Consider the following 144179-nt stretch of genomic DNA (forward strand, 5'->3'; position numbering starts at 1 on the left):
TTCCCCCTCCGGGCAGGCTTGGTGGCGCGGATCAACACAAGTCCATTTGCTTTTCTGCTCCAAGCGGCTGGTTCTCTGTGCTAAGTCCTTGTGCCTCCGGGGCCGTGGCCGTGCCGGAGAGCCGCTCGTGGGGGGCAGCTGGCGACCTCGGTGGGGCGTGGGGGACGGCCCACAAAGCCCCCCTTCCCATGAGGTCCCCGCCGCTCCCCCGAGCCCGGCTCAAACCCGCTTTCCACAAGGCTCCCGTGCGGCCGCCATCTATCTTTCCAGAGAGGAGCAGGCGGGCTGGTCAACGCCCTTCCCCCTCCGGGCAGGCTTGGTGGCGCGGATCAACACAAGTCCATTTGCTTTTCTGCTCCAAGCGGCTGGTTCTCTGTGCTAAGTCCTTGTGCCTCCGGGGCCGTGGCCGTGCCGGAGAGCCGCTCGTGGGGGGCAGCTGGCGACCTCGGTGGGGCGTGGGGGACGGCCCACAAAGCCCCCCTTCCCATGAGGTCCCCGCCGCTCCCCCGAGCCCGGCTCAAACCCGCTTTCCACAAGGCTCCCGTGCGGCCGCCATCTATCTTTCCAGAGAGGAGCAGGCGGGCTGGTCAACGCCCTTCCCCCTCCGGGCAGGCTTGGTGGCGCGGATCAACACAAGTCCATTTGCTTTTCTGCTCCAAGCGGCTGGTTCTCTGTGCTAAGTCCTTGTGCCTCCGGGGCCGTGGCCGTGCCGGAGAGCCGCTCGTGGGGGGCAGCTGGCGACCTCGGTGGGGCGTGGGGGACGGCCCACAAAGCCCCCCTTCCCATGAGGTCCCCGCCGCTCCCCCGAGCCCGGCTCAAACCCGCTTTCCACAAGGCTCCCGTGCGGCCGCCATCTATCTTTCCAGAGAGGAGCAGGCGGGCTGGTCAATGCCCTTCCCCCTCCGGGCAGGCTTGGTGGCGCGGATCAACACAAGTCCATTTGCTTTTCTGCTCCAAGCGGCTGGTTCTCTGTGCTAAGTCCTTGTGCCTCCGGGGCCGTGGCCGTGCCGGAGAGCCGCTCGTGGGGGGCAGCTGGCGACCTCGGTGGGGCGTGGGGGACGGCCCACAAAGCCCCCCTTCCCATGAGGTCCCCGCCGCTCCCCCGAGCCCGGCTCAAACCCGCTTTCCACAAGGCTCCCGTGCGGCCGCCATCTATCTTTCCAGAGAGGAGCAGGCGGGCTGGTCAACGCCCTTCCCCCTCCGGGCAGGCTTGGTGGCGCGGATCAACACAAGTCCATTTGCTTTTCTGCTCCAAGCGGCTGGTTCTCTGTGCTAAGTCCTTGTGCCTCCGGGGCCGTGGCCGTGCCGGAGAGCCGCTCGTGGGGGGCAGCTGGCGACCTCGGTGGGGCGTGGGGGACGGCCCACAAAGCCCCCCTTCCCATGAGGTCCCCGCCGCTCCCCCGAGCCCGGCTCAAACCCGCTTTCCACAAGGCTCCCGTGCGGCCGCCATCTTTCTTTCCAGAGAGGAGCAGGCGGGCTGGTCAACGCCCTTCCCCCTCCGGGCAGGCTTGGTGGCGCGGATCAACACAAGTCCATTTGCTTTTCTGCTCCAAGCGGCTGGTTCTCTGTGCTAAGTCCTTGTGCCTCCGGGGCCGTGGCCGTGCCGGAGAGCCGCTCATGGGGGGCAGCTGGCGACCTCGGTGGGGCGTGGTAAAGACATTTTCAAGGCTAAAACACCACTGAACAAGCCAATGGAAGGAAAGATAAATAAGTCGGATTCATTAAAGAAACTTCTGCTCCTCAAAAGAAACAATGATAAGGATACAAAGGCAATCCACAGAATTAAATTAAAAAAATTAAATTGAAAAATTATTTACCCAACACTCATCTGATATGGGGTCAATATAAAAGATATATGAGGCACTGATAAAATTTTGCAAGGAAAAAACATCAAACCCCATAAAAAATTGGGCAAGAGATGAAAATAAACTTCTGCAAAGAAGAAATACAAATGGCCAAAGGCACATGAAAAAGTGCTCTGCATCACTAATCATCAGGGAGATGCAAATCAAAACAATAATGAAATACTATTTTATGCCACAAATACTGGCACAATCAAAAAGAACAAGAACAGCTAGTGCTGATGTGAGTGTGAAGAGAAAGGCACTCTCACTGCTGGTGGGTAGGAATGTCGACTGGTCCAGCCCTTCTGGAAAACAACATGAACATTCCTAAGAAATATAGGAATTGAGTTTTCCTTTGACTTAGCCACTCCACTTCTTGGAGTATACACCAAGGACCCGGAAACAACATGGACTAAAGACATTTGCATTCCCCATGTTCCTTGCAGCACTATCCACAATAACCAAATCTGGAAACAACTCTAGTGTCCAAGAATAGATGACTGGATAAATAAACTATGGTCCAGAGACACAATGGAATATTACTCAGCCATAAGAAAAGATAAAGTCATGAAATTCGTTGCTACATGGAGGGACCTGGAGAGTCTCATGCTGAGTGAATTTAGTCAGATGAAAGACTGACACAGAATCTTTCTTATATGCAAGATATAAAGAAATATATTCCCAAAGGCAATGAAAACAAAACATAAGAAATGGTATTGAGAAGGAAACGTGCCAGTTGAAGAGGCATGGTGATAGGACAGGGAGGGAGCAATGTCTGTGGTGGAGGCAACGTCTGTGGTGGAGGGAAGCGTTCAACCTGGAGAAGGAGGTGATGTTGAAAGGTGGTAAAGTGTTAGGAATGAAACCCTATCAGCAACAGTACTGTAAACCAAAGTGCTTTATTTTTTAAATTTTTTTAATTTATTGAATCGCTGTGGGAAAAGTTACAAAGCTTTCAGGTTTAGGTCTCGGTCATGCAAATATCAATCACATTTCCCTTTACCAATACTTATTTTTCACCACGAAGGACCCCAATAAACCCCCACCCCCCACCCTCCCCCAATGCCTGTGGGGCAGATGAATTCTAGTTAACACTCTATCTACTTTGAGTAGCTTCATTGTTTCGATAAAAGTTGCACCATTATTATTTAGACTTTACCCCCCCCCCCAATCAGCCATGCTGAAAAAGCATTGTGAAATGATTTGCTTTCTACAGCTGGGTTCAAGAATTAAATGATGTCGTGTGGCCGCAATTGCGGCCGCGTGGTTTTGGATTTCTGCTATTTTATTTATTAACCCTGGAAGTATTTCTACTGAGAGTCAGATAATTAAGAGATTGGTTTCTGTGCTTCTGGGGCTGTGGCCATGCCGGAGAGCCGCTCGTGGGGGCCAACTGGTGACCTTGGTAGGGCGTGAAGGAGGGGCCAGAATGCCCCCCCCCCCCAGTCCCACGAACTTTCAGTCGCACCCCCACCCCCAGCTCAGACCTGCTCTCCACCCAAAGTACTTTAAAAACGTGTGTGTGTGTGTGTGTGTGTGTGTGTGTGTGTGTGTGTACGTGTATGTCCCTCATATAGGCAGACTGGTGGGTGGGAGGCAAAGGGATTGGGGAGGGTTAGTGGAGGGAAGAGGGCATCGGTGAAGATAGCTGTGTTGAAACATTGTATTCCTGAAACCCAGTCATGAATAACTTCCTAATTTCACCTTGACTAGAAACAAACAAACATACAAACAAAAAACTCCTGCCTTTGCTTTTTCTCTGCACCATTTCACTGCCTCTCTGAAATCAGTCAGTACTGAGTGTGAATGTGAGTTTCCTTTAAGAAACCTTTGAAACTTGCTCTGAGATGGGGAGGGCACTGACTCTGCATCACCAGAGGAGAAGAGAATCAGTAATAGTCTTCATTGCCATATCACATAATAGGCCAAAAATAGTCATGAGTCTTTGACTTTCTAAGGACGATCAATCACTAAATCCCTTTGTAGAATGGAAGAGCAAAAGAATTCATGCAAAAGACAATTATATAAGAATACAAGAAAAATCAGTAATTCAGACCCAGCGTATCAAGTTTTGCCACAGAGATTTAAAAGTAAGCAGCAGGAGGTTGGAAGGGAAAAAGAAATGGAGCTGACAGTGTGACTCAAGTGGTAGAGCACATGCCTAGCCCAAGTACTGTGGGGCTGCTGAGTGCGGTTCCATCCTCCCTGAAGAGTAAGAACTGGAACATTTTTTATTATTTTTATTTACTTTGAGGAGGGAGGTGGGCCACACCTGGTGATGCTTAGGTGCTACTCCTGGTTTGGTGCTCAGGGGTCCCTCCTGGAGGTGTTTGGGGGACCATGCAATGCTGAGAACTGAACATTGACCACTTGCATGCAAAATATACACTTAATCTTGAATCGTTACTCTGGCCCAGAAACAGTACATTTTCGAAGACACCAATGTTTTTAAATTAGGTAATTCCTCATTAACAAGCAGATAGTGACTTAAAAAACAATGTGCTTGTTATGATTTCTTGGGGAATCAGCCAAAGCAATTTCCATTAAAGTGGCAATCTGAGCACAGAGGTTCTTTGATGTCTTCCTCAGTTTTTTGCTTTCTTTGTTTTTAAGGAGGAAGGAGCAAAAGGAGCAAGAAAAATAATTTAATATTTTTCATTTACATAAACTAAAATGATGAAAAATTTCTCTTCCTTTTTTGTTTTCAGCTCCTTTTAACAAAAAAATTAAAACATGTCTATTTGATACCCTCATTCCCACCGGGAAGCACGAACATTCTAGAGCCGTTATATCACAAAGAATGTATCTTTAAATAGATGAATAGATGATTATATACATCACGGTCACGGTCCTCCCGTTGTTCATTGATTTGCTCGAGCGGCCCAGTAACGTCTCCATCATGAGACTTGTTACTGTGTTTGGCATATCGAATACGTCACAGGGAGCTTGCCAGGCTCTGCCGTGCAATTATATACATATTATAATTAAAAATTGTTTTTATTTTGGGGCCACACCTGGCGATGCTCAGGGGTTACTCCTGGCTCTGCGCTAGGACTTCTCCTGGAAGTGCTTGGGGGACCATGTGGGAATTGAACCCGGGTCAACCGTGTGCAAGGCAAGTGTCCTACCTGCTGTGCTATTGCTCCAGCCCCTTAAAGTTTTATTGAGTCACACCCAACATTATTCAGGCGCAACACCTAGTTCAGAGCTCTAGATTGCTTCCCAGTGGTGCTTAGGGGACCATGTTGTTCTGTGTATTGAACCCAGTGCTCCTGTACAAGCCACAATGAGTTAACCAAATTGAGTTAACATTCTGGTCCCATGATAGTATTTTTTAAACTTACAGTTCTGCAGTAATTCTAGATATAGAAAATCTTTAAAAAATAGTGTTGGGGCCGGAGCGATAGCACAGCAGGTAGGGCATTTGCCTTGCATGCGGCTGACCTGGGTTCGATCCCTGGAGTCCCATATGGTTCCCCAAGCACCGCCAGGAGTAATTCCTGAGTGTAGAGCCAGGAATAACCCCCGAGCATCGCTGGGTATGACCCAAAAAGCAAAAAAAAAAGTGTAATATATAATCTTGCCTCTTTCCCCTTAATATGAAATATTCACATAACCATTATACAATGAAAAACCCAAGACATTAACATTATCTTAATTACAAAATTAACTGAAATTTCACTAGTTTTTTCCTCAGCATTCTTATTTTTTTGTATTAGGATCCCATTTTACATTTTGGTGTTTATCTGTTTCATATCTGTCAACCTGAGATAATCTTTAATCTTTCCTTGATTTTTGTAACTTTGAAAATTTTGAAGAGCATTGTTGGGTTGCAGAATATTCCTTAATTTGTGCTTGGTTAGTGTACTCTTATGATCAGGTGATACATTTTTGGCATGAATGACACAAAAGTAATCTTGTATCCTTTTAAGGACACTATAATAGAGGCTGGAGTGATAGCACAGAGGGTAGGGCGTTTGCCTTGCATGCGGCCGACCTGCAGCCGACCTGGGTGACCCGGGTTTGATTCCTTCGCTCTCTCACGGCAAAGCATGGCAAGCTACCTGTGACACATTCTATATGCCAAACACAGTAACAACAAGTCTCACAATGGAGACGTTACTGGGCCTGCTCGAGCAAATCGATGAACAATGGGAGGACAATGACAGTGACAGTGATTATATGATGTGTAATGTACAAATATCTGCTACAGTGCTAAAACAGAGTCATGTGATGTTGATACAGTGACTTTTACCTGATTAATTAAATTGGTGATGTTGGGTTTCTTTACTATTTTCCCTTTTGTAATTGATAAATATCTTGGAATTTGAGTGTAAACTACTATCTTGTTACTCCTCAAGCTTTTGCCCACTAGTTTTTTGCATCCACCTGTGGCTGCAATAGTGATGCACTATTTGCAGGAGTGACTTTGTATTGTTGTCACCTCTACCTTTATTAATAAATATATATATTTGTTTTTGGACTACACCCTGCTTTGTTCAGGGATTACTCCTGATTCTGTGCTCAGGGATTGCTTCTGCGGGGTTAGGCAACCATATATGGTGCCAAAGATCAAATCCGATTTAGAAGCTTAGAAGGCAAGCACCCTACCCACTGTACTACCTCTCTAGTCCCCTATTAATTGAAACTTTTATATGAAAAGCCTCTCTTCCCTCTTTATTTATTCATTTGGTTAGTCATATTAGTACAAAGTAGTAATATTTTATTTTATGGATTATAATCTATGAGTATTTATTTAGTTTATTAAATTGTTTTAAATTTGGCCATAGTGTGTTTTCTTCAGATTGAAGCTTTCTCCTGCATGTTTTTTCATTTGCCTGCCCCCTTTTTTAAGATTTCATTGGTTTCTGGTACTGAAAGATTTATCCAGATTTGTCTTCCACTGCTCTGATATCAACCGTTTCTTTAAAGAGTTCTTATCCTTTTTATTGGCTCTGCTCTGAATTTCTACACTACTCTGTACCCTAGTGAGCAGCCATTTTAAAAAAAATTTATTGACTCACTGTGAGATAGTTATAAGCTTTCATGGTTGGGTTACAATCACACAATGATCAAACACCCTCCCTCCACCAGTGCACAATCCCTACCACCAATGTCCCTGGTTTACCCCCCCTTTCCCACCCTCCCCCTGCCTCCGTGGCAGACAATATTCCCCATATTCTCTACTTTGGGGCATTATGGTTTGTGAGCAGCCTTTGGATGTGACATCCCACCATGCTCAATTTGTTTCTCTGGAAACAAATTTGGAAGTTCAATCCCCAGACATAACTGATCTGAAGAAAATTACTAATGAATCTCTCTTTGTGCTTTTATTGTCCCTCCACATTTCCTTCTGTATTATGAAATTTTTCCCTCTTTGACTCATATTGTCTCCTAGCGATTTTTTGCCACTGTCTTATCTGGCCTACAATCTGTAGACTTCAATGTTAGCACTTTACTATTTCTTTCTTTTTTTTAATTGAAATAATCTTTATTTATTTATTTTTTATGTAGGAGTACTGCTATTTATTTAGACACTGATTAGGCTGATAGAATTTTGCATGAACTCCACCTTACTTTCTTCCCCCCATTTTTCATAATTTTATTTATTGAATCACCGTGAGAGCAGTTACAAAGCTTTCGGATTTAAGTCTTGGTCATACAATGAAACAACTGTACCTTCACCAGTGCCCATTCTCCACCACCAAAACCCGCAGTATGCCCCCATCCCACACCCTCCCCCTACCCGTGGGGCAGATGATTTCCAAATCACTCTCTCTATACTTTGATTACATTCAACATTTCGACACCACACCCATCATTATTATTTGGGATTTTATCCCAACACTCAGATCTTCCGAAAAGGTAAAAGGTAACAGCAGACATTTTTTTTTTCTATTGCTGGTCATGAATAATGTATGATGTCACGCGGTTGCAGTAGTGGCTGCACAATTTTGAAATTCCGAAATTTTAACAATTAAATATGGAGAGATTTCCTGCCCAAACCTGCTAGGTTCTGAGGTCTGTTCCTGAGTCTCTGGGATCATGGCCATTAAGCAGCTTTATGAGGAGCCAGAAAGGCTGTTCGTGGGCGGTGACTCACAGTCTCATTGGAGTGGGGAGGAAAGGGCCGGCTCCACCCCATCCCATGAGGCCCCACATGTCTCATCACTGTGGGCCCAAACCTCACTGTCCAATGGCCTCTGGAAGATGGCGATCATCAGGCCACCAAGGGGGAGCAGGCGGAGGGACAGCACCCTTTACCCCCGGGGTGGCCCGGATACAGTAACCTACTGCATGGCCCACAGACATTTCTGCCAAAAGCTGCTGGGTTTCAAGATTTGTTTCTGAGTCTCTGGGATCATGGCCATTAAGCAGCTTGATCAGGAGCCAGAGAGGCCATTCATTGGCGGCGACTCAGGGTCTCATTGGGGTGGAGAGGAAAGGGCTGGCTCCACCTGATCCCATGAAGCCCTGTGTGTCTCGTCACTGCAGGCCCAAACCTCACTGTCCAATGGCCTCTGGAAGATGGCCGTCAAGGGGGAGCAGGCAGAGGGACAACACCCTTTCCACCCTGGGATGTCCTGGCAACAGTAACCTAAAGTGCGGTCCAAACGCATTTCTGCCAAAAGCCACTGGGTTTCGAGATTTGTTTCTGGGTCCCTGGGATCATGGCCGTTAAGCAGCTTGATCAGGAACCAGAGAGGCAGTTCATGGGCGGCGACTTGGGGTCTCGTTGGCATGGGGAAGAAAGGGACGGCTCCACCCCCATCCCGTGAGGCCCCACGTGTCTGATCACTGTGGGCTCAAACCTGACTGTCCAGTGGCCCCTGTAGGATGACGGCCACCGGGCCACCAGGGGGAACAGGCCAAGGCACAAAACCTATTCCCACCTGGAGTGGCCCAGCACCGGTAGCCTACTGCAGGGACCAGACGCATTTCTGCCAAAAGACGTTGGGTTTCGAGATTTGTTTCTGAGTCTCTGGGATCATGGCTGTTAAGCAGTTCATTCAGGAACAAGAGAGGCCATGCCTCCAGTTATATAGCTGAGCCAGAGGTGGTTTGTAGGTGTGTCTCCCACATACCTAACTTTTGGCTATTTACTTTCTTGGTAAACTTTGCCCCAAGGTTTTGGGTTCTGGCCAAAGGCACAACAGCAATTTTGGGGTATCTAGAAGTCTGAAGGCGCCATGAGGCTGCTGATACACTCGCCTCACAGGTACAGATTGACCGGATGGCGGCACCATACACCCTGATTACTATTTATTTCTTGTATGGACCCTGACATTTCTTCCAGTAGTAGTTGCATTTCCTATTCCTTTCAGTAAGTACTATGGTTTGCATAAATTGTAGCTTCACATTAAATTCTTCCTCAGGAATTTTAGTGGGAAGTTTGTCTCTCTCCTGGATGGAAATGCACATTCTGCACCGTGAGGACAGAAAGGAAGATCTTCTTTGAGGTCAAAAATCAAGTTCACGGGAAGGGTCTTAAGAAGAGATGGTTGTCCCTGGTAGAGCAGCAGTCTCAAGGTGGTTGTAGCAATAAAAAGTGTATCTGTAACAGTTTACATTTGTTTACATTTGAATAGATGTGGCTCACTGCCGGCAAATTCTATCTTCGTTGTCTACGCACCAACATCTCATTATGATGAAAGAGAAATCGAGAAGTTCTACATGGAGCTGGAGAAGTTTTATAAAGAAGACCACAGCTTCTACAAGATCATTGAGGGTGATTTTAATGCCAAGATAGGACCGAGAAGATCAGCTGAAGAACTTCACATCGGAACCCATGGCCTAGAATGGAACGAACATGGTGAGAGACTGTCTGAGTTCATCATGTCAACCAAGACCATTCATGGTAACTCACATTTCCAGAAGGCAGAATCTAAACGTTGGACATGGGAGTCTCCCGGTGGACAATTCCACAACGAAATTGATCACATCATATTCAATCGACGGTTTTGCCTGACCGATGTCACTGTTGTCCCAAAATTCCGAACGGGATCAGACCACCGTCTCCTTCGTGCAAAATTCTACTTCACAGAACGGGGAGAAAGGGCTGCAAAGTTTAAAAAGAGAACTCCCAGAACGACCACCAACTGGGAGCTCTTTGGCACTATTGCGGCAACATGGGAAGATGCCGTCGTTGACAACATTGACGAGGAATATGATTGACTGGTTCAGCACCTCCATGATTGTGCGAGGAACGCCAAGAGAGAGATAGCCACAAAAAAACGCCTGTCTTCGAAAACTCTTGAGCTTATTCGCCAACGTGGTTTGGCACATGCCTCAGGCAACTGCAAGCTAACATCCGAGCTCGCAAAGCAGTGCAGAGATGCGATCAAGGAAGACCTCAAAGAGAGAAGAGCAGAAGTGCTGGTAGATGCGACAGAAGTCGGGAAAAGTATTCGTGACACCCGCCTGTCCTTCGCCAACTACAAGACCAAGATGACTGCCCTCTGACGTCCTGATGGATCCATCACATCCTCCCGAACGGCAATGGAGAAGATTATCCATGACTTCTACTCAAATCTCTTCGATAGCCATGTCCACTTGCCAACATACCAAATTCCACAGGATGGATATGTCGTTCCCAATGTTCTCCCTTCCAAAATCTGACACGCCATTTTGTCAGTAAAGAAATGAACAGCACCCGGCCCAGATAAGGTCAGACCTGAACACCTGAAGAACCTGCCGTCAGTACTCATCAATACACTGGCTCGGCTCTTCACAAGCTACCTGTCTGAATGCAAGGTTCCGTCCCAGTGGAAAACCAGCAGGACCGTACTACTGTTCGAGAAGGGAGACATCCATGACATTGGCAACTATTGCCCGATCTGCCTATTGTCTGTCATCTACAAGTTGTTCACTCGAGTCATCCTAAATAGGATTGGCAGAACACTAGATGAAGGACAACCATGCGAGCAAGCAGGGTTCCGCAAAGGATTCAGCACCATCGACCATATCCACACTATAACCAAGCTCATTGAGGTTTCTCGGGAGTTCAAGATGCCGCTCTGTTTAACGTTCATTGATTTAAAGAAGGCCTTTGATTCTGTTGAGACAGAAGCAGTCATTGAAGCCCTAGCCAATCAGGGCATTCAAGCCCAATACATCAAGATCCTCCATGAACTGTATTGCGGATTCACTACCAGGATCTCACCATTCTACAAAGAAGTGATCGTTGATGTCAAGAGAGAGGTTCGGCAGGGTGATTCCATTTCACCGAAACTCTTCAGTGCCACCCTCGAGAACATCATGCGACGACTGGAATGGGAAGGAATGGGAGTGAAGATAGATGGTCGGCAACTACACCACCTCCGCTTTGCTGATGACATTGTTTTAATAACAGCAAACATCAGCCAAGCAGCACAAATGCTGGCCGACTTTGACCATGAGTGTGGAAAGGTCGGACTACAGCGGACTACGAAGACAATGTTTATGAGAAACAGCCTTGTTCCTGATGCCCCACTCGCTCTCAACAGAATGACCATCTCCGAATGCAACAGCTATGTGTACCTAGGTCGAGAGGTCAACATGACAAATGACCTGGCACCCGAGCTGCACAGGAGGAAGAGAGCGGCTTGGAACGCCTTCAAGAATGTTGAAGAAATAGCTAAGAGGACGAAGAACCTCCAGCTCCGGGCACATCTCTTTGATTCCACTGTTCTTCCTGCATTAACATATGCCTCAGAGACCTGGGCCCTACGCAAACAGGATGAAAATGCTATTCAGGTCTCCCAAAGAGGAATTGAAAGAGCTATGCTTGGAATATCACGTTTCACTCAAATGAGAGAAAGAATCCGGAGTTCCGACATCCGTCGACGATCAAGAATCAGGGACGCTGTCTCATTTGCCAAGGTGTCAAAAATCAGATGGGCTGGTCACGTAATGAGATTTAAAGATGACCGCTGGACTAGAGCTGTTACCGACTGGATCCCACAGGATGTCAAAAGACCGCGTGGCCGCCCACCTAACAGATGGTCAGACTTCTTCATCAAGATCATGAATGATCGGTTTGAGGCTCTTCATGTTCCCAGAGCAAACAGATGCCATTAGGCTACACTAGCACGCGACAGGGACAAATGGAGACGTTATTGGCGCCTGCTTGAGCAAATGGACGACTAACGGGAAGTTAAGTGATTATTAAGTGATCTGCAACAGTATGGGAAACAATTTCAGGTGGTTTTCTTCAACCAAGCTAGAGAGTCAGTCTACTGTAGTTTCTATAATGAGTGGAAGTGTGGCCTGTGACTTTATTTTTTGCAATTTCAGGTTGTAAAATCTTGGAAATTTGTTATATTCATATTAAGTTGTGTCTTGCTTCTTGTGGTCCAAAATTGCAATCTGGACAGTTCATATTGAATTGTTTCTATCCGGTGTCATTCTTTGTGCTTGTAAAATCACTTTTGAAAAATGTGATCTTTTATTAAAGCTGATCAAGTCCAGAATTAAAATGTTGACTTAGGATGGTGACTTGTGGAGCACATTAGGTCTTCCCTGCAGTTGAAGACTCATGGTTCAATGTATGATTTTAAAATTTACCATTTTCCCTTTTTCTGAGCTAAGGGGATTATCATCCCGTTCCAGGACTTTGGCACCTCTCCCATTGTCCATTGATTTTCTAAGACAGACTCTCAGGGTCTCATAGACCACCTTGGGAAATTCTTTTTTTGGAGTTCCAAGATTATAATTAAGTAGGGCTTAGAACTTTGAACTCACAGGACTAAGTGCTCCTGACCAATATCTACCCTTTGAGTAGTCATTTACCGATTAAATGTTAAAAAAAGTTAAAAATGTTAAAAAATGTAAAAAAAGTTAAAATGTTAAGAGGTGAAGAGATTTTTCAGTGTGAGTAGAAAGCTGAAAATGTCTTGGATATACTATGTGCTAAATACATGTTAAAGGGATGAAGGAAGATTTTAGGATGACTGGATGTATTTTTGGCCAGTATGAGTATCTATAATTGTATTAGTAATATACACGGGTGCGGACAACAGTGGAAGTACTTTTTCAATGAAAAAATGAAGTCTATGATTGCACAAGTTAAGATAACATAAATTTACTAAGATGTTACAAATGAAATACTAAGATGTTTATTTTAGCTAGTTGGAATGTTATTTTATTTTATTTATGTTGTGCACTGAACATAAACAATAACATTACACTGTGAAAGTAGATTTTTCCTTTTTTGTCTTGTAGGCGAATGATTTTTTTACACCAACCACTTTATTTAGTTATTATTTTATTAGTTTAGTTTTAATTTTTAACTATCCAATGATTTACCTGGTTTATATATACAGATATTTGTTTGCATACATAAGCAAAGTATATAATGAAAAGTCTTCTCATCACTGTCTCTTACCTACTCAGCTGTTTCTTCAAACTTAAAGCTACTGTTTGTAACTTTTTAGTTTGTTTGTTTGTTTGGGGTTCACACTGGTGGTACTCAGGGCTTACTCCTGGCTCTGCATGGGAAGCACCCTACCCTCTGTACTATCACTTTGACCCTATTTATAACTTCTTGCATATCATCCAAATTTTACTATAGACCTACTTTCTCAATATTTTTAATTTGCTTATTTATTTATTTATTTATTTACCACACCTGGCAGTGTTCAAGACTTACTCCTGGCTCTATGCTCAGAAGTCATTCTTGGCAATGCTCAGGGGACCATTTACTGTTACATGATGCCCCCTGGATCTAACCACAGTGCCACGTGAAAGGAAAGTAACTTACTATCTCTCTGTCAAATTTTCACTGTCTTTTAAAAATCTTTGGCACCCTTTAACATTCACCATCTTTCCCTAATACTCAGTGGGCCACTTCTTTTAGCATTATTATTTTTTTGAGAAATACATTTTTTAGACCATTAGTTTATTCTGATTAAAATTTTTTTTTTTTTTTGCTTTTTGGGTCACACCCGGCGATGCACAGGGGTCACTCCTGGTTCATGCACCCAGGTACTGCTCCTGGCAGTGCTCAGGGGACCATATGGGATGCTGGGAATTGAACCTGGCTCGGCCATGTGCAAGGCAAACCCTTTACCCGCTGTGCTATCACTCCAGCCCCTGATTAAAATTTCTTAAAATACAGGTCTGAGATATCCTTTAACTATATTTGTTTGTCCTTTTACATAGGTTTATTTTCTTCTGTGTCAAAAATACTTCAGAGGTTGGAGGGATAGTATAGTGGGTAGGGCAGTTGCCTTGCACGTGGCCAACTCGGGTTTGATCTCCTGCATTCTATATGGTCCTCAGAGCACTGCCAGGAGTAATTCCTGCATGCAGAGCCAAGAGTAACACCTGAGCATCACCAGATACGACTCCCCAAAAGACCAAAAACCCCTATAAAAATATTGCACTAATTTTTCTTTTAAAAAATTATTAATTTTGTCCATAAAGAACATGGTGTATAGTAGAAAATTTAAGGTATGAAGTTCAAAGAGAGAGATGTCAAAAAACTCCAGCAGTCTGGATAAGGAGGAGATGAATGAAATCTTGTAAATCAAGAAAGACTTTAAGAGAAAAATTAATCTTTGAGGCGAGCCTTGGAAGTTGGTGTTTGTACTTACAGAGGAGTGGGGGAAAAGCACAGTCAGTTATCATTTAGCACTTCAATTGATGATCAAAAAAGTAGCAAGGCAACAAGAGATTTTGTCCTCAATTAGAAGATACAAAGTTGGAGATAGATTTAGTGTATATGTAGAAAGACTTCAACACTAACCTTTTCTGTTTTTTCCTCCTGCTTCTTCTCAGACGCTTCCTATTTGAGGTGATATAGCTACCAAAAACACTGATATGTATTCTTCTGTAGCACTGTCCTCCCGTTGTTCATGGATTTGCTCAAGCGGGCACCAGTAACGTCTCCATTGTGAAACTTGTTGTTACTGTTTTTGGCATATGAAGTACACCACGGGGAGCTTGCCAGGCTGTGCCGAGCGGGCGGGATACTTAGTGGGTAGCTTGCTGGGCTCTGGGGCCTCGTGCAAGGCAAAAACGCCCTACCTGCTGTGCTATTGCTATGGTATGTATTCTTACTGCTCTTAATCCAGGAATAAAGAACTGAACCTCTGCTTCCAATTCAGAAATACCTGGGATAAACTGGACCAGCATGGCACAATACTTGAATGTGAATGTCACAGAGAAATACTGTGTTTGACAGCCTCATTAGAAACACTGGATTGGAGCCGAGCATTTCTCCAAAGAGTACTACTACCAGATGAAGGGAATGAGGGATACAAGGCAAGCACACAAAGCATGGAGACCCATTTAAACCTGCAGCAGGGATCAGGCCATGTTCTGAATGTGGTGACAAGCAGGACTGAGATTTCAGTGAGGAAAGCCTGGCTTTTCTGATATAAGATTTCAGGAAGTCCTCATTCCTTGATGCCGGCCTTGAACATGCAGAACTCATCAGTGTGTTTCCTTAAAGTTTGTCTCTTAGGTACTTACTTGTCTCAGCTAGTCTTTGGCCATTTAAAAGAAAGGGATACCAGACAGAATAACTGAAAGAAGAAATGTATTGTGGTAAAGGAGAGGGGGTGTGCTTAGATCACCCTTGACCCCAGAATTTAGAGAGGAGGACAGGAAGAAATCAAGGGGGAAAAGAAGAAGAAGAGAAAGTGAAGTAATGGGTAAACAGGAGTTGGGGCTTCAGTTATACTGTTGATATGGGAGAACGGTACAGCTATATATCCAAAACACAGATTCAGCATCACTGAAAACAGTAGAACAGCTGCAACTACCAGAACTTTGTAATGTGCCTGTTAAGGTGAGAGGTGGGGATTAGGGGGTGGGGTGGGAATAGAATATAGAAACACTGGTGGAGGGAAGCTGACACTGGTAGTGGGTTTGGTGATGAGATATTATATGCCTAAAACTCAACTATTAATAACTTCGTAAATTGTGGTTCTTTAATTAAATAAAAATTATTTGAAAATTTTAAAGAAAAGGACACTTAACAGTGTTGAGGAAAAACAGATTGATAGGCCTGAAGATCTTTGAAGAGACATTTTGATGAAATTTATGCCAGTAAAAGCCAGATGGTAGGAAATTAAGTAGTGAATATATAGTAAAGGCACAAGGCAAAAGTTATAGACCGCTATCTAAGAAAGATGGTAGTATAATAGGAAGGAAATTGAAAATTTTGAGGAAAACTAGGGAACTGACCATTTTATTTTATTAGTAATGTTGGTGACATTTGATCCCCAAAACAGTCGTGTACTGCCATGGAATGACTTGAAGGGTTTCTGGCTTTCTTCCAATCAAAAATTATTTTCTATTAGCCCACTAGTGATGTCTGAATTGCTACCATTAGTGATTTGGGGTTATTGAATTAACGGATTATCTCTTAGCAGTTAGAAAGTACCCTCCCAGGCCCCCATCTGTAGGTAATTCATTAAGCTTTTAGCAGCTATTTGTGTGTTGATGTGAATTGGTTTATCTGATTTTGGGGTGTGTGTGTGTGTGTGAGTGTGTGTGTGTGTGTGTGTGTGTGTGTGTACTCATGTACTCTGCATATATTCCAGCTGAGATTAGAATCTGACAAAGGGAGAGTAAAGAACACTAAAGGGTTTTTGATAATTTGGGATGAAGCACCTGTAAGGAGGCATAGAGGAAAACCCCTAAAGGAAAGGTAACTAGGGGGGTAGTCTGTTTTAGGGATAGTGTCTTTATTTTAAAATTGTACCCAAAACCAGCTCTCTTTTTATTTCATCAAACGTATGGGTTACACACTGCTGTGTTCAGGGGTTACTCTCATACCAGAGAGCAGGTAAGAGCACTGGACTTGAGAGTCAGAAAGCCTGTTCTCATCAAGTATCACTGAGCCTCTAGAGGCAGAATTACTTTGTAGCAAGTGACACTTAGGTTTCCCTCCCAATATGGCTATAGCTAACCATTTTTTTTTGACAATTTGCAGAATAAGGTAAACTATAATCAAGCAACTGTCTCCTTCCTGCCCTATTTTTCTCTGTCACATTTCCCAAGTGCTAGTTAGCACTGGAGAAACCATAATCATTTTTGTAATCAAGAGACTAAAGGAAAGTTGAGTTGAATATAGAGTTAATTTGGGTTTAATTATATCTTTGTTATAGTTTGCTGTCACTCCTGCATGTTGCTTTGTCAGTGCATGGGAATCTTGAAGAATACTGTTTTTTGGGAGTCACACCTGGAGATGCTCGGGGATTACTACTGATTCTGCACTCATGAATTACTACTGATGGTGTTTTGGGGATTGCATGGAATGCCGGGGATAGAACTCTGGTCGACCATGTATAAGGCAAGCACTCTACCCATTGTACTATCACTCCAACTCCTTGCAAGGAATTTCCTTACTGTCCACTGTGCTCATTTACATATTATAACCTGGTGGTAAAAGGCCCTTGATTATAAACTGATTAATGAGAATTGTCACCACTGATGTTATTTAGATGAATCACTCTTCGAGAAGGGAAACTTAAAGTGCCCTTAAATGTCATTGCTCATAAATTAAAAAAAGCCCTCATAGATAATATCCCAAGGTTGAAACCAATCCTAAAAATTTCATGTGGTATTAAATTATATTTTTAAATATATTAAAATTATGCTAGAGGATGAATGTAATCATTTTTATATTCAAGATTATGGTATAAAGTTCTCAAAAAAGAAGCAAAAACACACTTTGCAAAAAATGTAAGGAAAATATGGAGTACATAAGAGAGTTAAAATTATTTTTGTTGCTATCTTTGTAATGCTTTTTATTTTTGCCTGTTTAAAACTTTGGGGGGTGGCTGGAGAGATAGCACAGTGGCAGCTGACCCGGGTTCGATTCCCGGCATCCGCTATAGTCCCCTGAGCACTGCCAGGAGTAATTCCTGAGTGCAGAGCCAGGAGTAACACCTGTGCATCACAGGATGTAACCCATAGAAAGCCAAAAAAAAAAAAACAAAACTTTTTTTTCTCTTTCAGTTTTTGGGACCACACCTGGAGGTGCTCAAGGCAAAGTTTGGGTCTGTGCTCATGCCATTCCTGGTGGTGCTCCAGGGATCATATTGGAGCCTGGGATTCTCACCAAACAAGCACCTTAGTCTTTGTACTATCTCTCCATTCTTGTTCTTATTTATTTTATTATGCCCAATTTTGTACTCATGATTTTGCATCATTTATCCTAAAAAGTGGATATATTTAAGGAACTGGAGCAATAGTGCAATGGGTAGGGTGTTGACCTTGCACGCTGCTGACCGGCGTATGGTCCCTGACATGGCACATGGTCCCCTAATGCCCTCCAGGAGTGAACCTGAGCAAAAAGCCTGGAGTGATCCCTGAGCACTACCAAGAGTGGTCCAAAAGCAAAAATGAAAAGGCAAATAACAAAGAACAGAAGGAAAGAAGGAAGGAAGGAAGGAAAGAAGGAAGGAAGGAAGGAAGGAAGGAAGGAAGGAAGGGAGAGAGAAGGAGGGAGGAAGGAGAAAGAAAGAAAGACAGAAAGAGAGAGAGAGAGAGAAAGAAAGAAAGAAAGAAAGAAAGAAAGAAAGAAAGAGAAGGAGAGAGAGAAGGAGGGAGAGAAGGAGGGATTAAGTAGAAGAAAGAAAGAAAGAAAGAAAGAAAGAAAGAAAGAAAGAAAGAAAGAAAGAAAGAAGGGAGATAGAAGGAGAGAGGAAGGAGAAAGAAAGAAAGAAAGAAAGAAAGAAAGAAAGAAAGAGAAAGAGAGAAAGAAAGAAAGAAAGAGGAGAAAGGAGGGAGAGAAGGAGGGAGAGGAGGAGGGATTAAGGAGAAGAAAGAAAGAAAGAAAGAAAGAGGAAGGAAGAAAGGAAGGAAGGAAAGAACAAAAGAAGGAAAGAAAGAGAGAAAGATTTGCATCTCCCTGATGATTAGCAATGTTCAACATTTGTTTTGCGTACCCTTTTGCCATATCATATACAATGATTGAGTACCCATCCCTCTATCAGTGCCCAGAGGAATCACACGAAGACAAGTTGTGATGCAATAAGCAAAGAATCTTTATTGACTAGCTCGGCTAGCCTGAGCTAGGGCCCTCGTCTGGCTCACCCACACAGTGGCAGCCTTCTGGAAATGAGCGACCCCAAGTCTCAAAAGTGAGTGACTTTGATAGCATATCATAATATAACAAACTTTCTATGGACCACCATTTTGGATGCAGTCTAACAGGCTTTCCACTACTTGTATTTAGCTGATTGGTTATAAGTTGCTGTTACATAAGTGTTGCATTACAGTTACGGAAGGGTTATATAGGGGGCATCCCTACCTGCATCTGATTGGTGAACCTTAGTTGACCTCCCTTGTGACTTGTAAAGTCAAATTCCTCAGAAATCTCTGATTTTGTATTTCTGATAGCACAGCGGTAGGGTGTTTGCCTTACACGCGGCCAACATGGCAGACCCGAGTTCGATTCCTCCGCCCCTCTCGGAGAGCCCGGCAAGCTCCTAAGAGTATCTCACCCGCATGGCAGAGCCTGCCAAGCTCCCCGTGACGTATTCGATATGCCAAACACAGTAACAACAAAGTCTCCAATGGAGACGTTACTGGGCCCGCTCGAGCAAATCGAAGATCAACGGGAGGGCCTTTACCCTACCTTTACCTAAGTGAAATATTGCTTCTCTCTTTCCCTTATGTCCTCTTGCATAGTTTACTTCAGACCAATGCCCCTTTTTGTATAGACACAGGAAAACAGTTAATGCTATTCTTTTGTAACTTGGTAATAAATTGACTCTGAATCCTATTTACTCCTGAGCATCTGTTTTCTCGACTTGATCCTCAGATGCCTTTCGTTATTAGCAGGTTCCAAAAAAAATCTCTTTGGACAAATAATGAGCAGTTATAAAAAGAATGATTACTCAACTATCAGGATAAGCAATAAAATTAATATGAAGAAATAACAGTTGAATCAAAACCAAACTAAAATATAGGATCGTTTTAAACAGTTGAAGTTAAAGACAGTAGGGGTGATACTGCTTCAAAAATGAAAATACAATCCTCTTCAGACTAAGACTTAGTTAAAACAATCTATTGGTTGAAAATCTTGAGGAAAACTCTGGATAAAACACAGGATACTTTGCTATCGTTGCTTATTATGATGTAAAAATAAGCAGCATAGGGGCTGGAGCGATAGCATAGCAGGGAGGGTATTTGCCTTGCACGCGGTCAACCCAGGTTCAAATCCCAGGATCCCATATGGTCCCCTGAGCACCGCCAGGAGTAATTCCTGAGTGTAGAGCCAGGAGTAACCCCTGAGCATCGCTGGGTGTGACCAAAAAAAGCAAAATAAATAAATAAGTTAATTAAATAAAATAAAAATAAGCCGCATAGACAAAAGCAGACATGTACTGAGGAAGGCTATCAAAGGAATGCACGATGGCTAGGGATGTGACTTCAGTGCTCTATGCCTGACATGCAAGATCCAAGACCTAAATTTAATCCCCAGCACTGAATCACCACACCATGACCACAACTCTAAAGTGCCAAGTACAAGTCCAGTAGGTCCCCAAATATTGCACTCTCTCTGGAGTGGACAGGCACTCACCATAGGCCCCTCCACCCCATGCCAGATCTGACCATGCATTTGAGCCAGATGCTGGGTCTGGGCAGACACTTTTTATATCTGTCTCAAGGTATGTGCTTTCCAGACTCTGCTCCAAGGCTAGAGCTTTGATGTAGGTATTGTATTACTGGCACTGCATGTATTTCCGGGAAAAGTCTGTATGAAACTTTGCATTTGAAGGAAAACATCTTGAGATTGCCCAAAACAAAAACCAAAGTAACTACCATTGTGTACTTGTTATCCACTAATTTGATTACCTGCCTCTTTCTTCTGCTCTCTTAGTCTGCTTCACATGCAGGTTGTTTTCCAAGTAATCCAAGAAGAACTTAGGTTGGACTCCAGCTACATACCAATGGCCAATTGGACAAGGGAAAGAAAAAATGAAAACTATGGAAGCACCCACATGTGGAGGAAAAACCCTGACGTTAGATGTCAAGTTGATCAAATAAGAAATAACAGTCAATGTTCCTTGTTTTATGTGTTGAACACCAGAGGCTACACATGCTTAATTAATTGGATCATCATGAATGTGATCATAATGCGTTGCACGTGGAAAGCCAGGTTTTAGCCCCTGACATCACATGGTCCACAGAGCAACCCCAGGTGTTCCACCCCCACTCCAGACGCTGGGTTTGGAGGGGCCTTGAGTACCTTGAATGTGGTCTAGAAAGAAAACAAGGAGGGAAGGAGGCAGGGAGGGAGAGAGGAGGATGGAAGAGGAGAGAGGGAAGAGGAGAGGGGGAAAGGAGGGAAGGAGTGAAGAGAGGGGAAGAGAGAAAAGTGGGAAGGAAGGTGGAGGGGGGGGTAAAGAGAAGAAAAGGGAAGGGAGAGGAAAGGGGAGGAGATGGGCACAAGGGGAGGGAAAGGGAGGAGAAGGAAAGGAATAGAGGAAAGGTGGAAATAGAAAGGTTTCCTCCTGGCTGTACATAGGGATCATGCTTGACAGGCTCCGAAAAACATAAGTGGTGCCAATGATCAATCCTGGTCAGCCAATCTGAAAGGCAAGTACCCTACCTGTTGTACTATCTCTCTGGCACAATTGTGGCAACATAACTTTTAAGCATAGTTAAATTTTGAAAACTTACAGAGAAGATATAAAAATGTTCTTGTTACTCCAGATGTAAAACCCAGTGTCAAATCCATTTTCTCTGAATGAAGCAAGAAAGTGACAATGCAGACGTATGAATAAGTTAAAAGCCACAAGAACCAGGGATATGGCTCAGTGGTATATCACATGCTTCATATTTGTGACATCCTGGGTTTGATTCCTGGTACCACAACACAAGAGCATGCATAAAAACCCAAAACAACATTAAAAATGTTTTTCAAAACTTGATTTCCTGTGCATATCAGGGGCCAAACTAGTTTCAAGTGAGGTTAGAGTGGTAGGAGAGACGAGAGAAACATAGAGGGGAGAGTCACCCAAACTCTTCCTCCTTATCATCTTCCTCCTCAGCTGACAAACTCCTTAGATCCTCTACAGGAATCAGGAGTCAGCCATGCAGTCAGAATGCATGATTACTTTCATGGCCTAAGCACTGGAACAACAATTTTGCAGTTTACTTTGGTCCAACATATTACCATGTGAATGTCAGTATCTCCAAGACAGCTAAGTTGACGAGTAAAGACACATGAGCAGAGAGATGTTAATAAGAATGAGTTTTTATTCAAGTGCATCTAAGACATAAATGCACAGAAATCAATTAGGGACAAAAATTGAGAAAATGGGTAGGGAAGAATAAAAGCCAAGCAATATAAGTAGTAGAATCTATAAGTCAGTTTACTGATACTTTAAGTCCAGTGCTCCATGACATCCAATGCACTCACTTGTTGGCGAGAATGTCGAACTCTTGAGGTCTTGAGATATTGGGAATGACCTTCAAAAATACCACCCATGGTCTGAGAGGAGCCCACTGCAGAGCTTGAGCCCGTCAAATTGCAGACATCAGTCCATGAAAATACATCACTCTGGTGAATCTATAAGTCAGTTTACTGATACTTGAAGTCCAGTGCTCCATGACATCCAATGCACTCACTTGCTGGCTAGAATGTCAGACTCTTGAGGTCTTGAGATGTTGGGAATGACCTTCAAAAATACCACCCATGGTCTGAGAGGAGCCCACTGCAGAGCTTGAGCCCGTCAAATTGCAGACATCAGTCAATGAAAATACATCACTATGGTGAATCTATAAGTCAGGGAACTAATATTTGAAGTCCAGTGTGTCATGACATCCAATGCACTCACCTGCTGCCTAGAATGTTGGTATGTTGAGGTCCTCAAATGTTGGGAACGGAGCCAGGTTCTGTAGCACTGTCCACATCTGTTTGTGTCCATCTTTGATCAGGGGATAGGCAACTCAAAAGTCAAAAACATTACAAAACTATTTGCAAGATTGAAGATCCCAGAATGCCCAGTTTCATTGGTGCCACTGAGGACCAACAGGATCAAGAAAACCACCTAACCACCTACACTTGTAAGAGTCACCACAACAAATAAGAAACGTGTCCTTGACTGCATCAGAGAACCTGGGGCTCACCTAATCATGGAATATCCATTGTATGTCCCACTGTCAGCTCTGTCTAATTTTCATACTTGTCTGCCCCCCTCTGCATGGTTAGGTGAGTCCCAAGTTCTCTGATCCAGTCAATGGCACGTTTCTCATTTGTTGCAGTGAGTCTTACAAACGTAGATGGTTAGGTGGTTTTCTTGATCCTGGTGGTCCTCAGTGGCACCAGTGAAACTGGGCATTCCTGGATCTTCAATCTTTCAAATAGTTTGGACTGCTTTTGACTTTTGAGTTGCCTATCCCATAATCAAAGATGAACACAAACAGATATGTTGAAAGATGGTTCTTAAAGTAGTGCTTGTCATTCATCTTCGTCTAATCACTTCCCTTTTGCCTGTTGGTTCCTGGGACCTTTGATTGATCACACAATTTTAGGTCGTGCACAGCAGCTGGAAAAGGTGAGGCAATGGGACAGAGGATGGGAAAAGGGTGACATGTGGGAACAGTGGGACAGGAAGAATAGGGTTCCACGGTACAGGGGACAGATGGAAAGGTAAAGGCAGTTGGGGGAAGAAGGGAGACAGGGGAAACACGGTGGAAAGTGTGCACAGAACAGACAAGTGATGTTCCAACTGGTGCTGTTCCAAATGAAGGTGTTTCTTGAAGTTCTTCCATTGTCAGAAGGACTTCTGTTTCTTTAAACAGCATCTGTTAAACTAAAGGATAGACTGGCTCCCTGATCAGTAAGAGTTGCCTTGTTCTTTCTTTACCGTAGTGAACTGTGTGACCATGGATGAGTATGGTCTGAAGAGGGTAGGTTGTTCCCGATGTTTCTACCACTCATTGGGATTGAGGGCTCTATGAATACAGATGTTTTCTTACTAGCAGCAGCAGACGATGCACTTCGGTCTCCAGTGCTAGGTATTCTCTGGGTCTTCCCCCGAATTAGTGATGACAGTACTCTGCATAGATGATCTTGGACTGATGCAAGTTTTGTACACTCTGTTGGAGCTGAATTTCGGTTGCTATCAAAAAGTTGCTGTGTGTCTACTAACGCTCATCCCAGATGAGTACCGGACAGTTTGATGGGACTGATTGGGAATTGTAGTTTGTATGTACACTGATGCTTCCGGCAGATAGTTCAAAATACCGGCGAAGACCATGGATAAGTTTTTCTCAGAACGGGTTGCATCAGATGGTAATTCTGCATGTTGTTTCTGGGCTACACTTCTTGCTTGGCAAAGAGGCATGTGGCTTCTAAACTCTCCACCCAGGTGAATACAGGACATTTCCAGGGGACTGAGTGGGAATTGTTGTATCTATGTCCATCGCCATATCAGACAGAGAGGTTGAGCTCCGGTCCCCGCATGTCGCTGACCTGAAGGCACTCAGGGCTAGCTTCTTCCGACCGGCCCTGAAAGATGGGATGGCCCTTTTGTGCCGCAGTCTCTTGGAACACTCACTGTGGTTGGCTGCCTGGAACTTTTTGTTGAGTACACAGGGGAGTTTGGGAGGAGGGGGAAACTCACCGCGGCCCCACTGCCGGGGCAGTTGGGGAGGAGGCAGCTGTGGTACCTCTGGCATAGGGTGTTTCCTTTTGCAGGCCCTCTTGCCTTCACATTGCGGAGCAGCACTCCCCGGTGCAGGCTCTGGAGGCTTCTTCTCGGCCACGTTGGTTATTGTTGGTGGACCGGCAGGGCTGCGCCGGGCGTCTGCAGGCTGCTCTCCTGCTGCTGACATCCGTGGCAGTGAGCAGCAGGGCACGGACCCCACCGAAGCACAGGCCGGAGGCTCTCCAGGAGGCTGGACATGTGCACCCCGGGGCGGGGCAGAGGGCTCGGGAGATGCCGCCGAGGCTGGCTCTGCTTCTGCTGGCAAGGCCTGGAGGTGGAGAGGCCGGGGCGGGAGCACGTGGGGCCGGTGCCACTGGACTGCAGGCCGCTGGTACAAAGGGCCTTGGCGCTGCGGGTGCCCTCGTCGTCCTCCTGTCGCGTCTCTGCACCCACATCCCCGTGTCCTGCCCTTTTGGGGGGGGGTGGTCTTGGATGATCTCAGCTTTTGCCCATGGTGCGGGTTTTATCGGTTCCATGATCTGAACGGATGGGACGCTCAGGGTGTCGAAGTTGCGCCCCGCAGCCGCGATCTTGACATTGCTCCGGTCCCCGCATGTCGCTGACCTGAAGGCACTCAGGGCTAGCTTCTTCCGACCGGCCCTGAAAGATGGGATGGCCCTTTTGTGCCGCAGTCTCTTGGAACACTCACTGTGGTTGGCTGCCTGGAACTTTTTGTTGAGTACACAGGGGAGTTTGGGAGGAGGGGGAAACTCACCGCGGCCCCACTGCCGGGGCAGTTGGGGAGGAGGCAGCTGTGGTGCCTCTGGCATAGGGTGTTTCCTTTTGCAGGCCCTCTTGCCTTCACATTGCGGAGCAGCACTCCCCGGTGCAGGCTCTGGAGGCTTCTTCTCGGCCACGTTGGTTCTTGTTGGTGGACCGGCAGGGCTGCGCCGGGCGTCTGCAGGCTGCTCTCCTGCTGCTGACGTCCCTGGCTGTGAGCAGCGGGGCACGGACCCCACCGACGCGCAGGCCGGAGGCTCTCCAGGAGGCTGGACATGTGCACCCCGCGGCGGGGCAGAGGGCTCGGGAGATGCAGCCGAGGCTGGCTCTGCTTCTGCTGGTAAGGCCTGGAGGTGGAGAGGCCGGGGGCGGGAGCACGTGGGGCCGGTGCCACTGGACTGCAGGCCGCTGGTCCAAAGGGCCTTGGCGCTGTGGGTGCCCTCGTAGTCGTCCTGGCGCGTCTCTGCACCCTCTTCCCGGTTTCCTGCCCTCTTGGGGGGGTGGTCTTGGATCGTCTCTGCTTTGGCAGATTGTGGGAGTTTTGTCGGTTTCATGATCTGAACGGATGGGACGCACAGGATGTCGAAGTTGGGCCCCGCAGCCGCGATCTTGACATTGCTCCCATACCCGCATGTCGCTGGCCTGAAGGCACTGAGGACCATCTTCTTCCGACTGGCCCCGTATGATGAGAGAATCCCCACCCGGGAGTTGTTGGTCTGCGGCAGGGGACAGGGCCTCCTGGGCGTGATGGTGAAGGATGCGGGCGGGGGCCTCCGCGGCTGGTGCGGTTGGTCGGCAGGTGCAGGAGCCCCGGGGTGGCCCCGGCCAGGGCGAGCAGCGGGGTTTCTGGAGACAGGAATTGGCCCCGGACGACCCACTGGGGGACGTCGGCGATGGCTCAGCAGGAGCCGAATTCGACTCAGAACGTTGCCCATGTTTCCAGGCCACGGTCCCAGAAAGTGCAGAGGACCGTGCTGGAATCTGGGCTGAAACCAGGCTTCTGACTCCTGGCCTCTGCGCGGTCAGGATATACTGGGAGGTGATTGTGACGTTGCCTGGCCCACGTCACAGCGGAAACAATGTAGCAGCTTTTCCACCACCCACACAGGGCTCAGGGACCACGTGCAAGGGCAGAGCGCTGAGGCCCCATTGCCCAGCCCCTTCAGGGCTCTCCTGAGCCTGGGACTTGTGCTGTGGAGGGTGGGTTGCCACCTGATCGAATCCGTGAGGGGTCTGCTGGGGACTGCGCGGGGCACACGTTGCTGAGAGTGTGGTTTCAGCGCCCGGAGTCTGTGCATGCAAGGCCCTGGGCGCCTGGTGCTGCCCCCTCCCTCGGTCCGGAGAGGAGACCCCAGATCCTGTCCTCCCTCAGTTTCTCTGCCTGGCTTGGAGTCACATGGACATTCTCCCAGGCTCACTCAGGCCTCTGAGTTTCCAATTTCCAAGGATGGATGAGTTGCCCAGACCTAACCTCTCACTCCATCTCCACTTCATTCTACACATTGTTGCTTTTTTTTTCGGGGGGGGGGCAGGTGAGTAACTTTTTTTAGAGCATTTCAAAGCCATTCATGATTGAATATCAGTCGGACAGTATTCCAACACTGATCCCTCGACCAGTGTACATTTCCCAACACCAATATCCCCAGGTTCTCTCCCATCACCCCACCCCTGAACCCCCGTCCCTTGCCTGCCTCTTTGGCAGGCGCTTTTACAGATTTTAAATCAACTGAAAACATGTAATTACATCTTCAGCTGTGCCCCTAGGTCAACCCAGGTGGTCGTTGGTCTACCCAGGATATGAACTTAGTCCGAGTTATCTGACTGGTCAGGGCTGTGGGGTGGCTATCACAAGCACATCCTATGTGTCTATTTAGTTACTGTAGTGGAACAAGACTGGAGAGAGAGTACATGGGTACAGCACTTGCCATGTGTGAGGACAGTGCAGGTTTAGCCCCTGCCATCCCTACAGTCCACTGAGTCCAGCCAGGAGTGATCCCTGAGCACAGAGCCAGGAGTAGCCCTGAGTACAGAGGCATCTGGCCCCAAATCAACCAAACAAAATTCTCCCACTGGAGATTGTCATTATGATCACAAAGCAGCTTGGGGCAATCTTCACAGGACCTTATTGGCAACTAAATCTGTCTCTAGATACTCTTCTGCAGCTTGTTTCTCTGGCTTATTTCACTGGGATCTTTCATCTGGCTGCTGCTGAGTATTATGGCATATGGCAAGCAGAAGTTACGGACCCAAAAATCATACTGAGCAGTAAAAATACGTTTCAGTGGATGGAGACAAAATCCAGCAGGTAAGGGCATTTGCAATTATGGGAAATCCGGGTTCAATAGCTCTGTTCACCAGATGTGAGCCAAAAACAGGAAAAAAAACTTTTTAGTTGACAATCTATGTAATGTTGGATATTGGTCATATATGAAACGAACTTGTGACCTTTGTTCATGAGATTTCTTGAAAAGAGCATTGGTGAGTAAATGTGGACTTCCACACAAACTTTGAGGCATGGTAAATCATATTAGGTTTTGCTCACATTCAGAATGATTTTGAAATGTAGAGTATAGCATAGGACACAGAAACCTCACCATGATAACAAAATATTTACAACTATAAATTTAAATTACAATTTTTGTTATCATTAGAGATTGTTCAATAAGAACCAATTTCTTAATTTTTTAATTTAATTATATTTTATTTTATAATTTATAAAATTATAAATATAAATTATAATTTTAATTTAATTAATTTCTTAATTAAACTTGCATGAACACACATGGCATGCTCTCATACTAATTTTGAATGAAGATTTTTTATTGTAAGTTGCGTTTTGCTTTATTTTATTGAGGTATCATGGTTGACATTCATCTTCATGTTATACTTCGGTGGACTCTGATTGCACTCCACCATCACAAAAGTACCAGAGACCCTCTACCACTGTCCTGATGTTATTATTATGAGCAAGGTTTATCACAGGAATTCTGCAAAGTGTTGAATACAAGAGTGTTGCATATGCTAAACTGCCATGAAAACAATCAATTATGCTGCTTTTAAAATCTTTGAGAGGGATGAGGGGGATGAGGGGTGGGAGGGATACGGGGATCCATGGTGGTGGGAAATGGGCACTGGTGGAGGGATGGGTATTTGATCACTGTATAATTGAAACACAAGCACAAAAATTTGTAAGTCTACAACTGTATCTCATGGTGTCTCACTAATAAAAAAATAGTTATGTAATGATAACATTGTACCCCTTAACTTAAAATCATGTGCACTTTTTTGAGATGATGTTACCTAACGAAAAAGAGAAAAAATTAGAACGTCTTTATAATGATGTCAACTATTATAATATCCACATGCAGAAAAGTGTACCTGAGATAGAAAAACTAGAGTAACCGTAACAATGAAAAATTATACAGTACTAAAGAATGCAAAGTGTTTGTTTTATTATTCTATGAAACTTGTAAAATACCATGATGTGCAGAAAATTAATAAGTTTATTGCTACAATTAAAAAAATCTTTTTTCCTGAGATTGGGAAAAACTATGTATGATGAGTGTCGAGGATTTGGTATGGTAAAAGAGAATTGAAAAAATGGTATCCCAGAAAAATCCATCACCTGATTTTTCCTGTCAAACGGTTTGCTTGGGCAGGCAGGCAGGAGTTAGAGAGGGAGAATCCAGATTTTATTCACTAAAACAAAAAACAAAAGAACAGCAAAATTTTAGTAATAACAGATATCATGGCATTGGCCAATGTGGGGGTACGAACCCACGACCCTGAGATTAAGAGTCTCATGCTCTACCGACTGAGCTACTGACATCTTATCATCTCATACCTACTTTGGACAAACTGGCAGGCTACCGAATGTAACCTGCCCACACGGCAGAGTCTGGCAAACTCCCCGTGGTATACCCAATATGCCAAGTACCAGTAACAATGATGGGTCTCATTCTCCTAACCCTGAAAGAGCCTTGAATATGGCACTTTAAAAAAAAAAATCTCAGGACTAGGACGAAGGAGACATTACTGGAGCCTGCTCGAGGCAATCGACGAACAACAGGATGGTCGTGATCGTGATCGTGATTAAAATTATGCTAGAGGATGAATGTAATCATTTTTATATTCAAGATTATGGTATAAAGTTCTCAAAAAAGAAGCAAAAACACACTTTGCAAAAAATGTAAGGAAAATATGGAGTACATAAGAGAGTTAAAATTATTTTTGTTGCTATCTTTGTAATGCTTTTTATTTTTGCCTGTTTAAAACTTTGGGGGGTGGCTGGAGAGATAGCACAGTGGCAGCTGACCCGGGTTCGATTCCCGGCATCCGCTATGGTCCCCTGAGCACTGCCAGGAGTAATTCCTGAGTGCAGAGCCAGGAGTAACACCTGTGCATCACAGGATGTAACCCATAGAAAGCCAAAAAAAAAAACCAAAACTTTTTTTTCTCTTTCAGTTTTTGGGACCACACCTGGAGGTGCTCAAGGCAAAGTTTGGGTCTGTGCTCATGCCATTCCTGGTGGTGCTCCAGGGATCATATTGGAGCCTGGGATTCTCACCAAACAAGCACCTTAGTCTTTGTACTATCTCTCCATTCTTGTTCTTATTTATTTTATTATGCCCAATTTTGTACTCATGATTTTGCATCATTTATCCTAAAAAGTGGATATATTTATTCTGAGAAGTGGATACCCTGCCTAGAAAATCTGGATACTTCTCTAGTTGTGATTTTGAACAAGTTATTTTTCTTTTTTAAAAAATTTAGTGGCTGTGAAATTATGTTATTCATGATTGGGTTTTAGGCATAGTGTTTCAATACCACTGCCTTCTCCAGTGTCCACTTCCCTCCACGAACGTCCCCCCGCACCCTGTCCCACACATTGTCTCCACCTATCAGTCTACCACTACAAGAGGTGCCTGTGAGTGTGTGTGTGTGTGTGTGTGTGTGTGTGTGTGTATTTGCACTGTGGTTCACAGTATTGCTGATAGAGTTTCATACATAACAATTTACAAGTTTTCAACACCATCTCCAGGTGTTAGTCATGTTTTCTTATCTAGAAGGTGGGAATCACCATATCTGCACAATTTATCTCACAGGGTTCTTATAGGAAGTGAGATGGTGCAGGTGAAAGGACTTGATTAGTAGCTATAGAGTTACACAATGTAAGGAAGAAAGTGGGATCTCTGCTTCCCTTTCAAAATATGGGCCTTACCTTTTGTCTGTCTGTCTGTCTGTCTATCTGTCTGTGTGACTGTGCATCTCCCTCTCTCTTGGCTTTTTTGGGTTACATCTTGAGATGTTCAGGGGTTATTCCTGGGTTTGCACTCAGGAACCACTCCTGGTGGACTTTGGGAGACCATATGAGATGCCAGGGATCAAATTCAGGTCAGCGGTGTGCAAGGCAAATGCCCTACCTGCTGTACTATTACTCTGGCTCCTCTTTTTTTCTTTTTGGTTTTGGGGCCACCGCCTATGGTGCTCAGGGGTTATTCCTAACTCTGTGCTCAGGGATGACCCCTGGCAGTGCTTGGAGTGCTAGGGATTTGAACTGGGTTAATTTGCATTTTCAGGAAAGGCAAGAACCTTGCCTTATGTTCTAATTCTTGGGCCCTTGAATCTTGCATTTTCTCCAAGAAGTTATATTCCCTTGTAAATCTACAACTGTAAAAAAAGAAAAAAAAAAGAAAAAAAAAAGAAAAAAAAAAGAAGTTATATTCTTTTTAGTGAACATACTTTACACTTGGAGTTATCCTGACTTGCTGGGAGAGCCAGGATCTCTGGAGAACTTCTCAGAGAAAACAAAGAGCTCCAGACAAGGTAAAAGCCTAGGATAGAATGATGTGCTAGCACAAGACCATCCTTAACTTCAGAAAACTAAGATTGGGTTCTCTATGTGTGTCTGAGGTGTGTTTGAGGGGGCAGAGCTAAGATGTTTCTTTTTCTTTTTTTGTGGGGGGGAGCACACTCAGAGATAATCAGGGGTTTATTTGGCTCTGCACTGAGGAATCACTCTTAGCAGTGCTCAGGCAATCCTATGGGTTGCCTGGGATCAAACCCAGGTCTGCCTGGTGCTCTACCTCTACCTGCTGCCCTAAGCTAAGATGCTTCTAATACTAAGGACAGCTTTGAATCATTGAATTCAATTCTTTTCTAAATATGTGATATCTATTTTAAAACAATTTTCAGGGAGAAGTATATAGCTTATTTCTTTGCTCCAATATTTAATCAGGAAAAAAATAGGGAAAGGGAAGGTAAAGGTAAAGATCTGTGCTGGATGCTACCTATGTATCTAAAATAATATGTATTGTATATGTTATTCCAGACACTTACAGTATCACTGGATGGTATCAGCTCCACTTTACAGATGTAAAAACTAAGGTTCAGAAAGTTGAGAGTGACTGGCCCAAATTCTGTGGTTAGTTATTTCAAGCAATGTCTCATCCCACATCACATAACGGTCCACTGCTACATGCTGTTTAAGATGTAGTCTTTCTATAGACCAAACATGATTGCCACTCAATGCCTCTTTTGCAAACCACAGCACCCAAAAGGAGAGAGAGAACAAAAGGGAATGCCCTGCCACAGAGGCAGGGTGGGATGGGGGGAATAGGGAGTGGGAGGGATATTGGGACCCGTGGTGGTGGAAAATGGTCACTGGTAGAGGGATGGGTATTTGATCATTGTATAATTGAAACCCAAGCACAAAAATTTGTAAGTTTACAACTATACCTCATGCTGTTTCACTAATAAAAATGTAAATAAAAAAGACCTGGGAGGGGGGGAAGATGTAGTCTTCATTTTCTATTTGCTTGTGTTTTAAATTGGTAATTCCAGCTGAAAGTCACAATTGCACATCTTTTTGGTTTTTGTTTGTTTTTGTCCATAGCTTTTCTCTGCACGTAGGGATCATGCCTAGAGGTGCTCAGAGAATTATCATGTGACGCAGGGATTGTACCGTGTTTGGCTGCCAGCGAGGCAAGTAACTTACACTCTGTACTATTGCTTTAGCACTCGTAGATCTTTAGTGAAATGCATGTTTTGAATTTCTGGAAAGTCAAGTAACAAAAAAAAGTTTTACATAGTGCTAAATTCAAATGTACAAATTTTTCAAAGGAAATTTAAATAGTTGGAAATGTTTAAAATGTATTCAAAAGTAGTTTACCAACTAATGTTCTTGCACCATATTAATACGTCTTACCTAAACTTAGATATTTCATTCCAAGCTAGAAGATTCAAAACCAATCTCTTCAGCAGAAAATTAACATTTTATGTTGCAGGCTGACCATGCCAGTTTAAAATGACTTTCCATGAAGCAGCTTTATGTGTATTTTTAATCAGAATTAAAAATTACAGTTCACTTGTTTCTGTCCATTAAATTTTAAAATTGAGATGAGTTTATTAGATTTTCTTTCTTTCTCTCCTTTTTTGATTTTTTAAAAAATTTGTGCCATACCCAGCGATGCTCAAGGGTTATTCCTGGATCTGCATGCAGAAATCACTCCTGGTTGTGCCTGAGCCTTACCTGCTGTACCATTGCTCCAGCCCCAGTCAGTAGATTTTCACCCGGGTTCGTGATTTAAGATTTTAATGAAAGCTGTGACTTTGCCTGAGTTAGCATAAGGGTAGGGTGGCAGTTTATCTGAATTTATGGTTATTTTTCATTTGTAGTTAGGGAGAGGGAAGGAGGGAAGGGGGGAGGGGAGAGAGAGAGAGAGAGAGAGAGAGAGAGAGGTGTCATGAGCACAAACCTCAGGATTCTGAATAAACAATACTAGAGAATCATCCTAGAGAATCTGTAGATAAAAACCGCTCCTCTGAGTTGGTAGTATTTCAGTGAATTTTGAGTCCAGCCAATCATCATAGCCATTTTCGCAGTTCAACCGAGCTCAGAGCCAGCAGCCGCCCCGCCAAACAAGACAGGCTTCATTTTTCAAAATATTTATTGAGCACCTACTAATTTAGGCTAGGCTCTGGGAATATAAAGAATAAGATTAGGTCCTTGCCCTTAAAGAGCTTACATTCTAGCAGGGCGTTGTCAAACATATTAGACAAATAAATGCACAAATGTAGTATAAAAATTTAAACAAACTGTCAGCTAAGGTAAGGTGGAAACATTTCAAGGGGTGGGGGGATAAGACTCCCGAGGTGGGGTCGGCTTGGTGGGTCGGCAGGTTAGCAGTGGAAGTCAGGGCGGTACGCAGGGGCAGAGAAAGCGACCGAGTCGGGTAGGAAAAGCGGGTCCAGCCGCCGAGGCTCAGTGAAACAGCCCGTTTCTCCCTGGGATCGCCCTCCTGCCCCGCTGTCTCCAAACCCGGAGGCGGGGGGGGGGGGGGGGGGGGGCGGGGGGAAATGCCAAGAAGCCCCATTTGTTCCCCCTAGAGAAGTCTGGAAACAGAAATCCTCACCGCGATCTGCGAATCTCGCCTGCGGGGGGTGGGGGTGGGGTTGAAACCCGGACCCCGCAAAGTTTCCGAAAGCTGGGGCCGACGTAGGACTGCGGCGGGATTGAATTTTGTGGGTTCACAACCGGCCTTTCTTTGGTCCCCAGGACGCCGCTCTCAGGGCGAGTCCCGGGACCGTCCAGCCCAACGGATCCGCGCGGCGCGCAGGGGCCCCCGCCGCCACCACGGACTCATCGCAGATCGCGCCCCTCCCGAGTCTGGTGTCCTGGTCCCTGCGGGGGAGACTCCCTCGACTACTGCGGATCTCCGGCCCGGCGGGACCCAGGTGCCAAGCCGGGCACGACGGGGCGGGCAGGTCCAGACCCGCGCGGCGCCGCGCCATCCGCACCCCGAGGGCCGGCGCGCTTAGGTTTCCCAAACTCTCGCGCCCCACTCTCCCTCCCTTTAAAAGAAAAAGATTTTTTTTCCCCCGTGAAGCTCTTCTCCTCGAGTTATCTGGGGCAGTAGGCCGTCAACAACAGGAGTGGCTCAAGGTCTACAGGTTTTTGAATTTCCTGGGCGCCAAAAGTGGGGTGTGCGCGTTGTGTAGGACTGGGGGGGAGGGATCCCCATCCTCTCCTCGTTGTGATTTGGACTCCGGAGGGACGCCCCAGCGTCCCGGGGGCCCACTCTGGAGGTCTCCTCCGGGAGAAACAATTTCCGGGCCCACGTCCTGGCTCGGGGCTGGCCTCCCCGAGGGGGCCCCACGCGCCCGCCGCCGCCTTTTCCCAGCAGGCCTGCAGGGGGCCTCCCCGCCGCGGCCGCGCCGGGTGGGAGGCGGCCGCGCGGCGCAGCGACGCGCCCGGGCGCCCGGGCCGGGGCGCGGACAATGACTCCTTCTCCCCCGGCCGCCGCCGCCGCCGCCCCGACACCGCCCCCCCCCCCAACCCCCGCAGCCCCCAGGCAAACCTATTAGCCTTTCAGGCCGACAAAACCCTGCGGCCCGGCGCTTTGTCCCGCCGAGCGCCCGGCCGCCGTCATTAGCCCTGATTACGCTGAGCCGCCTGACAGCGCCGCGGGCCGCTCGGCCGAGCCCGCATTCACCGCCGCCCCCCGGCCCCGCCTCACAATAGGAGCGGAAATCGGCCGCGCTCCCGAGTCCCGGCTCTATACAAGCCAAAGCCGCTTCTCGGCTCCCTCCCGCCCCGACGCGTTCTCTTTGGCTACAATATATTCTCTCATTCATTCTCTCTCTCTCTCTCTCTCTCTCTCTCTCTCTCTCTCTCTCTCTCTCTCTCTCTCTCTCTCTCTCTCTCTCTCGTTGAAATTAGGGAGGAGCGAGAACGAGGTCAAGGAAGATTTTGCTTGAGCTCTTTGCCTGTCATTTGTTTAATGTAAACAAAGAGCAAGTCCTCCCCTACCCCAGCCTCTCGTCCCCTCCCGTCCAGATTTTTGATAAACAAACTGGGGAAGGCAAAGGCAGCGGGTGGAAGCGGGCTGGGTCTTTTAGAGTACAGGAGAGAGGGACGGGGTGGGGTGGGGGGGCATCTGGGGGAGCAGGAGCCGTCGCGCTTTTGGTGGAGCTGGCAGGTGGTAGAAATATTTATAAGCGGAAAAGGGACCCAGGGCTGGGGTTGGGGGTAAAATTCCTCACTTTGGTCGGGTCGGTTGAAAAGTAAAGACGCCGGCGCTTTGCACTCTGCTGGAGTAATTGCTTTGGGGGAAATTGTTACAGGAAAAGAATTCAAGAAAGGAAAAAATATAAAAAAGAATCCTAGGAGAGTTCTTCAGATTCAAGAAGCCTTCCACATTGCTGCTATCTGAGATGATAATAATAGCCTAATAGAGAATAAAATTGATACAGAAAAAAATCTTTAAAAGGAAATGAAAACCTTTACCTGTCATTGGAAAGATTAGGATCAATTAAAACAGGCCGCTAGGAAGTTTTGGACCAATTTCCAAATAACCGATTATTCACAGAAGCAGTGCAACTACGTTTCAGAAAACATTTGAAAATATTTTATATGTCATGCTTTCAAATTCTAAAGGAAAACTTAGGTTAATAGATCTTCAAATAGGTGAAACAGAATAGCTATTTTATAATGTAATCTTAGATAGTATGTTAAATCCAGCAAATAATAGGTATACTCTAAAGACTTTCATCAAAGCAATAAGAAAATCTTATCTCACTTTCTCCATTTTCCCCCAAGTAATGAAGCATCATTTAAAAAAAGTATTTTGCAAAGGAGAAAGCTTAGTTCTCTAGCAGTGTAACCTGTTTTCTTGAGAATACCAAATGGGTATTTCGTTTTTTGCTTTTAGGTATCATTTGAACTAGTGAGTAAGATAGGATTTTTAGAATCTCAAATTCCTTTACATCATTCCACCAATTAGTTCTTTTCTTTCCCTGCTGGACCTGGAAGCATTAGTTTAAGAGATAAAATCTTCAAACTAATTTTGCATTTGCTGGTTCTCAAAGTCTTCATAGTTTGGATGGGTTGAGTTTTGGGAAACAATACTAGAAATCCCTGGATTTTTCACTGAAATGCACTACTCCTTGTCAGATTCAGGACTTTGGAGAAGCAAGGCATTTCAGAGTGAGAAATCTAAGGAGGCACTCCGCTCAGAATCTTTGCTAAATCCACAAGCTGCTTAGAATGATATTCTAAGAAATACCAGGGGCACTAGGAAGCAACATTTTAGTCTTAAGAAAGCGTTAGCATCCCAGTGTTTCAGAACCTGCAGAAGGTTCTGAAGCAGCTTGCTTGCTATAATTGCTTGCTTTTGGGAAGAACACCACTTGATCACAAAGACTTACCACTCTATTTAGAGACTGTATGCAAAAGAGATTTGATGTCAACAGTTCTCTGGATATGGGCCATTTGTATGTAGTGACAACCACTTATCAAATCCAACAGAGGCCAAATCTGCTTCAGAGAACTAGAAATCAACAAATTCTACTCTTACTCATCTCTGGGCTCCCCCATATATTTGACCTTTTTGACTGCTTTTTTCCCCCCTTCCATGACTATTTATTTTAGTGGGATTACAGATTTATACCCAAGGAAGTCCCCCAATTTCTAAGTCACTGATTTATATGTGCATCTGCTAAGGACCAGAAGCAAATTAAAAGGAGTCTGTGGGGGTTGGGAGACAATTTAAGGGCGAAAGTTCAGCTCAAGTGATTTAAAGATCAAATTTTACAATCTGCAATCTCACTAGGGAAAAAGGCTCATGATCTCTCTGGATAGCATTTTACAAATTCTTCTGGTGCAAGGACAGTGGGTAGTTTAGTGTGTATGTGCACTTGTGTATGCATACTACCTCTACAAATTTGGGAGGACAAATTAAATCCTGAGAATATTTGCTATTTTAATTGAGATCATTATCAAGCCAATGAGACTCTGAATGACTTTTCATATTTAATACAGGGGTCAGAGTTTTAAAATGCTTACGTTTCTCAACAATTTTGTCTCAATATGTGACAAGATTACACCTCCCCACTTCAGTATTCCTTTTATTGAAAGTAATTCATTTGATTAAAAATGTTAGTTTGGTTATTACAACCTCGTATCGTCTTTACTTTAACCCATATGTTCATGGATTCATACTGCTTTAGTAAAGGAGGTTGGGGATATTAAAGGAAATAGGAAATAGGAAACCATTCTCATTGTTAGAGCCCGTGTCAGAACAATCTTGTACTTTTATAAAATTGGACTCACTAGTAAGCCCCAGAGTTTGACTTCTTAAATTGTTCTTGACAGCCAGTCACTTCATACGTTTCAGATCAGGTGAACAAGCCATAGTTACTTATGCTAGGAATGTGGAAGTTCTCTTATATAGGATGCTCATGGCACCGTTTCTGGGATTAAATATACATACATACACACATGCAATCTGATGCTGAAGGTTGTTCTGGAACTACCAAAGGCTGTTTAAAAAATATGCCAGGAGACATCAGAGAAGGCAAAAGATAGACTGTTAGCACAAGGGCCCCTGCCTGCCTAATGAGAGAAAAATTTTGTCTTCCTTCCTTCCTTCCTTCCTTCCTTCCTTCCTTCCTTTCTTCCTTCCGTCCTTTCCTCCCTTAGTTTTTTTTCCTTTTCTTTCTTTTATTTAGGATTCTGAGAGAACCTCAGTTAAGAAAGGCTGTTCACCAGTTTTTATTGTTTGGCTTCTCCACACAGAACCCACCTCTCCACCCTATACCTTTAGAAACATTAAGTAACCAAGATACAGAGAAACCTACCACGTTAGTCTCTTAAATAAGTAAACAGTATATATATGTTTTGATTTTTAAAAATTTAAAGCAAAAGTTATACATATATAACAGCGTCCTTTTGACGTGAAATACCCACGAGAAATTCAGGGCTGTCGCTCAGCTTGCAGTTCAGGTTTCCAGAGGCATCTTTGCAGCTAAATCCTTGGGGAAAAAGCAAAGCAAGGAGACTGTGGCACTGGATCGACATCGCCAGGGGACCTGGGTGGCAGTGGGAAGGTGCTTCTGGAGCCAGGCATGCAGGGCAGCAGACAGGGAACCTGGCCCCAGTCTCCAGCCACTATGTCCCGGTCGCTTGGCATCTTAAGTCCTGGGTTCGCTTAGTCCTGCATCCTCCCTACTGCCTTCATTTTGTTTGTCTAGGTTTTTTTTTTTCTTTTTTCTTTTCTTGTTTTGTTTTTACATTGAATTCTCTTTCTGAGCCAGCTGGGTGAGAAACTCAGATATCACACTCGCTGTCGCTGGATGTGATGGAGATGGCCGAAGTGGCTGCCTTGCTGGATAGGCTGGCGGCTGGGCTGGCGGCACCCAGCACCTCGGGTGTGCCTTCTTCCTCGGCCCGCAGTACCCTCCCGGAGCCTTGCGACAGAACCTGCTGCTGGAGTCTATAGGAAAGGAAAAGGACACTAGTCACAGTGTGTAACATGACATATTGTCCCCTTCTACCCCACACATCCACATGCTTCCCTTCAGCTGTGGATCAGATGTGGGCAGTTAATGTGGGTAAGAAGGCAACTAAGGCCAGCAAGGAATTGAAAGGACCCAGCAGTTGCTCCATCCTCCTGAGTCTTTTCTCTCTCCTGCACAACTTCCCCAACTCCTTTCTCCTGATGGGATATCTATTAAGAGTTTTGCAGAACTGTTAAGGGTAAATGAGGTAGGGTGACAAGGAAAATCAACTTCTAAGAAAGACTCTTCCCAGCTGTGTCAGTGCCCCTAACGCCAGTTGGGCCCAAACTCATGGCAAAAAAAAAAAAAAAAAAAAAAAAAAAGCTGTCCTGGGTTGATTGCTTTAGGCCTGGGGAAGTAAATCAACTCTTGGATAAAATGTTTAGCTAAAGGAGAACCACAAGCTGAGGAATGAAAGGCCTCAGCCAACTGGCTTGTTGTTTTGAGAGAGGGCTGGCTAGGGGTGGAAAAGATCTCCCATTTCCTAGGTGAAAGGAAACGCCATCAAAAACTGTTTGTAGAGCGCTAATGATGTAGAGATATGGGCTTTTAAAACAACAGTGCTCAACACAGGTGGCTAATATGCTCAACTTCACTCTACAAGAGTCTGGGCCCAGGTTGACAAAAATTCGCTTTATGTGTTGGGGTCCTTAAATGTTTCAGAACTATAATTTTCCTCTTCCAATGCAGACCGTGGTTTGGTGACTGGGAGCAGCTGCTGGTGAGATTACCCCCAACCCCACCGTGTATATGAGAGAGAGAGAGAGAGAGAGAGAGAGAGAGAGAGAGAGAGAGAGAGAGAGAAAGTCTAGGCTGGGGGAACCCCGAAAGACTCTCCTACTCAAGACTCCAGAGCACAGCGGTCCCAACCCGAACACCGAGTGAAAAGAAGCCTCGGGGGCCCCAGGTAGAGGTGCAGGAGTGAGCGCTCGGCTGGCGCAGAGATCTCGGTACCAACCTGTTCTTGGCTGCCGCCGCCCGGTCCCTTTGTCGGCGGTTTTTGAACCAGTTGCCCACCTGCGTCGGGGTCAGTCCGGTTGCCTGGGCCAGCTCACGTTTTTTGCTGGGGTTGGGGTAGGGGTCCTGCAGGTACCACTCGCGCAGCAGGTGCCGCGTGCGCTCCTTGAAGCAGTGGGTCTTCTGCTCGCCGTCCCAAATGGTGCGCGGCAGTGGGAACTTCTTCCTCACGCGGTACTTGTCCACGGGCCCCAGGGGCCTCCCCCGCAGCTTCTCCGCCTCCTGGTAGTGCGCCTCGAGCCACAGCGCCTGCAGCTTGGCGTGCGACTCCTTGGTGAACTTGTGGTTCTCCAGGATGTGGTAGAGCTCGCGGTAGTTGCCGCCGTGGAAGGCCACGATGGCTCGCGCGCGCAGCACCGATTCATTCTTGTTGAGCGCCTCGCAGGCCGCAGGGGCCACGGGCAGAGACCAGAGGAAGCGACCCAGCCGCTCCACGTCGCCGCTCTCCTCCAGGGTCTCGCAGACCCCGGCCACTTGCTGGGGGCTGAAATTCAGGATGGGCAGCTGGAACATCGAGGCGGTGGGGGCAGCCGCGGGGGCTCGGAGCGTCGAGCGGGACACGCAGCAGCTGCCCGCGGGCCGGGCGGGGTGTGCGGGGCTCTGCGGGGCCGGCGAGGCGCGAGGCCCGGGCGGCGCCGGCAGAGCTGGAACGCGGGGAGCAAGCGCGGGCTGCCAGCGCTCGGGTTCGACTCGGCTCCGTGCGGGCGCGCAGGCAGGCCAGCGAGCGGGCGCGGCTACTGGGGTGGGCGGATTGGCGGCGCGGGCGCCATGGAGACCCTCTGTCAGTCACCCGCCCGCTCTGCCAATCAAGACTGCGACCTGCGCGCCCGGGCCATTTCAGCACCTCCCCGCTCTCGACAGCGCCCGCCGTCCACCCGTGGACGTCCCCCGCGGTATTTTGCAGAAGCTGGAGGAGGAAAAGGACGCGCGAATGGCAAGGATGGGAAAGAGGAGAGAGAGAGAGAGAGAGAGAGAGAGAGAGAGAGAGAGAGAGAGAGAGAGAGAGAGAGAGCATTTCAAATCCCGCCTCCCCCGCCCCATCCTCCTTCTCCCCACCCCCACTCCTATCCCCGAAAAGAGGCAGTGATGCCACTGGAATCCACTTTGAGGCGAGGCGATTGCTTGGGTCAAGAGGTCTCCAGAACACTAAGAGGACAGGACCAAATAGAGAATTCGCCTAAGTTTACTTGTTCCGAAATTGCAAACCTTGCCGGGAGTGTACGGATGGGGAGGGAGCAGAAGTGGATCAGCCCATTTCTTCCCAACACCTAACCCTCCTCCTCCACCTCCCCCGCGTGCATTCCCTCTTTTCCCGTGGAGCCGCGTGGGAACTGACTCTGAAGCCGAAGTACAAGGTCTGGGAATCTATAAGATTCTATCCCCAATCTTCTGAAATTTCCTCAAATCATTCATAATATAAGCTTGGGCCCTCGGCCCCAAGAACAGAAGTGCTAACCGTGAAGTCACATCCTTGCAAGAAAAGAGGGGTTTTACCCCAAACAATTTTATACTTTTCCGTTGCCCCCACCTTCCTCAAGATTAATGGACTTGAACAGATATGAAGCATAGCCATATTTAGAGTGAAAAGTCATAGGTAGATCAGGACAGCGACCTAAAAACTTATTTTAAAAAAAGTCGTGTGTGTGTGTGTTTTTTTTTAAAGGAATAGATTTTCTTTTTCTTTTCTTTTTTTGCAAACTAATTTCGCCTTACCCAGATTTTTAACATTTAACTCTTGAGCTGGGAATAGAAACTCTAACCTTGGCCTTACTTATAGCCACAAAGTAATTTAGTTGAACTCAAATTAGAGAAGAAAAAAATCTCAGCAATTTGGGAGGGGGGGGTAGAAAGCCTCTCCTAGCCACGGAGCACTGACCCCTCTGCAGAGAGGAGGAACTGTCTTGACTGCTCTACCCTCAGGCCAGCGGACTGAATTGGTAGATCTCATTGATTCCCAATTGATGACCACAACATCCCACTTTCCGAGACCTCGGTCAAAAGACGCCACGGTCTCACCAGGGCCTTTATCTGGTTTTATTTTAGTTTGAAGAAAATGACTAGAGAGGAGGGTCCAACAAAACGCTAGAAAAAGAGCCTGTGGGAGGCCCATGCCCAGGAAGAAAACAGATCACCGAATAAGCCTCGCAGGACTGGGCCGAACGGGCGGGCTTTTCTTTAGTATCAAGTACAATTCGAAAGCGGCTGGTACGGATCTGGTCAATCAGAAGGCAGATAGATAGCACAGATGGTTGGAGGTGTCGGGTCAGATCACGCCACGCCTGAGTGCAGGGCAAAGCTCATTCTGACGGAAAGCCCTGATACTATTTTCACAGATTTCCACAGTTCTATGGGGGGGGGTATATCGGGGGTGAGGGAGGCTCCCCCCGCCATCCTCCCCCCCCCCCATTCGCATCCTTTTTGAGAGGCTTCCTTTCCTTAAAATGTGACAGGGCAGAGGCAAAATAAAGAGGGTGATGAGGATAAAACCTTCTGCAAACCTTCTGCAACTCGGGCCGACGCCCAATCCGGGGAAGGGCAATTTCTAGTTGGGGAAACATCGCTTCCAAGGGTCCACAACACGCAGCGGGGGCGACCTGGCTGGCGACGGGGGCTGGACAAGAAGGGGAAGCGGCGCCCCAGGGGGGCCGCGTTCCTGCACGGGTCGAAAAGGGATCAGGCTCCAGTTTGCAGTGTCTTTAATGTCCCCCCTCGGAGCTTGTCCCTTGTTTCGGGATGACTCTCCGAGACAGAATCGCTTGGCGCTCGCCTTCGGCTCCGAAGCAGCCCCGGCGCGCCCCGAGCGGATGCTGAGCCCTGCGCGCCGCCGCGGGAGGTGAGAAGTTGCGGGCGTCCCAGGGGACCGCGGTGCGTTCCTTTTGCTCTGGCTGGAGAGCGGTGAATTTGGGGACTGGGGACCCACTTGGCGGTTAACCTTTAGATTCCGGGAGCAAGTCCTGCTCATTTCCCCAGTTTAGGGGTCCTAAACCTCAGGTGCCTAGAGTCGTTTCTTGAACAGCAGATCTGCAAATATTTTGGTGCGAGGACGCCTCGGCTTCCTGAGAGCCTGGAGCCGGTGGGCGATCGAGGCCAAAAGCCTGCTTGGCCGCTGGCAAGCCGCGGTCAAGGGCGCAGCTGCAGGCGGCGGGGCGCGACCCGCTGGACCCCGGGCTGGGCGCTGGGTGGCCGGGGCCGAGATGTGTGTAAGGCCTGGGTTACCCTCGGGTGACCCTATCTTAGTCATCGTAGGGAACTTGGTCTAATTCTTATTAACTGAAAGGAAAGACACTACCCGGGATACCTTGGAATCATGTTTTCGTTCACTAGCTTCACGCTGGGAAGGGACAAACGAGGAGAAATGAGCGAACCCCTTTATCCCTGGAAATAAAAGAAGCGTTTCCAGCTTCCTTAGAAATACACCTGTTGTGGCGGTGACACGTCCATCCCCACCCCCAATCTTTAAGCGCACTTTCCCCAGGCTAAAGCTTCCGGTTGGCTTTCTTAATTCGACAAAAGGGTAGTTTTGTTGTTGTTTAAATACCAATTTTGGAACTTTGTGTCAGCCCTCCAGGAAGCCCCCTCCTCCCCCTTTTCTTTGGTTTTCTTTTACTCTAGGCCAGAAAACCTACAAGTGCTGCCAGACCCTTGGCCCAGGGCCTATCTGGGCAGCAAGATAGATTTGAGCATGCAGTCTGGGGCACATGCTCTTTTCTCCCAGGGAATTCATAAACTTCAGTTCTGCTTTCTGCAGACTCTTACAGAAAAAAAAAAAAAAGCCCTCCCGCATGCAGAAGACAATGGCCCGGGTCAGATTCTGCGCACAAGTCAGTACTGGCTTTCCCGCAGAGTGCATGCCCCGAGAAGCTGTAGGGTTCTTTCGAGAAATATTCAGAATTCAGTCCGGAGTTCTCTCCGCATTTTGGTCTTTTTCCTTTTTCTGCCCCTTCCAATTTCCCTTTCTAAAACAGAGGGAAGTGTGGAGCAGGTTACTACAGCCAATTTTCCATTTCCCACACTTTCCAGTGGTGCTTCCTGGTCAATACATTTTTACTTCTAGGTTCTAATCTCTTGTCTTTTTTGGCCATGCTGTATTTATTTATATATTTTTGACTTTTCCTAAAAGAGGTATCTGTTAAAAGAAGACTTATCTTTGTTTTCCTTTTCTACACAATTTCACAGTCAGGGATTTTAAGAAAGTGGCAATTGAATGCATTTGAAATCCTTGATAAAGACATTCCTGTTGAATGTGAGTCACAGACTAGAAGACAATGAGGCCCCAGCCTTTTGTTTATGTCCATTTTCACTTTTGTGCAGGAAAGATCTTGTTTTCTCTTTGCTGTGTCTCAAAGCCTTGTGCTTTAGAGAATGAGGATAATCTTAATAAAAAATAGAAAATTTAAGAATGCATCTTAACTATATTTGGAATTTCAGTTTAGAATTTTACACTACAACATTTATTAATAAATTTAGTATTATGATCTACTGATGATACCAGAACATAAAAGTAGATGTGTTGATGCATTTGGTGATCCAGATCTTCAGATGTGAAACGAATTAAATGTGTTAGTTTTAAAATACCAGCTATCCTAATAAGCTTTCAAGATAGAATGTTCTATTTCATTCACCCCTTCCCTGCCAACACACAACTTATAACAAAGAACAGGCATGCTTCTTTATATATTCATGAAAATAAACACAATATGAGAATTATTTTGTAGCTTTTCTGTCACAGCAAAATTGGCAAGCATTACAGCGAAACTATTGATCTAATTTGAATAAAGTAGGATATTTTTTGTTACTTGCAAAATTATTTACCAGCTATATTTTAAATAAAAATTACTTATATATTAAGTGCAGAAAATTGTTACAAGTTTGAATTTGAGAAAATGTGCTTTCAACCCATGTGAGACTGACTATGCAACTCTCTTTGACCTCAATTTGTGGTATTCATAGGCATTTTGATAAGAATTATATTTAAGCCAAATTACAAGTCTGTTTTTTAATCTATGCCCTTAGATTTATTTCTCTCTTTCTTCTCTGTCTTCTATCTTTTTCTCTCTTATACTATAGGATAAGCCTAAATCTGAAGAGAGCTATCTGACACAACAGCATTGCTTTCTGAATGCTATGTATCAATAGTTTTTTATCTGAGTTCTCATGTGTAAAAATGTAGCCAGCATATATCACTTCCACATACTTTATTATCAATAATAAAACATTAGTTGAATGATAAAAGAATCTTTAAATCATAGTTGTTACTGGAATATTCTTTTTTCTATCAACAAATCCAAGATTAAAATTTCTAAATTATGCTTAGAGATCTTGGTATTCAGAGAAGTGAAAAAGTGTAAGTTTGTGTCCTCTAGGGTGGGTCAAGTATTATTCACACTATGTTGCATGTATGTCAAATATTTGTATTCATTACATGTATTGTAAGTATAATAAATAGTAATTCTTTTCAGGGTACTGTAAAATCAAGTAAGGCACCATTGGTCCCCAATAACTTGAATTAATCCCATTGATTAGCAGAAAATTCTTTTTAAAAATTGCATTGTAAGAAATACGTTTTCATGGCCAACTTACCCTTCAAAACTGCAAGTTTCAATGAGGGCAAATTTACTTTCCTGCACCCTCAGGGGATATATGACAGTGTCTGAAGATAGTCTTGGTTATCACCACTGGTGTCTCTGAACAGAGGCCAGAGAAACTGCTACAAATCTTAAAATGAACAAGACAGTACCACAACAAAAGGAATGTCTGTGGTGCCACTGTTAAATATTTCTTGGAAAAATCTCAGTCAACAAGGTAGACAAATAAAACCTGCTCAAATTCTGTTGTGGAGTTGAAACACTTTCAAAGGAATCAGTTTTTTTTTCATTTCTTTTTAGGTCTAGGTTAGAGCCTCTTAAAATTTTTTTCTACTCATGACCTTTTCATCAGAGAAATGTAACAGGCCATCACTGCCTGAAAAACCTTGGATTCATTACATGGTAGGATTCATTAATTTTTGGTCATTGTATGTTCAGAAACTGTTGCAAAATTTTCCCCAACCCCCACATTCAGCTATGTGACCTCATCTTGGATTGCAACCCACAATTTAAGAAGCAAGGGTCTAGTCTATGCCAGTGAAACTTGTTCATAATTTTTATTTCTTTAAAATTTACTGTAAATGGTGAGCTTGGTGATTGAATACGTACACATTTGTAAATATCTTTGAGAAAGGTGGGTTTTAAAAAATCATTTTGCAATCTATATTCTTTGAGTGATTGGAGGACAGATAACACTAGATAGTTCATTTTACAAATAGAAATATGAAAAGGTTTCTTATATTACAAGTACTATAAACTTATATGATTACTCATATTACACAACTAGCTAGTGGCAGTGATAGATGTAGAATACAGATTTAAACCCATCTTCACCTTTTTTTCCCTATAAAAGGAAGATGGTCTAATTTTCATCAAGCGGAGGATTTGGATCATATGTGAAGATTTCTGGTGGCTGCATTGTATGTCTGCATGAGTGCTTATGCTGATTCCTGTTGCTTTGACTTTCAAATTTTCATATATTATAGTCCATGGATCTCAGAGAAATTTAAACCACTCAGTCTTGACAATGATGGGTGGGCTCTTGCAAATTCTAAAAGTCCTTGCACATAAATGTGTCTCTAGCACTTCAGCAGTCTTTTTTGCAGGTCTTGGGTGGAGGCAGATGTTGGCAGATGTTGAGTCATTACACTGTAACTAGCAACAAGAAAATGGAACTGAAGTCAGGATTTTGGAGGAAAGATTGAACTTAAGATGCTGTATACTTTAGTTAAAAAAACAACAACAACAACAACAAAGCAAAAACAAAAAACAAAAAAACCCTCTCTGAACTCTTTTGTCAGGTCCTTCAAAAGAGTAACAGTGATGCTCACTAGCATTTCTATAATTAACAAGCTGTCAACATTTCTATTATGACCACAGAAGTCTATTACAGACCAGAGAATTGTGATAAATGTTTTTTTAAGGTCTGAAATGTTAGCCTTCATCTTCTTTTCAGCCCGAGGGCAATTTTTGAAACCAATTTTGTTTCAATCATTTTGGATCAGTTGTGTGGTAATTTTGGAAGTGCAGATGCTCTAGGCCCACCTATTGAAATAAAGATTTTTAAATGGAAACACAGAGAGGAGTCTGCTTAAGCCCCAGTGGGGACCAGCTGCAAAGCTCTGGCAGGGAATTATATAGGCAGACAGTGGGAATAGGTTTAGAAAAAACTAAGGGACAGAGAAATGTTTTGCATGTTTCCTTTAACAACCTATTTTGCCTCCCCCACTCAAATCCTTCAAAGTATGGAATTTTAATCCTCCCTTTTTCTATTTTGTACTTTGTGTCTTTTTACTCAATCATTACTAAATTTTGATTACATTAATTTGTCATTACAGCCATTAGGATTTGGGACTAAACTGATTTCTTTGAATTTTATTATTTCCCTTTTATCCTTCATTTAGTTTAATTTTACCTCTTATTTTCTTTCTACTTTAAAAAATCTGTTTACCTCTATTAGTTATTTTTGTAGACTCCAAGAGTTCATATTTCCCAATGATTGCATTTCTTTTTTTACAGTATTCTCTGTGTACTAATTTGTATTTTTAAGTTCTCACTTTTGCTTACTCTGATTCGATGACTTCTGCTTCTCATTCTCCATTGACAGATAACCTCCTTACTAAACTAAGCCTGGTTGAAGCCTGAGGTAGACAAAGACAGTGATTTCTCCTAAAGTTAGATGGACGATTGCAGTGGTTTGTAGTGACTAAGGAATTCAGTGTCTAAACAAAATAGGGCAGCAATGCTTTTCAAATTTTGTAGATGCAGGTAAAATAGAAACAACAAGGATTTTTAAAATTTGAAGTTTAAATCACTGTACTAATCATATGATTTTAAGTTATGTGCCTTAAAATCATTATTGGATAAATAGTATAATACTTTTCATATAAAGTTGTTGTAGGGATTAAGTGAGATTATGAATGTTCCTTGTCTAGTGCTTGGCTCATAGGAAATTCTCAGTAAGTATTAGTTCCCTTCTTGTAGGAAAAAGCATCAACATTATTAGTTCAATTCCCTATATTAGTGGTGTCTCACTTTCCATCTTATTCTTGGTTTTATAATTCTTTGGTGCTCTGCTTAGGTCTCTTGAAACTTTCCAGGTAATATGTTCTTTTTTTGTTCTGTGGTCCCTTATTTTTATAATTATAATTAAAAACTAAACTTATGTGACATTCTCAAGACACCTACTGTATTAGTTTCCTGTAACTCCCGTAGCAAAAAAAAACTCAAACTGGGGTGACTTCAAATAACAGAAATTTATATTCTTGTAGTTTTGGAGTCCAGAATGTGCTGTGCTACTCTGAGGCTCTTGGGAGAAGAATCTTACTTCTTCTAGCTTCTGGTGGATGCCATAATTTCTGTTTGTGGCACATCTCTTTGATCTCTTCCTACCTCTTCCAATTGTTCTCATTCTCCTTTCCCTTCCTCCTCCTTTGCTTCCTCTTTTTCTCTTCTGTTTCCTTCTCCTTTTTTCTTTCTTTGAAAATTCCCTCATTTGTATTGTATGTGACTGCTCTTGGGTCTTTCACTAGTTAGTATATACAGTGACATTGTAAGTACCTTGACACTAGTACTATCTCCTTAGCCTCAATTTCTTTATTTTTTTTTAATTGCACTTCTGGAGCTGGAGCGATAGTACAGTGGGTAGGGCATTTTCCTTGCATGCAGCCGACCTGGGTTTGATTTCCAGCATCCCATATGATCCCCTGAGCACCGCCAAGAGTAATTCCTGAGTTCATGAGCCAGGAGTAACCCCTGTGCATCTCCAAGTGTGACCCAAAAAGAAAAAAAATGCACTTCCCTGAAATGAACAATTCGAACTTATAGCTCAGGATAAGTTAAATGAAGGCATTTATCTTTCTCTTTGTATGCTACTTTTGTATAGAGTGAATACATACTTCGGTATTATATTAAAATACAGTTCAATGATATAGGTATTTATCCAAGGGATCAAGCAACGCTGGGGATTGAGCCCAGATATCCTGCAGGAAAATTATGTGCTTATCCCACTGAATTATTTCTCTAGTGCTGCTCACAGATGTAAGAAGAAATTTGAAGTTTATTTGTATTTTTATTTATTTCAGTACATTGAAATAGAGTTTTGCTTACTTTTTAATGCTAGTATATAAAAGGTATCTTTATTCTCTTTTTAGGGGTCTTTGGTCACCAAGGCTACACTTGGTAGTGTTTAGGGGTCATGTGGTGCTATCCGGCGACAGAGCTTGGAACCTCATAAATGCTAGGGATGTTTTTGGTTTTAGGTCACACCCAGAAGGTCTCAGGGCTTAACTCCTTGCTCTAAGCTGATGGATCACTCCTGATGGACTTGGTGGGGGGAGGGGCATCTAGGGTCCCTGGGATCAAATCTAGGTCATCCATGTCAGGGCAAATGCCCCCATACTGTATTTTTTTTCTGGTCACACCTGGCAATGATCAGGGGTTACTCCTGGTTTTGTATTCAGAAATTACTACAATCAGTGCTTAGAGACCATATGGGATGTTGAGGATTGAATCTGGGTTACCGCATGCAAGGCAAACACCCTAACTGCTGTATTACCTCTCTGTCCCTCCAGTACTGTTTTAAATAATCTTCCTTTTCTTGATCATTTTCTGAACACTTTGATAGTAAATACATGTTATCATTTTGAATGGCTGCATTATATTCCATAATTAGATGCCACTGCTTATTTAATCAGTCCCTATTAATGTCTGTTTAAATTTATTTCTGTTTCTCATCATTATAAACAATGAAACAATATGCATTTTTATAAATTATCTGATTTGTTTTTAAATTCTTGGAAGTGAAATAGATGAGATAAAGGGTTGATACATTTAAGAAAGCACACATTTCCCCAAAAAAGCTTTTTAAAATAAATTTTATTTCCCATATTGTGTAAGATTGACATTCCCCCACTCTGCACCATTATACCCTGACCATTATTCTTTAATTCTTTGCTACTTTGACAAGTTTTAAATTAGTTTCTCATTTATTTTTTTAATTTTAAAGGTAAAGGTAAAGGTAAAGGCCCTCCCGTTGATCGTCGATTTGCTCCAGCGGGCCCAGTAACGTCTCCATTGGGGACTTTGTTGTTACTGTGTTTGGCATATCGAATACTCTCGGTAGCTTGCCGGGCTCACCGAGAGGAGTGGAGGAATCGAACTCGGGTTGGCCATGTTGGCCGCTTGTAAGGCGAACGCCCTACCGCTGTGCTATCGCTCCAGCCATTTTTTAAAATAATATTTTTATATTATTATTATTATTAGTGAAACACCATGAGGTACAGTTGTAGATTTACAATTTTTTGTGCTTGGGTTTCGATTATACAATGATCAAATACCCATCCCTCCACCAGTGCCCATTTTCCACCACCATGGATAATATCCCCCCACCCCCATCTCCCCCATCCTACCCTGCCTCTGTGGCAGGGCAATCCCCTGTGTTCTCTCTCTCCTTTTGGGTGTTGTGGTCTGCAAAAGAGGCATTGAGTGGCAAACATGTTCAGTCCATAGTCTACTTTCAACATGCATTTCCCCTCCTGGGAGGATCCTCCAAACACCCTTAATTTGGTGCTCCCTTCTCTATCTGAGCTGCCCTTCCCCCTAGAATGCCCGGCAGGCCTCTAAGCTATGGAGTGATCCTCCTGGTGCTGATCTAAGACATTCTTGGGTATTAATCTTATATTTTGTTACTTTATATCCCCCAGATGAATGCAATCTTTCTATGTCTATCCCTCTCTTTCTGACTCAGTTCGCTTAGCATGATACTTTCCATGTTGTACCACTTGTATATAAATTTCATGACTTCATCTTTTCTAACAGCTACATAGTACTCCATTGTGTAGATGTACCAAAGTTCTTTAACCAGTCATCTGTTCTTGGGCATTCAGGTTTCTCCCAGTTTCTGGCTATTGTAAAGAGTGCTGCAATGAACAAACAAGTGCAGATGTCACTTCGACTATACATTTTTGCCTCTCTGGGATATATTCCCAGGAGTGGTATTGCTGGGTCAAATGGGAGCTCAATTTCTAATTTTTTGAGAATCGTCCATACTGTTTTCCAGAAGGGCTGAACCAGTCGACATTCCCACCAACAGTGAAGGAGTGTCCCTTTCTCGCCACATCCGCGCCAGCATCGGTTGCTTTTGTTAGTTTCTCATTTTTTAAAAATAGCCATTAATTTGGTTTGTAATAGGTGATACATTTCACATATTTATTAGTACTATATATTTATTTTGAGATTTTTAAAATATATCTCTTGATTAGGATTTTTTTTTGGCTTTTTTGTGGGGGGAGCCACACCCGGCAATGCACAGAGGTTACTCCTGTTTCTGCACTCAGGAATTACTCCTGGCGGTGCTCAGGGGACAATATGGGATGTTGGGAATCGCACCAGGGTCGCCCTTGTGCAAGGCAAACACTCTACCAGCTGAGCTATTGCTTCAGCTCCCTTGATTAGGATTTTTGTTAGTTTCAGCCATTTTTATCCTTTTTACAATATTAAGGGCACATTTTTATGTCATATATCACAAATACTTTTCTCTTGTTTCTTAATTTTATTGTGCTGATTCCCCTTACTGTTTATAATTTTTACGTAGTGGGCTCTATCAAATTCAGTTTTGTTTGGGTATTATACTTAGTACAGTCTCTATTCTAAGATATAGAAATAATAAATATGATTTTTATTATATTCTCTTCTTTCTCTCTTTAGAAAGAGGAATTTGGCTGGAGAGGTGTAGTGGGTAGGACGTTTGCCTTGCATGTAGCCAACCTGAGTTGGATTGCTGGCATCACAAATGGTCCTCCAAGATTATGTCAGGAGAGACTCCGGAGTGCAGAGCCAGGAATAGAGCTTGAATACTGTTGGGTGTGGTACAAAAATCTAAAAAAAAGAGAAGAAAAAGTGGAATTTATTATAGACATATTTGAGGGAAACAAGCTTGTATCAAAAACAGCAGCTCAAGTATATAAACAGTAAAACAAGTATGGGTCAATTTAACATTAAATGTTATCTGTACAATAGTTTGCACTCATGTAGGAAGAAAACCACTAAAGTATTAAGGAATAACTTTTATTTTGTCGATTTGGTAATTCAAGGAAGTGAATAATTATAATTCAAAGGAATTATAAACCTACTTTGGTCAGGAGAGTCAGAGTTTCTAATCCCAAAATAAGAATAAAATGAGAAAATTAGGAAGGTTTTTTTTTTTTTGTTCTCATATTGAAATGCAAATTTAACCATGCATATTTGGAAACTGGCACATTTCAAGGCTGGCTTTTTTTTTCTTTTTTTTTTTTACTAACATGATAGTCATTCATATGTATTAATTTAAATTGGAGGATTTACATTGCTTCACACCCTCTCCTATGTGTTTTCCCTATAAGGACTATTCTTAGAATGAAATGGCGTTTATTCCCTTGGAGTTGCTTGTGAATTGAATTGGCTACTGTGGTAAGCTACTGCTTTAACATATTCACCTACTGCCAAGATGATTCTATATGTTGGGGGTGGAGGACAATAGGGACGTGGTCTATTCTCATGGGACCACGACTGCAATGGATGAAATACAGATTTATATGTTAATTATACAAATAGTGAAAAATTATCATCATGTTAAAAGCTACAAAGCATAAGTATGTTCACTTAATTTATAATGGGAATTGCTAATACTATGAGGCTTGGATTGAGGTTTTTTTTTTTGAGGCCATACATGGCAGTGCTCAGGGGTTACTCCTGGCTCAGCTCTGCACCCAAAAACTACTTTTGGCAGTGCATGGGGCACCATATGGAATACTGGGAATTGAACTGGGTTTGGCTGCAATCAAGACAAGAGTTCTATCCACTGCACTATCTCTCCAGCCCTGCTTGAGTTGAGAGTTGAAGAATGATCAGATCATGAAATAGATTTAAAAAAAAAAGCAATACAGAGTGAGGAACCAGTAAGTGCAATATTCCTTTGATGAAGCATACTAAGAACTGAAAGAGGGGCCGGAGCAAAAGTACAGCGGTAGGGTGTCTGCCTTGCATGCAGCTGACCAGGGTTTGATCTCCTGTATCCAAAAAGTTCCCTGAGCACCACCAGGAGTAATTCTTGAGCATCATCCAGAGCCAGGAGTAACCCCTGAACATCACCAGGTGTGACCACAAAAACAAAAACAAAAAGCAAATAAATAAATAAATAAATAAAGATCGAACTAAAAGACCTGTTGCTGAGAGGAAGGTAGTTAGTGTAATATGTACATTTATAGATGGATAGGGATAGACCCTATAAATCGAGCTAAGAATTGTCCTTTATGGGCAGTTCAGATAGAGAAGGAAGCACCAAATAAAGGGTGTTTGGAGGATCCTCCCAGGAGGGGAGATGCATGTCGAAAGTAGACTATGGACTGAACATGTTTGCCACTCAATGCCTCTTTTGCAGACCACAACACCCAAAAGGAGAGAGAGAACACAGGGGATTGCCCTGCCACAGAGGCAGGGGGGGATGGGGGGATGGGGGTGGGGGGATATTATCCATGGTGGTGGAAAATGGGCACTGGTGGAGGGATGGGTATCTGATCATTGTATAATCGAAACCCAAGCACAAAAAATCGTAAATCTACAACTGTAAAAAAAAATTTAAAAAAATTTAGTAGCACTCGGATGGGGGAGATGGGGGGTGGGAGGGATACTGGGATCCGTGGTGGTGGGAAATGGGTACTGGTGGAGGGATGGGCACTTTATCATTGTATAATTGAAACCCAAGGACAAGAATGTGTCAGTCTGCAACTGTACCTCATGATGTCTCACTATTAAAAATTTTTTTTAATAAAAAAAATAAAATCTAAAAAAAAAGAATTGTCCTTTATATTTTAAATATAGCAATAGACAGAGAAATTTTTTTTTGGTTTTTTTTTTTTTTTGCTTTTTGGGTCACACCTGGCGATGCGCAGGGGTTATTCCTGGCTCATGCACTCAGGAATTACTCCTGGTGGTGGTCGGGGGACCATATGGGATGCTGGGAATCGAACCCGGGTTGGCTGCGTGCAAGGCAAACACCCTACCCGCTGTGCTATCGCTCCAGCCCCAACAGAGAAATGTTTTAATGTATGTGTTTGTGAATGAGAGAATTAACTTTGTATTTTATAGTCACTCTATAGCAGCACAGATGGATAATGAGTAAGAGAGCCAGAGTATACAAACAAAATCAGTTTTGAAGCCATATACAATAATCCAGGTGAGAATAATGGGACTAAGATGGTGGCTATTGAGATGGAAAAAAATGAATGAACTTTATAGATATTTAAGAGGGAAAGATGATAGAGTCTATGATAGATTAAATATGGGGGATGATGGGAGAGAAAGATTGTCAAGTCTGATGCATATATACAAATAGTCCTTCTAAGTATGAAAAGAGAGATAATGAAAAAGGCTCAGGTTTAGTGAAGGAATAACATGGGCTGTGTTTTGGCTTATCAGATAGGCAATTAGATGTGAGTTTAGAACTCAGAAGATAGGCATTGTGAATGTTGCTATTATTTAGACTCCCAGAATTTAAAAAAAAATTTTTATTAGTGAAACACCATGAGGTACAGTTGTAGACTTACAAATTTTTGTGCTTGGGTTTCGATTATACAATGATCAAATACCCATCCCTCCACCAGTACCCATTTTCCACCACCATGGATCCCAGTATCCCTCCCACCCCCATGCCCCCCATCCCACCCTGTCTCTGTGGCAGGTCATTCCCTTTTGTTCTCTCGCTCCTTTTGGATGTTGTGGTCTGCAAAAGAGGCATTGAGTGGCAGTCATGTTCGGTCCATAGTCTACTTTCAACATGCATCTCCCATCCTGTAGACTCCCAGAATTTAAATCCACGTATGTTTTGAATATGTATGAATATCAGAGTCTGAGAGAAATGAGATGGAGCATGTGGCTTAGGTTTCTCCAAAAATGTACCAATCAAATGTCAAATGTTTGAATTGGGAATGAGTGACACACAACAATGTGCCCCAGAAAGAATCCTTTCTGAAAATGATGACACTGAAATAAGACCAAGTTTGTAGGATAATGTGATAGTGTGAAATCGGAGCATTTTAATGCTGGTGGTAGTGGTATGAGATACAGCTGTTAGTGCATAGTGCAACTGGTGATGTCTTCACCACCAGTTCTGTGGTATGAGTTTGGGTATTGTTCTATGCTATTTTGACCCTAAACCTTTTCTGTAGCTATTCTGGGCATTTTTGTGGTACACAGTAATTTTTTAAACAAATTTTGTTTTTGCTTAAACCAGTATCAATTTCTATTATTTGCTGTTAATAACTGGAATTGATGTTAGAGATCCTCATCAGTGACAGAAATTTTTGAGTCATGGGTGTTTGATTGTATTGAAAGCTGTAGATAGGAATGTGATATTTAAGAGGATAGAGTGAGAAAGGACCAATCTTAAGTAAATTATAACATTTAATGACTGAGTAGAAGAAGATGACTATAAAGAGTAGAAATCTAAATTATCAGAGCTACGAGAATAATCAGGTAAATACAGTGCCACAAAAGCTAATATATTGGAATTGTTGGTTCTCACTTTACATTTGAGGAAACTGAAGATTATGTTAAGAAATTTGCTCTAAGCTTACTTAATAAATGCAAGAAACTCAATAAATGTCAGAAACATAGTTGGATCCTATCTGACTACAAAGACTGTTAATAGAGCAGATGGTGTGTGTGTATGAGTATATGTGTGTGTACATATACACACATATACAATATGTACATATACACCATGTATATATACGATGGCAACAGAATTGGTTAATGTGCACTTTATCTTAAACTAAATAAGGAGTCATTAACAAAACGGTGAGAGAAAATAAATTGGAACTGTTAGACATTTCAAAATTTGAAGAACACCTGCTCAATGCGAAATTACATTATGATGATGGTTTCAATTGTTTTTGAGTCTCATGTTAAAGTTCTTATTATTTTCATTATTATTCTCCAAAATATTTCCAGACCATTGTTACGAAAAGGACTGAATAGTCTTATTTACGTATGTATTTATTTAATTGAGCTATTTTTGTCTTCAAGAGGAGTCCCTGACACGTTCTCCGCTCCTTTTGGACTCTAGCCCCCATTCCGGGGCGTGGCAGGAGCCGGGTGGCCGCCGGGTTCCGGGAGGAAGGCGTGATCGCCCTTGGGCCGGTCTCGAGGGGACTCCTAGTCTCGCGGGGAGTGTGATCTAGTTCTCGCGCGCGCGATCTCTCCCTCGCGCGGCGCGCTCGGCCTGGCTGAGGCGCGATTTCGAGTAGCTCGAGGAGCCGTGCTCGGGTCCCCGCTTCCCGGACCGTGAGTGGCGTCTGGGATCAGCGGCGAAGGAGGGGCGAGGACTAGGAGCCCTCGAGGGGCCGAGGAGCGGGGCGGGCGAGGGAGCCCTGTGAGGTGGTCTTTCCCCGGGCGGGGGGACTTTCCGGGCAGGGGTGTCGGGGGCGGGCGGGGGGTGTCTATGTGTGGCCTGGGGAGACCCCCGAGACGGCGTTCCGGAGGCTTCCGGGCTCGTGCTGGTCCCCTGTCGTCGTGGGACGCAGCGAGGCTCGAGGCCGTGGGCACTGCCGCGCCGGGCAGTGGCGCCCCGGGAGGGCCCTGGGCTCGTGGGGGCGACTAACGGCCCGTCGGATTGTGCTTCTGGCGTGGGGGTGACCAGCCCCGCCTCAGGCGGGTGTGTTTGGTCAGGAGACTGGGCGGGCCCGTGAGCCGCGCGCCCCTTTGAAACTCTCGGTGACAGAATATTCGTCGGAAGATCGCTCCGCGTCTGTGGGTTTGGCCCTCGCTCTAGCTGAGGAATTTCCCTAGCGGAATCTCCCCACTTTTAGCCCCCACGCCGCGAGGGCATATTCCACAGTCGAGGGTTTGAACCCGGTTGCCGCAGGGCAGGGCGCTCTCGGGTCGTGCCACCACCGTCGCGGTGGATGCGCGAGGGAGGCGACTGACCTGGCGTTGTCGAGTCTTGAGGGGCGGGCGAGGGAGCCCTGTGGACTCTGGAAGATTCACAGATTTAGGACACTGCCCCGTGTCGCTGTTTGTGAAGGCTCCCCAGGCCAGTGTCACGCATGCCATTTTCTCGGGGGAATTGCTGAGCTCTGGAAGTTGATTCTTGAAAAGAGGCAATTCTGGGGGAAAAAAATGATTTGTTTTAATTTTTTTTTTTTTTAAATACAGTACCCAAGATGAATGACTCCCTGTTTGTCTGTTTGGACAAGCTGTTGCTAGAATTTGGTAGGTATCAAGTGAAAATGAAGTAGGTAGCTCTTTGTATTTTCATGGAATGTTTTGGCGGGTGAATTCACGAAAGAATTATTTTAGTTTTCCAGTATGAACAAGATAAAAGTGCTAAAGAAGATCTGATGCATCGAATTAATAGTAAGTAGTTTTGCGTGGTAAAGTTCTTTTAGTCTTAACTTTTTATTGGTGTGTCAGGTAATGTGTTAGTGGCCTTTTTTGGGCTAACATAGTGGTGACTTACATGCCAGTTCTATTTAATGATTATTAATGAGCTATTCACCTTAGTTGCAGTTTTTCAGTGATGAATTGCTGCATTCATCATTGAATTATTTTCTATGGAAGAATTTTGCTTTAACCAGAAATGACCTCTTCCGTGCAGTTGAAAATGTTATTTCTAGGCGTGACCCCTGATCACAGAGCCAGAAGTAAGCCCTGAGCACCACAGTGTGGTCCAAAAACCAAAAAGAAAATGTTATAGCTCTTAAATATCACAGATTGTTTAAAACAATTTGAGTGAGCAATGAACTATTGTGAACTACTTTATGAAAATAAAGTATTAAAAAATTGCAAGAAAAAAACCCAATTTGAGTGAAAGTTTAATCTTTCTAGAAATCATCAAAGAAAGGTCAGGATTTATAGACATGCATTTTTAAGAATAATAATTGTAAAATTAATATTAGTGAAAAGGTAAAGCAATACAAATACACACACAAAAAACAGAAATACAGTACTTTAAGGCCTACATAGAAACCAACAAAAGAAAACAAACCATTCATTCTAGCTCTGAGAAGACAGTTTCTTACCTTTCCTGTGACAAAAATGAATAGAATAAATTAAAATTTTTAACCTTCTACTTACGTCAAAATAAGTGGGTTGAAGGTACTCTTATTAATTAATTGGCGTGGAATTAATAAAAATTTTCCATTTTTCAAAAACAAAACTCATGTTAGTATAATTTGTGAAGAAATGTGTGCATAAATGCCGTTGATCTCATATATAGCCCTCAGTGTTAAAGATGAAGAAATATTTACTGCTCAACACAAATTCATAGCTTTTTGTTCTAGTAAAGATTCTCTTTTAGGTAAGTTGACATACTCATTTTTAAAAAACAAATTTATTTTTAATTTGCGATTTACACTTTTAAGAGAAAATATCTCCTCTTCCAGAGTGCTTTGAAAATATTAAAGAAAACAGAGCAAGTATTGATAAAATACATGAAACTATAAACAGTACAGATGAGGAAATTGGTTATTACCATGAACATAGTAAGGATATCAAGGACAACTGTAATAAGTGAGTATTTTAAAGAAATAGGTGTTGTTTAATAATCACTAGATTCTTTAAGGTTTCTGAGTTTATAGTTAAAGATACTTGTTTTAAAGTTGTAGTTTATATTTGCTCAAGTCTTCCATTGCCTTATTTTCAACTGTTAGTTGCAATCAAGGGGTAGAAGGAATGTAGGCTATGATAAATTGAGAAAATAAAATATCGATAGGTTTAAGAATTTAAAAAAATTATTTATTTTAACGTGGACAAAAGCCACAGCTGTTGATAGAATTCTTGAGATGAAATTGATTAGATAGTAAAGCTCCAATATTAAAATCAATAAATATAAGAAATAATTTTTTTATGTGAAAACAACATGTTGGAGGCACTTGGAGAGATAGTACAAAAGTTAAGGCACTTGCCTAGCATGTAGCTGGGTGACAATACTGTTTGGAATCCTGGCACAGCATATGGTCTGAGCACCTTGAGTATGGCACAAACAGACTGGAGAGGCGGGGGGAGAGAGAGAGAGAGAGAGAGAGAGAGAGAGAGAGAGAGAGAGAGCGCGAGCTCAACCATCCGAGTGCATGCTTTGCATGTTATGAGGCCCTGGTTTTATCCTCAGTACTGTAAGGTCCCTGAGTATGCCAGGATATGAGCATCACTGATATGCCCTCCCCTCAAAAGGAGGGAAAGTAACTGGAATTTTTTGGAGGGGAGCAATAGCACAGGTTGGAGCGATAGCACAGCGGGTAGGGCATTTGCCTTACAAGCGGCCAACATGGCCGACCCGAGTTCGATTCCTCCGCCCCTCTCGGAGAGCCCAGCAAGCTACCGAGAGTATTCGATATGCCAGACACAGTAACAACAAAGTCTCCAATGGAGACGTTACTGGGCCCGCTCGAGCAAATCGACGATCAACGGGAGGGCCTTTACCTTTACCTTTACCTTAGGGGGTGGGTTAGTCCTGTCTCTTTGCTAAATGGCTAGAGAGATATGTGAAATAGGATTCTTGAAAGCACTTGAAGAAAATGTAAGTGTCACAATAATCTTTTAACGTATGTCAACAAAGGTAGAAGTCTTATAAAAGCATTATATGACTGAATACAAGTTTAAAGGAAAAACACACCCAAATGATATGAGTCAAAGATAAAGTTGGGAAATCTCTAGTAAAGGCTGTAGCACTGCACTGAACTGTCTTCCCGTTGTTCATCAATTTGCTCAAGTGGGTACCAGTAATGTCTCACAACAAATTGTGAAACTTGTTGTTACTGTTTTTGGCATATCGAATACGCCACAGGGAGCTTGCCAGGCTTTGCCATGCCGGCGGGATATTCTCGGTAGCTTGCCGGGCTCTCTAAGAGGGGTGGAGGAATCCAGGTTGGCTGCATGCAAGGCAAATGCACTACCTGCTGTGCTATCATTCCAGCCCCTAGTAAAGGCTAATTTTAAAAATATAAAAATATAGAAATTATTAAGAAGAAAAAAGCCCTCTTAGAATAAAGGGGTAAAGAAAGTAAGCAGGCAAATAATAAAATGGAGTATGTAAGTTTTATAAGTATGTGAACGTATTTTACTAATAAAGTTATCCAAATGTAAGCAACAATACTGCTAATTTTTTGTTGTTTTAGTTGTTGGGCCACTCCTGGCTCTACACTCATGCATCACTTTTATTGGTGCTTGGGGACTACAGTGGATGCCAGGGATCAAGCATGGTTTGGCCTTGTGCAAGGCAAGAGCCCTGCCTGTTGAACTATTGCTCCAACCCAATGATGTCGATTTTTAAAAATTATTATTATTCTTATTTATTTAATCACCATAAGAACAGTTACAAAGCTTTCAGGTTTAAGTCTTGGTCATACAATGATCAAACACCCTTCCCTTCACCAGTGCACATTTTCCACCACCAAGAACCCCAGTCATCCCAACCTTCCCCCTGCCTGTGTGGCAGATGATTTCCACTTTACTCTCTCTCTGTACTTTGATTACATTTAATATTTTGACAAAAGACCCACCATTATTATTTGGATTTTTCCCCCAATAATCAGACCTGCTGAAAAGGCGTCATTAGATAATTTGTTTTTCTATTGCTGATTATGAAGAGCATATGATTTTGGAATTCTGAAGTTTTAATAATTAAGTCTGGAGGGATTCTGCCCAAAGCCACTGGGTTCCAAGATTTGTTTGTGTGTCTCTGGGATCATGGCCTTTAAGGAGCTCAATAAGTAGCTGGAGGAGATGTTCCTGGGCGGCAACACAGGGTCTCGTCAGTGATGCCGATTTTTTTGCATTTACGTATATGCAAGCAAAAGTACCAGTGTTATTCAGGTAGTGAAAAAATCAACTCTCATCATACACTGTGGGATTAATTTACTTTTGAAGTGACAGGTCAGTATATTTTATATATATATATATTATATATATGTAATTTTTTATAGAGGCCATACACAGATGTCTTGGGGTAGGGCTTAGGGCCACTCTTGGTGATACTGGACCTAGGGGATCTGATGGTTCAATACTATACATAGTGCTTGTGGGAGTCATGTGGTGCCAGGGCCTGTAACATGTTAGACATGTGCACATGGCACTTGGCATTATATTCTAACGTGTTAGGCATGTACTCTTCCACCAGACTTCTTATACTGTGGTTCGTAACTTTATAGGGGTTACATAACTAAGTATAGGGGGAGGTCTTGAAAAATCTTGGAACAGTAAAAGTATTCTGAACATGTAATAGCCAAAAAACTCAGAATCATTAATTCAGAATCAGTGACATTATAATTCCGATGTATTTCTGGGAGCACTGTCAGCACAAAAAGGGGTTGTGAGTGGAAAAAGTTTAAAAGCCCTGCTCTACCACTTTGTGGACCAGCAACTGATGAATGCTAACTTAAACTATTCCTTAGTCAATATATCTTTTTAAAAGTTAAAATAAAACTTTAACATCTGATTAAATGGTTTATTTCTGAGAATTTTTCATAAGGATATAATTAGGCATTTTCTCAAAGGTATAATAATAAAGTGTTTATTTCAAATATATTCATGGTAGGAAGACCATTAAAGAAATTAATGTTCAACACTGGGTTATCAATTAAATGAACTTTGGTATATCTATATGAGTGAACACTAGGAACAGTGTGATCATTCTGCATCTGTTCCTCTCCCTCTTACTCATTTCTGTTCAGCATGATAATCTTCATATCCATCCATGTGTAAGCAGATTTCATGATTTCATTTTTCCTAATGACTGTATAGCATTAAATTTTGTAGATATACCATAGTTTCTTTATCTACTCATCTGTATTTGGGCTCTTGGGTTGTTTCCAGATTCTGGTTATTATGAATAGTGCTGCAATGAACATAGGAGTGTAGATGACTTTTCTGCGTTGTGTCTTTGGGCCCCTGGGGTATATTCACAGCAGTAGTATTGCTGGATTATATGGAAGCTCAGTTTCCCTTTTTTTTTTTTTATAATTTATTTATTTATTGAATCACTGTGGGAAAAGTTACAAAGCTTTCAGGTTTAGGTCTTGGTCATGCAAATATCACACATTTCCCTTTACCAATACTTATTTTTCACCACGAAGAACCCCAATAACCCCCCCCATGCCTGTGAGGCAGATGAATTCTAGTTAACACTCTATCTACTTTGACTAGATTCATTTTTTCGATAAAAGATGCACCATTATTATTTAGAGTTTACCCCCCCCCCCAAATCAGACATGCTGTAAAAGCATTGTGAAATGATTTGCTTTCTACAGCTGGGTTCAAGAATTAAATGATGTCCCGCAGCCGCTATCGCGGCTGTGTGGTTTTGGATTTCTGCTATTTTACTTATTAACCCTGGAAGTATTTCTACTGAGAGTCAGATAATTAAGAGATTGGTTTCTGTTCTCTGGAGTCATGGCCGTGACGAAGAGCCGCTCGTGGGGGGCAACTGGTGACCTCGGTAGGGCGTGAAGGATGGGCCGGAACGCCCCCCTTCCCATGAGGTTTTAGTCGCCCCCTCACCCCCGGCTCATACCTGCTCTCCACAAGGCTCCCATGCGGCCGCCATCTTTCTTTCCAGAGGGGAGAGGGCGGAGGGGAGCAACACCCTTTCCCCTTTGGGCAGGCATGGTGGCGTGGATTAACGCATAGTCCGTTCATTTTTCTGCTCCAAGCTGCTGGATTCTGCATTAAGTCCTTGTGCTTCTGGGACCGTGGCCGTGCCGGAGAGCTGCTCATGGGGGGCAACTGGTGACCTCGGTAGGGTGTGAAGGATGGGCCGGAACGCCCCCCTTCCCATGAAGTTTTAGTCGCCCCCTCACCCCCGGCTCATACCTGCTCTCCACAAGGCTCCCATGTGGCCGCCATCTTTCTTTCCAGAAGGAGTTTCTCATTTTTTAAAGGAATGTTCATACTGTTTTCCCAAAAAGCTGGACCAGTCAGTGTTCCCACCAGCAGTGAATGAGATACCCTTCTTCCCCACATCTGCACCAGCACTGGTTGTTCTTTTGTTCTTTTTTTTTTTTAAGCACTGGTTGTTCTTGTTCTTTTCTTTTCTTTTCTTTTCTTTTTTAAATCTGTGTCAGTCTCTATGAAGTGAGATGACTTCATAGTTATTTTGATTCGCATCTCTTTAGTGATTGGTGATACAGAGCATTTTTATGTGCCTTTTGGCCATTTTAGTTTCTTCTTTGAGGAAGTTTCTGTTCATCTCTTGCCTCCATTTTTTGATGAGTTGGATGTTTTTATCCTATAAAGTTCTATATAGCAGTGCCTTTGATACTAATCCCCTATCAGATGAGTGTTGGGTAAACAATTTCTCCCATTCTGTGGGCTGTCTTTGTATCCTGGTCATCATTTCCTTTGAGGTGCAGAAGCTTCTCAAATTAATGTAGTTCCATTTATCTTTTCTTCCACTTGCTTGGTCAGTGATGTTTCACCCTTGAAGAAGCCTTTAGTTTCGATATCAGAGAGTTCTGCCTGTGTATTACTCTACATTCCTTATGGATTCTGATCCAAGATCAAGGTCTTTAACCCATTTTGATTTGACATTTGTGCAATGTGGTAGAAACAGGTCTGAGTTCATTTGCTTTTTTGCATGTAGCTCATCAGTTTTCCCAGCAGCACTTGTTGAAGAGGCTTTCGTCACTCCACTTAATATTTTTTGCTCCTATATTGAAGGTTAACTGACCATATGCCTGAGGGTCTGTCTCAGGATATTTAACTCTTTTCCATTGATCTGAGGATCTGTCTTTATTGCAATACCATGCTGTTTTAATTACTACCATTTTATAATACAGTTTATTTATTTATATTGGCTTTTTGGGTCACACCCAGAGATGCTCAGGGGTTATTCCTGGCTCTGTACTCAGGAATTACTCCTGGCGGTGCTTGGGGTACTATATGGGATTCTGGGGATCGAACCCAGGCCGGCAGCGTGCAAGGCAAACGCCCTACCCACTGTGCTATTGCTCTGGCCCCTATAATGCAGTTTAATGTTGGGGAAAGTGATGCCTCCCATCTTCTTTTTTCCCCAAGGATTTCTTTATCTAGGGGGTGATGGTGTTATTGTTCCATATTAATTTAAAAAATGTTTGATCTATTTCTTTAAAAAATAACTTGGAGAGTTATTTTTAACTTTATAGAGACTGGATTGAATCTGTACAGTGCTTTGGGAGAGTACTGCCATTTTGATGATATTACTCTAGATCCGTAAGCAGGAGATGTATTTCCATTTATTTGTGTCCTCCTTGATTTCTTGAAGCGTTTTGTAGTTTTCTTTGACAGGTCTTTCACCTCTTCAGTTAAGCTGATTTCAAAGTATTTGATTTTCTTTTTTCCCCCCCTCTGTGAGTGAGCAAGCTTTCTTATAAATGCCTGGGGGCAGGCACCCTGAGAGGAGGGCTATGTGCTAGGGGAAACTGGGTGTCCTCTTTATATAGGAGGGAAGGGTGGGTGCAGTACTTGATTTTCTTTTTTTTTTGGGTCACACCTGGCAATGTGCAGGGCTTACTCCTGGCTCATGCACTCAGGAATTACTCCTGGCAGTGCAGGAGGGGCCATATGGGATGCTGGGAATCAAACCCAGGTCAGCCTCATGCAAGGAAAACGCCCTACCAGTTGTACTATCAATCTAGCCCCCAGTATTTGATTTTCTAAGGCACAATTATGAGCAGGATTTTATTTATTTATTTATTTATTTATAATTGAAACTCCATGAGATGCAGTTACAAAGCTTTCATGATTGAGTTTCAGTAATACAATGATCGAACACCCATCCCTCCACCAGCGCACTTCTTCCACCACCAATGTCCCCAGTATCCCTCCTGCAACCCCCATCACACCCGAACCCTTTCCTCTGTGGCAGACAATTTCCTCCTTACTCACTCTCTGTTTTGGGTCATTATGGTTTGCAACATAGATGCTGAGAGGCCATCATGTTTGGTTTTTTATCTACTTTCGACACACATCTCCCATCCCGAGTGATCTCTCCAACCATCATTGATCCCTTCTCTGTCCCAGCTGCCTTCTCCCACAGCTCATGAGGTAGGCTTCCAACCGTGGAGCAATCTTCCTGACCCTTGTGTCTACTGCCTTTGGGTATCAGGCTCATACTATATTTTACATTCCACAAATGAGTGTGGTCCTTCTATGTCTGTCCCTCTCTTTCTGATTCATTTCACTTAGCATGATTCTCTCCATGACCATCCACTTAAAAGCAAATTTTATGACTTCATTTTTCCTAAAAACTGCATAGTATTCCATTGTATTGTTGTACCATAGTTTCTTTAATCAGTCATCTGCTCTCAGGCACTTGGATTGTTGTGCCTTGTGCCTAAAATCTTAGAGGGAGGTTTTTTGGTTTTTTTTTCCCATCGAGTATAATATTTGCTGTAAATGGTAAATATGGTAAATGACTTTGACTATTTGACTATTTTGTGGATAGCTTCTTCAATTTTCATATATTTTTAGGATTTTATCATGAGCGGGTGCTGGATCTTGTCAAATGCTTTCTCTCCATCTATATGTGATCATATGATTTTTTATTAATATGTTGTATTATGTTAATTGACTTACATATGTTAAGCTATCCTTGCATTCTCTGGATAAATACTCCATATATATGTATATATATATATATATATATATATATATATATATATATATATACACACTAACCCCGTCTGTTCCATTTCTTCCTTGAAAGAGAGTATTTCTTTTTTTTTTCTTTTGGGTCACACCCAGCGATGCACAGGGGTTACTCCTGGCTCTGCACTCAGGAATTACACTTGGCAGTGCTGGGGGAGCTGGGGGACCATATGGGATGCTGGGAATCAAACCTGGGTTGACTGTGCAAGGCAGACTCCCTACCCGCTGTGCTATTGTTCCAGCCCCAAAGAGAGTATTTCTTTAATTAGCTTTAGTCTAGTCACTCTGTCAAGTTGTGACAGAGTAGTGTTGATGTCTTCAATTACTATTTTGTTATTATTAATGTCTTCAAATTTATTAGCACTTGTTTTAAATATTTTTCTGGTTCCTCATTAGGTGTGTATACATTTAGGAGTGTGACTTCTTTCCACTAAGAAGTAATTCATTCTCTCTCTCTCTCTTTATTTAAAAAATTTTTTTATTAGTGAAACACCATGAGGTACAGTTATAGATTTACAAATTTTTGTGTTTGGGTTTCAGTTATACAATGATCAAGTACCCATCCCTCCACCAGTGCCCATCCACCACCACCACCAGCATCCCTCCCAACCCCCGTCCCCCCCATTCCACCCTGCCTCTGTGGCAGGGCATTCCCCCTTGTTCTCTCTCTCTTTTTTTGGGTCCTGTGTTTTGCAAGAGAGGCATTGAGTGACAATCATGTTTGGTCTATAGTCTACTTTCAGCATACTTCTCCCACCCTGGGAGGATCCTCCCAATGCCCTTTATTTGGTGCTCTTTTCTCTATCTGAGCTTCCTTTTCCCCTAGCATGAACTCACTCTCTCTTTTAACCTTTTTCAGCCTGAAGTTTATGTCATCTGATGCAAATATGGCCATCCTGATCTTTTTCAGGGGATTATTTGCTTGAAGATTTGTCTTTCAGCATTTGACTGAGTCTGTGCTTACTTCGGCTATTCAAATGTGTTTCTTGAGGGCAGCAGAATGTTGGGTTCAATTTTCTAATATATTTTGCCCCTCTGCATGTCTTAATTGGCGCATTTAGCCTAGTAACATTGAGAGACATTATTGTCATGGGGTTTTGTGCCATCTTTCTGCAGGAATTTGGCATGTTAGTGGGACTCACGTTAAAGAGTCCCTTAGTTCTTCTTGTAATGATGGGCTTTGAGTCTATGAAAATTCAAATCTGAGTTATTGTGTGTATTATTCCTTCTAATGTGAATGAGAGTCTGACTGGGTCGAGTGTCTTTGGTGAGGTGTTTATTTCATTGAGTTATTTTTTTCTTTACTATATCCCACCACTGTCTTTGGGCCTGAAGGGTTTCATTTGATAAATCTGCTGTAAAACTTAATGAAATTCCTTTGTTTATATATTTTTTCCTTCTTTGATCTTTCTGCTTGCAGTATTCTTTATGGTTTTCATCATTCTGATTAGGATGTGTCTGAGAGTATTTTTATTTGGATTCTTTTAAAAAATTTTATTGAATCACCGTGAGATAGTTATTAACTTTCATGTTTGGGTTACAATCACACAGTGATCAAATGATTAAACACCCATCCCTCCTCCAGTGCACATTCCCCACCACCAACATCCCTGGTATAATCCCACTTTCCCACCCTCCCTCTACCTCCATGGCAGATATGATTCCCTGTAATCTCTCTCTACTTTTGGGCATCATGATTTGCAATACATGAAAGGTTATCATGTTTGGTCCTTTATCTACTTTCTGCACACATGTCCCATCCCGACTGATTCCTCCAGCCATCTTTTTCTTAGTGATCACTTCTCTATTCCAGCTGCCTTCTCCCCTTTGCTCATGAGGCAGGCTTCCAGCTATGGGGGAATCTATCTGTCCCGTGTATCTACTATCCTTAGGTGTCAGCCTCATGTTATGTTGTTTTATACTCCACAAATGAATGCAGTCCTTCTGTCCCTCTCTTTCTGACTCATTTCACGTAGCATGAAATAGACATGAAACCGTGTCTATCCATTTATAAGCAAAGTTCATTAAGCAAATATCACCCTGATACCAAAAGCAGACAGAGATACCACAAAGAAAGAGAATTACAGGCCGATATACCTGATGAATACAGATGCAAAGATCCTCAACAAACTATTAGCAAATAGAATCCAATGACTCATCAAAAAGATCATACACCATGACCAAGTAGGATTCATCTCAGGGATGCAAGGATGGTTTAACATTCAGAAATTGATCAACATACTCCATCATATCAACAAGAGAAAAGATAAAAACCATATGATTGTATCAATAGATGCAGAGAAAGCATTTGACAAGATCCAGCACCCATTTATGATGAAAACTCTCAACAAAATAGGCATTGAAGGAATTTTCCTCAATATAGTCAAAGCCATCTACCACAAGCCCATGGCAAGTATCATTCTAAATGGGAAAAAACTAAAAGCCTTCCCTCTAAGATTGGGCACAAGACAAGGTTGCCCACTTTCGCTACTCCTATTCAATATAGTGCTAGAAGTCCTGGCCATTGGAATTAGGCAAGAGAAAGGTATCAAGGAAATACAGATAGGAAAGGAAGAGGTCAAACTATCACTATCTGCAGACTATATGATACTATACTTAGAACACCTTAAAGATTCTACAGAAAAGCTCCTAGAAACTGACCTACTGTTTCTGCCCATTTTACTTTTTTTCTTACAATGAAAAAATTTTAAAATAATTTTTCTATATTATTTTGTTCTTATTCTGAGATGCTATTTATGATTTTTTCCATAGCTGGAAGCCAACCTGTGATGTTTTTCATAAACATGAAGACTATATGCAGAACCAGTTTGCTTCTTATCAACAAACTGTTGAGAATGACAAGTATAGTACCTATCTTAATTTAAATGTATAAATTCTATAAGCTTTTGGAGGACATGTGTTTTAAGAATGTTAATTGAAAAATGTAGCAATTTCATGTGCAGATTTCTTTTTGGAGTAGGGGTTTTGGACCACACCATATGATTGACTCAGAGGTCACTTTTAGAGGTACTGAGGGACCATATGCAGTTCTGGGGCTCAAACTAGGGTGGGTTGCATAGAACATAAGTATTTTAGCCCCTGTGTTATCTCTCTGGATCCATTTTTTCATTTTTTAAATGTAAATCCAGTTTTCTAGACTCTGGATGCCTCTGGTGGTTTGCCATAGAACTTCAGATATGTTTAGATATTGCCTTAGAAACTATCAAATAGAATTATAGCAAAGTGCTTCAAATAGTGGTTTTTATAACTGAATTATAAGCAAAGATCTGGGAGTAATTGCTGTAGAATTTTAGCATATAAAAATTTGGAATATTAGTGTATTTCATGTTAAATCTCTATTTTTCAGATTATTGATTTAGTGGGATATTATGAAGAATGCTAATAGATGTGTGGGTTATTTTATTATGTGTGAAATCACATGATCTTGGGCATAATTTTAATTAGTTGATATAATGAAACAAGGATATGTAGATATACCTGATAGAAAAGTTTTAAATGTTTATATATTTAACATAATTGGATGAGGACAATATATACTTTCATAATTTTTTACTCTTCAGAATACATTTATAATATTCAGATTTGAGGGAGATAGTATAGCAATTTAATACATGCATTTATTACAAAATGATTGCCACAATAAGGTTAAGCAATAAGTCTATCACCTAAGTGATAGTACTTATGTGATATACATTAATCTATTACATAAGTACTATTTTTTAGTGAGTGTTTAAGATATATTCTTTACCAATTTTTAAGTATGTATGTATGTAAAAATAGTATTGTTAGATTCACCACGCTGTATGTTAGATCTCCAGAACTTAGTCATCTCATTACCTTTGACCAGAAACTCATTTCCTTCGCTCCTTAGTTCTGGCAATCACCATTTTACTAATTTGTTGTTTTATGTGTTACCCTTTTGCCTTTTATTTAAGATTCTACATATAAGTGAGATCTTATCATTGTCTTTCTCTTAGCATATTTTAAAGATCTATCCACCATGTCACAGATTGCATGATTTTTATGGATGAATAATTTTCCAGTTATGTTTCATTATTATATGAATTTCATTTTCTTTTTTTTAATTGAGGCAACACCTGATGGTTCGCAGGGCTATATTCTGGTTATGTGCTGATATCATTCCTGGTGGGGCTTGGGAACTCATATAGAATATAAGAGGATTTAACCAGATTCAGACACATGCAAGGCTAGCATCCTACCTGCTATACTATCTCTCCATCCTTTAACTTCATTTTCTTTGTCTATAATTTTTTTCTATAATATAATTTTATTTTGTTTATTAATCGTTGGTTGTTTCCATGTCTTCTCTATTGTGAATAATGCTTCAATTTTGGTTTGCAAATAACCTTTTTGAAATAAGAGATTTTATTTTCTTTGATGATACACCCAGAAATGAATTGCTGAGTCATATGATGGTTATATTTTTAATATTTTAGGTGCCTTCATACTTTTTTCCATAGTGGTTTTATCAGTTTGCATTTCTACTACTAATGTGTGATGTATAAGGACTCCCTTTTCATCACATTCTCACCAATACATAAGTATCTTGTCCTTTTATAATAGCCATTCTGATGTGAGAGGATAGTTTATTATGATTTTGATTTCCTTTCCCTGATGATCAGTAAAGTTGAACTTTTTTTAAATCTTGTACCTGTTTACCATCTGAGTGTCTTTGTAAAATGTCTCTTCAAGTCCTCAATTTTGTTTTGTTTCTGGGTTACACCTGATGATATTCAGGGCTTGCTCCTTGTGGTACTTGGGAGACCATTTGGTATCAGATGGAATCTGGGTCGTCTGCATGCAAAGCATAAGTACTGGCATGTCCAACTATCTCTCTGGCTCCTCCTGTATTGTAAAATAAGATTATTAGTGATTTTGAGTTATGAGTTCCTTATGTACTTTGGATTTAACTCCCTTATTAGTTTGAATATTTTCTTTCCATTCTGTAGCTTGTGTCTTCATTTTACTGGAGTGATAGCACAGGGGTAGGGCGTTTGCCTTGCGCACAGCCGGCCCGGCCAAGCCAGGTTCAATTCCTCTGCCCCTCTTGGAGAGCCTGGCAAGCTACCGAGAGTATTCAGTATGCCAAACACAGTAACAATAAGTCTCACAATGGAAACGTTACTGGGCCCGCTTGAGCAAATCGATGAACAACGGGAGGACAGACAGACAGACAGACTACACAGCAGCTTTTTAAGTTTTATGTAGTCCCACATATTTATTTTTGCTGCTTTTTGCTTTGATATCATATAAAAATTTTGTTGCCAAGGCCAATATGAATGAATTTCTCCTTATTTTTTTCTAAGATTTTTATGGTTTCAGTTAGATCATGTAAACCTTTGTTTTGTTTAGAGTTTTGTGTGTGTGTGTGTGTGTTTGTGTGTGTGTGTTATGAGATAGGGACACTATTTCATTCCTCTATATATCAAGTTTTCCCAGCAGCATTTATTGAACAGACTCTGCTTTCCCTGCTGAGTATACTTGGCTTGGCTCTCTTTTCAAATATTGTTTGATTTTGGACATAGAAGTTCATTTCTGTGTTTTTGACTCTCTGCCTTTAAGTCTTTTTTTAATGCCAGTAGTATACTGTCCTGATTACCATATCTTTGTAGCATAGATTGAAATTTGAAAGTTTGAGCTTCTGATTTCATCTTGAGATGAAGGTTGGCTATGTGGGACCTTTTGTAGTTTAATAAAAATGTTAGCATTTTCCCCTATACATTTGAAATTGGAGATTTGATAGACATTAATATTGACAGTCTTAGGTATTGTAACTTAACATTAATTTTTCTGATCAGAGAAAACACGGTATCTTTTAATGTATTTTTGTTTTCCATTAATTTTATTACTTTCTTATATGTTTCAGTGGACAGATTTTTCACCCTCCTGGTTTAATTTATTACTAAACGGCTAGTTGTTTCTAAGTATGTATTGTAAATGAGATTGATTTTTAAAATTTCTTTCTCATGTAGTTTATTGTTAGCATATAGAAGTACAACTCAGTCTTGATATTGATAATGATTTTTGTTTTTTGAAGTAAAACCGATTTTATTTGAAGGGTTTTTGAAGGTGTGGAGAGGAAGAGAGAGAGAGAGAGAGAGAGAGAGACAGACAGACAGACAGACAGACAGACATGTAACATGCTCAAGAGAGAATGTGGGCTTCTCCAAGGGTGGAGAGAGCCCCTGCACACATCCCAACATTAGACATGAAAGCATGAAAGTACACATCTCAAGAGGGGAGATGCGGGCGACACATGTGCTTAGGCGCCGAATGTGCTTGGCCACATGGGCGCAAGCAGCATATGGACTCGGGCAGCATATGCGCCTTGATAATGATTTTTATAGGATGCATTTATCTTTTATTTTACCCCCAAATTTTATTTTAGTAAATCACTGTGAATTACAAATCATTGAGTTTTTGACATACAGTGTTCCATCACCAATCCTGCCACCAGTGTCAACAACCTCCTTCTACCAGTGTTCCCTGATTCCCTCTCCTCCCGCACTTGCCCAGACCTCAGCCGGCAGTCTAGACAGGTACCTTTAAAATTTGGTTATTAACGTTTGGTTCTCATAATTTCAGTGTTATTCACTCTGTGGTTTGGATATTCAGCTTAACACGACCAATGTATCTGAATGCCCCTGCCCCCTGCCCCCATTGCTTCTCATCTATCTTTTTTCCCTTTCCCCTTCATTCTATTTCATAGCTTCTTCTCCCTGTACTGTGGGATAAAGGGTGATCTAGGCATCTCCCTTAAACCATTTAATTCCTCATCCAGTTACTCTGAATATAATATATAGATGTATATATAAACATTACATATAACTGATATCATCCTGGTTTTGTCCTCTGGCTTACTTCCTTTAACATACTATCTCCCAATTCCATCAAAATTGCCTGATTTATTTATTTCTTACAGATGTAGTATTCTATCGTGTGTGTGTGTGTGTGTGTGTGTGTGTGTGTGTGAGACATCTTCACAATCCACTGATCTGTTGTTGGATATCTAGGTTGGTTTCAAGTCTTAGCTATTGTACTAAGTGGTGTAGTGACTAGTGGTGAGCATATATCATTTTGAATGAATGGTTTTCTGTCCTGGAGGTAGATACCCAAAGTGTAATTGCTGGGTTGTAAGGTAGGTCAATTTTAAGTTTACTGGGAACCTCGATGCTATTTTCCACAGGGGATGAACCAGACAACAGTTCCACTAATGGTGGATGAGAGTTCCTTTTTTACCAAATTCCCACCTACACAGATTGTTCCCATCATTTTTGGTATGTGCCATTCTCACTGGTGTGATATGGTATCTCATTATTGTCTTGATTTTGATTTCCCTAATGGAGACGTTACTGGTGCCTGCTCGAGCAAAATGATGAGTAATGGGATGTCCAGTGATCATTTTGACTACTTTTTATGTCTTGGATATTAGCCCTTTATCTGATATGTTCATTGCAAATATTTTTTCCCATTCAGTTAGCTGTCTTTTAGTTTTACCCTGTATTTCTTTTGCCATGCAAAAGATGTAATTTAATGTAGTCCTGTTTGTTTATTTTTGAGTCTGTTTCCTTTGACAGTGGCATTTATTAATAAAGACAACTCTCAGTGATGGGAATAGCTAGGGATATTTTCATAGATTCTTGTTTGATCCACTTTGAATTGACTTTTGTCTAAAGTGTGAGGTACAGATCCAGTTTTAATTCTTTGCACATGGTTATTCAGTTTTGCCAGCACCATTTGTTGAAGAGACTGTACTCCATTTGATACTCTCAGCACCTTTGTCAAAAATTAGCTGGCCATATATTGTTCTTGGATAGGCTATTCTGATTTGTAGGTCAGAAGTTGTCCTTATTTCAGTACCATGTTGTTTTGATCACTATGACTTTACAGTATCGTTTCAAATTAGATAATGTGGTATACCTCCCCCTGTTTCTTATTTTTCAGTATTGTTTTGGCTATTTGGGGTCTTTCATGATTCCATACATACTGTATTATGAACTTCTCTAAGTCCTTGATGAATGGGATATTTTTCTCTTTTCTGAGGTCTTCTTCTGTTTCTTCCTTAAGTGTTTTGAAGTTTTCATGGTATGGCTCTTCCACTTCTTTTGTTGATTCCTAAGCACTTGATATTCTTGAACACTATTTTGAATGGGATATATTCTTTACTCTCTTTATCTTCTAATTCATTATATGTATATAAGAATGTGACTGATTTTCGTGTATTAACTTTGTAGCTGGCAACTTTGCTGTATTGTTTTATTGTTTCTATATTTTAGATAATTTGACTTATTCTTTTACAATTTTTACCCCTTTGTTTTCTTTTCTGGCCTGATTGCTGTTGCTAGGACATCTAATACAATATAGAGCAAGAGAGGAGACAAGACAGTGGACAACCTTGTCTTGTATCTGATCTTTGTGGGAATGCTTTCAGTTTTTCACCGTTAAGAACAATATTTGCTTTGGACTTGTTATAGATTGCCTTTACTATCTTGGAGGTTTCTATTTTGTCCACTCCAGTTTTGATGAGAGTTTTTTTTAATCATAAATATATGTTGGATCTTGTCAAAAGCTTTCTCTGCATCAATTGCTCATATATTTTTTATCTTTCCTTTTACTGAAATGTTGTATTGTGTTAATTTATTTCTGTGTGTTGAACATCTTTGCATCCCTGGGATAAATTCCAATCAATCATGGTATGTGATTATTTTTGTATGTTGTGGGATTCAGTTTGCTAAGATATTAAGGATTTTCGCATTAATGCTCATTAAAGAAACTGGTCTGAGTTTTTCTTTTTAGAAATGTCTCGGTGCTGGAGCAATAGCACAATGGGTAGGGCGTTTGCCTTGTACGCAGCCAACCCGGGTTCAATTTCCCAGCATCCCATATGGTCCCCTGAACACCACCAGGGTTGATTCCTGAGTGCAGAGCCAGGAGTAACCCCTGTGCATCGCCGGGTGTGACCCAAAAAGCAAAAAAAAAAAAAAAAGCTAACAAAACAAAACAAAAAAGATTCTGATAACCAAAGTAGATAGAGACATTTCTTTCTTTTTTTCTTTTTTCTTTTTGGGTCACACCCAGCAATGCACAGGGATTACTCCCGGCTCTGCGCTCAGGAATTACCCCTGGCGGTGCTCAGGGGACCATATGGGATGCTGGGAATTGAACCCGGGTCGGCCGCATGCAAGGCAAACGCCCTACCCGCTGTGCTATTGCTCCAGCCCCCAGAATCTTTATAGAAGCTGTTAGGAAGGATTCCTGTTTCTTTGATTTTTTTTTTGATATTTTTGAAGAATGTAAGCATCAGTGTACTAAATCTTCTCTGAAAATTTGATAGAACACATCTGTAAATGCATCTGCACCAGGACTTTAGTTTGGGGAGAGATTCTTGATTACTGTTTCAGTTTCCTTTGTTATTACCCTGGTCATGCTTTTTATTTACTCTTCTTTCAGTTTTGGGAGATTACTTATTTGTAAGAATCTGTCTGTTTCTTTTAGCTTCTCCAGTTAAACTGAGTGGAGTTGTTTATTATAAGCTCTCATGATGTCTTGTATTTCTGAGGGTTCTGTTGTAATTTCTTCCCTTTCATGTCTGAGTCTATTCATTAGAGTACATTCTCTATTTTACCTAATGAGTCTAGCCAAAGTTTTGTCTATATTATTTATTCTTTTGAAGAACCAGCTTCTGGTTTCATTGATTTTTTTGTAGGGGGGTATTGCTTTCTTGGTTTCTATATCGTTGATTTGTGCTCTGGTTTTTATTATTTCCTTCCGTATGCTGGTCTTTGGATTAATTTGTTGTTGGTTCTGTAGATGTTTGAGATGTGCATTTAGATAGTTGGTTTTATCCTTTTCTTCTTTCTTAATGTAGTCCTATATCACTATGATTTCCCTCTAAGAAAGGTGGAAACTTAGAGAAAAACTGTTGCAGTTATTTAGTAGTGTGTTGTTCTGTCTTCAGGTTTAGAGTTTCTCCACATCTTCTTTTTATGATTAACTTGTATCTCTATGTCATTGTGGTCTGAGAGGATTCTTGGTATGATTTTTATGCCTGTGAATTCATGTGGGTTTGTTTTATGCCCTAATAAGAGATCTATCCTGAAGAATGTTCCATATATACCAGAGAAGAATGCCTATTTGGCTTTTTAAGGATGTAAGGCCCTGTATATATTCACTAGTACCAGGTCTTCTAGTTCTTCATTTAGTGCTCTTATGCCTTTGTTCTGTATAGTTGATCTGTCCAGTGGTGACAGTGGAGTGTTGAAGTATCCCCCTACTACTGTGTTTTCATTCATATGTTTAGGTTTGTGAGTAAAAGCCTTATAAACTCTGCTGATCCTACATTCAGGGTTAGTTTAGTTATAGCAAATGCTGTCAACTCTTTTTTTGTTTCAGAATGTTTTTATCCTTCCCATCTAAGTGAGAGCTCCGTGGGGTAGTGGACTCTAGGTTGAACGTTTCTTTTCAGTGAGTAATTTGAATATGTCTTTCTACTTTCTTCTCTCCTGTACCATTTCTTATGAGATATCTGTTGTGATTCTTATGTTGTTTCCTTATATTTACGTTTTCTTTCTGGAATATTTAAGAAGTGTGTCTTTCTCTTTGAATTCTGCCATTTTAATTACTGTATGTCTTGATATTGTTCTGTTTGGGTAATTTTGCTTGGTATTCTTTGGGCCTCTTGAATCTGTACATCGGGCTCCCTCCAAAAAGTGCGGAAGTTCTTAGCTATGATCTCTCTCACCACTTGTTCTTCCCCTTTGCCATTTTCCTCTCCTTCTGGTATTCCTATAATTTGAAGATTGTTCCTTTCTATTATCTATTAAGTATTCTCTTCTGTTCTAGTGCTACTCTTTTCTTTTGCCAGCTCACTATCAGTGCTGGCTTGTATTTTGCCTTCAAGATTGCATGGTTCTTTATCTGTGTGCAATTCTACTACACTGGCTTGGTATTCAGTTTATTTTGTATGGAATCTGTCATCTTTTCTATCAGTTCTTCTTTGAGTTGGTTGAGTTTCTTATTTAGTGACTACTTAATTTTGTTTTTTAGTACTTGCTTAATTTTGGTTGCTAGTGTAGTGGGTGTTGATTTTAGGTCCTCATCAACCAGGCCCAAGAGTTTTATTTATTTGTTTATATTTTAAAATGTAGGAGTACTGCTATTTATTCAGCCATTGATTAAGCTGATTGAATTGGGCATGAACTCCACATTACTTTTTGTTTTAATCACCATGAGATACAATTACAAAGCTTTCATATTCAAGATTAAGTTGTACAATGATCGAATATCCATCCCTCCACCAGTGCACACTTTCCACCACCAATGTCCCCAGTATATCACACTCCCCCTCACCTATCCCAGTCCTTACCCTGCCTCCGTGGCAGGCAATTTCCCCTATATTTTCTCTCTACTTTTGGGCATTATGTTTTGCTTGAATTTTTCCACCACCATTCAAGCCTGCCTGCCAGGGGCAGATGCTAGATCATTTATTGTCCATTGCTCATTTTGAATATCATGGGTGCCGTGGCCTCACACTTCTGGAATCCTAGATTGTAAATGGTTGGGTTTCGCAGGCATTTCTGTAGGGCACTAATCCATTTTGGGATTCAGCTGGGCATCTCTGGACCAGGGCTGTTGGTGTGCTAAGATGGTGCCCGGAGGCAAATTGTGGGTTTGACAGCCAGGCCTATGAGGAGGCGGGAACCTCTGCCTTCATGTAGCATGGAGATTTAGTCCTGGAACCCACATACCTGGGCCTTGCTTGTGGAAGCGCTTGGTTGCCGGGATTCCATCTGGAGTAGGCGGGGAGAGTGTACCTGCTCCATCTGGGGTGCCCCGGTGAAATTGGCTCAGTATGGGGCCCGAAGAGATCTCTGGCTCTGTGGTACCTTTTGGGACTCGCTGCTGTGTCTCTGGCTTTTGATCTCTTTCAAGATTTATTTACGGGTCTCTGAAGCAAGGCCAGTAATAGAGTTTACAGAAGAGCACTGGAGTTGGTTCATGAGGGTGAATTGCCAGTGCTACCATATTTATTGGGAAGTTGGGGGAGGTAGCCCACCCCAACTCCATGAAAGCCTGGAGATTTTAGTCACAAAACCCACATACCCGAATTTTTAGCAGATTATATCTTGGTGAGGTCTGTCCTGAGACAGTGGGATCAGGCCAGGGTATGGTGGGGATTTTGGATTGTGGACACAAGCAGCTGCTGGGGGGCTCTGCTTAGGAAGGTACAGACCAACCTGTCCCCCTCCGATTTATTCCAGTATGTTCAGCCATGTGCGGGTCCGAGATTAACTGTGACTTTAGATCTCTTTCGAGATTTATCAATGAGTCTCTAAATAAGGCCAATAAATGAGCTTGTATAGCTGAGCTGGAGGTGGTTTGTGGGCATGGCTCCCACATACCTAACCTTTGTCCATTTAGTTTCTTGTTAAACTTGATTCCAAGTTGTTGGGATCTGGCTATAGGCATAGTGGCAATTTTGGGGTATCAGGAAGCCTGAAGGCACTATCAGGCTGTTGATGCACTCACCCTGCAAGTCCAAGTTTACCTGTTAGCGGCACCATATGCCCAGACCCAAAAGTTTTAATGAATTGAGGATTTGCCTGGGTTTCTATCCCTGTCTGATACAGCAGATGGGTTCTTTAGTTTTTCCATTGTTCTTTGAGTTTTGTGTGGGTTAATGTGAAAGTATAGATTCCCAGTTACTCAAGAACTTATATGTTCAGTTGTTCATATAAGGGTTATTGATAATTCCTTTACCATATAGTGCAATTGGACTATGACAAGGGGGTTTTGAACTATACACATGTTTAATTGACTGAGATATATGACTATATAAGATTAATGAATTATGTTTGCTGCATCCTTTGGCTTCTGACTTCAGTCTGAAGTGTGTTCAGTAATAATCTCATATCCATGTGTTTCCACATGATTTTGGGTTCAGAGAATTAAAGCTGACGTCAGACTTTGCCATTCCCTGATGTAGGCACTGGGGTTGGTGAAAAGGAAGCTCTCAGGGTCCCAGATCTGAGGCTTTCTGTCTGGAGCCTGGCCATGTGGTGAGATAGCGTGGGTGGTAGAAGTCCCTTAAATTTTCTTTACAAAGTAGTTGTGGAAGGCCAAAGAGATAGAACAGTGGATAAGATGCTTGCCTTGAGCACAGATGGTTTGGTCACTGGCACTGCATATGATTACCCAAACACCACCAGAAATTATCACTGAGTGGTGATGGAGGATTAAGCCTTGAACACAACCAGGTGTGGCCCCTAAAATAAACAAAACAATAGAATAGTTGTGGAATACTTAATAATAACTGTGAACCCTAAGTTCTGACACATACAACATGACTTCATGTGATATTTTTAGCTTAGAAATTGAAAAACCACTGTTGTACAGCTGGTAAACTGTATAGAACAGAAATCTTGGAGTAAAGAGATTCAGGAAGTTGGGGCTGGAACAATAGTACACAGATAGGACGCTTGCCTTATGTGTGGTTGACCCAAGTTTGACCCCTAGCACCAATATGGTCCCCTGAACCCTGCCAAGAGTGACCTCTGAGCATAGAAGCTGAGTAAGCCCTGAGAACTGCTGGGTGTGCTCTTTCCTCAAAACAAAACAAAACAAAACAAGGAGAGATTCAGTAATTTATTTATCAAAAGAATCAGGTTCTGTAATTGTAGTGTCAATTATTAGGATGACAAGACAAGAAATTACTGAGTTGGACATATTAGATTATTGTAACCTTTGAAAGGAAGCATAGTTTCCTTAGTTTCCTAAGAATGGAAGAGGGTTAGGAAATAAAGAACTACTGAAGAAAAAGAGTAGAGGATTGGAAAGTGATGGAATTAAGTAAAGTTTTAAGGGATAATAGTATTGAGGGAAGTGCAGTGATAAGTAGATATTTGACTTACCTTTATGCTTAATTTGGTAGACTTCAAGTTACATTTAGTAAGGTTTTGAAATGCTTTGTTGTAGCAACATAACTTTTGATTTTTACAGAAAAATGTATGATACATATGTATGTGAATATAAAGATGTTTTGAAGCAATACCAACTGAAATACTCAGAAATACCCCTTTCACATGAATATTATGAGAAGAAAAGAGAGCATGAAGAAATTCAGAGCAGAGTCTTAGCAAGTACTGAACAACTAAAACAGAATGAAACAATTTTTATTGAGTTTCTAGGTATTGACTTTTTTTGTGTTCTTAAAATAGTGGTATCTTATTCTGAAATATATCAATCTAAAATGTGGCTTTATTTTTCAGTGCCGCCTCCCTTTCCATCAGTTACTAAGTGGACATTACATCTGTATCCATTATAGTATTTCTAAGTAAAATTTATATTAGAAAAGTATTTCTGTGTTTTCACTGTTAATGATATTTTTCTGGTAAAAATTGATAGGTGTTTTTGAAGATCATTTTGAATTAAGTTCTCTTAGGTAGTAGTTTTATTTATTTTATATTTAAAATTTTTAATAAATTTTAAAAGTATTTAAAATTTCTAATTGACTGAGATTCTATGGTTTTAAAGTACTATTAATAATGAGTTTTCATGTACATACCACAGCCATTACCAGTGTACCCACCTTCCTTTTAGGTTAGGTTTTATAAAGGTGTGCTTGTTAAGTAGTAAGCAATTTTAATAAAGAAAAGTGATATATGTATTCGAATTTTAAGTGGTATACCTTAGCACCTAAATGAAGTCACGGTCACGGTCCTCTTGTTGTTCATCGATTTGCTCGAGCGGGCCCAGTAACGTCTCTATCATGAGACTTGTTGTTATTGTGTTTGGCATATCGAATACATCAAGGGTAGCTTGCCAGGCTCTGCCGGGCGGGCGAGATACTCTTGGTAGCTTGCCGGGCTCTCCAAGAGGGGTGGAGGAATCGAACTCAGGTCGGCCATGTTGGCCGCTTGTAAGGCGAACACCCTACCGCTGTGCTATCGCTCCAGCCCAGCACCTAAATAAATGAAAAAAAATCTTTATGTCTTATTAAAGATAGGATTACAGTTAAATTGATTTTTTTGTTAGTATGAAAGGTATAGGAAGGGGTGATTCACAATTATTTGTCTATAGAAATTCACTGGGGACCTATCTTGTGATAGGCAGTATTAAAGATCTAAGTTTTTGCTGTCACCTGAAAGAATGTTCCTATGTGGCATGATTATTGTTTGGGAGTAGAAATGTTAATATTGTTAATATAAATGGACTTTTTGAAGCTTTCTCAGAGCCTGAAAGTAACAAATCATACCAAAATGGGAGCATTCTAGTTTTTAATTCTACTGGCATTGAATTAAATACTTATGTAACTCTTAATTAGTCTAAATCTTGCTTAAGATCTTTCCTGATGATGAATTTGGCACTTAATACGCATCTAACCCCCACAATCCTTCATAAGCTTTTCTATGATTATAACTCCCCTGTTTGTACTAAGTCTTCTTTAATCCCTGCATTCTACCTTGCATCCTTCTGTTTCAGTCTCAATCCTTTTAACTTTTCTGCTTCTAGTTCTGTATTCTATTTTTATACTGTTCTGTACTTAGCTATTCATTTGCTACCATCTGTGTTTTAATTTCTCAGTAGTAAGGATAGAGTTGTAGTGCAGAAGTTACAGCAGGAGTTAAGGGAACTGAACCATAGGATGGCATGAGATGGAATATAGCATCACCAAGAAAGTAGAATTGCTGGAGGTATGGAGAAAAAGAAATTATGATTAAAATGTCTATTTAAAGTTTAAATGAACATTTTATAGTATTATATGATTATATGGCAGCAGCATTATAAATAATATTCAACTGAAATTTTGTGCTCTACCATATATATAGAGCGATAGCACAGCGGGTAGGGCGTTCGCCTTACAAGCGGCCAACATGGCCGACCCGAGTTCGATTCCTCCGTCCCTCTTGGAGAGCCCGGCAAGCTACCGAGAGTATTCGATATGCCAGACACAGTAACAACCAAGTCTCCAATGGAGACGTTACTGGGCCCGCTCGAGCAAATCGACGATCAACGGGAGGGCCTTTACCTTTACCTTTACCTTTACCATATATTTATGTAAACCATGTATTTAAGACAGTAAGAAAAGTATGGTTATGATATCGACAGATTTTCCCTGAATTTAAAATTTTTTTAGTGAGTAAAAATGGTTACAATAGTGTTAGCATTTATGGTTTTAGTATATAAAGCTACTGTTAACTACTATGACCACTACTGTGTTTATTTTATTTATTTTACTTTTTTTTTTTTTTTTTTGCTTTTTGGGTAACACCCAGCGATGCACAGGGGTTATTTCTGGCTCATGCACTCAGGAATTACTCCTGGCGGTGCTCAGGGGACCATTTAGGATGCTGGGAATTGAACCTGGGTCAGCTGCATGCAAGCCAAACACCCTAACCGCTGTGCTGTCACTCTAGGCCCTACTGTGTTTATTTTAAAACTAAATGGACTGTAGAAAAAGCTTGACCCATGCAGGTTATCTGTTATCAAATGAGAACTTTTCTACCTGAAAGCCAACTAATTAGTCAAACAAACAAAAGATAAAACACTGTGAAAAAATTTAATTAAAAGAAGAAAATCCTCTCACTATTTTGGATTATATGTGTTTTTAAGCTCAACATTAATATAAACAAACTTTCTTAGTCTGTTTTCCTAACTTTTATATTTGTTTTATCTCTGTCCTCAGATTTTATTATTTTTATTATATGAAACAAAAATGATGTTAAGTAACATTACTTATTTCTGACATAATACAAATATTGTAAATAAAAATTTACTTCTGTAGTATGGTTCCTTAATATAAAAGGGTTAATTTGAGAGTTAAAACACAAGATATTATCAAACAAGCCAACAATGTTTCACAAGGCTCATCTGAAATGAAGAAAGAAGTAGATGAAATAGAAGTAGAAATCAACTACTTAAACCAGGTATATATTTTATTACATGTGTATAATGTGTGTAATAGTGTAAAAATGTAATGGAATGCTTGTTGGCAGTCTTAGAAGAGCTATTTTTTTAAAACAGATTTTATTTATTTTTATTTTTTTGCTTTTTGGGTCACACTTGGCAATGTACAGGGGTTACTCCTGGCTCTGCACTCAGAAATCACCCCTGGAGTTGCTCAGGGGACCGTATGGGATGCTGGGAATCGAACCCCAGTCAGCCGCATGTAAGGCAAATGCCCTACCCGTTGTGCTATTGCTCCAGCCCCCAGAAGAGCTATTTTTAAAGAGCCTAAACATATAGAAAGGCCTTAGATATATTATTTGCTCAGATTACTTTATAATAGATATTTAGTGTAGTTAACTCTCAGTTTTGAGGAAATGAATAAAGAAAGCAGATGAAAGAATATAAAATTAATAGCAGGAATGAAAGCTATTAAAAGAACTATAAGAGTAAGTCAGCAAGCAAATAGAATAGTACATGGTTTGAAGAACTCAATCTTGAAAATTTATTAATGTTCTCTGTATAGCTAGAATTAGTCTTATCTTTAAGGAATAGCATGCATTTCCAGTGTCATATATTGAGATATGGCTTTTGTTGAGAAGTATAAGAACACTGCAAAGTCACTTGGATTAATAAAAAAAGGAGAGTTTTATGTGTGTGTGTGAGAGAGAGAGCATAAAAATAAAAGGATAGTTAATTTCTGAAATATTTGAAAATTACTTTGAATATATATGTTTATCATCCATAGGTAAGAAGTTCCAACTAATAATTTTATTTTAGTAATTATAACTGGGGATGACCTCTTCCTTTGAAATACATGGAAACTATGTCTCAGTGTGGAGAAATCAGTGTCTACTTTGCTTCTAACTGCTTTTATAAAAAGATGGAAATTCATTGAAATTTTGTTTTACTAATGAAGTGTGAGGAAAGTAAAATGAGTTTGTTTCACTACTAAATTTGACTGCTTTGCAAATTTCACAAATAGTTAATACCATTCAAATCATAAAAGCATTTTTAATGCTTTTTAGTTAATATTTTTAATTTTGCTTTTATTTTTCTTCTTAGCAAATTAAAAAGTTTTATGAAACTGAGAGTCTTTTAGAAACTCTGGAAGAAAAAAATAAAAACACAGAAAACAGAGAGGAATTGGAAGAAAGGTATCACTGCATCACTGTTATCCTGTTGTTTGTAGATTTATTCGAGCGGGCACCAGTAACGTCTCTATTCCTCCCAGCCCTGAGATTTTAGCAGTCTCTCCTTACTCGTTTTTCCCAATGATTGGAGGTTCTTTCAGGGTCAGGGGAATGAGACCTGTTATCGTTACTGTTTTTGGCATATTGAATACGCCACAGGGAACTTGCCAGGCTCTGCCCGTGAGTGGGATACTCTCAGAAGCTTGCAGGGCTCTCAGAGAGGCATATATATATTTCTATGATTTGTTGCCTACTGTCTGAATCCCATCACATATGATGTGATAATTATGGAAAATGGGTAGGAAGTATCTTATAATGTGTCCAGAAAGCGGCCTGGAGTGTGGGGGCAGTTGGGTAGTAGAGGGTAGTAGAGGTTGGCTGCTGGGGCTGGGCCCCTTGGGGCAGGGAGGGCTCTCACCTGTCCACTCTGGGGTGCCCCGAGTCAAAACAGCCTAGCGTTGGAGTCCGGTGGCATGGTTATGGGAGCCTCATTTTATGCTCCCTTCTGGGAGAAGCAGCCGTGAGAAAGGTATAAATTGACTTTAATGTTGAATTTTATCTGAATAGATATTTTGATTCTATATATTATACAAAATCACTAATATTACAGTATTTATAATTTGTTATAAGTCTACTTTCTATTTATTTTCTATAAAACGTTATATTTTAAAATATTATGAATTAGTATTAAAATCTGCTTGTTTTTAGTAAAGCCAAGAATAATGTGTAGAAAGTGATAGGATAGCAGAAGTAGCACATCTATTGTCCTATACCTGTCATGCCTGTACATGTCATTATTTTGTTGTTGTTGTTGTTGGGCCACATTGGCAGTGCTCAGGACTTGCTTCTGGCTCTGAGTTTAGGAATCACTCATGGCAGGGGTCAGGGGATGTGATGCAGGGGATCAAACCCATGTTGGCCATGGTATATACATAGTATAGAGCTGGTAGGCACACTTTCTACCCCACTGTATACCACCTCTCTGGCCCTCATCCTATTTATTTATGGTGGGTCAGCCAGTGAAACAAGGCACAGTTGTGAGAGCAGAAGCATTATGTTTACCTGTTTGAACACCCTGACCCTGGCTTGGCAAATTCCTTTACCAGAGTGAAGAAAAGCTAAAATACTAGATCTGTGACAATGTGTTTCCTTAACTTTTATCTTAGTGGTGATAAAATATATATAGAAACATTAAAAAACAGACAGGTATTTTTGCTTTTTTGGTCACACCCAGCAATGCACAGGTGTTATTCTTGGCTGTGCACTCAAGAATTACTCCTGGCGGTGCTCGGGAAACCATATGGGATGCTAGGAATCAAACCCGGGTCGGCCGCGTGCAAGGCAAATGCCCTACCCGCTGTGCTATCGCTCCAGCCCCAGAAACATTAAAAAATAGAGTGATTTTACCATTTTACCTACTATTGTTGCTTTTCCTGCTATACTTTCACTTTTTTCTTCCTGCCTATACCATCTTTTATTTATTTTTTTCTTCATAATTTTATTTATTTATTTATTTATTTATTTTCTTCTTATATTTATTTATTGAATCACTGTGGGAAAAGTTGCAAAGCTTTCAGAGGTTTAAGTCTTGGTCATGCAATGATCAAACACCTTTCCCTTCACCAGTACTCATTTTTCACCACCAGGAACCCCTATATATCCCCCTCCCACCCCTCCCAATGCCTGTGAGGCCATCTTTTATTTTTAAATCCCTCTCCTCAGGCTCAACTACCCTCTTTATTATTATTATTATTATTATTTAGTATACTCTGCAAAGTCAGCTTCTCTTGCTGCTTCTCTGGATCTTTTCTTGATTCCTTTATCTCCTATCCATGGAAATGTACCTTTAATTTTATTTATTTATTTATTTATTTGAAATAGACAATGATCAGAATTTCACTTAACACAACTTTTTAATATAAAAATTATATTAAGAGTAATTCAGAATAAATATTTATTACTGACAAATAAGATAAATATATAAATTAGTATTTAAGTCGATTAATAGTTAAAGAAAATAAAATTCCCTTATCTATTATCTTTATTGTTGTTAATTTAACGATTAATTTTGGTGCTTTCTGGGGGTTACATACACTTGGTAGCAGTGCACTATTGACTGCACATGCTGTGGTACCAGGGATCACAAGTGGTGTTCTTCCTAGAATCATACTCTGCTGTGCTGGGATCACACTTATCATGTGAGGCAATATAGAAAATGAATTGCAGTCTTGCAAGATTGTGCTCTACCACTGTGCCAGAGCCCTAGGACCAATGTTATTTCTTTAATTTGGGAAATGTCAGTGAAATCTTTCTTCCACAAAAATTAAAGACCCATTTATTTGTAGAATTAAGAATTTAACTATGTAGTATTCGATACTTCTTATAACTTTTCTAGCTAATTAATGTAATTCACTTTTCTCCTTAGAATTTTTGAGAAAGATGAGCATGAACATGTACTTTCATTGAATAAAATATCTGAAAACAGTCAATTACTTCCTCCTCATGAGTCACAGAAATTGGTCAGATCAGTAAAGATACAGTCTTCAGAAGCAAGAGTACCAGGTATAGTACATTTATTACTAAAATACTTTGTTTCCCTTAACACAGAAGAAGAACTAGAAGAAATTTTAGTTACTTTTTCATATAAGTGGGAATAAACACAACCAGAAACTAGTAAATTTAGGAAAGTACCACTTAGATTCTTACTGAGGGTAGACAAATTTTTTTTTAAATTTTTATTAGTGAAACATGATGAGGTACAGTTGTAGACTTACAGATTTTTGTGCTTGGGTTTCAATTATACAATGATCAAGTACCCATTCCTCCACCAGTGCCTATTTTCCACCACCACAGATCCCAGCATCCCTCCCCCCCCCCCCCCCACCGCCTCTGTGGCAGGGCATTCCCTTTTCTTCTCTTTCTCCTTTTGGGTGCTGTGGTTTGCAAAAGAGGCACTGAGTGGCAATCATGTTTGGTTTATAGGAGGGTAGACAAGTTTTGACTTTTTTTTCCCTTTTTTTTCTTTTTGGGTCACACCCAGCAGTGCTCAGGGGTTACTCCTGGTTCTGCACTCAGGAATTACTCCTGGTGGTTCTCAGGGAACCATATAGGATGCTGGGAATCGAACCTGGGTCGGCTGCGTGCAAGGCAAATGCCCTACCTGCTGTGCTATTGCTGCAGCTCCAAGTTTTGACTTCTATACCTGTTTTTTCTCTTTGAGAAATAACATGATTTTAAAAATGTATTTTGGTCTGGTTGAATTTCTAGCAGAAATAAATTATATATTCTTTCCTTTTTCCTTGAGAAGTTGTGCTATAAGCACGTATGATTAAGGTGGATATAGTTTTGTGTTTTGAGATATATGAGTGATGTTCGTTGAATCTGCAGATTAGGTAAACTATATTGGATTAGATTAACTACATTGGATTTGTTTCTCTTTAGTTACTAACATCACTAGTGTAATTTTTCTTGTGGGGGTGGGGGGAGGCCACACCTGGAGGTGCTTAGCACTTATTCCTAGGTTTGCTCAGAAGACCATATGGGATGGTATGACAGGGTTGAACCCAGCTCGGCCATATGCAAGGCAAGTGCCCTCCCTGCTGTACTATCTCTCTGGCCACAAAAGAAGTTCCTGGTGCTGTGCTCAGGAATCACTCCTGGGGAAGTGGGGGCTGAGGGACATATGTGGAGCCAGGTATTGAACCTGGGCTGGCAGTGTGCAAGGCTAGCACTCTACCTACCCCCTGTAGTATCACTCCAGCCTCTGCACTAGTGTATCTTCATTGGCTCCTCATTAAAAAGATGCTTTGTGGGGCTAGAGAGGTAGTACAAGAAATATGACACATTCCTTCCACACAGTCAACCCTGGTTTGATCTCCAAGACTACATGTGGTCCCCTAAGCACTTCCAGGAGTGATCTTTAATCCCCTCTAGGTGTGCCACCCCTAAAATTAGAATATAAAGATGTAGTTTTATTACATTTATAATTACTATAATATTAATAACTTTAATAACATATAAGACTAAGACTTAATTTCATAATTCTGTATTTTAAATAAAATATTTCATTAATTTTTTTAATTTACAAGGATGGGTTAAATGTTGGGCATAATATTTGATTCACTATCAAGAATTTTTTAAAATCATTGCTATATAATAACCTAGATAAAAAAGAAGAAAGTTTTGCAAAGTGGTCAAAGCTTCCAAATATTGACTTCGGACAAAAAGAGGATGATACACAGGTAGGTATTTCTTTTTCAAAGTATAACTTAAATGTCTACTTTAAATAAGACAAATGTGCTTCCACTTAGGAAGCACACATTGTATATGTGGGGTGCATATGTGTGTATGTGTTGTGTGAGCACATGTGTGCAACAGAAAGAAATATGCCGAATTAGTCATAAGTATAATATCAGAGCTTAAAAACTTAATACTTAAATATTACAACTTGAACAGATGTTTAGCTTTTCTTAAAAGAAAGAAAATATATTTAAAAATACCAAGCTTTGCATGTAGATGAACAAAATATGAAACATTTCTGTAGAACAAAAAAGACTGGAGTGAGGAGAGAAATTGTCCAGTACTTACATGGAAGAATACTCTTGCAGAAGTTCTAGGTCTGAGGAAAATGAATAGTTACTGGTTGGGTTGCTTTAGTGGGAATTATTTGGTCTATTTAACTATTATTTTATCTATTGAATTCATAAGCATCTCATCTTTGTCTAGGCCTCCGCAATAGGTTAACTCTGTAGGTAGGAGTGGTGAATATATAAGATCTTGGTTTACAAGAATAAATGGTACTCTGAAAGGGTTTTTTTAATTTTGGTTTTGTTTTTCGACCACACTATTGTCGCTCAAGAACTTCTTCCTATGGTGCTCAGAGACCATGCAGTACCAGTGATCCATTCATTTGAGCTATCTCTCCAGCCCTATCTATGTTTCTTGATGATCATGAGAAACAAGGAGCATACCATCCTGCAAGCTATCTCCTTACATGGCACTTCTGTCTTCCCATATTTTTGTGAAAACCATCCAGAGAGAAAGTCACACTGAAAAATATATTGCTTTGGGGAGGTATCTAAAGTAATTAGTGGGCCTTAATAAGTTTGAATATGTATTAACTGGGGCTGGAGAGATAGGACAATGGGTAGGGTGCTTGCCTTGATGCTGCCAACCTGGGTCAACCCTCAGCACTCCATATTGGTCGTGTGTGTCCTACCAGGGATGATACCTGATTGCAGATCTAGAACTTCTGAGCACAACTGTGTGTGGTCCCAGAACCAAAAAACCAAAGATATTAAAGATATTTAACACTGTCCTGTCTGTCCTCCCGTTGTTCATTGATTTTCTCGAGCAGACCCAGTAACATCTCCATTATGAGACTTCTTGTTACTGTGTTTGGCATATCAAATACGTCATGGGGAGCTTGCCAGGCTTTGCCTGTGGGCAAGATACTCTCAGTAGCTTGCCAGGCTCTCCGAGAGGGGTGGAGGAATTGAACTCGGGCCGGCCATTTTGGCTGCGTGCAAGGCAAACGCCCTACCTGCTGTGCTATCGCTCCAGCCCAAAGATATTTAAAAAATCTGAAAACCTGAAACTGAAATTCTAGATGCTATTAAATATAGTTAAAAAGATGTAATATAAATGAAAGAAACCCAAATTTACTAAAGTTCTTTTTATGTTTGAGAATAGAGGGATAGGATAAACTAATTATGTATGTTGTTAGAAAAATGTAAATTTGTACATGTAAATTTATCCTTTATGTTAAACATATAAGATTGATAACCAGAAGAGATAGGAAATGTGTAAATTTTAAATGGTAGTATAAAAGAGGGGAAAGAAAAAAATCCAGTTTAACAAAGCAGAAATGTGGGGAAGAGAAGAATTAAAAACAGGAAAGCATTGTAAATAGAAATCAAGGCACCGCAAATCATTTTGAACAAATCAGTGATCATAAAAATTTGATTGAGTTGTTCCAGAGAGCACAGGGAGCTACAGAGGTTAAGGCACTTGCTTTGCACACAGCCAACCCAGCTTCAATCCACAGCATCACATCTGGTCTGCTGAGCACTGTTAGTCATATATGATCCCTGAGTGCAGAGCTAGGAGTAAGCCCTGAGTAAAGCTGACTATGACCCCAAAACAAAAAAGTAAAATAAAACAAGAAAAATGGAATTAGCAAGATAAGGTGCTTCTATAGAAGCCGATTACAAATACCTACTAGTACCTTTTTTTTGTTTGTTTGGGGGCCACACTTATCAGTTTCCTGGCTCTGCTGTGCTCAGAGATCACTTATGGTGGGAACCATACTGAGTGCCAGGGATCAAACCTGGGGCAGCTGCATGCAAGGCAAGTGCCCTGTTTTTGTATTATCTCTCCAGTCCCTAAAATACATTGGGGGTGCTAGGTGCAAGGCCACAGGCAAAAGAAATACCCTACCCACAGTGCTATTATTCTGGCCCCACCAGTTAGTGTTAGCCTAGTTAGTGTTATCCACCAGTTTGGATAGCCTAGAATACTGGCTGTTTCTACCATTGAAACAAATGAAGTGGATGAAAAAGGATGAAGGGGACTTGAATATCGCGTTTAATATACTTTGCCCAACATTCACAGTGTTTACAGTATTCATCAAACTTATAAATAAAAAGTATCTCAGTCAATTCAAAAGAGTTGTTTTCACTTATTAAAATGTTTTTTAAAAAGTTTAACAGAAAGGTATAGCTCAGTCCCCAAAAACTGTTTTGCTTAGGGAAAGAAAAAATTTTTTTTTCTCTTTTGGGTCACACCCGGTGATGCACAGGGATTACTCCTGGCTCTGCACTCAGGAGTTACTCCTGGCAGTGCTCAGGGAACCATATGGGATGCTGGGAATTGAACCCGGCTTGGCCACGTGCAAAGCAAAACTCCCTACCCGCTATGCTATCTCTCCAGCCCCCAGGGAAAGAAATTTAATGTACTTGTCAAATTACTTTTGGGCTGTAAAATGAATCAAAGTAGTAAACAGCCACATTTATCAAACTCAAATTTCAAACTCATTTTGACCTATAAACAACTCATTTATTTTTTCTTTACAATTCCATTAGTAAAACAAGTTTTCAGTGAATTTCCATCTATTATTTTTTTAAATAAGGATCAATGAGAAGCAAACTTGATGTTGATTCCTCATATTGAGACATAGTTACAGTGTATTTCAAAGGAAGTGGAATCCACTTATAGTTAATAAAATAATACTGTTATATGAAAACTTATACCAGTGAATGATAAACCTATTTTTAAATTATGACATTTTTTGGAGATAGGGGCCACACGGAGGGCTCAAACCTAGTGCCTCACACACATGAGGCATGCACTCTGCAAATGTTTGGGGACTTATCTGTCAGATAATAAAATGTGAATTTTTGTTGATATAGAATTATATATAATAAAATTAACTTACTATAAGTATTTCACCCGCATGGCAAAGCCTGGCAGGCTCCCTGTGACATATTTGATATGCCAAACACAGTAACAAGAAGTCTCATAATGGAGATGTTACTGGGCCTGCTCGAGCAAATCAATGAACAACGGGAGGACTGTGCTATAGACAGTGCTACTATTAAATTTAAAAATTACATTAATTTAGGTTAATATGATTATAAAAGTATTAACATTTATCTTTTTGATATACAGATTTATTGTACCTCCACCACCACTACCAAAATGTCTCAGACTCTGAGTTCACTTTAAAGTACAAATAGTGATTTTTAACTTATTAACAAGACAGTAGCTAGCATATCATTGTCTATTCTAAAACATTTTTAATACCCCAAAGATTTTTAAACATTAAAATTCAGTAATTGTAATCATGTGATTAAAAAAAACCCAAATTAATCAAGGCTGTACATAAAAGTAAAAACCTACATGACATTTTTCTAAGAAAACTAAAAGATAATGACAGAATGGAAAAGGGGTCCAGTGTCCATAATATTGAATATTATAAAGAAATATATTGTAATTCTTATAAACTAATAAAAAACACATGGACAAAGGATAAGACCTTTTACAGAAAAGCTTTTATAGGAAGGTAATCACTAAACAGAACAAGATGCCTGATCTCAGAAGTATACTGAAATGCAAATTAATTTTTTTAATTTTTAAATTTTATTTTTATAAAGTTGCTCATAATAATTGATTACATTCAATGTTTCAATACTAATCCCACCATCATTACACCTTCCCACCACCATTTTTTCAAATTTTCCCACCACCACCAAAAACTGCCTCACAGGCAGATGCTAAATAATTTATTTTGTATTACTTGTTATGAATAGTATGAGATATCCTGGGATTCTAAAATTTAAATATCGGGTGCCAGAGGCACAGTGCTACTCTCTTCTGAGATTCATTTGTGCATCTCTGGGTCATGGCTGTTGATGCATTTAAAGGATGCCCAGAGGCAGTTTGTGGGCAAGACTGCCAGGAAATTGGAAGGGTGGGGAAATGAGGGGAGGATCTCATTCCCAACTCCATGAAGCCTGGAGTTTTCAATCACAAGTCCTGAGTACCTGGGTTTTTCAGGGGGTTCATTCTATTGCTTGGGATCAGGACTTGGGACGAGCCTGTGCAGCTCTATTGTGTGTGTGGCAGTTATTGGGTTCTGGAGATTCTCAATCTGGAGATTGCAGTTGTAGGGGTTCATTTGGGGCAGATGTAGGGACACACCTGTGCCCCTCGAAGGTCCCCAATGAAATCAGCCTGGCGCGGAGTGGGGAAACATCTCTGTGCCGTGCTGCTCTCTTTTGAGACTCATTGTGAGTCTGTGAAATGCAAATTGAACCAGATTGGGAGACCATATGTGGTGCTGGGGAATGAACCTGGGTCAGCAATGTGCAAGGTAAGCACCTTCCTGCTGTATCATCACGCCAGCCCCTAAACTTTTCCTTTTAAATACGTTTTTATTTTGGGTCAAATAAAAAAATTAGGGACTTTTCAAAAATGATTCATGAAAGAGTTGAAAAAGACAATATAAACAATATAGCAGTAGTTTAGATATTTATATTGTATAAAACTTAAAATATTAGCTCTTTAATAGAAATATGAAGCAAAGTTGCAGGCCTTAAAACAACTTATTTTAGCTTCTGTACCTCAAAAGAAACAGTGACCTGAATACAAGAATACAAAGACAGTCTACAGAATGGGAAAGGATATTCATCCAGTACCCATCTGATAGAGGTTTATATTAAGGTTATACAAGGCACTGGTTGAACTCTACAAGAAGAAAACATCCAATCCCATCAGAAAATGGGGTGATGAAATGAACAGAAACTTTTTCAAAGATTAATTCCGAATGACCAAAAGGCACATGAAAAAATGCTCTTCATCACTAATCATCAGGGAGATGCAGATCAAAACAACAATGAGATATCATCTCACACCACAGAGACTGGCCTACATCCAAAAGAACAAAAGCAACCAGTGTTGGTGTGGATATGGGGAGAAGGGGACTCTCCTTCACTCCTGGTGGGGATGCCGACTGGTTCAGCCCTTTTGGAAAACACAATATAGGTGTTTTGTAAAAAATTAGAAATTGAGCTCCCATTTGACCCAGCAATACCAATTCTGGTACTAATATCCTGGAAGTACAAAAAATATAGTAGAAATAATATCTGTACTTATATGTTTATTGCAGCACTATTTACAGTAGCCAGAATCTGGAAAAAACCTGAGTGCTTGAGAACAGACCATTGGTTAAAGAAACTTTGGTACATCTACACATGGAATACTATACAGCAGTTAGAAAAGATGAAGTAATGAAATTTGCATATAAATGAATCTGCATGGGGAATATCATGCTAAGTGAAATGAGTCAGAGAGAGAGGGACAGACATAGAATGACTGCACACATTTATGAAATATAAGGTAATATAATGGGAGACTAACACTCAAGGATAGTAGAGATAAGGGCCAGGAGGATTGCTCCATGGCTTGGAACTGGCCTCACATGCTTTGGAAATCTGAGATAGAGACGGGACCACCAAGTAAATGATGCTTGAAGGGATTGCTCAGGATGGGAGATGTTTGCTGAAAGTAAACTATGGACTGAACATGATGACCACTCAGTACCTGTATTGCAAACCATAACACCCAAAATGAGAGCGGGTAAAAGAGAATTTGCCTGCCACAGATGCAGGGCAGGGATGGGGGTGGTACTGGGAGGGATACTGGGAATATTGGTGGTGGAGAATGGGCACTGGTGGAGGGAAGGGTACTTGATCATTGTATGACTGAAACGTAATCACAAAAGTTTGTATGTCTGTAACTACCTCACAGTGGTAAAGGTAAAGGTAAAGGCCCTCCCGTTGATCGTCGATTTGCTCGAGCGGGCCCAGTAACGTCTCCACTGGAGACTTTGTTGTTACTGTGTCTGGCATATCCAATACTCTCGGTAGCTTGCCGGGCTCTCTGAGAGGGGCGGAGGAATCGAACTCGGGTCGACCATGTTGGCTGCTTGTAAAGCGAACGCCCTACCGCTGTGCTATCGCTCCAGACCTCACAGTGATTCATTAAAAATTAAAAAATAGAAAAAATAACAAGACGATAAAGCAACTTATTTTATTTCCCATGATTTTGAGATATCATAGAGAATAGACTCAGAACTCATATGTTTAGTTGATAAAATGCTAAGATTCACAGGCATATGGGATATTTGTTTACTTAAAATGTAGAAATATTGCCAGGGATAGCTATTATACTCATTAAATGCATCAAATTATTTGAAAATATTAAACTTTTCTTGTTTCTCAGTATTTGATTTAATGTTTTATAAGAAAGTGATTTCAGTTATTATTTGTAGTTTTTGATATTGATAATGTGATGATGGTAAGGTTGACAATGCTAATGCAGAACACTGAGTAGCCATAACAAAAAGTTTTTATTTTTTTGTGTCCAATTCTTACGCTTAATTTCTTTTATTCAGGTATTTAGTGATTCTTCAATGAATAAACATTTGAAATGTTCACATATTAAGACAATTAAAAGTTCTCAAGATTTTATGCAGTTCAGGTAACTTAAAAATAGAAAATTCTTTTATTTTTAGAATTATCGACTCTGAAAATAATTAAAAAATTTACTGTTTTTTTTTTTTTAGGTTGTTAACGCCACAGAAACAATCAAATTGCAATCAGTGGTTTGAAAAAAGAGATTTAGGTAATGCATAATGATTATTCCACTATATAAAAGTAACACTTTTTTATCTGTAGCACAAAGATAGCACTGTGGCACTGTCTTCCCATTGTTCATCGATTTGCTCAAGCGTGCACCAGTAACATCTCCATTGTGAGACTTGTTGTTACTGTTTGAATACGCCACAGGCAGCTTGCCAGGCTCTGCTGTGTGAGCAGGATACTCTCGGTAGCTTGCCGGGCCATTCGGGAGGGACGGAGAAATTGAACTTGGGTTGGCCGCATACAAGGCAAACACCTTACCTGCTGTGCTATCACTCCAGCAATGTTAGCACATAGAATTGACATTTTTTTTTAATTTTTAAATTTTTATTAGTGACACACCATGAGGTACAGTTGTAGACTTACAAATTTTTGTGCTTGGGTTTCAATTATACAGTGATCAAATACTCATCCCTCCACCAGTGCCTATTTCCCACCACCACGGATCCCAGTATCCCTCCCACCCTCCATCCCCCCCATCCCACCCTGCCTCTGTGGCAGGGCATTCCCTTTTGTTCTCTCTCTCCTTTTGGGTGTTGTGGTTTGCAAAAGAGGCAATGGGTGACAATCATGTTTGGCCTATAGTCTACTTTCAGCGTGCTTCTCCCATCCTGGGAGGATCCTCCCAACACCCTTTATTTGGTGTTCCCTTCTCAATCTGAGGTCCCTTTTCCCCTAGCATGTGTGGCTGGCCTCTAAGCCATGGAGCAAAATTCCTGGTACTAATCTCGGCTATTGTTGGGTGTTTGTCTCCTATTTTGTTACTTTATGTTCCCCAGATGAATGCGATCTTTCTATGTCTATCCCTCTCTTTCTGACTCATTTCGCTTAACATGATACTTTCCATGTAGTACCACTGATATGTAAATTTCAGGATTTCATCTTTTCTAACAGCTACATAGTACTCCATTGTGTAAATGTACCAAAGTTTCGTTAACCAGTCATCTGTAGAACTGACTTTTATTTTCAGGTTTTGAGATGGTTAATTCTTTGAGCATAAAATTCTGTAACTATAAGCATATTCAGAATAATCATATAATATGAGTTTATCTTGGTATAATACTCATACTACATGGTTTTAAGACTCAGCCAATATGGGTATGAGACACAGCCAATATGGTTATTCTGTGAAGCTGGATATTCTTTTATTCTGAAAGAATTATTTACCTGTCACAGGTGATCGGTTCCACCTGCTTATTAATTATCTATATGTGCCAACTTGATAGTGTTGGGCTGGAGAAATAGTACAGTGGGTAGGACTCTTGTCTTGCATGCTTGGGTCACACCCAGTGATGTTCAGATGGCACTCTTACCTCTGCTTAGTAGTCATTTCTGGTAGTACTCAGGGGACTATATATGGTGTTAGGAATCTAAGTGGGGTCAGCTACTTGCAAGAGAAGAACCTTAACCACTCTAGCTCTTCAATAAAAGTCTGTTTATTGAAAAATGTTGTATGTTTTTTTTTGTTTGTTTGGGGATTTTTTTTGGCTTTTTGGGTCACACCCAACAATGCACAGGGGTTACTCCTGGCTCTGCCCTCAGGCATTACTCCTAATGGTGCTCAGGGTACCATATGGAATGTTGGGGATCTAACCCAGGTCGGCTGCGTGCAAGGCAAACGCCCTACCTGCTATACTATCGATCCAGCCCCAAGAATGTTGTATGTTGAAAATAATAGTTGTTTCTTAAATGCAAGGGGCATAATTATAAAGCTTATAGACTGTCAATATACAGAAATATCTTTATTGCCTAGGGACAGATGTATAGATAAAGAAAATGTACATATGCATGTAATAATACCCACCTATAAGAACAGGTAAAGTTTGAGTTTTGAGACAACATAAAACAGTGATGGAACAGGGTTCATACCATGCAAAATAAGGAAAGACAAATATTGAATGCCACTCATATGTGGGATACAAAAGAAAAGCAAGGGAATGGGTAAAATTAAATTCAAACAAACCCTTGAATTCAGACTGAAAAACTGAGAAACTAGAGGAGGAAGAGGGAGGTATGAGTAAAGGAATGAAGTTGGAGAGTTCAGTGTTCTATGATGGAGGTATATTGGTACTTTGGTGGTAGGTATGGTGTGGTAACATACATTTGGAAGAAAAGCAAAATTGTACCCCTAGATATAATTTTTTTGGTTTTGTTTTTGTTACTGGGACACTCCTGGTTGTACTCTTGACTCTGTGTTCAGGGATTACTCCTGGTGGTCTCCTGGGACCATACCAGGTCCCAGGAACCAAACCTGGGTCAGCTGCATGCAAGGAAAGTACCCTGCCTGCTCTACTCTCTCTCCATCTCCTAAATACAGTCTTGTAAACCAACATCTCAGTAAAATCAAAATATCAAGGCTTATGGGTAGAGCATATGCTTTGTGTCAATCTCTGTATTCTCTGTGAGTGGAGGGAAATAAAATAATAGTTTCAAAATAGAAAAGGTTTTATTTAAAAATTTTAAAACCCAATTACAAAAAGAATGACATAATTGTCTATATGAAAACTATTTTTATTCAGTAGATGCCATAGAAAGTATGAAAGACAAGTCACCAAATCAGAGTGTATCGTGGAGTTTTTTTTAATGAATTTTATGAATTATTTTATGCCTAAAACTCAACTATCAGTAAATAGTTTTGTAAAATTTGTAAATCATGGCTTTTTAATAAAAATTTTTAAGAATTACAAAAAAGACTATCGGAGGACTGTCACTGTCACTGTCCTCCTGTTGTTCATCGATTTGCTCGAGCGGGCCCAGTAACATCTCCATTAGAGATTTTGTTGTTACTGTGTTTGGCATATCGAATACATCGTGGGTAGTTTGCCAGGCTCTGCCGTGTGGGCGAGATACTCTCAGTAGCTTGCCAGGCTCTCTGAGAGGGGCGGAAGAATCAAACTCGGGTCAGCCATGTTGGCTGTGTGCAAGGCAAACACCCTACCACTGTGCTATCGCTCTATCCCTATCAAAGGACATTTTTCAAAAACATAAAGAACTTATATAAAAAGAAGAAAAAGGCACCCCAATTAGAACTATGCACAAAATATACAAATAGGCACTTCAAATAGAAAAATTTTTTGACACACATGTAATATTATTAACAAATCATTTAAATGAAAAAATATATTAAATAAACTATAATTATATATAATTAGCAAAATTGTTTGGCTTTTATAAATATTGGTGAGAATGTAGACCAATAGAGAATCTCACAGCTACCAAACCGACATTTATCACTGTATGTTGAGATCATACCCAAATTATAATTGGAACTAATAATTTTATGTGGTGAGATTGATTTCCTAGAGTAGCTTAGGGTGGCTGCTTGCTACAGTAAAAACTGGTACAGTTTTTGAAGGGCTGGAGCAATAGCACAGCAGGTAGGGCGGTTTGCCTTGCACACAGCCGACCTGGGTTTGATTCCTCCATCTCTCTTGGAGAGCCCGGCAAGCTACCGAGAGTATCCTGCCCACTTGGCAGAGCCTGGCAAGCTCCCCATGGCGTGTTTGATATGCCAAAAACAGTAATGACTCTCACAATGGAGACGTTACTGGTGTCCGCTTGAGCAAATCGATGAAAAACTGGAGGACAGTGACAATGACAGTTTTTGAAAATGAAAGTGTACATACTTGTACCTTGTAATTCTAATCTTAAGTACATTTCTAGAGTAACAGAAGTATGTTCATGCAAACTAGTGGTTACCTCAGTTTTTTATTTTATAACATAAAATAATGTTTATAGCATTATTTCTTCTTCTCAAAGCAGAAAACCCTAAATACCCATTTGAAGTTAAATGGATATATTGTTCTGTGTTTAGATATGAAATACTTTGCATCCATAGAAATTAATAAACTATATGTAGCAATGTAGATAAATTTTACAAGCATATGCTAAACAAAAAATCAAGAACTCATTTAATTATTATATTGCATTTTAAATAGGAAAACTGTTGTTTATAGTTATTAAATATTACTGTCTAGAACTAATACTCGAGAAAGGAAACTATTATCATAAAATTAAAGTGGTAGGATGGAGAGATAAGCAGTGGGGAAGGTGCTTGCCTTGTTTGTGCTGGAACCTGGTTTGATTCCCAGCATCCCATAATGTCCCCTTAGCACTGCCAGAAGTAATTCCTGAGTGCAGAGTCACTAGTGACCCTTAAGCATTTTCAGGTGTGACCCAAAAACTAAATAAAAAAGTCAATAGTGGTTACCTGGGGCCAGAGCGATAGTACACCAGGTAGGGCATTTGCCTTGTACACACCCGACCTGGGTTCAATCCCCAGCATCCCATATGGTCCCCCAAGCACTGCCAGGAGTAATTCTTGAGTGTAGAGCCAGAGCATCACCTAGTGTGACCCCAAAAGCAAAAGAAAAAATCAAACAACAAAAAACTAGTGGTTACCTCAGTGGAGGAGGATATGAGGAATTGAAATCTTTATTCATAATGTTCCTTTTGGGGGGCCTGGTTGATATTTACATAATTTCATGTGGTTCAGCTAAGTTTTAATTTTCAATGAAATTACAAAAAAGAAAAAAATAGTGTTCTCATATAACAGATGCTGAGTATGGAGAAAAAGGAACAGGAAGACAATTAAGAGAATTAAAATGTTCTTCACAAGTAAGTGAAATGCTCGCTTTCCTACACATAGTTTTCTTTTTAGTTTGTCTTTTTCTCTTTATGGTCTTTATAGTTTATTTTTAAAGCAAAACATAAAATTTAAAATATTTATTTTATTTTAATTTTTGATATAGTGTAATGAGGGCTGTTACATGAGGTCTAGATATTATTAGTTTACTGTGGTGTTAGAAATTCTGTCCTTAAAAGAGTTTCTTTTATTAAAATTGAAGTCTCAAAAGGTTTACATAAATATGTACTATTTTCAACAGTCAACTATATATATCTTGACACAACAGCTAAGTCACGGCTTGACAAGACAGTTTTGTTTGGTATTATTTGATGAGATTCTGAAACAGTTTATTACTGATAGTTGCCACAAAAATATCTTCAAAATATTTTTAAGGTGGAAAACTCATGTATAATTTACCATAAATACTAAGGGTTAAAAATAACATAGCAGTTTCCTATTATAAGGAAAAAAACACATTTTAACACTCCAGTTGTGTTTCTGTAATGAATTTTGGAGTAACAAACATTTGAGAAATCATATTTATAGTTTTATAAAAATTATATAAGGAAATTTAATATTCAGTTTTCAATCTTTACAGAGAGCATCTAATGAGAATTTATGAAAGGTACATATAGCACAGTGAGACCCAAGATTGCTTTTTCAAATGTCATGAAATTATATAATTCAGTAGTGTGGCAGACATCTTGCCCACAGGTTAATCCTATGAAGGTCTGTAAAATCATGTGGTCTGACCCTAAAACAGGATAAGGCACACATAATATAGGTTGCCACAGGCTCTTCTCTCTGTATTATTTGGTCCACATATATAAATATTCAAATGGCCCTTGGTAGAAAAATGGTTTCCCATCCTTATCTAGAGCTTGATGTAGAAATTTGTATAGAGACATCACTTGGGACCAGAGAGAGAGTATAGCAGGTAGGGTGTTTGTCTTACACATAGCTAACCTGGTTTCAATTCCCAGCATCCCCTGAGCCCATCAGGAGTGATCCCTGAGAGCAGAGCCATGAGTAAGCCCTAAACAGCTTTAAGTGTGGCCCCCAAACCAAAAAAAAAAAAATTACAAACAAATGAGACAATCATTCGTGGGCAGGGGAGGGGTCAAGGGATCAGAGCACATGCTTTACATGTGGGGGACCCAGGTTTGCTCCCCATCACTGCATAATCCCAGCACTGCCAGGAGCACTCCCTAAGTACCACTGGGTGTGTGGCACAAGAAACAGAAAAAGAAACATCAGTCCTAAACATTTATTCAACAATTTGAATATGTTCTGTTTATCATTTGCTTTTTTTAGGAAGAAAGTAAAAAATAGATGATTTTTTTTTTTCATTTTTCCAAATAGATCTATTTGATATCTGTTTCAAAAATGTACTCTTACTTTACTTCTTATGTTTCATTTTGGTTAGGGGACATATCTGGCTGTTCTCAGGGATTATACCTAGCTCTGTGCCAAGGCATCTTGGAGGTGATGCTTGGAGGACCAGATGGTACCAAGGATCAAATCAGGGTCATCCTCTTGCAAGACGAGCAACTTAAACCTTGTACTATGTATCTAACCTCTTAGTTGTCTTTAATTAAGTAGCATTAATAAAAACATTGCATGTATTTTTATTAATATAACAACATTAATTTGTGTACTGTTGTTACTTTTAATATGCAGGTTATAGGTACAGAAATTTTTGAAAAGCCAGCAGAAATTAATAGTGATGAAGTAGAAGAAAGGACTGAGAATTTCCCACAAACTCCTGAAATACCTATGTTTTTGAGAACTGAATCTACGAAAACTCCTGAATCTTTGGAGAAAATACTGTTCTCTAAAACTCCACCATTTGAAAAGTAGGTTATTAATTGATGATTATACTAAATGAGTATACATCTTGCATGAAATTTTACACAAATTGATGAGAATAAAATGCCTTGGTTCTGTAACTTATAGGCTTCATTATGGAATATTTAAAATATACAATGAAGTGAGAGACTAGGAGAATGTTATGTACCTATTATTTACCTATCACTCTATTTGAATCACTCTATTTGAATGTGCTGCGATTCTTGTTTTATTAAATGTTTTCTACTATTTTCTGGTAATATTTAACTGAGTATTGTCATAGACTCTGAGTACTATCCAAAATAAGATTATTTAGATTTAAGATTTTCCAAAGGATAAATAAAAGTATGAACAAATTTTAAGTGTAATATTGTCATATATAGTAGATTGTAAGTATCAACATAAATTCTCACAGTCTATTCTTTTGTTGTAATTTAATGATTATTGCAAGAAATACCATTCTCTTTATTAACTTTGGTTGGCATTAATAATCTATACTTTTATTTGACTTTGGAAACTACATTATTTTTAGTGAAGTCAAGAATATAGTGTTGCATTTAACCTTTCTTTACTTCATTCTCTTAACACTGAACCCTGAAATTCCTCTAAAACGTTATAATAGATTCTACTGGATCAGGGGTCTCTTGTCTGTATTTTACTTCTGTACTTTAAGTTGATAGGATTTTATGTATTATTGTCATATCGGTTGTTTTTAATATTGCTCTTGTTTTATTCTGGGGACATACCCAGAGGTGTGCTTAGGTGATACTCATGGCTTGGCACTCAGGAATTACTCAGGGGCTTACATGGGAAGCCTGGAATTGCCTGTGCAAGGCAAGCTCCCTCCCTGCTGTACTATCATTCTGGCACCTTATTTTTGTCTGTTTGTTTTTGTTTTGGGGCCACACCCAGCAATGCTCAGGAGTTACTGCTGCCTTTGCACTCAGGGATCACTTCTCCTGGCAGGCTCAGGGACAATATGGGATGCTGGAAATTGAACCCAGGTTCGCTTTGTGCAAGACAAGCACCTTAGCCACTGTACTATTCTTTATTGTCATATTGTTGACTGAAGAACAGCATGTTCAAAGTGGAACTTAATCAAATATGAGAACTATAAAGAATGTGACAATCATGTGTTTACTCTTTTATAGATGAGCAAATTTTTTTGTAAATTTAACAGACTCAACAATGGCCTTGTAAATAGGGAGATCTATTGGCATCTGTCATTTTTAACAGTAATATACTGACCATGTATAAACATTTTATGAGTTCTGTTTATTTTCACAACTTTGTGAGATGCAAGTACTTTATTTTCTTAAGTGACACTCCATCTTTAATGGAGTTAAGTTTCAAACTAAGGCTGTTCTTGCTTTTAATGTGTTGGCATACTTTTGTGTTTATGTTTTCGTATACTTTTGTGTCCAGTTGTTATTTATGAATCATTTAATTATCTCCTTTATCCAATAATCTGTAAGGGTCCCAGATATGTCCACTTACCCACATACCAAATACCAAATTCTGCAGGATGGATATGTTGTTCCCAACGTTCTCCCTTCTGAAATCCAACACGCCATTTCATTGGTAAATAAACAAATAGCACCTGGCCCAGACAAGGTCAGATCTGAACACCTGAAGAACCTGCCATCAGTACTCATCAATACACTGGCTCAGCTCTTCACGAATGCAAGGTTCCAACCCAATGGAAAACCAGCAGGAATGTACTACTGTACAAGAAGGGAGACATCCATGACATTGGCAACGATCGCCCCACTGCCTATTATCTGTCATCTACAAGCTGTTCACTCAAGTCATCCTGAATAGGATTGCCAGAACACTAGATGAAGGACAACCACACGAGCAAGCCGTGTTCCGCAAAGGATTCAGCATGATCGACCATATCCACATGATAACCAAGCTCATTGAGGTTTCTCGGGAGTTCAAGATGCCGCTGTCTAACGTTCATTGATTTAAAGAAGGCCTTTGATTCTGTTGAGACGAAAACAGTCATTGAAGCCCTAGTCAATCAGGGTGTTCATACTCAGCACATCAGGATCCTCTGTGAGATGTATTATGGATTCACTACCAGGATCTCACCATTCTACAAAGAAGTGATCATCGATGTCAAGAGGGAGGTTCAGAAGGGTGATACCATTTCACCAAAACTCTTCAGTGCCACCCTTGAGAATGTCATGCGACAACTGGAATAGGAAGGAATGGGAGTAAAGATAAGACGGTTGGCAACTACACCACCTCCGCTTTGCTGATGACATTGTTCTAATAACACCAAACATTAGCCAAGCAGCACAAATGCTGGTCAACTTCGACCATGAGTTGGACTACAGCTGAATTAGCTGACTAATGACCTGGCACCTGAGTTGCACAGGAGGAAGAGGGCAGCTTGGAACGCCTTCAAGAGCGTGGAAGAAATAGCTAAGAGGACGAAGAACCTCCGGCTTCGGGCACATCTCTTCGATCCCACTGTTCTTCCTGCATTAACATTCGCCTCAGAGACCTGGGCCCTACAAAAACAGGATGAGAACATTATTTGGGTCTCCCAAAGAGGAATGGAAAGAGCTATGCTTGAAGTATCACGTTTCACTCAAATGAGAGAAAGAATCTGGAGTTCCAACCTCCATTGATGGTCAAGAATCAGGGACGCTGTCTCGTTTGCCAGACGTCGAAAATCGGATGGGCTGGACACATAATGAGATTTGGAGATGACCGCTGGACTAGAGCCATTACTGACTGGATTCCACGGGAAATCAAAAGACCGCGTGGCCACCCACCTACCAGATGGTCAGACTTCATCAAGACCCTGAACGATCGGTTTGAGGCTCTTCGTGTTCCTAGAATGAGCAGATGCCATTAGGCTACACTAGAACACGACAGGGATGAATGTAGACGTTACTAGCGCCCACTCGAGCAAATCGATGATTAACGGGAAGTCAAGTGATCGAGTGATCCAGGCCCCAGATACTCATTAAGATGGAATATCTTCTTACTGACTTTCAAGATTTTGGGGGATATCACTACATTAGGATTAAGAGTTTGGACTTCTAAGGTCTGGAGGATAGTTTACCAGGATGAGCACTTGCTTTGGATGTAGGAGGCCCAACTTTGATCCCAGGTACTGGATGGTTCTGTAAGAACCTCCAGGAGAGATACTGAGCACAGATCTCAGAGCTCAAAGATCCCCTGAGCAGCACCAGGAGTGTCCCACCTAAAAAATTGAACTTTCAAAAGTAGTTTGCTGCATTCAACTAATTCTGGGACTACATTTTTGTTTGTTTTGGGCCACACCCAGATGTAATCAGGGCTTACTCCTGGCTCTGTGCTCAGGGATCACTCCTAGTGTGCTCAGAGAACCATATAAGGTTACAGGGAGGGATTGAACCTGGGTTGACTGTGTGCAAGACAAGTGTTCTGCCTCTGTACTATCTCTCTGGACCTCTTTTAAAGCATTATGCTTCAAAATCCTCTTCTTAAAACTGAAGTAATAATAGATATTTTATAGGATTATTTTGAAGAATAAGTTAATAATGATGAAAATATCTTGAATAGAGCCTGATAGTACATCCCTAGTAGAAATTGTTCACTGTATGACTGTCATCCTGTTGTTCATCGATTTCCTCGAGCAGGCTCCAGTAATGTCTCCTTTGTCCTAGCCCTGAGATTTTAGAAAGTGCCACATTCAAGGCTCTTTTAGGGTCAGGGGAATGAGACCCATCATTGTTACTGGGTTTTGGCATATCAAATATGCCATGGGGAGTTTGCCAGACTCTGCCTTGCGGGCAGGATACTCTCGGTAGCCTGCCCGCAAGAAATTGTTCTTATTCCACAATTATTTTTTTATTTCTGTCTTTATTTTTTAAATGTAGACAAAAGCTACAACTGTTGATACAGTTATAGAATTGAAAAAGATTAGATAACAATATAAAAATTGATGTTTAAAAATCATTTTTATGTGAATTTAGTGTTGTATCTGGCCACAGGATTGTTAACTCCATGCTTAAGGATTTGCTAAATTGTTTGTTGCATGTTGAGTCTTCTGTTATTTTTGTTTATTAAGTTTGGACAGCTTCTTTGTTACTTTCCCATCTACTTTGGAGTGCTCCTACTGGAATTTATGTATTTAGGAATTTGGAGGTGTCTGTGGGAGGTGGGTCTGGCTGCTGGGGCTTCTGTAAGTACAGTGGAGTGGGGTGGGGGGAGGCTACTTGTGCCCACTCTGAGAAGACCTCAGAATTCTCAGCCTGAATACCTGGGTATATGAAATTTTTTGCAGTTGGTGTCTCTGCTGAGTATTAGTGAAACAGTGGGCTTGCAGCAGTGGTGTGTGAGTGTGGCTCCTGAGACTTTGGCAGAGCAGGGACTTGGCCTGTCCTGCTCACTTAGGGCACCTCTAGAGTTTTCAGCTTGGGGTGGCACTGGTGTATCCATAAATTTTAGCTTCTTGTCTTGCATCTCCTCCGAGTTTAGTCATGAATCAGTAGAGCAGGACTGGTAGGTGAGTAAACATGGCAGTGCTATGGGAGGTTCAAAATTGGTATTTCTATTGTATTTAGCATTATTCTCTCAAAAATCATCCTCTTCATGAATTAATTACTAACTTATCCCTTTTCCTACTGTGATAATTTTTGTTTTTACAACGTTGCTTATGATGTTTCTAAGACTGTAGTATTTAATGGATTTTAAAACATTTTTAATGATCTTTATTTCTCTAACAGAAATAGAAATACAGTAACTGAAGGTCATACAAAAAAGGACTCTCCTGGATTTTCATTCCTTGCAACGTATACTTCTAGATCTCCTGGATTGAATTTATTTGATTCTGCTATATTTGATTCAGAAATGCCATCAGATCAGGTAACATGAGAACCTAGTGTTTTGTTTTGTTTCATTTTGAGGTGGGGGTACTGACACACACCTTTTGTTGCTCAGGGCTTACTCCAGTGCTCAAGGATCAGTCCTGACCATATGGAGTACTGGGGATCTAATCCTGGCTGCCTGGGCTGCTACAAGTCAAGTGCTCTAGCCACTATGTTATCTCTTTGGCTCCAGAACCCAGTTTTTGTTTGTTTGTGTGTGTTTTTTTCATTTTTTATAATTTTATTTATTGAATCACTGGGTGCTTTAACGATAGCACAGCGGTAGGGCGTTCGCCTTACAAGCGGCCAACATGGCCGACCCGAGTTCGATTCCTCCGCCCCTCTCGGAGAGCCCGGCAAGCTACCGAGAGTATTTGATATGCCAGACACAGTAACAACAAAGTCTCCAATGGAGACGTTACTGGGCCCGCTCGAGCAAATCGACGATCAACGGGAGGGCCTTTACCTTTACCTTTTACCTTATTGAATCACTGTGAGAGCAGTTGCAAAGCTTTCGGGTTTAAGTCTTGGTCATACAATGAAACACCTGTACCTTCACCAGTTCCCATTCACCACACCCAAAAACCCCAGTGTTCCCCCATCCTACACCTTCCCCCTACCCGTGGGGCAGATGATTTCCACATTACTCTCTCTCTCTACTTTGATTACATTCAATATTTTGACACCAGACCCACCATATTATTTGGGATTTTACCCCAACACTCAGATCTGCCGAAAAGGCAACAGTAGACAACTTGTTTTCTATTGCTGGTTAAGAATAACATATGATGTTGCATGGCTGCAGTAGTGGCCATGCGATTTTGAAATTCCGAAATTTTGACAATTAAATTTGGAGGGATTTCTGCCAAAACCTGCTGCGTTCTGAGAGTTGTTCCAGAGTCTCTGGGATCATGGCCATTAAGCAGCTTAATCAGGACCCAGAGAGGCCGTTTGTGGCCAGCAACTTGGGGTCTTTTTGGGATGGGGAGGAAAGGGCTGGCTCCACCCTCATCCCATGAGGCCACGTGTGTTTCTTCACTGAGAACCCAAACCTGACTGTCCAGTGGCCTCTGGAGGATGGCGGCTACCGGGCCGCCAGGGGGAACAGGCCAAGGCATGAAACCTATTCCCACCTTGGGTGGCCCAGAGCTGATAACTTACTGCAGGGCCCAGACGCATTTCTGCCAAAAGTCGCTGGGTTCTGAGATTTGTTTCTGAGTCTCTGGGATCACGACCATTAAGCGGCTTGATCAGGAGCCAGAGAGGCCATTCGTGGGTGGTGACTTGGGGTCTTGTTGGGGCAGGGAGGAAAGGGCTGGTTCCAACCCCATCCCATTAGGTCCCGCGTGTCTTGTCACTGAGGGTCCAAACCTGACTGTCCAATGGTCTCTGGGGAATGGCGGCCACTGAGCCACCAAGGGGGAGCAGGTGGAGGGACAGCACCCTTTCCCCCCTGGGGTGGCCCGATGACAGTAACCTATTGCGTGATTCAGACACATTTCTGCCAAAAGCTGCTGAGTGCCGAGATTTGTTTCTGAATCTCTGGAATCATGTCCATTAAGTGGATTGATCAGGAGTCAGAGAAGCCATTTGTGGGCGGTGACTCAGGGTCTTGTTGGAACAAGGAGGAAAGGGCCAGCTCTATCCCTGTCCCGTGAGATCCCAGGTGTCTTCATCACTGTGGGCCCAAACCTGACTGTCTAGTGGCCTCTGGCAGATGGCGGCCACCGAGCCACCAAGGGGGAGCAAGTGAAGGAACAGCACCCTTTCCCCCCTGGGGTGGCCTGGTGACAGTAACCTACAGCGCAGTCCAGACGTGTTTCTGCCAAAAGCCGCTGGGTTCTGAGATTTGTTTCTGAGTCTCTGGGATCATGGCCATCAAGCAGCTTGATCAGGAGCCAGAGAGGCCATTTGTGGCCAGCGACTCAGGGTATTGTTGGGATGGGGAGGAAAGGGCCAGCACCACCCCCATCCCATGAGGTCCTGAGTGTCTCGTCACTGCGGACCCAAACCTGACCGTCCAGTGATCTCTGGAGGATGGTGGCCACCGGGCCGCCAGGGGGAACATGCCAAGGGACAAAACCTATTCCCACCTGGGTTGCCCAGCACTGGTAACCTACTGCAGGGACCAGACGCATTTCTACCAAAAGCTGCTGGGTTCCGATTTTTGTTTCTGAGTCTCTGGGATCATGGCCATTAAGCGGCTTGGTCAGGAGCAGAGAGGCTGTTTGTGGGCGGCGACTCGGGGTCTCATTGGGATGGGGACGAAAGGGCCGGCTCCACCCCCATCCTGTGAGGCCCCACGTGTCTCATCACTGCGGACCCAAACCTGACTGGCCAGTGACCTCTGGAGGATGATGGCCACCTGGCCGCTACGGGGGACAGGCCAAGGCACAAAACCTATTCCCACCTGGGTTGGCATGGTGACGGTAGCCTTGCAGGGACCGGATGCATTTCTGCCAAAAGCCGCTGGGTTTTGAGATTTGTTTCTGAGTCTCTGGGATCAAGGCCATTAAGCAGTTCTATCAGGAACCAGAGAGGCTTTGCCTACAATTATATAGCTGAGTCTGAGGTGGTTTGTGGGTGTGTCTCCCACATACCTTAATTTTGGCTGTTTACTTTCTTGGTAAACTTTGCCCCAATTTTTTTGGGTCTGGCCAAAGGCACAGCAGCAACTTTGGGGTGTCTGGAAGTCTGAAGTCACCATCAGGCTGCTGATGCACTCGTCTCACAGGTACAGATTGACCTGCTGGCGGCACCATACCCCCTGTTTGTTTGTTTATGGGGCCACACTTGGACATGCACAGGGGTTTACTCTTGGCTCTGCAATCAGGAATTTCTCTGGTGGTGCTCAGGGACAATAATGGGGTGCTGGTGATCCAGTCTTGTTTGGCTGCATCCAAGGCAAACACCCTACCACTGTAATATTAGTTCTTGAGTACTCTGTCTTGGAACAGAGAAAAACTGAGGCAGTTTTTAAAGTTGTAACTGAGATAATATAATAATGTTAATTTTTTTGTATGTAAAATTATTACACTTACATTACCACTAAAGTGCCAAAGACCCTTCACCACCGACCTCATAAAACAGAGGCAATTAAAAATATTTTTAGTATCATATAACAGTGTTTCCCATTATCTTTTTGTTTTTAAGATTCCCCAAATTGATAAAAAAAGGCATCTCAGTACAGGGATAATTTTAATGACAGTTAAAGGAAGTCTAAGAATTAATTGGCTTTACAGTTCATGTGCTTAACTTGTAAACAAATTTCATATATCATCACTCATACATATGCTCCAGGTTTGAGGTTGACATTTTTATTTGCACGTGTGTACAGAGAGAACAACATTTTCATTGGTTATTTTAAAAGATGTAAAAATTTTCCAATAGTGTTCTAATGTTAAGTAATCAAAATCATGAAAAAGTGCTATCTCTGTGCTTAGTAATTGAAACTAAAATTAAAACATTTTATTTCATCAGTAGACAAATCGTAGTGTAGTCTCTAAAGCTAGATTACTTGAGTGTGTCTAGGATGTGGGATTTAGATATGAAACTTGATGTTTCTTATTTGTAAAATACAAGTAGTTTTTAACTTAGTTTGTGAATATTGGTCACGGTCATGGTCCTCCCGTTGTTCATCGATTTGCTCGAGCGGGCCCAGTAACGTCTCCATCAATGAGACTTGTTGTTACTGTGTTTGGCATATCGAATATGTCACGGGTAGCTTGCCAGGCTCTGCCATGCGAGCGAGATACTCTTGGTAGCTTGCCAGGCTCTCCAAGTGTGGCGGAGGAATCGAACTCGGGTCGGCCATGTTGGCCGCTTGTAAAGCAAACGACCTACCACTGTGCTATTGCTCTGTGAATATTGATTGAGTTTATATACATAAAAAGATGAAATTTATTTTTTTGGTGTAAAATGACAAAATTTATAAATTTTTGAAGAAAATGGACCATTTACTTAAAGTAGGGATGTGGATTATCATAGATCCTATAGGTAACAATAGGAGAACTTTATGGAATAGAGGACTTATAATGGAGAACATCACTTTTTTCCATATTTAAACAGCCTACAAAACTTAAAGAATTTAAATAGAGTGAAAATGGTACAGTGATTGCTGTGTAAGTGGTACAAACTAGAAAGTATTCGAAAGAAATAATTTAGATGATCAAGATGTGAACACATGAATTTTGGTGGTGGATGTAGTTAAGTTTATACAAATAGGTGTGAAGCTGAACCCTGCAAATTCAGTAGTATTATAAACCAACGATGAATTGATAGTGAAAAATGTGGCTTATTATAAAAAGATAAAATTATAGGATAGATAATTAAATGTAATTAATTGGATGAATAAGAAAATATAAAAATAACAGAACTATATGCTCATTATATACTAATGAAAATTAAATATGCATCAAAATTTGAAATATCAACCATAAAATACTCTAGAAGAAGTACATACCAAATATTTAGAGAAAGAAGAATTACCTGGGCAAAAAAACTAGAGGAGTTGGCTGGAGAGATAGTACAGCAGGTAGGCCACTTTCGTTGGATGTGACTGACCTGGTTTCAATCCCTGGCTCCCCATGTGGTCCTTTGAGCTCTACCAATAGTGATCCCAAGCACAGATATAAGAGCAAACCCTAAGCACAGCAAGGTGTGCCCCCCCAAACAAAAGTCTGGTATATATTGCTATTAATATTTCATTTACTGCCAGAACCAAATGAGTAGGCCTTTTTGGTTTTGATTTTGGAGCCACACCTGGTGATGCACAGGGCTTACTCCTGGCTTGTGCTTCGGTGTCATTTTGATGGTGCTTGAGGGACCATACGGTGTGCTGTGGCTCTAACCCAGGTCAGTAGTGTGCAAGGCAAGTGCCCTACCTGCTGTACTATCTCTGAAGATCTTTCAGTAGATCTTGATAGATTTTGAATATAGATATGTTTTAATGTAATGTTTTATATAAAAATTGCTGTTTGTGTGTTATAAGTCTACTTATTAGATGAAGTAAAATTTAGATTTAGCTATGTTTTATATACTATTCTCTAGATTCTTTGAGTAACATTTAAAGAAAATTATTTTTTCAGTTTGATGAACATTCTGCAGTAAATATAAATCCCCTCTCATCACAACAAGAAATTGGTAAGTGATTATTAAAATTTGCTAAATGTAAAATCATTTTAACTTTTCTTTCCCATTTGTTGTTTTATTTTTGGTGGGGGGAGGGCAGGAGATTAACCCCAGAACTTCATACATGCAAGGCATATTTTCTACTACTGAGTCACATTCCCAGAATGGCATTTGCATTTCATTTTACTTTTTAGGCTATAATTTATTTTTTAAAAATTACTTCTCTGTGTTACTCACTGATTTGATTTATTTAGTTTTGGAGTTTTTGGGTGACACCTGCCTATGAACAGGGCTTACTCCTGGCTCTGTGATAAGGCATCAGTCTTGGCAGGACTCAGGAGACTATGGGATGTCAAGGATCAAATCCAGATCGGCTACAGGCAAGGCAGATACCCTGTCCACTACACTATCACACCAGCCACACTGATTTTATTTTTAACTGCTTTTCTCAATGCTCTAGCAAAACTTGATTTCTCCAGTATTACTAATAAATTCCTAGTTATCAAAGGTTAGGGGTAATTTGTATTTATTATCATGCTATCTCCAAGCATTTGACATAGATCATTCTCATCTTTTTTTTTCTGGAGTTTTTTTTATTTCTTCCTATCTTTAATTTTATTTTCTTTCTTTATTTTTTTGGTTTTTGTCCTTTGCTCAGGGGTCATTCCTGGGGGATCAGGGGGGCATATGGGGTGCTGGGGATCAAACTTGGGTCAATCACATGCAAGCCAAGCATCCTACCTGCTGTACTATCACTCTGGCCTTTCTAGTGTTTACTTCTCACTGGCTTTTATATTTTCTTTAATCTCTTTATTCTTCAAAACTTTATATATGTGTACATAGATGTTTCATATCAGTGTCTGTTTAGGTTCTCCGATAGAACAGTGTACAAGAAGTTTTCATGGGTTTATATTCTAGTGGAAGAGAGTTAAATGGACATAGGATCATGTAATATAAGGAAGTAGTGCTCTGAACAACTGTTAACATAAATTTGAAATGGCAATCAAATTCACACATTCTACTTTCAATCCAATATTAGATTTAGTTAAATTTGTACAAAGATACAAAGTTGGATATATCAGAATATACAATATCTTTATCTCACTAAAAAGTCTACTAGCTAGCCAAGTAATAATATGCTTTATTTTGTTACTTCACCCACATGGCATATGTTGGACTACCATGAACAATTCCTGACTCATATTGCCAATCTTTTTTTGTATGTTTGTATTTTGGGGAGAAGCACATTGGGCAATTTTCAGGGGTTAATCCAGACTTTGCATTCAAGAATTACTCCTTGTAGTGCTCAGTGGACCATGTGGGATGCTGGGGATCAAACTCGGGTTGGTCACATGCAAGGCATATGCTATACCCTCTGTACTATCACTCAGTCACCTCCCCCACCAATCTTACAATACAATTCTAATCACAATATACACGCCTGTATTCTAACATAGTTTTTTAAATTCAGATACTATCTTACAACTGACATTTACAAAGTTATAAATTTGTCTCATTTTAGTCTTTTTTTTTAAGAAAACAGTTTTATGAGAATTCAGACTCATTGTTTAGGTAATAGGATTACAGTAGTTAATGTTGATGGCTATGACATAAACACTGAGAAGTCAGATTCTTAAGTCATTTTTCCAGGGGGCTGAGACTTGATGACTTAATGTTACTAACTGATGTTAATAAGTACTAAAGAAAAGTAAAGCGTAATAAGAGAAATTAATAGGAATTACATGGACTAGAAAGGCTGCCTCATTAAGGGAAAGGCATCATTAAAAAGCAGCATTTGAGCAGATACCTGAAGGAAGTATCGGTATAAATTACTGAGATACAAATGTTCTAAGCAGAGTGCCCAGATCTTGATATGGAAACATGATCAGCATGTTCATGGTCACTGTCACTGTCACTGTCCTCCCATTTTTCATCTATTTGCTCAAGCGGGCACCAGTAACATCTCCATTGTGAGACTTGTTGTCACTGTTTTTGGCATATCGAATACACCACGAAGAGCTTGTAAGTTCTGCTGTGTGGGCGGGATACACTTGGTAGCTTGCCGGGCTCTCCGAGAGGTGCGGAGAAATCGAATCCGGGTTGGCTGCATGCAAGGCAAACACCCTACCTGCTGCGCTGTCTCTCCAGCCCATGTCCATGGTGTGGAGTAACTGGTTGAAGATTAAACTGTGGAAGGGATGTGAGTGAGAAAGAGAGAGAGTACAGAGAGAGACAGACAGACAGACAGACAGAGAGACAGAGACAGGGAGACAGAGAGAGAGAGAAAGGAAGTGAGATGCTTAATGGTAAGGATTTTTTCCCCCAAGGAAAGTAAAAAGCTATTGTAAAAATTGACTAGGAAGCTGTTAAAATAATGCCTGTTTGGGTAAGTTTTATGGAGATAGAATTGTAAGAACTTTTTATGAAATAATGAAGGATTAAAACAAATAAGAATTATTGTCAATATTTTTATCCAAATAACAAAATGGATTGCCATTTATTGACATAAGGAAGGTTATAGAACTTGGAGATGCTATAGTGGGACAATATTTCCAACTCATTGTCATTAATTCTCTTTGAATAACTTACTATTTCTCAGTACTTCTGAGAAACTGAGTTAATTTGTTATTCACATTCTTTGGATTTGATTTTCGGGCCACCCCTGGTTTGCTCAGGGCTTACTTCTGACTGCCAGGAATCACTACTGGCAGGGCTGGGATTACCATGTGTAGTGCCAGGGATTGAATCCTGGTAGCTGCATGCAAGCCAAGCGTTGGTAAGGCACTGTACTATATATCTCTCTGGCCTTGATTTTGTTCTTACCCTGTTTGTTTGTCTGTCTCTCTGTTACTATCTCCACTGGGAGTGCTTTTACCATCTTTCTACCTTGTGTACTAGATTTTCACATGCTTGAGTTAAGAATTCTTGAGAATAGGATTGAGTTTTAATCTCTTTACTTTCCATAGTACCAACATCAGTGCTTTGCGCAGAAGAGGAATGCAGTTACTCATTTGTGGAATATAAAATAACATAGTATGAGACTGACACCCAAGGACAGTAGACACAAGGGCCATGAATATTTCCCCGTAGTTGAAAGCCTGCCTCATAAGCTGGGGGAGAAGGCAGCTGGAATAGAGAAGAGATCACTAAGACAGTGATGGTTGGAGGAATCATTCGGGATGGGAAATGTATGCTGAAAGTAGATAAAGGATCAAACGTGATAACCTCTCTGTATTTGTATTACAAACCATAATGCCCAAAAGTAGAGAGAGAGTAGAGGGAGGGTTGGAAAGGGGGGGGTATACTGGGGACATTGGTGGTGGAGAATGTGCACTGATGGAGGGATGGTTGTTTGATCATTGTATGACTGAAACTCAAACGTGAAAGCTTTTTAACTCTTATCTCATGGTGATTCAATAATAAAAAAGGAATACAGTTAAATATCTGCTTAATAGACAAGGAATCAGAGTCACCCTTATTTATTAAATGCAGTAGAATTCAATAGGTTATGCGGATTATTTAATACAAATGTCATGATGTTATAATATTTATTTTCCCCAGGAAATTTATTTGGAAAACCAGAAGGAGAAGATTCCTTTACATTCCCTTTTCCAACAGACTCTTCAACTCATACATTTGAAACTGGAAAAGATTATTTTAGTTTTCCCTTTTCATTTGAACAGAATCAAAGCACAATGCCTTCTACTGTAAAAGGTTTTTCATCACAGAATACTTCCTCACAAAATACAACACAGTTTTCTTTTTTTTGAACTAATTACCTTGAATTATTTTCTGCTCTGTAGTCATGTAGGACTTAAATTTACATTATTACTTAAAATATCAAGACTGCATTTTTGTTGATTAACGCTATAATGGGTTGCCATAGTTACATTATTTGATTGTATTTATTAAATATAGAAAGTAAAGCCATATATTCTAATTTTGTTTTTATTGTGGCATTAACTATCATATTTTTGCTTCGTATTTTGCAAGTCATATTCCGGAGGGAATTTTACTAAATATAGTATTATGCTTTTTCTGTTAATTTTTGTTCATACATATTAAGCTTCTTCTCCCCAGATTCTGAGTTTCATCCTGGTAATATATTTGTTTGTTTTTGTTTTTGCGAAATTCTGGTAATATTTTAAGAACAAGAAACACATCAGGCTATGAGATCTTTTAGTAATAATTTCACATTACTTTCATTGTTGCACTATACAGAATGGTACATAATAATTTGTTATTTGTAATCAATAAAATTTGTTATTTTAATACAAAAAGGATAAAATTGTAATACAGTTAATGTAAGATTAAATGTGAAGGAGAATTTCTGAAAATTGTATTGTACTAAGGATGACACTATTAATATTTTTTGTTTAAACCTTTTTTGAGAATATTTAAAATTTTGTTTCCTATCTTCAGAAGTCACTCTTATATTTCATATGCAGTATTTTCTTATCAATTATTTATCTTAAATGGAGAGTTAAATTTTGATAAAATTATATAAACATTGCTCAAAAATCTTTGTATGTTTAAAATTAATTATAAGTATTTTATTCTGCCTTTTCCTTTCTTCAGGAGCTTTTTCCTCTCTCTTGAGAATCCCACACACTCTCTTGTATGTGTTTTCCTTTCTTCATATTAATAAAATATCTTTATCTCACTAAAAAATTAATTGTATTGTTATGATTGACTCCATATTTTGTTTGTAGCTAATTACAAATATTGAACTTCACTTATTATCACCCTTTCTGACCCAAATTGGATCAAGTTGATGACAACATTTATGTGTGACTCCTTTGGCACCAATGGGAAGTCTACAATATGTGGAAAATTCTTGCTTTTGTCCCACACCTAAATTCAGAGTGACTTTTCTTTTTTTTTTTCTGCTAAGCCATTTCGTACCAACTTTCAAATCTGCTGTCTTCTCCGGAAAATTTATTTGTAAATAATAATTCTTTTTATACCCGGTATTTAAGTTGCATATATTTCAGTATCCCCATATTTTAATTTAATTTAGTTTTTGTGACCACACTCAGCCATGATCAGGGCTTACTCCTGGTAGTGCTGGGGGACCATAAGTAGTGCTGGGGATTGAACCCACATAGCTCACTTGCAAAGCAAGTATCCTACCTGCTATACTATCTCTCCAGCCCCCAATCACGTTTTCTGGTGAGAGTTTGTCTTCTTTTTTGGAGATGGAGAGGCTGTTCCTGTGATGCTTAGACTGTAATACTTGACTAGATGATACCACGCCTGACAGGTGTGTGGGCAGTGATACCATGCTACTTTGTAGGACCTTATTAGGGGATATACAGTGATGGGATTGATTGGACTTGGGGCCTAAACAAAAAAAGGCACATGCTACACTCCTTTGAGTTCTCTCCCTAGTCTTCTATTTAGGGTGCCCAAAACATAATTAAAATAAGTCATCTTAAAGACTTTTTGCAAGTCAAAAGAACAATCTGCTTGTTTGGTAAGAATAGATAATAAAGAAATTTGGGACTATATTAAATTTAACTTGCTCAAGGATGAAAAGTTTAAGAGCTAAATTTTTTTGCTCTACTATGATGCTACATCAGGTCAAGCATGGCTTCTTGGGTGATATTTGGGGGCTTCAAAGGCTATGCCTGGAAATGTGCTGGGGACCAGGTAGTGCTAGGGATTAAACTCAGGTCTTGCACCATACTAGGCAAGTGCTCTACCACTTGAACTGCCTCTCTAGCTGGGATATTTGTTTTTATATTAAAATTTTACTGACCTATAATTAAATTAGTGGGTAGTTTTGGTCTTATAAAGACAAATTATATATGTGAAAAGACAAAAATTTTTTAATTGGTTTACTAAGAGGCTCAAAATTTGTGTTAGCCTTGAGTGACTCAGTGACATTTTGCTTTTTTTGTGGTGAGACCTTCTAAACAGTGCTTAGGAAGTCCCAGCAATACTCAGCCAACCAGGCTAGAGGTTTGCTTAGAAGAGCTGAGGGTGCAGTGTTACTTGAGCCGAGTGGTGTAAGGGACTAGCAAGGGCCACCCTGGTGGTGCTCAGGAGGCAATGTGGTGTTGGGAATCAAACCCTGGTTGGCACATCCCTCTGACTGTCTGTCTTCTGGTTCCACATTTTACTTTAAATAGAGTTCAACACTGGGACACACACACAGTTTCAGAATTTTGAATTCACATTTGTGAGAAGCAAATGTATTGATATAAATGTATTGGTTTCCTGTGACTGCTGTATCAAATTGCCACAGAGTTGGCAAGTTGAAAGAAAAGAAATTGATTTTCTTACAAGTTCTGGAGGCCAGAAATTCATGATTGGTTCTCAGATGAACTCACGCTATTTGCAGTCTCTTAAAAAAGTGAGCACTGACCTTCCTGCAACATTGCTGCGTCCTCCCCCCTCCCCCCCCCCCCCCCCCACACACACACAGCCTTCCGAACACCATGGTGGCCTACTGGCAGCAGGCTGGCCTCAGCTACAGCCACTATGCCTAGATCTGCACCAAAGCAGTGAGGGACGTGCTGAAGATGGAGTTAAAGCCAATTGGCAGCTCAGATAGAGAAGGCAGCACCAAATAAAGGGTGTTGGGAGGATCCTCCCAGGATGGGAGAAGCATGCTGAAAGTAGACCTATTAGACTGAACATGATTGCCACTCAATGCCTCTTTTGCAAACCACAGCACCCAAAAAGGGAGAGAGAACAAAAGGGAATGCCCTGCCACAGAGGCAGGGTGGGATGGGGGGATGGAGGGTGGGAGGGATACTGGGATCCGTGGTGGTGGGAAATGGGTACTGGTGGAGGGACGGGTGTAAAATCTTATCACGCCGAAGGTTGTATGTTCACGGGCTCACTGACCGGCACTGTTTCACCGCCTGCATTCGGTGCTCTTGAGCCACTGTGTGTGGCCTGGATCAGAACGGCTGTCGGCCAAGGGCAGACGGAAGAAAAAGCGGGGGCCAGGCCGGTCTATATCAATAGCAGTTTATTCCAATCCTCTTCACTCCTGTCTTTCTCTGCCTCCTTCTCTCCTGGGCCCCAGTCTTGGAAGCTCTCTCCTTCTGGCTCTGACTCTGGATCTCTGGAGCCCGAGCTCTCTCACTTCTCACCCCTTTTCCGAGCTTATGTCTTAGTTTATATAGCAGTCACATAAGGCAGTGACATAAAGGTGGGTTGAATACTGACGAATCAACAAAGAGAGGTAAGACCACTCCTCCAGGAGATTAACTCAAGGATAAAATCTCATCTACAGAGATTACTTCAGATTACTAGGAGATCCACCCAAGGGTGGGATCCCAACAAGGGTGTGTTCTTCCTTCAGTTAGTAATCTACTTAAATAGTTGTAATAAATCTACTTCTAATATTTCTAGCAATGTCATTCTGTATGAGCACAGTAAGAGATATAAATTTAGTTTGGTTCTTCCTGAGAACATCTCACTATACATTTCGCAGTCCTCAGGCCAGGTTAATCTTCCTAGCTCCAGCAGGGTCCTAGTCTCGTCGTTACTTACTTTTGGATCATGACAGCATTTGTCCATGATCATGCCCTCAACTTATAGTTGAGTATCGTGGCTCTTTGGCCTGGCCCATTTCGATGCCAGGGTAGCTCACTGCTTGCCCTGGGTCCATTCAGTCCCTCGTCGGGACCCTGCTTTTGGGGTGCTAGGAACTAAGGGCAACTGAGTCAAGAAATCAGATGCCCAGGAGTAAATATTATTCGGAGTCAATCAACTCCCAAGTTACAAAGCATAATATTAACTGTCTTCCTGTATCCACACAGAAAGGACATTGCTTACAATACAAGTTCAGTGTTCTTAGATGGGTGTGACCTGACAAACCTAAGCTACCTGAGGAAGGACAAAAGAGTGTTATCCTACAGACGGGTACTTGATCATTGTATAATTGAAACCCAAACACAAAAATTTGTAAGTCTACAACTGTACCTCATGGTGTTTCACTAATAAAAATTTTATAAAAAATGAAAAATAAAAAAATAAAAAGGCCAACGCCTAGGAAACATCGGGCAGCTGTGAAAGTGAAGTAATGAGCTACCTTGGCAGGAGCTTGAAAGGTCTCAGTTTTCATGGTGAAGATGTGTGGGCACGTGTTCCGGCAGAGTGAAAGCAGTCTCCTTAAAGGAAAAAAATGCTTGTCTTGTTCACAGATTGACAGTTAACAATATATTGAGCATGGTTCTCTCTCAAAGAGAGTGAGAGAGAAAGCAATCCTTTGCTTGTCTCAGTTTCTGCTGACTGCTAACCTTTCTTCATGTCACTCCAATTTTGAAAACCATTATTCTAAGATTTAAAGAAACAAAACCAATGACATACCTACCAACTGAACAAGTTTATTTGAAGGAATTGACTTTGATAATTCAGGTGATTATAAATCTGAAATCCACAGGACAAGATGTTGGACTGAAAATTTAGATAAGAGTTTATATTGTAATCTTAAGTTTGAAATCTGCAGACCAGACCAGGCAAACTTTCTATGTTAATATTATTTTATATCATTTTAATTTATTTCACACTTACTATTGAAGCAATGTGATTACAATAGTTCTGATCTTGATACTTTTGTTATACTACCTTAGTGGACCGCCATCATCACCAAAGTGTCAACGCTTTCTATGTTACAGTCTTGAAGCCAGATTTCTTTTTAAGGAAATCCACTTGTGCAGGATCCTGCGGCCTTCAGTGTATTGGATTAAATATGTCAAGATTATGGAGAATTACACACTTTATTTAAAATCTAATTTAAAAGCCAAATGAGTTTAAGGATATTTTTGGTGATATGTGGAATGGTTTTTGGGTACACAACTAGATACTGTTGCCTAGTCAAGTTGACAGAATTAACCATCATGAACATTATCTTTAAATTTCCTTTTCTGTGACCTTCTCTGTGTTTGTGAACTCCTTCTCTGCTGCCCTTTTATAAAGATGTGATTTTATTTAATATCCACTGAGTTGGATAACTTAGTTTTACCACCTCAAGATGCATAAGACATTTTCAAAGACCCTCCTTCCTTTTTCTTAAAAAGGTAAGTCAAGAGTTCCAAAGTGTACTTCTGGGAATATATCCTGAGGGTGCAAAAAAGCACAGTAGAAATGACATTGGCATCTTTATGTTCATTGCAGCATTGTTCACTGTTCACAATAGCAAGAATCTGGAAATAACCCAAGTGCCCAAGAACAGACAACTGGTTAAAGAAACTATGGTGCATCTACACAATGGATACTAAGCAGCTGTTAGAAAAGATGAAGTCATGAAATTTGCCTATAAGTGGATGGTCGTGAAGGTATCATGCTAAATAAAATGAATCAGAAAGAGAGGGACAGACATAAAATGACTGCACTCATTTGTGGAATATAAAATATCATAATATGAGACTTATACCCCAGGACAGTAAGACAAGGGCCAGAATATTGCTCTCTAGTTGGAAGCCTGTCTCATGAAGTGGGGAGAAAGGCAGCAGAAATAGAGAGGGGATCATTAGGTCAGTGATGGTTGGAGGGATTGTTCAGGATGGGAGATGTGTGCTAAAAGTAGATAAAAGACCAAACGTGATAGCCTCTCAGTATCTGTATTGCAAACCGTAATGCCCAAAAGTAGAGAGTATGGGGGAAATTGCCATAGAGGCAGGAGGAGGGAGAGGATGGGGGAGAAGGGACGACTGGGGACATTGATGGTGGAGAATGTGCACTGGTGGAGGGATGGATGTTCGAGCATTGTATGTCTGAAACTCAAACATGAAAGCTTTGTAACTCTATTTCATGATGATTCAATAAAAAAAGAAGGAATTCCAAGGTGTATGATGTGGATATTTTGTGCATGACCATTTCTCTGACCTACAATATAGGGTCTAGTGTTTATCTGCTTTATTCTTTAGTTCTAGAGTACCCAGTCACAACACAAATATCCAAAGTAACTTAGGATAGTGCTTGTTCTTCTTGTTCCCTTGATTATGACAATTATCATTTACTTGTTCCATGGTTAGATTGTTTGGTGGCCATCTGCATTCTATCTTGTTTATTTGAATTTTGGTTGATTAAAAAATCTTGAAATGCTGGTAAAGGAATTCATGTATTCTGAAACTATAACAAACTATAAACATCACAGTAAACTGTGATACTTCATTAAAGAATTTAAAGATTGTATATGTAAAATTTTTTTGTCATCACTGTCACTGTCACTGTCCTCCCGTTGTTCATCGATTTGCTCAAGCGGGCCCAGTAACGTCTCCATTGGAGACTTTGTTGTTACTGTGTCTGGCATATCGAATACGTCACGGGGAGCTTGCCAGGCTCTGCCGTGCGGGCGAGATACTCTTGGCAGCTTGCCGGGCTCTCCGAGAGGGGCGGAGGAATCGAACTCGGGTCGGCCATGTTGGCTGCGTGCAAGGCAAACGCCCTACCTATGCGCTATCGCTCCAGCCCTTATTTTTTGTCATGTGCCGTTCTTTTGGTTTTTACAAGCAGAATGATGTATCCACTACTGCAGTACCAGACAGCACTGTTCATTCTCCTCCAGATTTCCTAGTATTGGCCCTTTGTAGTCAATCCCTCCCCCTACTTTTAAAGCTTATAGAGCATAATTTTTCTGCCCTGTAATTTTGTCTTTTACAGAATACAAATAGAACATATAAACAGAAATACTTTGGAGATTTTTCTTTTTTTTTTTTACAGAGTAAAATGTATTTAAGCTTTATACTTTTGCTTGAATCAATAGTTTGTTCCTTTCTTTTGCTAAGCATACCATTAAATTAAAGTAATAGAATTTATTTGCCTGTTTACAAGTATCTTGATGGATATGGTTATTATGAATAAAATTCCCCTAAATATTAGCGTATGGAATATATATTAATATGGACTTTTATTTCATTTGATTAATGCTTAACAATGGACTTCTTGGACTATAATAAATGTGCTTATAAGTAACTGCCAAACTGTATTCCAAGTCACTGTATTATTTTGTTTCCACTTCCAGATGTTTCAAATTTCTACTTGTACTTTGTATTAGCAATTTTTAAGATCTTGGCTATTCTGATAGGTATAAAGAGGTATATTATAATTTTAGTTTCTGTTTCCCTAATGTCTAGCAACATTAAACATATTTTCAAATATTTATTTGCCATATGATTCACTTTTAAAATAGGGTTGTTTATTATTGTTGAATTATATAAGTTCATGAATATACATGAATGAATAATACAAGGATACACAAATCCTCTGTATAGAAACTTTAATAGATACATGATTTGCAAATATTTCTCCCAATATGTGGCTTACCTTTTTTCTTAACAGTATATTTCAGGAAACAGAAATTTAAAATTTTGTTGAAATCAGATCTGTCATAGGTTTGTGCTTTTGGGTCATATCTAAAAACACTACTAAATCTAAGGCTGTATATTTGTCTTTTATGTTTTATGCATTTGCACTGACTCATTTTAAGTTAATTATTACATAATATTTAAGTATATATTATCATTGCCCATGATTTGTTGAAGACTACCTTTTTTTTAATAATTTTATTTATTGGATCACCGTGAGAGCAGTTACAAAGCTTTCAGGTTTAAGTCTCGGTCATACAATGAAACACCCGTAACTTCACCAGTTCCCATTCTCCACACCCAAAAACCGCAGTATACCCCCATCCCATCCCCTCTCCCTACTGTGGGGCAGATGATTTCCACATTACTCTCTCTCTACTTTGATTACATTCAATATTTTGACACCAGGCCCACCATATTATTTGGGATTTTACCCCAACACTCAGATCTGCTGAAAAGGCAACATTAGACATTTGTTTTCTATTGCTGATTATGAATAACATATGATGTCGCGTGGCTGCAGTAGTGGCCGCACAATTTTGAAATTCCAAAATTTTAACAATTAAATCTGGAGGGATTTCTGCCATAACCTGCTGATTAACCTGAGATTTGTTCCTGAGTCTCTTGGATCATGGCCATTAAGCAGCTTGATCAAGAGTCAGAAAGGCCATTAGTGGATGGCAACTCGGATTCTCGTTGGGACAGGGATGAAAGGGCTAGATCCACCCCCATCCTGTGAGGCCACGCATGTCTCATCACTGAGGGCCAAAACCTGACTGTCCAATGGCCTCTGGAGGATGGCAGCCACCAAGCCGCCAAAAGGGAAGCAGGTGGAGGGACAGCACCCTTTCCCCCCTGGAATGGCCCGGTGACAGTAACCTACTGCAGGGTCCAGATGCATCTCTGCCAAAAGCCACTGGGTTCTGAGATTTGTTTCTGGGTCTCTGGGATCATGGCCGTTAAGCAGCTTGATCAGGAGCCAGAGAGGACGTTCGTGGATGGTGACCCGGGATCTCATTGGGATGGGGAGGAAAGGGCCGGCTCCACCCCATCCCAGGAGGCCTCATGTGTCTCGTCACAGTGGGCACAAACCTGACTGTCCAGTAGCCTCTGGAGGATGAGGGCCACCAGGGGGAACAGGCCAATGCACGAAATCTGTTCCTACCTGGGGTGGCCCAGTGCCTACAACCCACTGCAGGGACTGGACACATTTCTGCCAAAGGCTGTTGGGTTTTGAGATTTGTTTCTGAATCTCTGGGATCATGGCCATTAAGCAGTTTGATCAGGAACCAGAGAGGACATGCCTCCAATTATATAGCTGAGTCCGAGGTGGTTTGTGGGTGTGTTTACTTTCTTGGTAAACTTTGCCCCAAGTATTGGGGTCTGACCAAAGGCACAGCAGCAATTTTGGGGTATCTGGAAGCCTTAAGGCACCATCAGGCTCCTGATGCACTTGCCTCGCAGGTACAGAGTGACCTGCTGGTGGCACCATACCCCCCTGAAGACTACCTTTTAAAAAAATTATTGAATTGTGTTTCCACCTTCAATTATAAATGACCAAATCTTTATGGATCTGTTTCTGGTTCTCATCTCTTCTATTGATTTATATGTCTGCCCTTTCATGCATATGAAATTCTCTTGTTGTTGTAGGTTTATAATGAATCTTGAAATTTAGTGGAGCAAATTCTTAATTTTTTTGAAGAAGAAAAAAATTCTTTTATTTTTATTTTTTATTTTTTGCTTTTTGGGTCACACCCAGCAGTGCTCAGGGGTTACTCCTGGCTCTGCACTCAGGAATTACTCCTGGCGGTGCTTCGGGGACCATATGGGATGCCAGGGATTCGAACCCAGGTTGGCCGCATGTAAGGCAAATGCCCTACCTGCTGTACTATTGCTCTAGCCCCAGTTTATTCTTTTAAAAATTATTTTGTACCAAAGAGGTGGTACAGGTGTTAAAATGATTGTCTTGCATGAAGCCATTTCTGGTTTGATCCCTGACACCCGGGACATACAATTGTAGCCCTCCAATGTTATTTTTAGCTCTTTTATTTCTTTTGTCATTCCGTATTTATTTTAGTATCAATTTGTTATTTGAAACTTTAACTGAGATTGCATTTAGATCTGTAGATTTAGCATCATAACAATTTTGAGATGTTTATTCCTGAGAATTACGTGTACCTATTACAGTTATGTTTCATCAATGTTTAATAGATCATATGCTTCATGGGTTTTGTATTTTTTAATTTCAGTTGAATTTTGCTAACCTGATGTGATCATAATAAACTCACAAAATAGCTCTAGGTATCTTTTAATTTTTTGTATATTCTTTGAGTTCTTACATATATAATGTGGTCTGTAAGGAGAGGCAGGGTTTTTTGTATATTTTTTATTACTTCATTGTGAATAATACTTTTTCATGATTGGGCTTTAGGATATAGAGTTTCAATACCAATTCCTTCACCTGTGTCCACTTCCCTCACAAATGCCCCGCTTCCCCATTTCCCTAACAACTCACCTACATGTCTCTATGAGAAACACTTTTTTTTAATAATGTAGGAGTACTGATATTTGTTCAGCCATTGACTAAACTGATTGAATTGGGCATGAACTCCACATCACTTTTTTTTTAAAAAAAATTGTATCACCGTGAGATAGAGTTTCAAAGCTTTCACATTTGAGATTCAGCCATACAATGATGAAACACCCATCCCTCCACCAGTGCACATTTTCACCACCCACATCCCAGTCCTCAACCTGCTTCTGTGCAGAGTTTCCCCAATACTCTCTGTAATTTGGGGCATTATGTTTTGCTCAAAATTTCCCACCACCGTTAAAGCCTACCTGCCAGAGCAGATGCTAGATAATTTATTTTCTACTTCTCATTTTGAATGTCATGACAGTTTGCACAGCTGCGACGTAAATGTAAATTTCTAGATTGTAAATGCTTGGGTTCCAGAGACTGTGTGGCACTAATCCATTTTGGGATTCAATCGGGAGCTTGGGTTTTGGGCTGTTAGTGCACTAAAATGGCAACCCGGAGGCAAATTGTGGGTGTGACAGCCATTCTGCTGGGTGGGCGGAGACCCGGGGAGGGACAGCCCAGGACTGCTGCTGCCATGCTGCCTGGAGATTCAGTCCTGTAATCCGCATACCTGGGCCTTGCTTGTGGAAGCTCTTGGTCACTGGGATTCCATCTGGAGTAGGCGTGGCGTCTGTACCTGCTCCACCTGGGGTGCCCTGGTGAAATTGGTTCGGTATAGGGCCTGGAGAGATCTCTGGCGCTGTGGTGTCTTTCAGGACTTGCTTCTGTGTCTCTGGATCAGGGCTGTTGGTGCGCTAAGATCCACATTACAAAATTTTTAGCAGATTATATCTTGGTGAGGTCCAGCCTGAGACCATGGAGTGAGGCTGGGGGTGTGGCAGCGATTTTGAATTGTGGAAATAAGTGGCTGCCGGGGGCTCTGCTTGGGCAGGCACAGGTCAACTTGCTCCCCTCCAATTTACCCCAGTCTGTTCAGCCATGCAGGGGTCTGTGCTTTTCTGTGGCTTTTGATCTCTTTCGAGATTTATTTAGCGATCTCTGAGCAAGGCTGGCAGTACAGCTTACTGGGTGGCGCTGGAGTTGATTCATGGGGTGACTGCCAGTGCTTCCATATGTATTGGGAAATGCGGGGAGGCAGCCCACCCCAACTCTGATAAAGCCTTGAGATTTCAGTCACAAAACCCGCATACCAGAATTTTCAGTGATTATATCTTGGTGAGGTCTGTCCTGAGATGGTGGAGTCAGGTCAAGGATATGGCGGCAATTTTGTATTTTGGAAGCAAGCGGCTGCTGGGGGCTCTGCTTGGGTGGGCCACCAGGCCAACCCACCCCCTCCAACTTATCCCAGTCTGTTCAGCCATATGCGGGTTTGAGATTAACTGACTTTTGATCTCTTTTGAGATTTATTTATGGTTCTCCGAAATAAGGTTCAATAAATAAGCTTGTATAGCTTAGTTGAAGGTGGTTCCTAACTTTTGGCTGTTTCATTTCTTGGTAAACTTGGTTCCAATTTTTTTGGGTCTGGCCATAGGCATAGCGGCTATTTTGGGGTATCAAGAAGCTTCAAGGCACCATCAGGCTACTGATGCATTCAGCTCAGGTACAGGTTTATCTGCTGGCGGCACCATACCCTTGAGAGACACTTTCTAATAACTTGGACATTGTGGTTTAAAATACTGTTCCCAGTAAGGTTTCATAAATAACATTTTACAATCTCTCATCACTTTTCCATTGTTGAAGTGTTCCCTTACCTGTTCAATTCCCCCACCCTCCAGAGTGGAATGCTTTATACTGAGGACTAGTTTTCATGTTCCTAATTTCTGTTGCCTTTGAGTTTGTTTTCTCCCCTTCCCTTTTCTTCCTTCCTCTCCCCTTTCCCTTCCCTCACCCCTTTCTCTTCACTCACCCTCCCTTCCCCACTCTCTTTCCTCTCTCTTTCTTTCTTTCTTTCTTTCTTTCTTTCTTTCTTTCTTTCTTTCTTTCTTTCTCTTTCTTTCTTTCTTTCTTTCTTTCTTCCTTTTCTTCCTTTCTTTTTCTCTTTTCTTTCCTTCCATCCATCCATCCTCCCTCCCTCCCACCTTCCTTCCCTCCCTCCCTCCCACCTTCCTTCCCTCCCTCCCTCCCTCCTTCCCTCCCTCCCTCTTTCTCTTTCTTTCTTTCTTTCTTTCTTTCTTTCTTTCTTTCTTTCTTTCTTTCTTTCTCCCAGCAGTGCTCAGAGATGACTCCTGACAGAGCTAAAGGGACAATATATGGTGATGAGGATCAAGCCCACAAGGTAAGTGCCTTACCTTCTATACTATCTCCCTGACCCTACTCTCCACAATTTTTTGACCCAGCAATACCACTCCTGGGAATATATCCCAGAGAGGCAAAAAAGTATAGTCGAAGTGACATCTGCACTTGTTTGTTCATTGTAGCACTCTTTACAATAGCCAGAATCTGGAAAAAACCTGAGTGCCCGAGAACAGATGACTGGCTAAAGAAACTTTGGTACATTTACACAACGGAGTACTATGTAGCTGTTAGAAAAGACGAAGTCATGAAATTTACATACAAGTGGTACTACATGGAAAGTATCATGTTAAGCGAAATGAGTCAGAAAGAGCGGGATAGACACAGAAAAATTTCATTCATCTGGGGAACATAAAGCAACAAAATGGGAGACTAACACCCAGGAGTGGCTGTGATTTTGCTCCATGACTTGGAGGCCAGCCACATGTGCTAGGGGAAAAGGAAGCTCAGATAGAGAAGAGAGCACCAAATAAAGGGTGTTGGAAGGATCCTCCAAGGGTTGGAGAAGCATGCTGAAAGTAGACTACAGACCAAACATGATTCCACTCAATGCCTCTCTTGCAAACCACAGGACCCAAAAGGAGAGAGAGAACAAGGAGGAATTCCCTGCCACAGAGGCAGGGTGGGAAGGAGGGGATAGGGGTGGGAGGGATGCTGGGACCCGTGCTGGTGGAGGCTGGATACTGGTGGAGGGATGGGTACTTGATCATTGTGTGACTGAAACCCAAGCACAAAAATTTGTAAGTCTATAACTGTACCTCATGGTGTTTTACAAAAAAAAAAATTGAGGAGGAGCAGTTGGTAGGTAATACAGCAAGCAAGGCGCTTACCTTACATGTACCTGATGTGGATTTAGCTCCCAGTGTTCCACAGCGTCCCTTAAGCAGGCCAGGAATGATCCCTGAGTGCAGAGCCAGAAGTAAGACCTGAGCACCCCTGGGTGCGACCAAGAAAAACATTGTTTTCTTCTAAATATGACTTGTTTTCTTCTAAATATGACTTGTTTCCAAGACATTACAAAGAAAAATGGAGAACCACTTTTCTCATATTTGATCAGACTTTGAGGCAAATACATTTATCAGAGACAAAATAAAGACTACTTCAATACAAAGACTGTATAATAAAGATAGCAATACATATATAACCCACACAAGTGTGCCCAGATACACAAAATAATTATTTGCAGCCCTAACGGATATGTTGACAGGAGTATATAACATCAGGGAATCATCCATATAAAAATTAACAAAGAAATAATGACGTTCAATAAAGTAGTTATAAGATGAACTTAATAGACTTAAATAGAAACTTCCACTATAAAGGAAACAAACGTTCTTCTCAGATGTTCATTAAATATTTTCAGTGGATGAATCACATGTTGAATGAACAAAAATATCTATGGTGGACTGGGGAGATGGGATAGGGGTTAAGGCTCTTGCTAGTTTTGCACATGGTTCACATGGTCTGATCCCCAGCAATGATTCCCTATGCTATCCCTGAGCACAAGCCAGGAGTAAAGCTGCGTGTAGTCCCACCTATCCCTCAAACACAACCCCCAAAATATGTCTCAAGTATATAAAAATCAAAATCACATTACATCTTTTCTAAGCACAATGGTATGAGACTAAAAACAAGTAGAATGTGGGTCACTGTCACTGTCCTCCGTTGTTCATCAATTTGCTTGAGTGGGCCCAGTAACGTCTCCATTGTGACCATTTTTGCTGTGTTTGGCATATCAAATACACCACGGGTAGCTTGCCAGGCTTTGCCGTGCAGGCGAGATACTCTTGGTAGCTTGCCAGGCTCTCTAAGAGAGGCGGAGAAATCAAACGTGGGTTGGCTATGTTGGCTGCTTGCAAGGCAAACGCCCTACCTGCTGTGCTATTGCTCCAGCCCAGAATATGGATAAAGCCTTAAATATATGAACCCTAAACAGTATGCTTCTGAAAAACTTTGGGGTCAACTAATAAATAATAGGATTCATAAAAAGTCATCATCACTATCATCCCATTGTTCATTGTTTTACTCGAGCAGGCACCAGTAATGTCTCCAATTGTCCCAGCCTTGAGATTTTAGCAGCCTCTCCTTATTCATTTTTCCCAATGCTGCTATATTGGAGGCTCTTTTAGGGTCAGGGGAATGAGACCCATTATTGTTACTGTTTTGGGCACATCGAATACACCACGAGTAGCTTGCCAGGCTCTGCTGTGCAGGCAGGATACTCTCAGTAGCTTGCCGAGCTCTCCAAGAGCTATATACAATCAAAATAGACAACTTAGAAGTAATGAAATAATATCTTGAATCATACAACCTTCCAACACTGAGTCAGGAAGAAATAAATACTTTGAACAGATCAAACTTAACTGCACCGATGGATCAAGGCAACACAGAAAATAATTGTATAACAACAGAACTTTGCAATCTACTTAAAGAACACTACAAAGAAACAGTTTGAATGATTCTAACTGAAACGAGATAAATGGAAAAGAACAGCAAAAAAGGAAGAAAGTGTAAGAAAGTATAAGAAATGTCTAAACAAATGTGGAAGTATAGTAGTGGAACTTAAAAAAAAACACTACAGCTTAACAGCAGAACAGAAGTAAAAAGTTGAATCAGTAAATTAAAAAAGAAAGTTGTGGAGAGAATTGAGCCACAGTACAATGGGTAGAGCATTTGCCTTACATGCAGCTGACACGGGTTCAATTCCTGACATCCCATATGGTCCCCCAAGTCCACCAGGATTGATCCCTGACCACAGAGCCAGGATCAGCCCTGAGCATCACCAGGTGTGACCCCAAAACTTAACCAAACAAAGATAGCATGTGGTTTTTATGGAACAACCTCAAAGGGAGGACTATTTCTTCCTAGTGCCTCCAGCAGGAAAAAAGAAAGGGACAGAATTCTATTTGGAAAAATAATATTCAAGAAGTTATATAAGTTGAGAAATGGTGTAAACACTTCGGTGAAAGAAGACCAAAGGATTCCAAACAAATTTAAACAAGTTATAAACAGACACATAGTATAATTAAATATCAATGCTCATATAAATGTTGAAATACAAAGAATCCTAGTCAGGGAAATGCTATTGGTAGACCACATTCTTTACATGTATAATAGGTCTTATACATATCACCAAAGAGAGTAAGAAGAAAGAGCATCCTAAAAACAACAAGAGAAGAGTCATATAAAACTACCCAGAAGGGAGAGACATGATATGTATAAAGTGCTGAATAGAAACTACTTCCAACCAATAATACTTACTCTGCAAGGTTATCATTCAGATTTGGAAGAGAAAAAGAGTTTTTCAGATAATAGCTAATGGAATTCAAGAAATACATAACAGGATTATATAAAGGGGAATGAAGCCACCTTGAAAACAGCAAGATAGGCAAAACTCATGAAATGTGGGAAAGGAGAGTAATAATGGGGACTCTTGGAATAAACTCAATATTCATATTTTTAATATAAAATAGGCTATGATCTTAAGATGATACATGTAAACATCTCAGTAGCCTAAAACAAAAAAATTAAATAGGAAGAGGCAAATAGAATCCAGTCACTACACAATAGGCAGATATTAACTTAAAAAAGAGAGAGAGAAATACAAAGTCCTGAAAATCCACAAAACTGTAAATCAATGATAAGTTAGAAATTTTTTTCCCCAAAAAAACTGTGTATCTGGGGCCAGAGAGATAGTACAGTGGGTAAGGCACTTGCCTTGCATGTGGCTGACATGTTGAACTCCTGGCACCCCACATTGTCTCCTAAGTACTGCTGAAATCTATCCCTGAGTGCAGAGCCACGTGGAAGCCCTGAGGTGTTGAAAAAAAAATCCAACCAAAACCATAAAGCAAAAAACTAGCTTTTTTGGATAGATATATAAATTTTATATACCTGGCAACCGACTTTCACTACCCAACCATCACCACTCTCCAGGCCGCTTTCCGGACTCTCAGGGTGAGCCTCCAAGCATGAATGAAGTTTCATGAAACTCAGATAATGTGGAACTTCGTGACCTTGGACTCTGGACTCAATGGGACCCTGGAACAGAGATCCTCTGCCTGCTTCCCCCAGTTTCTGGTGACTCAGGGATCACACCCATAAGCCACACCCTGCTAGCACCTGATAATCTCCTTATCTGCCACCCTCCAGAACTCAGGATGCTCCACCAAGAGAGGAGTATAAGATGAGGCTCCCAGAACCATGCCACTGGACACTGTGCCAGGCAGTGGAGTGGGTGAGAGCTCTCCTCACACCAAGGGACCCAGTCCCGGCAGCTGGCCTCCACTACTCAACCACTGCCACGCTCCAGGCCACTTTCCAGATTGACACATTATAAGACACTTCCTACCCATTTTCCACAATTACTACACCATATCTAATGGGGTTCAAACAGGCAACAAATCACAGAGAAGAATATATAAATACATGCCTCAGAAAGCCCGGCAAGCTACTGCGAGTATCGCACCTGCACGGGCAGAGCCTGGCAAGCTCCCCATGGCAGATTCGATTTGCCAAACACAGTAATGACAACAGGTCTCATTTCCCAGACCCCGAAAGAGCCTCCAATTGTTGGGAAAAACGAGTAAGAAGAGACTGCTAAAATCTCAGGACTGGGAGGAATAGAGACGTTTCTGGCGCCTGCTCGGAGGGCAGTCATCTTCGTCTTGTAGTTGGCGAAGGACAGGCGGGCGTTATGAATACTTTTCCTGGCTTCTGCCGCATCTACCAGCACTTCTGCTCTTCTCTCTTTGAGGTCTTCCTTGATCGCATCTCTGCACTGCTTTGCGAGCTTGGATGTTAGCTTGCGGTTGCCTAAGGCATGCGCCAAACCACGCTGGTGAATAAGCTCAAGAGTTTTCGAAGACAGGCGGTTTTTTTGTGGCTATCTCTCTCTTGGCGTTCCTCGCACAATCATGGAGGTGCTGAACCAGTCGATCGTATTCCTCGTCAATATTGTCAACAATGGCATCTTCCCATGTTGCCGCAATAGTGCCAAAGAGCTCCTAGTTGGTGGTCGTTCTGGGAGTTCTCATTTTAAACTTTGCAGCCCTTTCTCCCCGCTCTGTAAAGTAGAATTTTGCACGAAGGAGATGGTGGTCTGATCCCGTTCAGAATTTTGGGACAACAGCGACATCGCTCAGGCAAAACCATCGATTGAATATGATGTGGTCTATTTCGTTGTGGAATCATCCACCAGGAGACTCCCATGTCCAACGTTTAGATTCTGCCTTCTGGAACTGTGAGTTACCATGGATGGTCTTGGTCGACATGATGAACTCAGACAGTCTCTCACCCTGTTTGTTCCATTCTAGGCCATGGGTCCCGATGTGAAGTTCTTCAGCTGATCTCGGTCCTATCTTGGCATTAAAATCACCCACAATGATCTTGTAGAAGGTGTGGTCTTCTTTATAGAACTTCTCTAGCTCCATGTAGAACTTCTCGATTTCTCTTTCATCATAATGAGATGTTGGTGCGTAGACAACGAAGATAGAAACTGCAGGCAGTGAGCCACGTCTATTCAAATGTAAACGTCTGATTCAGGTTGTTAGACATTCGAAAGAATCAATGTTCATGGCCAAGTTTGTGTTGACAAGGACACCGATGCCTCCGACACCTCTTTTATCGCATGTTCTGAGGAACAATTCTTCTCCAGTGTCGAAAACGGCATGGTGAGATTCGTGCCTTCTTGTCTCGGTCAGACCAATGATGTCGTACTTGATCATTCGCGCTTGTACCATCAGGTCCTCGATGGATGCATCTGATGTAGCGTATGTGCATTGAAAGTACAGATGATCATTTTTGTCTTCCTTCGTTGTGGCAGCCTAGTTCGGTCTTGAGATTTTATCGGCCTCTCCTTTCTCATCCTTCTCAGTGCTGCCATGTCAGTGAAGCCTTCAGGGTCAGGTGAATGAGACCCATTGTAGTTACTGGTTTTGGCATATCGAATATACAACAGATAGCTTGCCAGGCTCTTCCGTGCGGGCGGAATACTCTCTGTAGCTTGCCAGTCTTTCTGAGAGGGATAGAATCTTTTGGGGCGACCTCTAATGGCCCTCGTAGGTGTTACCATATTTGAACCCTATCAAATATGGTACGGCAATTCCAGAAGATGGGTATTTAGTGTCTTGTGATGTGTCACGTGGTCGCAAAGCAGCCGCGCGGGTCCGGAAAGTGTCCTGGAGTGTGGTGGCCTCTGGGTAGTGGAGGTAGTGTTGGTAGTGGAGGTCTGCCAGTGGGGTATTTATCTGGTCCCGTTAGGGGTAGGGTGGGTCTTCTGTGCGCAATCCGATCCCTGAGTCTCTGGTGGTTGGTGGGAGCAGACAGGGCAGGGTAGGGTGGGGCTCCTGATTAGAATCCCTTTGTCACCTGTGGTTGGTGGGAGCAAGCAGAGAATCTCTGTCCCTGGGTCCGTTGAGCCTGGAGTCCAAGGTCTCAGAGAGTTCCACTTATCTTGTTCTGTGGGTCTTCAGTTGTGCGTGAGTCTCGGCCAGAGCTGCCACGTGGGTCCGGAAAGTGTCCTGGAGTGTGGCGGCCGCTAGGTAGTGAAGGTAGTGTCCATCACATCCTCCAGAACGGCAATGGAGAAGATTATCCATGACTTCTACTCAAATCTCTTCAATAGCCATGTCTACTTGCCGACATACCAAATTCCACAGGATGGATATGTCGTTCCCAACGTTCTCCCTTCCGAAATCCGACACGCCATTTTGTGTCGACTAACGGGAAGTTAAGTGATTAAGTGATTAAGTGACTGGCGCCTGCTGAAGTAATTCGATGATCAATGGGATGACAGTTATGACAGAGATGATGATCACTTTCTCACTTAATCACTTAACTTCCTGTTAGTTGTCGATTTGCTCGAGCGGGCGCCAGTAACGTCTCCATTTGTCCCTGTTGCGTGCTAGTGTAGCCCAATGGCATCTGTTCGCTCTGGGAACATGAAGAGCCTCAAACCGATCGTTCATGATCTTGATGAAGAAGTCTGACCATCTGGTAGGTGGGCGGCCACGCAGTCTTTTGACATCCCGTGGAATCCAGTCAGTAACAGCTCTAGTCCAACGGTCGTCTTTAAATCTCATTACGTGACCAGCCCATCTGATTTTTGACCCTTTGGCAAATGAGACAGCGTCCCTGATTCTTGATCCTCGATGGATGTCAGAACTCCGGATTCGTTCTCTCATTTGAGTGAAACGTGATATTCCAAGCATAGCTCTTTCTATTCTTCTTTGGGAGACCTGAATAGCGTTCTCATCTTGTTTGTGTAGGGCCCAGGTCTCTGAGGCATATGTTAATGCAGGAAGAACAGTGGAATCAAAGAGATGTGCCCGGAGCCAGAGGTTCTTCGTCCTCTTAGCTATTTCTTCGACGTTCTTGAAGGCGTTCCAAGCCGCTCTCTTCCTCCTGCGCAGCTCGGGTGCCAGGTCATTTGTCATGTTGACTTCTCGACCTAGGTACACATAGCTGTTGCATTCGGAGATGGTCGTTCTGTTGAGAGCGAATGGGGCATCAGGAACGAGGCTGTTTCTCATAAACATTGTCTTCGTAAGATTCAGCTGTAGTCCTACCTTTCCACACTCACGGTCAAAGTCGGCCAGCATTTGTGCCGCTTGGCTGATGTTTGCTGTTATTAAAACAATGTCATCAGCAAAGTGGAGGTGGTGTAGTTGCTGACCATCTATCTTCACTCCCATTCCTTCCCATTCCAGTCGTCGCATGATGTTCTCGAGGGTGGCACTGAAGAGTTTCGGTGAAATGGTATCACCCTGCTGAACCCCTCTCTTGACATCAACGATCACTTCTTTGTAGAATGGTGAGATCCTGGTAGTGAATCTGCAATACAGCTCAGGGAGGATCTTGATGTATTGGGCTTGAATGTCCTGATTGGCTAGGGCTTCAATGACTGCTTCCGTCTCAACAGAATCAAAGGCCTTCTTTAAATCAATGAATGTTAAACTGAGCGGCATCTTGAACTCCCGAGAAACCTCAATGAGCTTGGTTATCGTGTGGATATGGTCGATGGTGCTGAATCCTTTGCGGAACCTGGCTTGTTCGCATGGTTGTCCTTCATCTAGTGTTCTGCCAATCCTATTTAGGATGACTGACTCGAGTGAACAACTTGTAGATGACAGACAATAGGCAGATCGGGCAATAGTTGCCAATGTCATGGATGTCTCCCTTCTTGAACAGTAGTACGGTCCTGCTGGTTTTCCATTGGGACGGAAACTTGCATTCAGACAGGTAGCGAGTGAAGAGCCGAGCCAGTGTATTGATGAGTACTGACGGCAGGTTCTTCAGGTGTTCAGGTCTGACCTTGTCTGGGCCGGGTGCTGTTTGTTTCTTTACCGACGAAATGACGTGTCGGATTTCGGAAGGGAGAATGTTGGGAACGACATATCCATCCTGTGGAATGTGTTATGTTGGCAAGTGGACATGGCTATCGAAGAGATTTGAGTAGAAGTCATGGATAATCTTCTCCATAGCCATTCTGGAGGATGTGATGGATCCATCAGGACATCGGAGGGCAGTCATCTTGGTCTTGTAGTTGGCAAAGGACAGGCGGGCGTCACGAATACTTTTCCCTGCTTCTGCCGCAGTACTTCTGCTCTTCTCTCTTTGAGGTCTTCCTTGATTGCATCTCTGCACTGCTTTGCGAGCTCGGATGTTAGCTTGCGGTTGCCTGAGGCATGCGCCAAACCACCCTGGTGAATTAGCTCAAGAGTTTTCGAAGACAGGCAATTTTTTGTGGCTATCTCTCTCTTGGCGTTCCTCGCACATTCTTGGAGGTGCTGAACCAGTCGATCGTATTCCTCGTCAATGTTGTCAACAATGGCATCTTCCCATGTTGCCGCAATAGTGCCATAGAGCTCCCAGTTGGTAGTCATTCTGGGAGTTCTCTTTTTGAACTTTGCAGCCCTTTCTCCCCACTCTGTGAAGTAGAATTTTGCACGAAGGAGACGGTGGTCCGATCCCGTTCAAAATTTTGGGACAACAGCGACATCGCTCAGGCAAAACCATCGATTGAATATGATGTGGTCTATTTCGTTGTGGAATCATCCACCAGGAGACTCCCATGTCCAATGTTTAGATTCTACCTTCTGGAACTGTGAGTTATCATGGATGGTCTTGGTCAACATGATGAACTCAGACAGTCTCTCACCCTGTTTGTTCCATTCTAGGCCATGGGTTCCGATGTGAAGTTCTTCAGCTGATCTTCTCGGTCCTATCTTGGCATTAAAATCACCCACAATGATCTTGTAGAAGGTGTGGTCTTCTTTATAGAACTTCTCTAGCTCCATGTAGAACTTCTCGATTTCTCTTTCATCATAATGAGATGTTGGTGCGTAGACAACGAAGATAGAAACTGCAGGCAGTGAGCCACATCTATTCAAATGTAAACATCTGATTCAGGTTGTTAGGCATTCGAATGAATCAATGCTCATGGCCAAAGCAAAGCGGCTGCGCCACACATCATAAGACACTAAATACCCATCTTCTGGAATTGTCGTACCATATTTGATAGAATTCAAATATGGTAACACCTACAAGGGTGATTAGAGGTTGCCCCAAAAGCTTCTATACCTCTCAGAAAGACTGGCAAGCTACTGAGAGTATTCCGCCCGCACGGAAGAGCCTAGCAAGCTATCTGTTGTATATTCGATATGCCAAAACCAGTAACTACAGCTGGTTTCATTCACCTGACCCTGAAGGCTTCACCAACATGGCAGCACTGAGAAGGATGAGAAAGGAGAGGCCGATAAAATCTCAAGGCCGAACTAGGCTGCCACAATGAAGGAAGACTAAAATGATCATCTGTATTTTCAATGCACGTACGCTAGCATCAGATGCATCCTTCGAGGACCTGATGGTACAAGCGCGAATGATCAAGTACGACATCATTGGTCTGACCGAGACAAGAAGGCACGAATCTCACCATGCCGTTTTCGACACTGGAGAAGAATTGTTCCTCAGAACATGCGATAAAAGAGGTGTCGGAGGCATCGGTGTCCTTGTCAACACAAACTTGGCCAAGAGATGATGATATAAATTTTAAAAATTAAGTATAAAAACTATTTGTAAATTAACATAAAATGATCCTACAAGTATATAATTTAGTAAGAGTGGTCAGAGAAAAACCTGAGAGAAAAGCTGAATAAGCCTATAGAAGTATAAAAATATGTTTTATCCTCAAAAGGGAATATAGGCTTTTGTTATAAAATATAGATAACAGGAATGAATCAATGGTACAGGGGGTAAGATGCTTGCTTTGCCTTACCACAGTCGGTAAGGTGGCTGACCCAGGTTCAATCCCCAGCATCCCATATGGTCCCCTGAAGAGCCAGGAGTGACCCCTGAACATTGCTGGGTGTGACCCAAAAACCAAAAATAAATTATAGATAATGCTTAAGTATCTGCATTAGTAAGTAAAGATTGTAATTGAAATCTTTATAGATGCACCAAAATACCTGAATAGACATAGAACATTCTATATAAATGAGAGATTAACTCATTGAATAAAGTATAAAAATCTTTTAGAAAGCTAGGAGGAAACAAACCTTTTTTAATCTTGTAGAGGGCAACCATAGCTCCATGAGTGAATGGCATACTCAATGGCAAAGTGTGCCAGGGACCAGCCCCAGTGACATCAGAGGACTGCACTCATTTGTGGAATATAAAATATTATGACACTAATATCCAAGGACAGTAGAGACAAGGGTCAGGAAGATTGCTCCACGGCTGCAAGCTGCCTAATGGACTGGGGGAGAAGGCAAATGGGATATAGAAGAGATCATTAAGTCAATGATGTTTGGAGGGATCACTTGAGATGGAAGATGTGTGCTGAAAGTAGATAAAGGACCAAACCTGATGGCCTCTCAGTACCTGTATTGCAAACCATAATGCCCATAAGTAGAGAGTAAGAGGGAAATTATCTGCCATAGAGGCAGGAATAGGGATGGGATGAGGGGAGGTGGGTGGGATACTGAGGACATTGGTAGTGGAAAATATACAGTGGTGGAGGGATGGGTGTTCGATCATTGTATGACTGAAACTCAAACATGAAAGCTTTGTAACTGTAGCTCATGGTGATTCAATAAAATAAAAACACCCCCTCACTCTGAATAACTTTGTAAAAAAAGTTATTTGAATAGGAAAATAAAAAAGAAAAGTGGCTGTCATAGAGGCAGGGGAGCGGGGAGGGAAACTGGTGATCTGTACCCTGGTGAAGGAACAGGTGTTGAAACATTGACTGAAACCCAGTCGTGAACAACTTTGTAACTGTGTTTACTATGATTCAATTAAAAAATAAATCTAAAATTAAAAAATAACATGCCAGGGGGCTGGAGCAATAGCACAGCTAGTAGGGTATTTGCCTTGCACGCGGCCGACCTGGGTTTGATTCCCAGCATGCCTTATGATCCCCCAAGCACCGCCAGGAGTGATTCCTGAGTTCAAAGCCAGGAATAACCCCTCAGCATCGCCAGGTGTGACCCAAAAAGCAAAATAATAATAATAATAATAATAATAATAATAATAATTTGTCCTGGGTTGGAGAAATAGTATACAGCCGTAGGGCATGTGGTTAATTAAGGTCCAATATATGGCATTCCATATGGTTCCCTAAGCCCTGCCAAGAGTGATTCCTGAGCCCAGACCCAGAAGTAAGCTCTAAACACCTCTGGGGGTGGTACCAAAACAAAAACAAACAAAGGCATTCCTTAAAAACTCATCAAAGGGGCCATAGCAGTAGTACAGCTGGTAGGGTCTTCACCTTGCATGTGGCTGACTAGGGTTCAATCTGTGGCATCCTATATGGTCTCCCAACACTGCTAGAAGTAATTCCTGAGGTAGAGCCAGGAACCCTTGAGCATTGCCAGGTGTGGCTCCCCCAAAAAGCAAAATAAATTCATCAGAGGACTGGGGGCGTGGCATTTGGCAAAATGCATGCTTGTCTGCTTGACACCTGAATTCGATCCCCAGCACCAGAAAAACTAAACCAAAAACTTGCAAACAAACAAAGAAATCCAAAGAATTTGGGCTGAAAGAAATAGTGCAGTGACTTAAGAGCTCCTGCCCTATAATCATATGGTAATGAATTTGTTTTTCCAGTGTGACCCATGCAGCTCTGCTGTATGTGATTCCTTGAACCAAAAGCAATTTCTGTATATACTACAACCATACATGTGTGAACAACACAGAAATGGGGTGTGAACTTCAGCAAACCATACAGGCTAAAAAAAAAATAAAAAAGCCTCCATCACAGTCAGTTATGCATGCAAGCCCAATCAGCATAAAAACATGGGCTGGAGAGATGGTATATCAGGTAAGGCACTTGCCTTGCAATGCAGTTAACCCAGGTTCAGTCCCCAGCATCCCATATGATCTTCTGAGCACCTTAAGGAGTGACTCTTAAGGACTGAACCAGAAGCAAGCCTTGAGTACAGCTGGGTGTGGCCCAACAAAAAGAAGTATGAGTGAAAAGAAAGGGAAGAAATTTTATTTATTTATTTTTTTATTAGTGAAACACCATGAGGTACAGTTATAGACTTACAAATTTTTGTGCTTGGGTTTCAGTTATACAATGATCAAGTACCCATCCCTCCACCAGCGCCCATCCTCCAACACCATGGGTCCCAGCATCCCTCCCACCCCCCGTCCTACCCTGCCTCTGTGGCAGGGCATTCCCTTTTGTTCTCTCGGGAAGGGAAGAAATTTTTTAAATTCACAGTACTAACCTCTCTAAAATGTTACCTCTCTAAAAGGTAATTAATTTTATGTGTTCACTGGCTCACAGGATACCAATTATTCTGATTGTTTCTGTGAAGATGTTTTTGGATAGTTAAACAAAATAAACAATCTCATTTTTTAAATTGAACCACCATGAGATACAGTTACAAAGCTTTCATGTTTGATATTCAGCCATACAATGATTGAACAACCATCCCTCCGCCAGTGTAAACTTTGCACCACCAATGTCTCCATTATCCCCCATAGCCCCATCCCAGTCCTCACCCTGCCTCTCTGGCAGACAATTTCTCAGATACTCTCTCTCCACTTTGGGGCATTATATTTTGCTTGAATTTTCCCACCACCATTCAAGCCTGCCTTCCAGGGGCAAACACTAGATCACTTATTTTCCATTGCTCATTTTGTATATCATGAGAGGTTGCACGGCTGCCTAAGCAGCCGTGAACTTCTTAAATTCTAAGATTGTAAATGGTTGGGTTCCAGATACAGGGAGGTAATCCATTTTGAGATTCAGTTGGGAGTTTCTGGACCCGGGCTGTAGGTGTGCCAAGATGGTGCCCAGAGACGGGTTGTGAGCATGACATCCGGCTTCAAGAGCAGACAGGAAGCTAGGGAAGGACTGCCTGGCTCCTCTGCTGCCATGACTCATGAAGACTTAGTGCTGGAACCCACATAACTGGGCCTTGCTTATGTAAGCTCATGATCACTGGGATTCCATCTGAAGTAGGTGGGGAGACTGCACCTGCTCCATCTGGGGTGCTCCAGTGAAATTGGCTCAGTATGGGGCCTGGAGATATCTCTCGCGCTGTGGTGCCCTCCAGGACTCGCTGCTTCTGCGTCTCTGGGTCCAAGCTGAACAACCTCATTTTTAAAAAGCAACAAACATATCACCAAAGATAGAGGAGCGAGTTCAAGAGCCTGAGTGCACGTTTTGCATGTAGGAGGCCCGGATTTAATTCCCTAGCATCATATAGTCCTCAGTCACTACCAGAAGTATCCCCTGAGTACTGCTAGGTGTGCCCTCTAAACCAAAAAGCTAAAAAGAGGAAGAGGACACACAGAAAAAGGTACATGAAAATGAGAGTTGCAAATGAAAATAACAGTGAGATGTCACTTCACACTTATGCTAATGGCTGACATTAAAAAGGCTTGCACATGCTGAGGGTGGACTGTAGACCAAACATGATTGTCACCCATTGCCTCTTTTGCAAACCACAACACCCAATAAGAGAGAGAGAACAAAAGGGAATGCCCTGCCACAGAGGCAGGGTGGGATGGGGGGGATGGGCAGTGGGAGGGATACTGGGATCCGTGGTGGTGGGAAATGGGCACTGGTGAAGGGTATTTGATCATTGTATAATTGAAACCCAAGCACAAAAATTTGTAAGTCTACAACTGTACCTCATGATGTCTCACTAATAAAAATTAAAATAAATAAATAAATAAAAAGGCTTGCAGGTCCAGAATCTGGAAAAAACCCAAGTGCCCAAGAACAGATGACTGGTTAAAGAAACTCTGGTACATCTACACAATAGAATACTATGCAGCTGATAGAAAAGATGAAGTCATGAGATTTGCATATAAGTGAATCAACATGGAAAGTATCATGTTAAGTGAAATGAGACAGAAAGAGAGGGACAGACATAAAAAGATTGCACTGATTTGTGGAATATAAAGTAACAGAATGGGAGACTTACACCCAAGAATAGTAGAGATGAGTACCAGGAGGATTGTTCCACATCTTGAAAGCTGGCCTTACATGCTGGGGGAAAAGGCAGGTCAGATAGAGAAGGGACCACCAAGTAAATGGTGCTTGGAGGGCCCTCTCGGGATGGGACATGCGAGCTGTAAGTAGACTATAGACCGAACATGATGGCCGCTCAATCAACCACAACATTCAACAGGAGAGAGAGAGAAAAAGGGAATGCCCTGCCACAGAGGCAGGGTGTGGTGGGGGTGGTGGTAGGGATACTGGGATCATTGGTGGTGGAGAATGGGTACTTGTGTAGGGATGGGTACTCGATCATTGTATGACTGAAATGTAAGCACTTAAGTATGTAACTGTACATCATGGTGATTCATTTAAAAATAAATAATAAAATTAATAACAATTAAAAAAAGAAAACTACTGATGTACACAACTAACTTGCATGGAGCTAGCAGGCAGTGTAGTGTGCATTTATCTGAGAATGAGGAAACATGGAATCATAAATCTAGGTTTTGCAACAAGACATTCAACAAGTCACTTCATTTCTCTTGATCTTTATCTTGTGAAAATAAAACACTTTGAGAATGCAAAAAAAAGGCTTACAGGAAAAGAAACCTTCATATACTGTTGGTAAGGATGTAAATTGATTCAGCATCTATAGAAAACAATATGGATGTTTCTAAAAATATTAAAAATATATCTACCATATGATTCAGCATCTTCAGTTCTGGGTGTCTATCCAAGAAACAGAAACAGTAATTTGAACATATATGCACACCTATGCTCACTGCAGCACTGTTTACAATATACACAATGACAAATATACAACATGTTTTCTATAAGAAATTTCACTTTTTGCAACAACATGAATGGAACCGGAAGAGGTCATGCTAAATGAAATGTCAGATGGATAAAGAAAAACATTGCATGCTCGAATTCATATGTTGGATACAGAGAAGTAAAACAAAGCATCAGACAAAACACTGAAAACACCCCCATCACAACCAAATGTGCATGCCTCACAACCAAGTTTGCTCTTCACAACATCAATAAATTCAAGGGAAGAAGAGTGGTGGTGGGGTGGGGGGGGGGAGGAGAGAGGGGCAGTTAATTTAAAAAAAAAGAGAATAAATTGAACTTCATTAAAATAAAATAAAATACACAACTTACTAAGATGTCGGGCTGGAGCAATAGCACAGCGGGTAGGGCATTTGCCTTGCACGCAGCCAACGTGGCCGACCCGGGTTCAATTCCTCTGCCCCTCTCGGAGAGCCCGGCAAGCTACCAAGAGTATCTCGCCCCAACAGCAAAGCCTGGCAAGCTACCCGTGAAGTATTCGATATGCCAAACACAGTAACAGGTCTCACAATGTTACTGGGCCCGCTCGAGCAAATGGATGAACAATGGGAGGACAGTGACAGTGACTGTGACGAAGATGTCAGAATGGTAAAAAGCATATGAAAAAATGCTCTCAAGGTAAGTCATCACAAAAATGTGACTTAAATTCATATTAAGTTAGTGATATGTGTGTGGTGCTCTCATATGATGGGCTCATATCACCGCAAGTTTACCAAGCTCAGAGAAAGTAAAACACCAAGAGGGGATATAATTTTGTATAAACCTGGCTAGCAAGTTAATGCTTTCCGTTTGAATTTCAGTTGCTGCTTACATAACTTGCCTTAGAGGCTGAATGGCTCATTTAGAAACATCTCATTGCTTTGTTTTTATACTTTGTTCTTGATTTCTTCAAAGTTGACACAAGTCACATGCAATCAACTCTATCCCTGGTGGACCTAGAATCCTATAAAAAAATTTTTGAGCTCAAAACCAGTTGTTTGAAGTTCAACATTTTTACTTCAAGCTTTATATTCTGATGTTAATGTGTGCTGAGAAATTGTCACTTAAAACACCATTTCTCTAATAATGTGCCATTTTTTGATTTGATATAAATCTCTATATCAAATAGATATAGAGATTCTCTCTCTCTCTCTCTCTCTCTCTCTCTTTCTCTCTCTCTCTCCCCTGTCCCCCACCCCCACCCCTGTGCTGGATACGACTGAGTTGATCCCAGATCCTGAATATCATACTTGTTTAAAAACTGCCCTAATTTTCTTTTTTGTTTGGGGGCCACAGGGCTTCTGGCTCTGTGCTCAGTGCTGGGGACCACACACAGTGTAAGGATTAAACTAGGTTGACCAGTTGCAAGGTGATTCCTCCCTATTATCTTTTGGCTCCTCTACATTTAGAAGGTACTTTTCTCTCCCCTTGGCTTGGGGGGTGATGTATGGAGTGAACCCTGTTCTTTCTTTTGTTCTTATTGTTGTTGCCATGACTTGGGGTTGCACATTTGCCGAGAGGAGTATTTTTCATGAAGTATGCGTAGCTCCA

The 144179-nt window shown here is 41.5% G+C and overlaps 2 protein-coding genes across 2 annotated transcripts; one reads left to right on the forward strand and one right to left on the reverse strand.

Moving 5' to 3' along the window:
* Positions 1 to 38333: 38333 nt before the first annotated feature.
* Positions 38334 to 40168, reverse strand: SIX6 (SIX homeobox 6). Its single transcript, XM_056134198.1, has 2 exons — positions 39522 to 40168; positions 38334 to 38499 (listed from the first exon to the last, which is right to left on the reverse strand). The coding sequence occupies exons 1-2, from the start codon at positions 40091 to 40093 to the stop codon at positions 38334 to 38336; spliced, it is 738 nt and encodes a 245-aa protein (XP_055990173.1). The 5' UTR covers positions 40094 to 40168.
* Positions 40169 to 56864: 16696 nt separating this feature from the next.
* On the forward strand, positions 56865 to 114945 carry CUNH14orf39 (chromosome unknown C14orf39 homolog). The gene is made up of 17 exons (XM_056134195.1): positions 56865 to 56913; positions 57001 to 57057; positions 58086 to 58212; positions 68095 to 68184; positions 79363 to 79550; positions 79632 to 79674; positions 82169 to 82289; positions 83374 to 83465; positions 85927 to 86063; positions 87666 to 87742; positions 94456 to 94541; positions 94627 to 94685; positions 99258 to 99319; positions 101010 to 101184; positions 105898 to 106043; positions 111133 to 111187; positions 114737 to 114945. Exons 1-17 carry the CDS (start codon positions 56865 to 56867, stop codon positions 114943 to 114945), a joined length of 1773 nt encoding a protein of 590 aa, XP_055990170.1.
* The last annotated feature ends 29234 nt before the right edge of the window (positions 114946 to 144179 follow it).

The sequence above is a fragment of the Sorex fumeus genome, unplaced genomic scaffold (genome assembly GCF_029834395.1).
Source record: "Sorex fumeus unplaced genomic scaffold, SorFum_2.1 ptg000098l, whole genome shotgun sequence".
Taxonomy (NCBI): Eukaryota; Metazoa; Chordata; class Mammalia; order Eulipotyphla; family Soricidae; genus Sorex; species Sorex fumeus.

What these genes read in the sequence shown, in the direction of transcription:
- CUNH14orf39 (XM_056134195.1), top strand. Translation starts at nt 56,865, where the DNA reads ATGAATGACTCCCTGTTTGTCTGTTTGGACAAGCTGTTGCTAGAATTT. An exon ending in CAAGCTGTTGCTAGAATTTG is followed by an intron (nt 56,914 to 57,000) that starts GTAGGTATCAAG and finishes GAATTATTTTAG; the next exon opens with TTTTCCAGTATGAACAAGAT. An exon ending in ACTAAGTGGACATTACATCT is followed by an intron (nt 79,675 to 82,168) that starts GTATCCATTATA and finishes TTAATATAAAAG; the next exon opens with GGTTAATTTGAGAGTTAAAA.
- SIX6 (XM_056134198.1), bottom strand. Translation starts at nt 40,093, where the DNA reads ATGTTCCAGCTGCCCATCCTGAATTTCAGCCCCCAGCAAGTGGCCGGG. An exon ending in GCGGCGGCAGCCAAGAACAG is followed by an intron (nt 38,500 to 39,521) that starts GTTGGTACCGAG and finishes CCTTTCCTATAG; the next exon opens with ACTCCAGCAGCAGGTTCTGT.